The 142,557-nt window shown below is 46.8% G+C and overlaps 4 protein-coding genes and 1 long non-coding RNA gene across 10 annotated transcripts in view; 2 read left to right on the forward strand and 3 right to left on the reverse strand.

Moving 5' to 3' along the window:
• Positions 1–734: 734 nt before the first annotated feature.
• Positions 735–51,211, forward strand: PALM3 (paralemmin 3). Of its 2 annotated transcripts, none has more exons than XM_079960002.1 (8): positions 735–1,139; positions 28,719–28,770; positions 36,988–37,068; positions 38,603–38,727; positions 40,682–40,802; positions 45,211–45,241; positions 46,287–46,394; positions 47,588–51,211. In XM_079960002.1, the coding sequence occupies exons 2-8, from the start codon at positions 28,726–28,728 to the stop codon at positions 49,864–49,866; spliced, it is 2,790 nt and encodes a 929-aa protein (XP_079816128.1). In that variant the 5' UTR covers positions 735–1,139; positions 28,719–28,725; the 3' UTR covers positions 49,867–51,211. The 2 variants fall into 2 exon arrangements, with proteins under 2 accessions (XP_079816128.1, XP_079816129.1); XM_079960003.1 differs by lacking the exon at positions 735–1,139 and adding an exon at positions 19,037–19,338.
• A 4,362-nt stretch (positions 51,212–55,573) lies between these two features.
• IL27RA (interleukin 27 receptor subunit alpha) lies at positions 55,574–82,984 on the reverse strand. The gene is made up of 16 exons (XM_079958919.1): positions 82,544–82,984; positions 79,872–80,004; positions 78,156–78,325; positions 76,192–76,346; positions 75,024–75,177; positions 73,671–73,750; positions 70,567–70,773; positions 65,361–65,655; positions 64,577–64,678; positions 62,625–62,789; positions 61,470–61,604; positions 60,640–60,730; positions 59,566–59,680; positions 56,666–58,894; positions 55,976–56,331; positions 55,574–55,925 (listed from the first exon to the last, which is right to left on the reverse strand). The coding sequence occupies exons 1-14, from the start codon at positions 82,653–82,655 to the stop codon at positions 58,733–58,735; spliced, it is 2,076 nt and encodes a 691-aa protein (XP_079815045.1). The 5' UTR covers positions 82,656–82,984; the 3' UTR covers positions 55,574–55,925; positions 55,976–56,331; positions 56,666–58,732.
• A 9,292-nt stretch (positions 82,985–92,276) lies between these two features.
• On the reverse strand, positions 92,277–97,094 carry RLN3 (relaxin 3). The gene is made up of 2 exons (XM_079960180.1): positions 96,866–97,094; positions 92,277–93,569 (listed from the first exon to the last, which is right to left on the reverse strand). Exons 1-2 carry the CDS (start codon positions 97,023–97,025, stop codon positions 93,313–93,315), a joined length of 417 nt encoding a protein of 138 aa, XP_079816306.1. The 5' UTR covers positions 97,026–97,094; the 3' UTR covers positions 92,277–93,312.
• A 13,788-nt stretch (positions 97,095–110,882) lies between these two features.
• The window catches only part of RFX1 (regulatory factor X1), a 58,794-nt gene continuing 27,119 nt past the window's right edge, over positions 110,883–142,557 (forward strand). For 2 of the 4 annotated variants that reach the window (XM_079959993.1, XM_079959996.1), the window contains exons 1-4: positions 127,977–128,320; positions 138,287–138,396; positions 139,009–139,092; positions 142,370–142,462. In XM_079959993.1, the coding sequence (XP_079816119.1) occupies positions 128,023–128,320; positions 138,287–138,396; positions 139,009–139,092; positions 142,370–142,462 (585 nt within the window). In that variant the 5' untranslated portion in view covers positions 127,977–128,022. Of the gene's footprint in view, positions 111,016–127,976; positions 128,321–130,624; positions 130,767–138,286; positions 138,397–139,008; positions 139,093–142,369; positions 142,463–142,557 lie in introns of those variants that run through there. The other 2 variants (XM_079959994.1, XM_079959995.1) reach the window with 2 other exon arrangements.
• On the reverse strand, positions 114,034–130,420 carry LOC307206782. Of its 2 annotated transcripts, XR_013834487.1 has the most exons (6): positions 130,060–130,195; positions 128,364–128,462; positions 119,656–119,758; positions 116,773–116,900; positions 114,291–115,603; positions 114,034–114,226 (listed from the first exon to the last, which is right to left on the reverse strand). It is a non-coding gene; the product is annotated as an uncharacterized lncRNA (long non-coding RNA). The 2 variants fall into 2 exon arrangements; XR_013834488.1 differs by lacking the exons at positions 114,034–114,226; positions 119,656–119,758 and having other exon boundaries at positions 115,005–115,603; positions 130,060–130,420.

A 142,557-nucleotide genomic window follows, 5' to 3' on the forward strand; every position in this document is an offset into this window, starting at 1 on the left:
CACAATTCAAAGTGTTGGTGCTGACCTTTAAAGCCCTAAACGGCCTCAGCCCAGTATACCTGAAGGAGCATCTCCACCCCCATTGTTCAGCCCGGACACTGAGGTCCAGCGCCGGGTGCCTTCTGGCAGTTCCCTCACTGCGAGACATGAGGTTACAGGGAACCGGGCAGAGGGTGGCGCCCACCTTGTGGAATGCCCTTCCATCAGATGTCAAGGAAAGAAACAACTATCTGACTTTTAGAAGACATCTGAAGGCAGCCCTGTTTAGGGAAGTTTTTAATGTTTGGAGCTTTATCACTTCTTTAAAAAATTATTATTATTATTATTATTATTATTATTATTATTATTATTATTATGTTGGGAGCCACCCAGAGTGGCTGGAAAAACCCAGCCAGTTGGGGTGGGGTATAAATAATAATAATAATAATAATAATGATGATAATAATAATAATAATAATAATAATAATAATAATAATAGTTGTTAATTATTATTATTGTTGTTGTTGATTGTGGCTAACAGTCATATGTACTTGGCTTCAAACACCAGTGGTAGGAGCACATTGGGGCTGGAGTAAGCAGTAAGCAGTAATGGATACATAGACCAGTTGTCAGGCTGTGTATGAGAGAGAGGGAGAGGGCGAAAAACAGGCAGGTAACTAAACAAGGCAGCCCAGGAATGCTGGTAAATAATTCAGCCAGACAGCTGATAACGTCTCTGACCCAGGAAGGCGGAGGGGAGGAAGGTTTTCAAGGGCGCCAGGACCCGGAATCACTTTTGCTGGCTGTGGAGAAACTCTCTTCCCTTTGCCCAAGTCCGCCTGCCTCTCAGCTTTCCCTGAACTCAAACCGGCCTGACCAGCTTTCTTCTCCATCTCTGCCTCTGGACACACACACGCACACCGGGGATCAAAGCCAAACTGGGCCCTGCCGGGTTGGAGATGTGGAGAGATGCCTCCTCTTTGACTTTGCCGTTCGGGCAATGCAGAGGCATCTCTTTGTGCTTCTGATCTGAGCGGGGCAGAGGGGGGCTTGGAGGGCGCCCTCCCCACCCTGGGCACAAGCTTCACCCCCCCAGCCACAGCCGGAGGTCTCACCTGGAGGAGAGGCAGCTCACATTTTGGGCACTGGCTGCTGCAAAGGTAAGTGAAAAGAGCAGAGGGATAAAAACAGGGAGGTAAGATTGTAGACTTGGAAGGGATGCCTGGGGGTCATCTATTCCAACCCCCCACAATGAAGGAAAGGGCCCACAGTGCCAGTGTTGGCCTGCAGGCTTGGAGAGGGTGGCATAGTGCTAGACAAGGGAAAATGCTTTGACTCAAAGCAAGGCAAAACTCATAAAAGCACAATACCGAGATTATTATTATTATTATTTTCCTCTTGGATTGGAACAGGGCCAAGGTAGCTCCCTTCTGCCATTTAAGAAATCTGGAAATTGGCCAAAGTGCTTTCTCAGACTGGCACCAATGTGGCTGCTTTTGAAAGAGGGGATTTTGGCAGGTGGTGCTTGCTTATTAGGTAAGGAGCAGAAAAGCTGCATCTGCGGAGACTTCCAAACTCTTGCTTTCCATCACCCAGGTTTCCCAAACATGGATCTGCAGCTGGTTTTGGACTACAATTCCTATCATCCCTGATCACTGCTCCTGCTAACTAGGGAAGATGGGAGTTGTAGTGTAAAAACAGCTGGAGACCCAAGTTTGGGAAACCCTAATCTATAGGAACATAGTCCCCCCTCCCCATGCTTACCAGGCCTACAGAATATTGTTTTGAGGAGGCAAAGGAAATAACAAACTCAGGTATGCAATGTGGGGCAAAGGGAGGCCCTATAAGTTGCATCAAGATGTTTGCATGTGCAGGTAACTGTGGCTAGGAGCACTTGTGCCCAATTAAACCTTTCACCTCTACTTCTATGGGTAAAGGTAAAAGTAAAGGGACCCCTGACCATTAGGTCCAGTCGTGGCCGACTCTGGGGTTGTGGCGCTCATCTCGCTTTATTGGCCGAGGGAGCCGGCGTACAGCTTCCGGGTCATGTGGTCAGCATGACTAAGCAGCTTCTGGCAAACCAGGGCAGTGCACGGAAATGCCGTTTACCTTCCCGCCGGAACAGTACCTACTTATCTACTTGCACTTTGAAGTGCTTTCGAACTGCTAGGTTGGCAAGAGCTGGGACCGAGCAACGGGAGCTCACCCCATCGCGGGGATTTGAACCGCCGACCTTCTGATCGGCAAGTCCTAGGCTCTGTGGTTTAACCCACAGCACCACCCGCGTCCCATCATTTCTATGGGTACTTTACATAATGACAGCAGGTTCCCTCAAGAAGCTGCTGTGCTGAAGGGGAAATCTGAAGGAAAGCACAACAGCCTATAGGACACTGTCCCAATGTGACTGATTAAAAAAAAGGTACAGTATTTGTACCCAGATTTGCAGGAATTTACAGGGAGCATACATAGGATGACTTACAGGGAATGAATTTCCCATTTAAATCCTTTAACCATCGTGTCTCAGGCACAACTGTGCATGTTAAATAAAAACATAGCAAAAAAAGCACTGGGTGACTTTCCTAACCTAAGGATTTGATTGTGCAGGAAGAGTGGAATCTGAGCTGCCGACATTCGCACCAAGATGTGTGTGTGCTTGATCCAGATTAACACAGAATATAAAAGTCTGTGACCTTGTGATATATTACATTTTTATGATGCATGTTTGGGAGCAACTATAGCCTCAGGCTGGCCTTGGATTTACTTGGCTGCGCTTGGGAGAGGCAATTAGTGAGATTTTTGTTTCCAGCCTAATACAAGGGTTCCTTAGCCGTGTTAATTTCTTCCTAGTGCTTTATCTGCGCTCTCTGAATTTTTCAAGATAGTAACGATTCCTTTACAACATGTGATGCGAGAGCAGCAGTGGGTGAGAGAGCTGGCGGGCAGGGAGGGAAATCTCAGTTCTCGTTGCTGCTAGTCCAGATGAGCTGGTAGGTTCAGCCCAGGAGGCAAGATGACTGCTGCAGCAAAACAACAGTTGCGTGTCGAGACCCCGCAGCCACCCCCTTGTTGGGAAATAACTCACACCAGGACACAGATATTAAGTTTATGTTATTTGGGCAAATTTGTCTACAACTTTATTGAATTACAGAATGTGAGTGGTATTGGCTTAGGCATTGTTTGGACCCGACTATATCTGGCTCCTAGGGACGCGGGTGGCGCTGTGGGTTAAACCACAGAGCCTAGGACTTGCCAATCAGAAGGTCGGCGGTTCGAATCCCTGCGACGGGGTGAGCTCCCGTTGCTCAGTCCCTGCTCCTGCCAACCTAGCAGTTCAAAAGTTTCAAACTGCAAGTAGATAAATAGGTACCGCTCCGGCAGGAAGGTTAATGGCATTTCCGTGCGCTGCTCTGGTTCGCCAGAAGCGGCTTAGTCATGCTGGCCACATGACCTGGAAGATGTACGCTGGCTCCCTCGGCCAATAAAGCGAGATGAGCGCCGCAACCCCAGAGTCGGCCACGACTGGACCTAATGGCCAGGGGTCCCTTTACCTTATATCTGACTCCTGCCCGCTGCGCAGGAAGTCTGGTAAGGGCAAACCACCGGTAGGGGGAGCCCTGTCGATGCATACCAACTCAAGCTCCCCCTGGTGTTCCCATTGGGGTCGTGTCAAGGCCCAAGCCCCCAACCGGGCTTCAGACAAGATAACACCCCCGGATTCCTTTAACGGAATACCCTTAAGCATGGAGGGGCAGGTGATGGCCACACCTCCCCTCCCCCACACAAGGTCCAACAATGCCTAACTGCCACAAGAGTCCAAAGGCTCGCCGCCTAATACCCTCACATTTGTAACCAATGCATCAAGCAATATCGGCCAGCCATATATCATTACCCCAATCGGAAAGGTGCACGCCATTGTCGCGAAATAAGGCCATCTTGCTGAGAACTATGGAAGGGTGCATGATCACCCGGCCATTCAAAGCAACCACTTTCTGTGAAATGGAAGGATTCAATCGCTTCCGGGCACGGTCTGTTGCGGCTGGGGAATTGCTGCCACGCCAAATGCTGTTGCAGCAAAACAACAGTTTCTCAGAACCTCTTTCGACAGGATGTAGAAATGCAGGGCTTGCTTCAGTGGGTGGCACAGTATGGCATTTGCTGAGCCCCCAAGATGACAATGGGCCCACCAAATAATAATAATAATAATAATAATAATAATAATAATAATAATAATAATAATATATTTATAACCCAGCCACTCTGGGTGGCTCCCAACAGAATATTTAAAATGCAATAAAACATCAAACATTAAAAACTTCCCTTCAGCCTTCAGATGTCTTCTAAAAGTCAAACAGTTGTTTATTTCCTTGACATCTAATGGGAGGGCGTTCCACAGGGCGGGCGCCACCACCGAGAAGGCCCTCTGCCTGGTTCCATCCTCACTTTTCCTAGAGCCTCCAGAAAGACAAGATGAGACAATGTTTGATTCACACATCTCACCCCACAGAAGGTGCCGTGCCCAATGGTCCCCCAAACCATGGAGCTGGTACTAAAATCCAGGATACAGTGGTACCTCGGGTTAAGTACTTAATTTGTTCCGGAGGTCCGTTCTTAACCTGAAACTGTTCTTAACCTGAAGCACCACTTTAGCTAATGGGGCCTCCTGCTGCCACCGCGCCGCCAGAGCACGATTTCTGTTCTTATCCTGAAGCAAAGTTCTTAACCTGAAGCACTATTTCTGGGTTAGCGGAGTGTGTAACCTGAAGTGTGTGTAACCTGAAGCATATGTAACCCGAGGTACCACTGTATTCAACTGCTTGGGAATTCCTAGAACCCAGCACACTCCAAGCAGAGCTGCCTCAGCCATGAGGCAAGGTGAGGCAGCCCAGTGGTACCTCACAAGACAAATGCCTCGAAAGACGAAAAACTCGCAAAACGAAAGAGTTTTTCGTTTTTTGAGTTGCTTCGCAAGACGGATTTCCCTATGGGCTTGCTTCGCAAGATGAAAACGTCTTGCAAGTTTGTTTCCTTTGTCTTGCAAGTTTGTTTCCTTTTTCTTAAAACTGTGCATTCACTTCGAGGAGCAACTCATAGCACGCGGTGTGGTAGCCTTTTTTTTGAGGTTTTTGAAGACTTTGGTGATTTTTGAAGCTTTTCCAAAGTCTGTGCTTCGCAAGACGAAAAAATCGCAAGACGAAAAAACTCACGGAACGAATTAATTTCGTCTTGCGATGCACCACTGAACCGCCTTGGGCAGCAGAATCCACAAGGGCAGCAAATCTTGATGTAGATCTTTATTCCCCCACCCTCGTTTTTCCTGATGAAAATCTTCACTCACCCATTCTTCCATGGTGGGGAGGGGGTGCCATTTTGACAAAATTTCTTGGGCAAGCTTTGACTTTAGCTGTGCCATTGGGAGGTGCTGAGGATCTCTTGAGCATGCTATGGCTCAAGAGCCCAATAATAATAATAATAATAATAATAATAATAATAATAATAATAATGTCAGGGGTTCAGGGAGAGAGGCGCAGAGGAGGGAGGAGACCGAGAGTGAGGGAGAAGGATTCCAGCCTGACGAGGAAGAGGACGACAATGACCCGAGATGGTCCATGAGTCCGTCCAGTGAATCGGAGGATTCCCAAAAGGGAGCCCCCCTGGTCAAGCCAAGGGGAGCCCAAGGGGGAAGCAGTCAGGAGCAGGGGAACGTAGGGGGAACCGCCAGTGGGAGTTGGAGATCGAGACCGGCTTCTCCACCGGAACGGAGTGAAGAGGGTGGAGTTACCAGTGTGTCGGGAGGAACAGAACAAGGAGCAGAGGGGGGAAGGAGATCAGGGCAAGACGTCCTGCCGGAAGAGGCGGAAAGCAGTACCGGGAGCAGTGTGGCTGTTGAAAGGAAGGTCAGGAGCAACGTACGCGCGCCAAGTTCAAATGTGGAGGCGCGCGGAAGTGGGGAGAGCTCTGGGGAGGAGCCTGGTGCTAAAGCACGAAGGAGGGGGCAGCAGGCAGGAGAAGACTCAGCCTCTGGGGAGTCCCGGAAAGAGGGAACACAGGGGGGCAGGAAGACCCTGCGGAAAAGGAAGGAGAGGAAAAGGTGGAGCAGCACAAGCCTCTTAAATTGGTGCAGGGGAGGGACGGATTCAGAGGGGACTTCTAACATCTAAGGGTAACAGATGCGGAGCCACGGACTTTGGATGTAATGACGACAATGATCTTCAATAAAACCTTTTGTATATAACTTGGACTGGACTTTGGTCTCTTGTGAGCTGGGACCCAGGGTGGCTCTGATAGTAAGTCCCCTCCAAAGAACGCAAAAATTTTTTTTTGCAAAGCTCACGAACGGTGACAGCCATGAGTGCGGAGGAGCAGTTGACAGCTCTGCGAACTACAGTTTCCGAACTCACTGCTGCAGTCCTTGCGTCTCAGAAGAAGCATGACGAAATGGAGAAGCGCTGCCAGGACCTGCAAACCAGGTGGGAACGTGCAAGCAGGGAAGGGTTCCCAGGGTCCAGATCAGAAGGGATTGGACTTGGACGGAGGGGGGGCAGACTAGTCACCCACTTCGATGGGAACCTGAAGCACTACCCCAGTTTCAGAGCAGACGTTTTGTATGCATTGCACTTGCTTCGTCATGACTTTAAAGATGAGGAGGAGAAAGTGGGGTTTATTGTTTCTCACTTGCATGGGCCGGCCAGAGACTGGTTGCGCAATTTGTGGCGTGAAGATGGCCCTGCCCGCCGCGATGCAGATGAATTCATTAAAGCAATGGATGCCTGCTTCCAGTCAACTGTAGATGTGGATCTTGCACGCAGGGAAATTTTTGGATTGCGGCAAGGCAAAGCCACTGTGCGTCAGTACCATTCCAGATTTTTTGCTTTACTGACTGCGCTAAGCTGGGAGAAGGATGGTGCACCTGTGAGGGATTTGTTCTGGGAGGGGCTCAGCGGTCCCATTAAGGATGAACTTGCCAGGGGAGACAGACCCCAGACCCTGGAGGAGCTTGTGCAGAGGGCTTTGGCGATTGGGATAAGGCAAGAGGGACGTCCTTGGCACACTGAGGAAGAACGTCAGGTGCGTCCACCAGCGAGGACGTCTTCTTTCATCCCCAGGGAGTTCAGTCAGTCACATCCTTCGCCACTGGGAAGGCAGGGGGAGGAGCCCATGGAACTTGGTGGTGCTAAGGCTCAAGCAACAGCCAGAGCCCCAGCTTCCGGTGCAGTAAAGGCACAGCCTCCTAGAGGGACCAGGAAGTGTTACATTTGCGACAGTGCACAGCACATGGCGAAAGAGTGTCCCCAGAGGCTGCAGAAACACACTGCAGCTTTAGCAACTGTTGCAGCAGAAATGATGCAAGCAGAGCAACCTCAGGGAAACGACAGTGCCTGGCTGGAAGCAGAGCTGCTGGGGCTCAGCCAGGCGAATCTGTAGAGCAGTCCCCAGCGCTTTTGCAACGCACAGACCCTTTACCACCCAAGCCAGCGGTGCAGCTCACTGCAACACTTCAGTTGCCGAATGGAACCACCCTGGAAGTCCCCATCACGATTGATTCTGGGAGCAACGCAGATTTTGTGGGGACGCACTTTGTCAAGCAGCATCGCATAGCGCTTCTGCCAGCGACAACACCTCTGAACGTAGTCACGGTGGATGGCAGGAAATTGCTAGGAGGACAAGTTGTGCAACAGACGCCTCCCATGGTGATGAGGATTGGAAATCATCGAGAAGTCATCAGCTTCAATGTCACCCGCCTTTCAGACACGCCTATAGTATTAGGCATGAGTTGGCTGGAGAGACACAGTCCTGCTGTAGCGTGGTACCAACGGCAGATCACCTTTTGCTCATCGTACTGTGCTCAACATTGCATCCAGTCCAGCCAGGAGGAGGGAGCTGAGCAGCAGTTGCAACTTGGCATGGTGCAGGCAGTACCCCGCAAGTACGAGGGGTTCCTGGAGGTTTTCTGCGAGAAGGAAGCTGACCAGTTGCCGCCCCACAGGCCTTATGATTGTGCCATCGACCTGGTGCCAGGGGCGCAGTTGCCGACTGCAAAGCTGTATTCCATGTCTGAGGACGAGATGCAAGAACTCAGGGAGTTCATAGAGCACAATTTGAAGCGCGGATTCATCCGAGAATCGAAAGCGGTGGGGGGCAGTCCTGTTTTCTTTGTAAAGAAGAAGGACACGCCCCAAAAAAGACTCATTGTGGACTATCGATTCATAAACAGTAAGACCAAACCCAAGGCCTTCCCCATGCCCAAGATAGATGATCTCCTGGCAACCGTAAGGAAGGGGAAGATCTTCACCAAATTGGATCTGCGTGGAGCGTATAACCTCATACGCATCCGGGAGGGCGATGAGTGGAAGACGGCCATGTTCACGCCTCTGGGCACGTACGAATACAAAGTGATGCCATTTGGTCTCCAAAATGGATCTCACGTCTTTCAAGCATTTATGCATCACGTGCTAGCGGGACTTCTCTACAAGAAATGCGTGTGTTTCCTCGACGACATCCTGATCTTTTCGGAAACGGAGGAGGCCCATGAGAAGGACGTAAAGGAAGTCCTGCAGAGACTACGGGAGAACAAGCTCTACGCCAAGTTAGAGAAGTGCCAGTTTGATGTGACGGACGTGGATTTCCTAGGCTACAAGCTGTCCGACAAGGGGCTGGCCATGGACAGCGCCAAGGTCCGCGCGGTGTTGGACTGGAAGAGCCCTCGCAATCGGAAGGAAGTCCAAAGATTCATCGGCTTCGCCAACTTCTACCGCAAATTCATCAGAGGTTTTGCAAAGGAGACGGCAGCGATCACGGACACTCTCAGTTCCAAGAAAAAGAGGTTCGTGTGGACGGAACAGGCGGAGCGCTCTTTTCAGAAGCTTAAAAGCCTTTTCGCCTCCGAGGAGCAGCTGCTGCACGTGAATCCAGGCAAGCCCATACGAGTAGAGACCGACGCGTCAGACAGAGCGGTTGGAGCCGTACTCCTGCAAGAAGATCCACATGGAAACTGGAGACCCGGTGCCTTTTACTCCAGAAAGCTCAGCAAAGCGGAGCAAAACTACACCATATGGGACAGGGAGCTGTTAGCCATTCACGCAGCGTTCAAAGCGTGGCGACATTTCCTCATTGGAGCCAAGCACACAGTGCAGGTCCGCACGGATCACAAGAATTTAGAGTATTGGCGCACGGCGAAACTCCAGAGCCAAAGACACATGCGCTGGGCAGAGTTCTTCGCGGATTTCGACTTCAGGATAGAGTACGTCCCAGGGGACTCCAACGTTATAGCCGATGCGCTCTCCAGGAAACCGCAATATCTTGAGGAAGCGGCGCCAATAGCAGCCAGGCACATTTTTGCACCGCAGGTGTGGGCGTGCGCTGCCATCGCTGTCGACCTGGACGCAGTGCGACGCGCGTTGCAGGTAGATCAGTTTGCACAATCCAAAATAGAGGAGCTGCGTAGGGGTTCGCTGAGAGACGATGAGTTCCAGTTACGCGACGGACTGTTAACTCACAAGGGTGCCCTCTACGTGCCGAGCGACGAGCTCCGAGCAAAGGTTCTGCAGCAGTTGCACGACGCTCCCAGTGCGGGCCATTTCGGCAGGGAGAAGACAATAGAACTGGTGGCCAGGGACTTTTGGTGGCCCCAGATGCGAGGAGAAGTAGCGGAGTACGTCGCCAGATGTGACACTTGTCAGAGGTCCAAGCCAGTACACCAGAAGCCGGCGGGCTTGCTGGAACCACTGGAAACACCACAGCAACCGTGGGAGAGGGTGGCGCTGGACTTCGTCACTGACCTGCCCAGTTCCAGAGGCAAGACGGCGGTACTGGTGGTGGTGGACTTGTTCACCAAGATGGCGCACTTCATTCCCTGCGCGAAGGTGGCGACGGCGGAACAGACCGCCAAGCTCTTCATCGACCACGTGTTCCGGGCGCATGGGCTGCCGCGGGCCATCCTGTCCGACAGGGGGCGCCAGTTTATTTCCAATTTTTGGCAGAAGCTCCTAGGTATCCTGCGCGTCAAGATCAACCTAGCGTCGGCAAGACATCCACAAACCAACGGCCAGGCCGAGAGGGTCAACGCGATCATGCAGCAGTACCTGAGATGTTATGCAAATCAGCGACCCACAGCTTGGGTGGACTACCTACCGATGGCGGAGTTTGCCTACAACAACACGAAGCATGCGTCGACGGGGGTGACGCCGTTCTTCGCGAACAATGGACGTCATCCCAGGACCTTCCCGGGGTTCGTAGCACCAAGAGAGGGGGAGCCGCAAGAGGCCGACCAGTTCGCTGCAGAACTACAAGAGGTGCACGAGGAGCTGCGGAGACATTTGGAGCTAGCCAAACAAGCATATAAGGTGCAGGCAGACAAAGGCAGAAGAGTGGGAGAGGACATCCAGGTGGGGGACTGGGTGTGGTTAGCGGCCCAGGCGATGCCAACCAAGTCGTTGGCCAAGAAGAAGCTAGGGCACAGGCAGCTAGGACCATACCAGGTGGAGGCTAAGATCAACCCCGTGGCTTTTCGACTGGCCCTCCCCGAAGGTTCCAGAGTCCACCCGGTTTTTCATAGGTCGGTGCTCACTCCCTACAAGGCCCCGCACAGGTTTCAGGAGTCTGAAACAGTACCGCAGCCACGCACAGAGTCACCTAGGAGGGAGGGATCGCCTAGGGTCGAACCACTCAACGAGGTCACAGAGATCCTGGACTCGAGATGGGGGGAAGAGGGAATAGAATACTTTCTAGTCAGAGAGGGTGCACCAGTCAGTGCCAGTGGGTGGGTGCCGGACTACGCTTTAGACGAACCTCTTTTAAAGGACGAGTTCCATGCCCTTTTCCCACATAGACCCATGCCAGCCGAGTACTTCGATGACTGGCTCTTTACCCCCACATGTTCAGGCAGCACTTTCCACGGCTTTTCTTCAGCCGAGGAAAGAACGCCGAACTCAAACTCGCCCAGGGGATCGTGTTCGGGGGTGGACACAGAGCCCTCTTATTGGTGGGATGAGCAACCAGAGGAAGCCTGGCGCAAGAAATGGCTGAAGGGGCCTTGGTCGGCAGCACCAGACGAAGTAGCAATGGAAGAGGGAACTGCGAACATTTTGGGTGAAGAACCCGAATTCGAACACACGTACACCGAGCTGCCAGCAGAGGTCATGGACGTAGCCGAACTGTATCCTGCATCTACCTCCGAGGAGCTGCAGTTCCCACAACCCGCACCCGATGGGGAGGAGGGGGGAAGGGGGGGCTTCGAGGGGGGGATGGATGTCAGGGGTTCAGGGAGAGAGGCGCAGAGGAGGGAGGAGACCGAGAGTGAGGGAGAAGGATTCCAGCCTGACGAGGAAGAGGACGACAATGACCCGAGATGGTCCATGAGTCCGTCCAGTGAATCGGAGGATTCCCAAAAGGGAGCCCCCCTGGTCAAGCCAAGGGGAGCCCAAGGGGGAAGCAGTCAGGAGCAGGGGAACGTAGGGGGAACCGCCAGTGGGAGTTGGAGATCGAGACCGGCTTCTCCACCGGAACGGAGTGAAGAGGGTGGAGTTACCAGTGTGTCGGGAGGAACAGAACAAGGAGCAGAGGGGGGAAGGAGATCAGGGCAAGACGTCCTGCCGGAAGAGGCGGAAAGCAGTACCGGGAGCAGTGTGGCTGTTGAAAGGAAGGTCAGGAGCAACGTACGCGCGCCAAGTTCAAATGTGGAGGCGCGCGGAAGTGGGGAGAGCTCTGGGGAGGAGCCTGGTGCTAAAGCACGAAGGAGGGGGCAGCAGGCAGGAGAAGACTCAGCCTCTGGGGAGTCCCGGAAAGAGGGAACACAGGGGGGCAGGAAGACCCTGCGGAAAAGGAAGGAGAGGAAAAGGTGGAGCAGCACAAGCCTCTTAAATTGGTGCAGGGGAGGGACGGATTCAGAGGGGACTTCTAACATCTAAGGGTAACAGATGCGGAGCCACGGACTTTGGATGTAATGACGACAATGATCTTCAATAAAACCTTTTGTATATAACTTGGACTGGACTTTGGTCTCTTGTGAGCTGGGACCCAGGGTGGCTCTGATAAATAATAATTTATTATTTATACCCTGCCCATCTGGCTAGGTTTCCCCAGCCACTCTGGGCGGCTCCCAACAGAATATTAAAAACACAATAATAATAATAATAATAATAATAAAACATCAAACATTAAAAAACTTCCCTAAATAGGGCTGCCTTCAGATGCCTTCTAAAAGTCAGATAGTTGTTTATTTCCTTGACATCTGATGGGAGGGCGTTCCACAGGGCAGGCACCACTATCAAGAAGGCCCTCTGCCTGGTTCCCGGTAACCTCACTTCTCGCCAGCGGCATAGCGTGGGTTGTCAGCACCTGGGGCAAGGCAAGTAATTTGCGCCCCTAACCCCTAACCTGCCGCTGCTGCCAGCTTCTTCTTGCTGCTGCCTGGGCTGGGGTATTTATGGCAAGGTAGCCACGGCGGCGGCGGCGGGTCCGTGTCAGGTGATCTGAGGCGAGTTGCCGCTGGCGCTGCCGCCCAAACGACGCCGCTTGCCCGGAGGAGGAGGGCAGAGAGGCGAGGAAAATGCAGCATGGCCCAGCAGCTGCAGCAGCAGCGGTGGCGGTGGGGCTGTGAGGAGGGGCTGTCTGGCGCGCCCTCCGCGGCCCTGACACGCAGGGACCGCGGCAAGCGCTGAGAGCCGCTGCCTGCTGGACGCCTTCAGTCCAGACGCGCACACAGCTCGTCAGTTCCGCGAGACATGGGGCTCTGCTACAGCCTGCGCCCGAGGCTCTTCGGCGACTCCGGAGGCGGCGAGCGCGCCCCCCCAGATGTTGCGCCCGGTGCGGCCAGCCCCTCCTGCACCCCCCACGCTATGCCACTGCTTCTCGCAGTGAGCTAAACAAATGGTGAACTCTATTGGTTGAATCACAGCCTGCACTGTGACACAAGATGCTGTTGTGTGTAACTGGGCCTCTTGGCATCATGGGAAATGTAGTTTACATGTTGAAAGACACCATATGCCAGCAGCGACTAGAGTGGCAGCGAAGGAGTCCACCCCATCCCCCACTCCCTGGCTTGTTCATAAGACCTACAGATGAACAGGATCAGGTCCCTATCCCTCTCTCAGTGTACAGGTTTCCTATCTGTACCCAATTCAAGCTCTGACATGTTATCTAAATCAATTATAGCAGATTATTTACTGATGTAGCTCCACTCAGAAATAATAGGAAGAATGGTTCCTGCGTTAAGTTAGGCAAGGCAGCATCTGGAAATGTTTGTGCCCTAGCACAACATTTTAATACATTTAGATTAATATGTTTATCAAGAACTTTGAATTGATAGCAATTAGCTACAGACTGTACCTTTCTCCCTTTTTTGTATCTGTTTGCCTGTTGACAGGTTTCTGGATGTTGTGCATATGGCAAACACTCAGTAGACGCAGGGTGGATCTGCACACAGGAAAAAAACCACATGCTATAAATAAGTCAGAAATTAAATCCTTATAACAAAGGTAAAAAAAACACTATGTAAAACTGTTGCATTCAACACACTGTTTTATGACTAACGTAAAAGAGGCCCCAGGGCACAGTTGGGCTTTACCATTGCTCTGCTTGAACAGTGTGAGATACAGAAGTTTCTGTTTGTGAGAATATGTGTGAGTGAGAGAGATCAAAATGATTGCTGGGTTCCTGGCTGCGCAGAGAAAATTTAATAACAACAACAACAACAACAACTATATATATATATATATATATATATATATATATATATATATATTATTAACACACACACACACACACACACACACACACTCGTACCTTGGTTTTCGAACAGCTTAGTTCTCAAATGTTTAGGCTCCTGAACGCCACAAACCCAGAAAGAACTGTTCTGGTTTGCGAACTATTTTTGGAAGCCAAACATCCGACTGGGCTTCCGCGGCTTCCGATTGGCTGCAGGAGCTTTCTGCAGCCAATCAGAAGCAGTGCTTTGGTTTCCAAACGTTTTGGAAGTCAAATGGACTTCTGGAACGGATTCCATTTGACTTCCAAGGTATGACTCCGTGTGTGTGTGTGAGAGAGAGGGGGGGGGGCAAGGCCTGCCATTGCAATGCTGCTCAGCATTACCTGCACTGATTACATCATGGGTAGGCAAACTGAGGCCCGGGGGCCAGACCCAGCCTAATCACCTTCTTAATCCGGCCTGCGGACGGTCCGGGAATCAGCGTGTTTTTATATGAGTAGAATGTGTCCTTTTTAATTAATAGGCATCTCTGGGTTATTTGTCAGTCCTGCCTGGTGTTTTTACATGAGTAGAATGTGTGTTTTTATTTAAAATGTATTTCTGGGTTATTTGTGGGGCGTAGGAATTTGTTCATCCCCCCATACAAAAATACAGCCCGGCCCCCCACAAGGTCTGAGGGACAGTGGACCGGCCCCCTGCTGAAAAAGTTTGCTGACCCCTGGATTGCATGAACAGGGTTGGTGTCACTCTGTAAAAGATTTCCCCAGCCCTGAATAATGCAACAAGTGCTCTCTGCAACAAGCCTCAGTAGGAGGACATCTGAGGATTTAAGGATCAGCAATACCCGAGATCCCCTTTAAACATTACACAAATGGCATGGCTGCTTGCCACCAGCACATCATGCATCATTATAAAGCTTCCATTCCGTCCTATCATGCTCTTAAGGGCAGTTTGTGCGATTAAATATCGCACCCCATGAGATTTGTTGCCGCGCCTGACCACTTAGGAGGATGGAAACTTTGTGTCACTAGAGCAACGGAGGGAATAACTACAGGATGATAAATAACCACAGTGTTGCTAAAACCAGGACTGAATTAAACGCTGGAAGCATGGCTGACCCAGGCATTTTGGTTTCCCCGAGTACTTTATCCCTGATGGAACCTGGTAAAAGATGCTAGGAGTGCCATTTCCAGAGCCGTCACAGCCTTGTGTGCACCGCAAGAGTTGTGAATCAGCATCCTTCATAGTTCAGATGTCCAAGTTAGTCTCAGGACCCATTTTCCCTCGCAGTCAGTGCTCTGAGAGCTGGAAGTGTTTTTTAGCCACACAAACCGTTCTCACAGATTATCAGACTCCATAATAAACTGAATGCCGCATAACAACAAAGGATTAATGTATGATCAGGCATGGCGGTTTACATGTGCAATCCAAAAATGCTTGGAAAACATATAGGCTTTTTTATTATTATTACCTGTGAAATGACGAGCATGCCTTGACATGCCTTGATTACAAGTTTGTAGGGCCACTAGGGGCTGGATAAATTTATCTGGGGGAGGTCCCAGTTCCAGCCCGGTTGTCCATTTCTGTTCCATGGTTTTGCAAGAAATCTAGAGGTGCTCCGCTCAGATTGTATGTTGCTTGTCAATTTAGGACCTTTAAAAATGTCTGTCTGTCCAGCTTAGAGGATGGTTTGGGTTGCTTCTGCACTTGGCCAGCCCTTAGTGTGGGGGGTGTGGGGGGGTATGGGGGTGAGGAAACCAGGATGGGCATATCCCTGGTTGGTGGGTCATGCCAAAATCCCAACATCCTAGAAAAATGCAACCTGTACTGCTGAAAGAAGTAGTGAGACTCATGCAACACGTTGGCGATTAATATACACAGAATAATCAATTATACATTCTTAATCAACCTTTTGAGAAAAATACAAAACATTAAACAAAGCCACAGAGACTTGCAAACTACCCAACCTAGGATGAACTTATAATGTCTGGTTTCAATAGATTTTTCAAATGCTTAACTCAGTCTTTTAGATAAGTTCATGAATTCAATACTAATGGTAAAGGTAAAGGGACCCCTGACCATTAGGTCCAGTCGTGACCGACTCTGGGGTTGCGGCACTCATCTTGCTTTATTGGCCGAGGGAACCGGCGTACAGCTTCCGGGTCATGTGGCCAGCATGACTAAGCCGCTTCTAGCGAACCAGAGCAGCGCACAGAAACGCCGTTTACCTTCCCACTTGATGTGCTTTGGAACTGCTAGGTTGGCAGGAGCAGGGACCAAGCAATGGGAGCTCACCCCATCGCGGGGATTCGAAACACCGACCTTCTGATCGGCAAGCCCTAGGCTCTGTGGTTTAACCCATAGTGCCACCTGCGTCCCTAGTGGAGTTGTAGATAGATGTTAATGAAGTTGTAGACTGTAGATAGAAACGTCCCAACATCCAGCTACCAAGTGGAAAAATAATTACGCTAGGCCAGGGGGCCTCTTGGCGAGCAGCATTGCACCCTCTGCTGCTTCTCAGGTATGTTCCAGGCACCCTTCAGTCTGGCCCACCTCCCTCAGTCATGGGCAGCCCCCCCCCTTCTCCAGCATCTATACATATGAGTGGTAAGTCTCTGGACTTCTGACGTCAGACTTCCTGGATCCCAGCCAGGAACAGGATCCGACCATTAGTCCCTTTTGTCCTAGCAAACAACCGTTAGCTCAGTTCCTTATTGGAAGGCTCTCAGCAAAGTGCTGACCTGCAGGACTCCGCAAAAAAGGAATTAATAAGCAACCCTATATTATTAAATCATCTATTCCCATCTAATTAATCATTTATCTGTCCATCAAAAAGAAAGCTGGCTATATAACAGTGTTTCATAAACTTCTGGTAGCTGGGGCACTTTTTTTTCTCTGAATCAAAGCGGGGGGGGGGCACTTCTTCACTTTTGCACCCATAAAGACTTATTAACAGAGTGTGAATTAGCTGCCTTCAAAGGAGCCCACCGCTGTGCTTCTGCATGAATCAGTGTTCTGAGTGAGGCTTCTTTTTGGAGCTAGGCAAGCCCAAAGCAGTCATCGGTCTATTCTGTCTCAGCTAGAATGGGCTTTTTAAAAACCTGGGGTTATTTGGTTGATGCTCTGATCACTGCATTTTTGCATTTCTGCACTGTACATCGTGATGCTGCTACTTTAGCACCTAGAGTGTCTTTCAATGGGCTGCCATGCTAATTTAATTCAATACTAAAGGTAAAGGTAAAGGGACCCCTGACCATTAGGTCCAGTCGTGGCCGACTCTGGGATTGTGGCACTCATCTCGCTTTATTGGCCGAGGGAGCCGGCACACAGCTTCCGGGTCATGTGGCCAGCATGACTAAGCCGCTTCTGGCGAACCAGAGCAGCGCACGGAAATGCTGTTTACCTTCCCGCCGGAGCGGTACCTATTTATCTACTTGCACTTTGACGTGCTTTCGAACTGCTAGGTTGGCAGGAGCAGGGACCAATCAATGGGAGCTCACCCCTTCGTGGGGATTCGAACCGCTGACCTTCTGATCGGCAAGTCCTAGGCTCTGTGGTTTAACCCACAGCGCCAACCGCATCCCTAATTCAATACTACTAATAGCAATAATATGGCATAATATATTATTAACGCAGCCTGATAATTTTACTGTTTATACCCCATACATCTTACTGGCTTGCCCCAGAAATTCCAGGCAGCTTCCAACATATATAAAAACATAATAATACATTAAACATTTTTTAAAAATCTTCCCTGTACAGGATTGCCCTCAGATGGCTCGGGGGTCGGATAACTCCATGCCCTCCAACATTTCTCCAATGAAAATAGGGACGTTCCGGGATCAAATCAGAAACCGGGATGTCCCGGGATCAAATCAGAAATCAGGGATGTCCCTGGAAAATAGGGATATTTGGAAGGTCTGGAGGTCAGGGATTGCCCTTGAGGAAGCTCATTACGGCCTGGCTCAGCACAGGTTGTTTGGTTTAACCTAATAGGTATTGTTATGAACGTGGGTGGTCAGTCTGGATGAAATTATTATTATATTATTATCGGTACTTTCCCCCAAAAAAATGTTTAGGGGTCCTCTCATTTTGACTCAAGAAAATAGTTTTATAGTTCAAATTGGGAAAAATAAATACAGTAAATGGACAAAAGGCCGCCATCGAGGTTAGCAACCGAACTGACGATTCACCGTGGTAAAGAAGAAATTAAAAATTATAAAATTTTAAGTTTCTTCTCCCATTAGATTCACAAAATGTTTAGGGGTATGCGTACTCCTGCATACCCCCAGAAAAAAGTACTGCTGCTGCTGCTGCTGCTGCTTCTTCTTCTTCTTCTTCTTCTTCTTCTTCTTCTTCTTCTTATTATTATTATTATTATTAAAATGTATGTAACACCCTTCATCCAAAGATCACAGGAAGTTTACGGTATAAAAACACAGAAACACATAACATAAAAACAAATAAAACAATAATCCCCCTCACTTTAAAAGGCCACGGATTGTGTAATTAGCCCAAGGCCTGGGAGAAGAGGGATGTTTTCACTGGGTGTCTAAAGATTTGCAGTGAAGGTGAGCCTTCTTGGGGAGTGCATTTCACATATGGGGAGTCACTGCAGAAGAGGCCTGTTCTGATGTATATTTTGCTCTAGGAGGCTTTGTTTGGTCAGAATCGAGTATACACTTCCCAAGTTTATGCTAAATACATTACATCTGCTAAATGAGCCATCATAGCTGGTGGAGGACTGTGGAAATTTGTGTCCCAGGCTTTTTAGACTCGTCTACCCCTGTGCTATCTGAAACCTAAGGGGTGCATTGCTTGCCAGAGGTGATGCATATTGTATGTGGGTGGTGCTGTGGTCTAAACCATTCAGCCTCTTGGGCTTGCTGATCGGAAGGATGGTGGTTCGAATCCCCGCGACAGGGTGAGCTCCCGTTGCCCTGTGCCAGCTCCTGCCAACCTAGCAGTTCAAAAGCACACCAGCGCAAGTAGATAAATAGGTACTGCTTTGGCGGGAAGGTAAATTGCATTTCCGTGCACTCTGACATCCGTCACGGTGTTCCATTGTGCCAGAAGCGGTTTAGTCCTGATGGCCACATGATCTGGAAAGCTGTCTGCGGACAAACGCCGGCTCCCTTGGCCTGAAAGCGAGATGAGCGCCGCAACCCCATAGTCGCCTTTGACTGGACTGAACTGCCCAGGGGTCCTTTACCTTTATCTTTTTATATTGGCATTACAGTCAGCTCCCCCCCCCCCATTGTTACGTACTTAAGTGTGATTGACAATTACAATGCGCTGTATGCAGTGTGTCCTTAAAAGACTGCTTTGAAGCTGTAGCTAGCGCACATCGTGGCTGCCCACTTCCTTTTGCTTGCGAGCATTAAATGAACATGCCGCCACCGGCTGCTTCTTCGCTTCCGGGCCTAGTTCAAAGCACCGGCGGTTAGCCTTAAAGACCTTTACAGCCTGTGTATGTTGTACCAGAGGCTGCCTTATCACTTATAAACTCTTTAGGGGAGGTGAAATCCTGCCCAAGATTCTGTCTCCTGCCAACACATGGAGCAGGGCTGTGGAGATAGCGCAAGACCGTGACTCACTTCCTAAGGTGTTCCGACAGAGTTGGACTTGCAGCTTCTTTCCACGACTATCCTGTGCAGGTGCGTGTTGTATCTTTAGGGTATTATCATCTGTGATCCATGTTAATATGCTTGCAGGTTTGATCCCTGTATGGGCCAGCTGCATGTTCCTTCATTGCAGAGGGTCAGAACAGATGATCCTCAGGATCAGTGCTTTAAAAAAAATATATATGTTTAGGGGTAATTTCATTTTTACTGGAGAAAATCACCATTTTATAGTTCAAATCAGGGGAAATAAATACAGTAAATGGACAGGGGTAGCAATGCAACTGATGATTCACCTTGTTAGAGAAGAAACTAAAACAATTCCCCCCCCCCAGTTTTTTCTCCCGTTAGATTCACAAAATGTTTAGGGGTATGTGTACCACTGCGCCCCCCCCCACGAAAAAAAGCAGTGCTCAGGATTCCTCCCAATTCTGTGATTCGATGTAGCAATGGCATAGTTTCATTTGTATCTAGGTATGATTTTATCCAGTGCTTTTTTTTCCTAAAAAAAAATGTTTAGGGGTACTCTCCTTTTGACTCAAGAAAATCACCATTTCGTAGTTTAAATTGGGGAAAATCAATACAGTACAGTAAATGTGCAAAAGTACAAAGATTCACAAAATGTTTAGGGGCATGCGTACCCCTGTGCCCCCCCCCCTAGAAAAAAGCACTAATTTTATCAAGAAGTGCTAAGCTGCTTTGAAGTCAAATGTGGGGCAAATGACCAGGTGTCACTGACCCCTGTCTCCTTGTGTCTCTACATGTGGGAAGGTGTGTCACAATAATTCATTGCATTAGGATTTCCACACCTCCAGCTCCCTGCAGGTAGCAGGCAGTGGAGTGTAAGGGGGGGGGGCAGGTTGCCAAGAAGGAGGAGGACACAGAAATGCCTTCACAGCTAGCACCATTTTAATGGATTTCTAGCCCGCCTCTGAAGGTGTATGTTCTCCCAAGCCAGATTACAACAGATCGATACAAGTCAACGTTAAAAGCCTAAAATTTAAAATGGGATTTTCTAAAATAACCTAACATTAAAATAGCAGTGCATAAAACAGTCGTTAAATATCACAACCATTAAATCATCCAAATGTAAAACAGAAAGAATAAGTATTTAAGGCTTTTCTAAGGCCGACAGAAGGACGTGGGTGGCGCTGTGGGTTAAACCACAGAGCCTAGGACTTGCTGATCAGAAGGTTGGCCGTTCAAATCCCCACGAAGGGGTGAGCTCCCATTGCTTGGTCTCAGCTCCTGCCATCCTAGCAGTTTGAAAGCACATCAAAGTGCAAGTAGATAAATAGGTACCGCTCCAGCGGGAAGGTTTCCGTGCGCTGCTCTGGTTCGCCAGAAGCGGCTTAGTCATGCTGGCCACATGACCCGGAAACTGTACGCCAGCTCCCTCGGCCAATAAAGCGAGATGAGTGCCACAACCCCAGAGTCGGTCACGACTGGTTCTAATGGTCAGGGGTCCCTTTACCTTTTTAAGGCTGACAGAGCATGGGGGGGTGGAGAGGGAGATGTCATACGAATTTCCCTCAGGAGGGTATTTCAGAGATAAGGGGCCCAATTCAGAGGAGGCCCTGTGATGCAATGATGTTGTGCCAGCCATTGGTGTATTTAAAAAAAAATGTTATCAGGGAGGCATGGGTGCAGGGAGAGGCACAGTTTGGCAGTGCGCATGTGCTCCCTGTTATGCATAACTGGGTGTGAATTTTGCAAACTGGGCACTCAGGTAGACTGTAAGCGTTAAATCTGAATTCATAGAGCTGTATTGTGCAATGGTAATGATGAGATTCTTAAGAGAGGCAGTATGGTCAGAGCAGGGGTAGCCAACGTGGTGCCCTCCAGAGTCCAGACATGGCTAGAATCCAGCGTCCACCAGCACTATGTACCTATTAGTTGGGGTGATAGGAATTGTAGTCCAACAATAATCTGGAGAGCACCAGGTTTAAACTTCCACTCAGCCAAAGAGCAAACTCATTACTGTGGTACCTCAGTTTACGAACAGTCCTGTTTACGAACTGTTCGGTTTACGAACTCCGCAAAACTGGAAGTAGTGTTCCAGTTTGCGAACTTTGCCTCGGTCTACGAACGGAAGCTGAACGGTGGAAGGGCACCGGTGGCGGGAGGCCTCATTAGGGAAAGCGCGCTTTGTTTTAAGAATGGTTTCAGTTTAAGAACGGACTTCAGGAATGGATTAAGTTACTAAACCGTGGCACCACTGTATCTGTCACCATTAGCCTGCCTCAGAGGAGAGTTTTGAAGATAAAATGGATGGCTGGAGAACATGGATGCTGCCTTGAACCTCTTAGGGGAAAGGGGGGGGGGTAGACAGACAGACAGACAGACAAAAGTGAAAAGAAAAACTGGATGTATGTTTCCAAAATATAAGATAAAAAACTACATACAGCAACAGTGTTTTGTGTTGTGTAGACTCCTATGATGTAAGTCATGGGCCCCGCCTGCTAGCTTGCTCCCTAAAAGATCACTGGTTTGCTCATTTCTATATACAGTGGTACCTCAGGTTACATACGCTTCAGGTTACATACGCTTCAGGCTACAGACTCCGCTAACCCAGAAATAGTGCTTCAGGTTAAGAACTTTGCCCCGGGATGAGAACAGAAATCATGTTCCGGCGGTGCGGCGGCAGCAGGAGGCCCCATTAGCTAAAGTGGTGCTTCAGGTTAAGAACAGTTTCAGGTTAAGTACGGACCTCCGGAACAAATTAAGTACTTAACCCGAGGTACCACTGTATAGGGTGCCTACATTCTGCATGGACTGGTTTGCATGGCATCATTTGCAAATGGCTTTAGATACCTATTAGGTCCATAAGTTACCATATAGCATATATTCAACACAAAAAACAGTGGCAATTTGTTGTTGACAAAGGATAACTGGACATATAAAGGGCCCCATTACCTACAGTAGCTGAGGGCCTCATCCAACCTAAATCCGGCCCTGAAGGCATCCTAACTTGAACTGGGAGTACACTCCTTGACCATGCAAGGTAATGCAGAGCCTGCGTCTATGGTTGAGCCGAGCCGGCTTGAAGGTTTGTTGACTTGGAAGGCCCTGGAGCCCCCAAACGCAACTCCGTCAAGCTGCGGCTCCATAACTTTTCTACTAGTTTGGAGGCCTGATGAGAGGCAGCAGGCAGAAAATGGCAGCTGCCTTCATTGGCTGCCTTGCCACCGTCCTACAGAGTGACCTTTGGAGCTGCTGCTGGGAAACGCAAGCCCCACCCCCTTCTCCCAAAGGGGCACTTTGTGACGCTCGTGCGGTTTGCAATATTAACCAGGTAGCCTCGGGAGGCCCCTGAGAGCCAGGCAGCAGCTTCTGAGCAGAGCTGGCCTCTCCCAGATGATGTCCAGTGAGAGGTTAATGGGGTGAGTTAACCTGGGTGAATGTACTTGTGCAGCCAGGCTAAGCTCTGTGCAAGTCCATAGGCTTAGGCAATCCATTCGCTTTATAAATGGGCATTAGCTCAGGGTCACTGAGAGAGAGAGAGAGAGATGCTGATGCGACAAGTCCTTGGTGATGGAGCTGCAGCACTTTTTACTGGGCGCACACCCATGGGATTATGGGCACAAATACTTCCCTCCCCATGCAGAGTCAGATGCTCATTGAATACCCACGAACAGCATGAAACTCACTGTGAGATGATAATAATAATAATAATAATAATAATAATAATAATAATAATAATATATTTATACCCCCACCCATCTGGCCGGGCCTCCCCAGGCACTCTGGGCAGCTTCCAACAAAACACTAAAATACAATAACCTATTAAACATTAAAAGCTTCCCTTAACTTCAGATGTCTTCTAGAAGTTTGGTAGTTATTTTTCTCTTTGACATCTGGTGGGAGGGCGTTCCACAGGGTGGGCGCCACTACCGAGAAGGCCCTCTGCTTGGTTCCCTGTAACTTGGCTTCTCACAGCGAGGGAGCCGCCAGAAGGCCCTAGGCGTTGGACCTCAATGTCTAGGCAGAACAATGTAGGTGGAGACGCTCCTACAGGTATACTGGACCAAGGCCGTTTAGGGCTTTAAAGGTCAGCACCAACACTTTGAATTGTGCTCGGAAACGTATTGGGAGCCAATGTAGGTCTTTCAAGACCGGTGTTATATGGTCTCGGCGGCCACTCCCAGTCACCAGTCTAGCTGCCGCATTCTGGATTAGTTATAGTTTCTGGGTCACCTTCAAAGGTAGCCCCAAATAGAACGCATTGCAGTAGTCCAAGCGGGAGATAACTAGAGCATGCACCACTCTGGCGAGACAGTCTGCGGGCAGATAGGATCTCAGCCTGTGTACCAGGTTGAGCTGGTGAGAGAAGTGTATAACCAACCGGGCATCGTGGAACATTCTTTGTATTTATGTGTGCGGCTCCCCTAGTGCGTATGAAAACCTCTCTGTGTGTGGCTTGGGGGCACACACTCATTTTCTCATTTTCCCTGCCTGTAAACGGGCCATTTGTACCAATGGACGTAAATTGTGGCACAACAGCATAATTTGTATCCTCACTTCCTGGATGCGCATTTACCTTTCTGAACATTGCCCATGTGTGTGAGCATCAACAATCTCTCCCTCTCATTACAATCTCGCACAGGGAGCTCTTTCAAGAGGGCTGTGTGTCCCTTTGGAATAAGATCTTCCTGCTTCTTCCCACTCTTACTACCGGTTATGTATTCAGTGGTTTCTGTTTGTCTGAGCTTGAGTCTGGACTAAGGATTCTGAGCTCCTGTGCTCTGATTCGATACATGATAGCCAGTCACAGAACATTTCAGGATTTGGGCCTCTGCCATTGGCCCTTGAACTCTGAGTTGTGATTCGCAGCTTGGAAGTTTAGACAGCCAATCATGTTAGGAGTGGGAGTGGCCCAGGCTTTCAGGAATGTATATAAGCAGTTGCTTTGCCCCTGTTTCCCAGTTATGTAGTTCAATAAAGGTTCTTGCTGTTATCTCTGTTATCACTTCACTACCTATAAACTTACACTTTACTACCCAAATCTAAGGTGGCCTACCTTACTGTGCCTCAGGATAAGCCTTGCACTGCGCATGTATGTCTAAACCATACATTTTCCCAGCCAAATGTCTCCCAAGACAGAAGGATGTCAACAACAACAAGAAATTGGCAATCCCTTAAGGATGAGCTCTGTGGGTAAAGATATTATGCATAAAAACAAGCCTCTTTCAGTGTGTCACAAATGATACAAGGTTAGATGCACATATTTTGTTCTTGGTTATTTGTACAGTCTTGAATACATGTACTCTTCACTTCTGAGCAGTGGCAAGTTCCAGGGATAAGGCTACATGGTGTCCTTGTAGTGTTTGCTTTATTTATAAGCAAGCAGAGCAGAGCAATTTGGAAGGAAACAGCTCTCTCCCCACAGCTGGCAGCAGCTGACACATCCCAAACTCTAAACAGGTATCTCATTCCAAAGGCTGAAAAGGGATCCTCAGCTATCAGGAGAACAGCTCCTATAATTAGTCTGTCATCTGCTGAACAACAGATAAGTCACCCAGGATCCATAACAGTATTATTAGGGGATACACCATAGATCCGTGTTTATGTATCTAGGGATTTGGTCGTCAGTAAGCGCGCCGGTTTGGGAGACTCAGAGAATCATTCCCCCTTTTCCAGAACTGAAGTAAGAAGAAGACCAACTTGGGAATTCTCACTCCCTTTTATCTTTCCTGATAGGTTCCAAACCCAATAGTTTCCAATAGTCTCTGAGATTTTCTATTGTCCAGGTTACAAAAGCAGCATCCAAACTATCTGTTTGTCACACCACTCCTGTGTGCTTGGTGAAGCAGGACACGGGTAATCTCCTGTCCTGATCAAGGTTTGTCCTGTTTTGCAAACAAAAGTCATCTTTCTAACAAGCCGTTCAGAACCCAGCAGTCTCTCCCCGCCCCAGTTAAGCTCATGATATTTGTGGGGTCAAGAAGCAAAAGGAATCCAGTCGCTCAGCTTCAGTGGTCCATCTACACCAGGGTGACCAAGACCGTTTCAGTGCCAAAACGGAGCTTGAAACTGAATCAAAAGGGATCCAGATCCTCAAAGCAACTTTGAAGTTAATCTTCCACCACTTTCTTGAGTCCCTTGCCCCCAAAGTGACATTTGTGAATTGGCTATGGTTTCTTAATTCTTTGGGGTCTGGGATTTTTGATGGGGGGCAGGCTTTTGTTAGCAGGGGGCAGAACCTCAGATTTGTATTGATTTAAGAGGCAGTGTCCTCCCTGCCCCCTGGCTATGCCCATGGGTCCAGGGAAATTCTTTTAAGAAAGGGGTGCTGGCACTCTGCCCCTCAAAATGCACACATGCAATGAAGCATTAATTGCTCCCTGGACACTGTATCAGGAGCATCTGTGGCATCTAATTCCATGCAAATCTAAGCATTTTTCTCCTCAATGCACCTAACGGGTTTGTCACAAGCCTATGGTCGCTCCCACATCACTTCATGCTACCACCACACTGAAAATCTCCTTCGGGTGACTACTTTAGGGTGCAACTGTGATGGCCATGAGTGTGACTGTGAGTGCCCAGGGCCGTGGGTGCCATGCAGCGTGCATGGCCCTGGCACCGAAATTTGTGGGTGCCTGGCCCCTTCATGGGGAATTTTGTGGGTGCCCTGGCATCCAGGGCCCCAGGGAGTTGGCACCTAATAATTATTTTTTTTTTGAAAAAAAAAATTTTTATTTGATTTTACAAATTCATTCACACTCATAATCACAAATAATAAAATTACACAAGATTCTTCCGAATCTCAAGATTTCCCTCCTCCCCTCTGTGGGTTCTTTAGTTAACTTTTTCAACTGCATATTATAAATCCTCCTAACTTTCAGTCCTCCATTGTATCCCAAGTCTATGTATCATTACAAGAGTTATTTAAGACCTGCCAAAGAGTTCAAGTGTTTATAGTGGTTTCTCAAATATACAGTACAGTCATACCTTGGGTTGAAGTAGCTTCAGGATCAATATTGTGCTCACTGGAAGGACAGATCCTGAAGCTGAGGCTCCAGTACTTTGGCCACCTCATGAGAAGAGAAGACTCCCTGGAAAAGACCCTGATGTTGGGAAAGAAGGAGGGCACAAGGAGAAGGGGACAACAGAGGATGAGATGGTGGGACAGTGTTCTCGAAGCTACCAGCATGAGTTTGACCAAACTGCGGGAGGCAGGAGTGCCTGGTGTGCTCTGGTCCATGGGGTCACAAAGAGTCGGACACGACTAAACGACTAAACTACAACAACAACGTGCTCTTGCCCATGCTCAGTCAGACTTGTCTCAGGATCTCAGCACTTGTGCTATCACTGCCATCGCCTGCAGCTCCTCAAAACACCAGGGAGTTCTGTGGGCTCCACAGTGTCAGGGAGCATGCCTGCTTGGGAGTGATCCTGTTTCATAATGAGACCAGGGCTGTGGCTGGAGCACTGACCATATCGGCTGGAAAATCCCCCAGAGCATTCAGGAATCCACCAGGTCCCATACATCTCAGTTAAGGGTAGCCAAATTTTGTGCGACTGCCATAAAACTTAGGGAACAAGCTGTGCTATCATAATGATTAAGGCCTTAAATGATAATTTTAGGTTATATGTTAGCGAGTAAGTTTTAATTTATATATTCTTTAACTGTTGCTATATCCATAGCTGTCAACTTTTCCCTTTTCTTGTGAGGAATCCTATTCGGAATAAGGGAATTTCCCTTAAAAAAAGGGAAACATTGACAGCTATGGCTATATCTGTATTGTCCCTGTTATAGTAAAGGTAAAGGTAAAGGGACCCCTGACCATTAGGTCCAGTCGTTACCGTCTCTGGGGTTGCGGCGCTCATCTCGCTTTATTGGCCGAGGGAGCCGGCGTACAGCTTCCGGGTCATGTGGCTAGAATGACTAAGCCGCTTCTGGTGAACCAGAGCAGTGCACGGAAACGCCGTTTACCTTCCCGCCGGAGTGGTACCTATTTATCTACTTGCACTTTGACATGCTTTCGAACTGCTAGGTTGTCCCTGTTATACCTAACTGCAAATTCAAATGTATCCCTATTGTGTTTTATGACTTCCTTGATAACTTACGACTTCCTTGGAACTTTATGACTTACTTGGAACTGGTCTGTAACCGAAATAATAAAATTCATTCATTCATTCATTTATCTCGGGGGGGGGGGCAGACCATCTTAATGGATCCTCCACCCTAGAGGAGGAGATACTGCCACATCCAGGCATCTCAGCAGGGATGGATTTGCCCATAGCAACAAACTCCCCGCAATCCCTGCTGCTAACAAGTCCTTCCTTTCCTGCTCTGTTGGGTTGCCTGCATCACCACTAAGCATAGTGTGGAATTCTGCATACAACAGCTTTCCATAAGCCACTGCAATGACCTGGAAAAGGCATGGTTGTTGTGGCAGGCAGAAGGCTGATTTGCACGACATTCAGTCAGTCAGTCAGTCAGTCAGTCAATCAATCAATCAATCAATCAATCAATCAATTATTGCCCTTCCTTCTTCCCTGACAGGGACTCAAGGCAGTTTACTGATAAAATAAGAATAATCAGCACATGATTGGCCATTTGTGCACTTTAATACTTTCTGTGGACTTGCCAGTTAAGTGCTGATGTGACTTGGCCCTGAGTACCTTTCAGAAGGAGATGTGGGTGGCACGGTGGGTTAAACCACAGAGCCTAGGGCTTGCCAGTCAGAAGATTGGCGGTTCAAATCCCCGCGACGGGGTGAGCTCCTGTTGCTCGGTCCCTGCTCCTGGCAACCTAGCAGTTCCAAAGCACATCAAAGTGCAAGTAGATAAATAGGTACTGCTCCAGCAGGAAGGTAAACAGCATTTCCGTGCGCTGCTCTGGTTCACCAGAAGCGGCTTAGTCATGCTAGCCACATGAGCCGGAAGCTGTACGCCGGCTCCCTTGGCCAGTAAAGCGAGATGAGCGCCACAACCCCAGAGTCAGCCACAGCTGGGCCTGATGGTCAGGGGTTCCTTTACCTTTCAGAAGATGCCACTTTAAAAAGAAAATAAAAGTAGTTTGAAATGTAAAACATCGGTGATATTTTTCAGCTGTGTTAGCTGAACTGTGCCAGGTTATTTGACTTCAGCATGGGAATGGCACTGTGGGCAGGTAAAAGGAAGAGACACAACCATGTGCCGAATGATGGAGCAAGCCGGAGAAGAGGTTTCGTGCCTGCAAACCTGCTTTCCCTTTGCCGTGCCTGGGCTTGCTGCTGAATGCCATGAATGCAGTGGCCAGATGTCAGGTGGGAGAAGGGGAGAGGGATCTGCTTGCATGCAGGGATCAGAGCAAGCAGGAATGCGAGACGGGAGCTGGGGGAGGGGAGGGGAGAAGAGGTGAGCGCTGGCATCCAACTGGCATCCAATGTCCTTTGGACACATCCCAAGAGGCTCTGTTTGTCTTTCAGAGGGAAAATGGCAGAGAGCTCCCTGTTTGTGCAGCGGCTGCAGGCCATTACTGTAAGTATTCTTCCTCCCTCCACTACCCCTGCCCCACTTGTGCAGAAATGGGGCTCAGGGTCCTCAGATGAGGTCCAGCCTCTGTTGCCCACAGGAACTGCCCCCCATCCCCATTCCAAAGCTGAGGGAGAGGGGGAGAGGTGGGTGGGAAGGCAGAGTGCCCAGATCTGCATGCCAGAACTAAGCGATTCTCATAATAATAGCGTAATGTAACTAGGGTGGGGGCGATAGGGGCAACTGCACCAGGCACAACCTGGGCAGAAGGCACAGCTGTCAACGTTTCCCTTCTTTAAGGGAAATTCCCTTATTCCGAATTCCTCGCAAGAAAAGGGAACGTTGACAGCTATGGCAGAAGGGGTGCGGTGCCTGCTATGTATTCACGACCCTCAAAGCCACATTGCAATATGTACTGCTCTACAGTGGTACCTCGGGTTACATATGCTTCAGGTTACATACGCTTCAGGTTACAGACTCCGCTAACCCAGAAATAGTGCTTCAGGTTAAGAACTTTGCCCCAGGATGAGAACAGAAATCGGGCTCCGGCGGCGCAGCGGCAGCAGGAGGCCCCATTAGCTAAAGTGGTGCTTCAGGTTAAGAACAGTTTCAGGTTAAGTATGGACCTCCAGAACGAATTAAGTACTTAACTCGAGGTACCACTGTATTTATCAGTTTGGCATCATTAGGCATTTTTAAAAGGCTGACATGAACTGGCAGGGAGGCTTATTGCGGCAGCTAGGCCGGGCCCAGTGGTGCTTTGTGGGCTGCTCATTTGCCCTATAGCCTAACAATGGCTGTAGGTTGAAAGCACACGACTTCCCCCAAAGGATCCTGGGAACTGCCGTTTAAGCCCTCAAAGAGCTCCCATTCACGGCACCCTTAACAAACTACAGTACCCAGGATCCTTTGGGGGAAGTCATGTGCTTTCAACGTATGGTGTGGACACAGACACAGTCAAATGTATTCAGCCGTGGGGATGCTGCTGGTGGGAAGGAGAGTGTTGGTGGCATGTGGCTGGCCAGCTATTGCTGAGGGGATGGCAGATTGTGGGAAATATTTCTAAAAAATTATTTCTGGCTTTACAGCTTCTCATGACTGGCGGTTAAGGTGCAAGCAGCAGGAGCTGTCTATCTTGAGCAGCCTATTTAAAGCACACACCACTAAGAATCCTGGGAACCATAGTTTACCGCTCAAAGAGCTATGATTCCCAGCATCCTTAACAAACTACTATTCCCAGGATTCTTTGGGGGTGCTTGGAATGTATGATGTGTGTGCACTATGCCTTTAAAGCACATTTGAAGCACATTCCCTCCTCCCTCAAAGAATTATGAGTGGTTGCTCAGGGCTGCTGGGAATTGTAGTTTGTGAGGTGCGAACTACCGTGCTCAGGATTCCTTGAGGGAAAGAAGGTGCTTAGAATGTGCTTTGTGAAATATACTCGGAGTCGAGAGTGGATTTCATGCTCTTTATTCAGCTCATAGTGGTGAGGAGGAATGGAAGTTCCCCCAGGTTGTCTGCTTTATTTATTTATTTTTTTATATGATATTTTATTAAGTTTTATCAAAGAAAGAAATTACATAAAGAAAAACACAGAACAAATAAACACTCGAGCACATAAACATTCAAACATAATACAAAAAACAAACAGTTAACATATATGAAAAAAGAAAAAACAAGAAAAAAGAAAAAGAGCAAAACACTAAAAAGATTCAAAAAGTTAAAAATAAAAATCCCTCTCTTTAATTTCTTACCATCCATAAACTTATTTCCTTGACTTCCTCACACCTCCCTTTCTTGTATTCCAGTTTAGAATTAATTAGCAAATTCCTTCTTATTAATTTTATCCTTAATTATCTTTCTCCACATATTATTTGTTCCTAATTTTTATCTAATATCTATCCCTTCTTTCATATTCTTATTTTACCTTTTTTACTAGAACCTCTTCATTTCATTTCAATGTCATCAACATTCAAAAATTTTACAATGTTTTTGTAGATAGATTTTAAATTTCTTCCAATCTTCTTCCACCAACTCTTCTCCCTGATCTCGAATTCTGCCTGTCATTTCTGCCATTTCCATGTAGTCCATTACTTGCATCTGCCACTCTTCCAAGGTGGGTAAGTCCTGTGTCTTCCAATGCTTTGCGATGAGTATTCTTGCTGCTGCTGTAGCATACATAAAGAAAGTTCTATCCTTCTTTGGCACCAATTGGCCGACCATGCCAGGATGTCTGCTTTATATACATTATTTACACAATGGGCCCCACGTGATTGGCTAATTCTGGGATTCTCCTGTAGGCCAATCAGGTCACGGATTCACTTCCACCTGGAGCTGGATTGGGTGGCTCCTGTGGACCAATCAGACTGCTGCATTCTGGAGCCTATTCAGCTCAGTACATAACACTTTGAATGCATAATGTATACACAGTCTAGTCCCTGCTCTGTAATATAAGGATAACAGCATTGCCCTCCCTGGGTTGATGTGAGGATTTGAGAGGATTCTGTTTTTAATCCCATTTAAAAAAACATTCCTGCACGCAGGCAGTTCCCCCATTCCACAGGGGCAACTATTTCAGACCCAGCGGCTGTTTACAAACCTATGAGCTGTATCAAATGCTGCAATTCCGCTTGCACAATAGACTTCTGTGCGCACAATAAAACTTTCTATCCTGCTCCTGTTGCCTCAAGCCCCTTGTGCACCCTCAATATCAGCTCCCAGGGGCTGGGGGACCCTCTGGTTCAGATTTTGGGGCATGTGGGGACATGGGCATAGCCAGGATTTTTGCTAGCAGGGCAGGTTTTTTGTTGGGGGGGGGGCAGAACCTCAGTTTGCTATGTATTTTTATTTATTTTTATTGATTGGGGGGCAGCTGCCCCTCCCTGCCCCCTCCCCCGGCTACTCCCATGTGCAGGGAGAGTAAATTGAATGAGTGTAACTCTGCTTGCACAGTTTTGGATATAAGCCCAAGTTCCCTTGAAGGAAAGGAAGCAGCCCGAGGACCCCCTCCATTTAAAATATGATACGATATCTTTATTGTCATTGTCCCATACAGAACAATGAAATTGAAAAAACTACATAAGACATTCAAAACCCCCTAAAAGCTCTGAAACCCCATTTTAAAATACAATATACTTCTGTTGAGACTCCTTATACTGTGTTTAAAATCAGAATTGCATTTGGGTAGAAACTGTTTCTCAGGTGGCTAGTCCTGGTCTTTATAACCCTGTACCTTCTTCCAGAAGGCAGAAGCTGAAAGAGATCATTTCTGGGGTGCGCACTATCCTGCGCTATCTCTGCACCTTTCTTATGGCACCTGGCAGCATAGATTTGATCTAAGGTGGGAAGAGTGCTACTGAAAAGATGACTTGCAGGGATGAACTTTTGGGGAGTCTTCCTTCCAGTCTCACACGCGCATTCAACTGGGAGAGGCTCTAGTGAAAAACAGCCCCTCTCAAAATACAGTTTTGTATGGCAACCCGTTTTCTCTAGAAGAAAATAGCACGGCCAGAAATGTGATGATTTGTCTGTGGAGTAATGCGTCCACACATAGGGCAGAGAACTTTGGTTTGAAGTTCTTTGAGAAGAAAGCCATGCATTTTGAAGAAGACTTCTGTTTTAAGTCCAATTTAAAGATAAGGAACCATAAGAAGATTTGGAGCCTTGAAGTTGTCCATAATAACAGTGAGCGGCAGCCTGAGCGAGCCCTCGGGTCACCTGGCCACAGTCTTTCCCACTATGAGAGATAAATTGTATTTCTATTTAAATGACAGCAGTTGCTTCTGAATTTGCATTTAACATGCAAATTTTATGCAAACTTGTTCCTTGATGATACGCAAGCGGCAAACCTGGTGTGTGCATATCTCTTCTGCCCAGTGATGTGGCTATTGGAAGTGGCCAGGTCCAGTATACCTGCAGGAGCGTCTCTATCCCCATTCTTCTGCCTGGACACTGAGGTCCAGCGCCGAGGGCCTTCTGGCGCTTCCCTCCCTGTGAGAAGTGAGGTTACAGGGAACCAGGCAGAGGGCCTTCTCGGTAGTGGTGCCCGTCTTGTGGAACGCCCTCCCACCAGATGTCAAAGAGAACAACAACTACCAGAGTTTTAGAAGACATCTGAAGGCAGCCCTGTTTAGGGAAGCTTTTAATGTTTAATAGGTTATTATATTTTAGTGTTCTGTTGGAAGCCGCCCAGAGTGGCTGGGGAAACCCAGCCAGATGGGTGGGGTATAAATAGTACAGTGGTGCCTCGCAAGACGAAAAGAATCCGTTCCGTGATTCTCTTCGTCTAGCGGTTTTTTCGTCTTGCGAAGCAAGCCCATTGACGGCTTAGTGGATTAGCGCTATTAGCGGTTTAGCGGCTTTTAGCGGCTTAGCGGATAAGCGGCTTAGCGGATAAGCGGCTTAGCGGCTTAGAAAAAGGGGGAAAAAAGGTGGGGGAACCCGCAGGAACTCGCAAGACATTTTCGTCTTGCGAAGCAAGCCCATAGGAAATTCGTTTTGCGAAGCACCTCCAAAACGGAAAACCCTTTTGTCTAGCGAGTTTTCCGTCTTGCGTGGCATTCGTCTTGCGGGGCACCACTGTAAATAATAATAATAGTAATAATAATAAAAGTAATAATAATAATAATAATAATAATAATAATAATAATAATAATAATAATTTCAGCCCTTGAATATATTCCCAGCGTTTTTGGATTTGGGCTAAATCTGGGCTGCTTCCCCTCCTCCGTGGGAAACACTAAGCAGGCCTGGTGTAACCTGAGCTGCCATTCCTTTGCTCATCCTGCCTTTGAAACAAATGAATTATTCACCAGGCAATAGCTCCAACCTGAACCAAACAGGAGGAGAGGGATCTGGAGGGCTGCCCAGGCTGGAAGAAGCAGGGGCCGGGCTGGGGTTGATGCCTGTGATGCAGCCCGGCTGTCCTTGTGTTCAGCCCCACGCACACATCCAGATGGGAGATGTTGTCATGAATGGTGCATGCCAGGAAGTGTAGTAAACATTTATTGTTGTGAGAAGTGTTTCGGCAGCTGAGAGATGTTTCTGTGCAGGGAGAGAATCGGGGCAAAGGGAGATGGAGCTACAAACAGCAGTGAGGAGCCTTCAGTACGTGAATACTGGCAGACGCACCCATGACCTTATGCACGCCACAGGGTGTTTTGAGCGCATGCAACATAGGCTGGCTTGGTAAACACATTGTCACCTCCATGTAGGCACACACCCAAACACTGCATCAAAATTTGTACCTTTGTACTTGGTGATAAGGATGCAGATGGCGCTGTGGTCTAAACCACTGAGCCTCTTGGGCTTACTGATCAGAAGGTTGGCGGTTCGAATCCCTGTGACGGGGTGAGCTCCCGTTGCTCTGTCCCAGCTCCTGCCAACCTAGCAGTTTGAAAGCACACCAAAAAGTGCAAGTAGATAAATAGGTACTGCTCCGGCGGGAAGGGAAACAGTGTTTCTGTGCGTTCCTCTGGTTTCGGTGTTCCGTTGCGCCAGAAGCGGCTTAGTCATGCTGGCCACATGACCCGGAAAAACTGTCAGCGGACAAAACCAGCTCCCTCGGCCAGTAAAGCGAGATTAGCGCTGCAACCCCAGAGTCATCTGCGACTGGACTTACGGTAACTGTCAGGGGTCCTTTACCTTTAGCTTTTACTTGGCATGGGTGGCGCTGTGGGTTAAACCACAGAGCCTAGGACTTGCCGATCAGAAGGTCAGCGGTTTGAATCTCCACGATGGGGTGAGCTCCTGTTGCTCGGTCCCTGCTCCTGCCAACCTAGCAGTTTGAAAGCATGCCAAAAAGTGCAAGTAGATAAATAGGTACTGCTCCGGTGGGAAGGTAAACGGTGTTTCCATGTGCTGCTCTGGTTTTGGTGTTCCGTTGTGCCAGAAGCAGCTTAGTCATGCTGGCCACATGACCTGGAAAAACTGTCTGTGGAGAAACACCAGCTCCCTTGGCCTGTAAAGCGAGATGAACGCCGCAACCCCAGAGTCATCTGCGACTGGACTTAACTATCAGGGGTCCTTTACCTTTACCTTTTACTTGGTGATAATTCATTTGACGTTATGTCCTCTCTTTTAATTTCATATGCCTAGTCACCAAGGAAGATTAGAGCCCTGATTTCATTCATAATTCCAATTAGTCTCCGAAGGGTTGTTTATGCGTAGGGAAGTCTGTTGGCACATACAGATGGTTGTGTGGCATAGACATGTTGATTTTAAATGTCAACACAATAGACTGTAAACTCCAGATTCTGCTGGGCACACCCAGGTTGTATAGACGTGGTTGTGTTTGTCTCCAGTGTTCTAATTGAATTATTTGAGATCATTGCAGCTTGGTGCCAAAAAGTAACTATTTTTAAAAAGATGTTTAGATCTACACAGTGTGGATCTTTCATTAACACAGTTAAATCAGTCTGATAATAGCAGCATTATTTGAACCAACGTAGTGCAACCTTCCCCAGCCTAGTGCCTTCCTGATGTTTCTGACTATGACTTACATTAGCTGAAAGGTACAAAACATCAGGAAGACTCATGTAAACAAACCGCCCATATGTGACTCCAGTGTAAATAGCATTTTGATTTTTTTGATTTTTTGGTATATTAATTCAAAAGCATTAATGATGAACACTTCTAATGATTTCCCTAAACTCTGAAAAACCACGCTGTTGAAAAGAAAACCGATTGAGAGGTAAAACCAGTCTCTCCAAGAGGATTAGCCTCCTTTGATTGATTGTGACACACACACACTTTCATGGATCGCAGCCCAAAGACGTGGTCTGTGTACCAGTCATCCTCACAAGGATATGCCGCCGCCTTTTAGGTGCCACGAGGCTACAGAGAGTCCAGCCAAAAGGGGAGGGTAGCAGTAAAGTCTCCCACTTGCTGCACAGAAACCCGCCCCCCGCCAGGGTCTCTCTCCCTTTCTCTCTCTTAAACATCCCCAGGCCCAAACAGAGGGGGGGGGGCCATATGGGCCACTGGGCCTGGGCCTCCGATTCCAAAGGGGGCCTCGGTCAGCATACATTCCCTATGTATTTTTAAAAAGCACTGTTGTATACAGTGGTACCTCGGGTTACATATGCTTCAGGTAACAGACTCTGCTAACCCAGAAATAGTCCAAGAGTCCCCTTTGTGGTGACTCCAACTTCAGGCAGGTGTCAAGCAGGTGAACCAAAGGCTGACCCGTCATGAGGCTTATTGCCTTACGCTGTTAGCCCAGAAATGGAAGCAAGAAGAAATTCCAACAAAAGAAGAATGGCAGACGAAATTAATGGGCTACAGTGGTACCTCGGGTTACATACGCTTCAGGTTACATGCGCATCAGGTTACAGACTCTGCTAACCCAGAAATAATGCTTCAGGTTTAGAACTTTGCTTCAGGATGAGAACAGAAATCATGCTCCGGCGGCATGGCGGCAGCTGGAGACCCCATTAGCTAAAGTGGTGCTTCAGGTTAAGAACGGACCTCTGGGACAAATTAAGTACTTAACCCGAGGTACCACTGTATCTATATTTTCCATTTTGTCTTTATATGCAGATACAGTTCAAGCCTTGAAACAAAATTATTTGTCAGCATAACTTTTGTGAAAATTATTTACATACTTACTTATTTATAAGACTTCAGTTATCCCCAGGGTTAAAACAAAAGTGGGGGGGCACATTATCTACCTGGCCCCAGCCTCTGCCTGGTTCTGAAAGGCCCTGAACATTCCAGTAGGGTTAAGGGGGCAGGCCCTTTGCAGACAGGGCAGTCTCTCCCCACCACCACCCCAACCCGCATCCCCCCCCAGGTCTTCCAGCCTTTAAAAGGGGGAGGCGCTGGCACAGTGGCAAGGTGGCGTCTGGGTTGGCATAGATGGGTTTTTCCTTAACCGGTGGCGAGAGGGAGACAGAGGGATAGAGAGCAGCGCAGCGCAGGGCGAGACACAAAGGGGTGGCGGCGGGGGTGGGTCTCTTCCCTGCTGCTCCTCTAGCACCCAGGTGATGCTGCTGCTAAAGGCCGAGGAGGGGCGGCTCTGCTGGGCTTAAGTCCTCGGCGCGGTCGGGCAGACAGGCACGCCGCTTCGCCTGTCTGCCGCCCACGTGGGCTCGCTCGCGCCCTGCCTCCCACCTCGGCGGCGGCGGCGGCGGCGGGCCCTTTGTCCGCCCCTCTCTCTCTGCAGGGCGGCTCCTGCCTCGCCTCGCCTCCCACCCCTTCGGTCCCCTTTTTGCTTTGCTGCAGGAGCGGCGCAGGCTGCAGGAGCGTATCCTGGCCACCCGCCGGGAGCTGGAGGAGGAGAGACTGCGAGCCCAGCGCCTCAAGGTAACGCCCAGGAGAGGGATGCAGGAATGGATGGACCAGAGGGATGGAGGTTGGGATGCGGGAGTGGGGAGATGAAGGAGGTGAAATGATGGCGGGGTGGGGGGTGCGGTACCACTGTGGGAGGAACCAGGGGAGGAGGGGGCATGTCAGACCCCAAGATTAAGGTGATTGGGGGCCCTGTTGTAGTTCCCAAAATACCCCCCCGAAAAAAAAAATAGAGCCTGAAATAAGATACTACCAAAAAAAAAGAAGTCTTGGAGTGTCTTAAAAACTAACTCGTGTATAATGGCACATGCTTTTGTGTAGTTTTTTTTTCTTGGTCCACCTTGATAAACAAATAGAAAATACTCTGTGCATGTTCATTTAACTCCCCATTGCTTTTGCTCACTTCCTTGGCCCAGTTACCAACTCTCAACCTAACCTACCTCACATGGCTGTTGTGAAGATATAGGAGGAGGTATAAAATGGCTGCAAAATGGAACTTAGTGCTTGTATCACAGGCATCAAATGTTGGTTCCTTTAACCCCACTAGTGCATCTTTGTTCTATAAAGGATCATATTTTTTCTGCACACCTCCCAGAAAAAAAATATCAGGGCAGCTCCAAGGCTTCAACCAATCATAATCTGGCCTGAGAATTGCATGCTTTAGTCCCAGCAAAAAACAGCAACAACCTTGCTTCACTTACCAATGTTCTGCACTGGAAATAAACATGTCTAATCAAATTTATAGCCCACATTTAGCAACGAGCTTCACTGGGCATTCTGACACAGTCACTGGGATATGAGCCATGGGTTTGCTTGCAAGTTTTTCCTGTTTTGGCCTGTGTTTTCACAACCTTGTGTGAAAAAGGTGTGCAAGAGGACCACCTATGTGCAGATTTTCATGCCCCTAGAAGCTGAAAGGTGTGGGAGTCAAGTTCTGACTGTGTGGCCCTTTGTGTGCAAATGCTTGCATGGTGCGTGGTGGTTGTGGAGAGAGAGAGGGAAAAACAGTGAGGATTGTGACTGGAGTACATTTGAACATCCGCACTAGTGGGTGTGTTCAACATCTGCTGTCAACGCCATGTAGCTTCATTATTTATTTATTTTAAAGTATTTCTGAACCGACCTCCATCCTTTACCGGTACTAGGATGGTATGTAAAGAGCATGACTGACAATCCTAGCAAATACAACAATGCAATTTTTTAAATAAAAAAATCACCACTAAAATACATTTCCAAACAATATAAGCAGTTGACACAGCCGGCACTGAATATGCTGCAAATATCTGGGCATGTAGCCTGGCGTGAAAAGATTGTACTGTCGGTGCTTCGTGTGTGACTGCTTGCCCATATAGTCCTATATGTGCATGTGGTTGAACAAAGATGCAATTCTGGGTATGCGCAGGAATGATCTCATGTGTGCCTGTGCATATATGCATGACTGTAAGCCCATTGTCTTGTCTTGATGTGTCCTGACAGCCCACGTGTCTCTATCGGCATGAGTGTCCAGTGCAGGATTGCTGACAAATGCATTCTCTGTCTGTCTCCTCAGAGGAAATCCCTGCGTGATCGTTGGCTGATGGAGGGAACATCCTCACCCACAGACGACAATGATCACTTGTCTTCTGTCTGGGAGGCACAGAATCGCATTCAGGAATTAGAGCAAGATCTGTCCAGGTGGGTGTGTCTTAGGTGATGGCGGGGCAGTGGTGGAGGAGCAGCACTGACAATAACACACCCAAAGGGGCTTCATGGTTTTACCCAGCACAGAGAAGCAGCCGCCTCAGTTTCCTCCCCCTTCTCTTGCCCCTCCCTGTGTCAAATTTTAGATTGTAAGGCCCTTGGGGCAGAGACCTGTCCTCTTCACTCTTTATAAAGCATCTCACATTCTGTTTTTATTTATAAAAGTATTTATATGCCCCCCCTCGTGAAACATTAGGGTGGTGTACAACAGGAACATTTAAAACGAGACAAAGCAATCATAAAAATGACTGGCTACTCAAGGAATGTTTGGGGCAACTACTCAGGCTTTTTTGCATTTTTAAAAAAATATTCAAGAGATACCTGAAAGTTAAAAAAATATGAGGACGCTTGCTGAATCTCTGCTGGAAGAGGGACTAGCAACGCTTAAATGCCCATCTCCTAGTGGAGGCCAGTCAGCCGCTGATGGCAATATATACATAAATAGCAACCACAGCCACAATAATGTGCTGTTCCGGCTGAAGCTGCAGATGGAAGCTGATGATGACATCGAGGTCTCTGGAGGACGTGAAGGAGGGATGTTTTGTGGGCACTTTGTGTCCCCCTCATGCCTCTGCATCTTCCTCTTTCCGGAAGAGAAGATGCCTGAGACTAAAAACAACAACAACCAACACTCAGGACAGAGAAGCCTGAAACCACTTCCTGGCCTGAGGGAGCTGGAGGGAAGGAGCACAACGGAGTGATTAGTCAGCAAGGCTCCTGAGGATTAAATCACCCTCCAGCAGCAGCAGCAGGAGGGGGAGGGTGTGGAGGAGGGCAGGATCCCCCAGGCAGTGCAAAAGTGACAATTCAGCAAGAGGGGTGGAGAGCCTCCAGCAGCCTGGCTGTAAATGTGGGGGTGGGGGTCTTTTCACACCCAGGCGCACAAGCAAGAAGCCAGGATTTGTCTAACCAAAGGATGTCAGAATACAGTACTTGCTCATGAAGGATAGCGCTAAGGTTCAGCTCATAAGGTTACTTAATTCCAAAGGACAAGAGAGCAAATTGTTCCCAGAATAGTGACTGGTGAGTTTAAAATGGGGCTGAAGATTTCTGGCTTAAAACCCCACTCAAAACAATGAAATACATCTGTTGTTCTTGTTGATGTTGTGATTTCTGTCCTGTTGGGTAGCCTAAGGTCCTTCAAAAGCAGATTGCAAAGGGGAAAAGGCAATACGATAAAAACACAACACAGTAATAAATCAACACCAAATCAATAAAGCACAAGTTATTTCAAGCCAGTCCATAGTACTTTTAGTAGCATGCAGATGCATCTAAAAAGCCAGGTCTTAGCCAGCTGGCTAAAGATCAGACAAGAGCAAGCCGGGCAGGTTTCCAGAATGAGGAGGCAACCACCGAGTAGGTCCTGTCTGTTATAGCTACATGCTATGCTTCCTTTTGCCAAACTTCCTCAGAAGGTTTTAAAATTACGGGGGAAGAGGACAATCTTGAAGGTAGATGTGATATGCTTTCTATGGCTAGTTCCAGTCAACAATCAGACTACTGCATTTTAGATTTGCAGATTCCAAAAGCATGTCAGAAGGAGGCCCCACTAGTCTAGATGTTACCAAGTCATGTGTTGTAATAATCAAGCGCATCAATTTCCTGTGAACAGTCCTGGTTTGCACATCTCTGTGTCGCAATAATCATGTGGATCAGGGGTGGGAAATTTGTGGTCTTCCAGATGTTGTTGAACTCTCAACTCTCATCAGCCCCAGCCAGCAGGGCCAGTAATGAGGGGCAATGGGAATTGTCATCCAGCTTTGACCGCAGAACCACATGTTCACCAGCCCTGATGTAGAGATTTGGTCATGGCCACCATTGTTCCCTGTCACTGCTTGCCAAGGGCATGAAATGTTGTCCTTTCATGGCTGTTCCTCTCTTTTTGAAGCCTCCAAACTCAGATGCAGCAGCTGGATAATCCAGAACTTCACCAGGGACTGCCGCAGCCAGAAGAGCCTGTGAAGGCTTTGAAGGAGGTGAAGTGGTCTTCGTTGGATGGCATTGGGAAGGTATGAGTAGTTCCTGATCTCCTCTGTTGTGGAAAATGCAAAACTGCCTATCAAGCACAGAATTTGACATTTTGAGAATTTCAGCATACATTTTTTAAAACCAAGCTTCTTGCCCTTATTGTTGTAGGGAACAGTTTAAATATAGTGGTACCTCAGGTTACATACGCTTCAGGTTACAGACTCCACTAACCCAGAAACAGTGCTTCAGGTTAAGAACTTTGCTTCAGGATGAGAACAGAAATTGTGCTCCGGTGGCGCGGCAGCAGTGGGAGGCCCCATTAGCTAAAGTGGTGCTTCAGGTTAAGAACAGTTACAGGTTAAGAACAGACCTCTGGAAAGAATTAAGTACTTAACCCGAGGTACCACTGTATGTGGAAATCACCTAATTTGCATGTTACGCTCAGCCAAACCATGGCTCGGTAGGAATGTGCAATCATGTGGGGTCCAAGACAGGGGATTGGGGCCACTTTTACTACTCTTTAGTCATTTTGCTGCTTCTTGAGCTAAGCATGGTTTGGCTTTGCATGTTGTCTCAAGCCAGGCTCAAGGCTTAGCACTCTCCAGACTAATCATGTAACCAAGGTTTGTCCCATGATTTATGGCTTGTGGTTTGTGTGGGAGAGCTAAGCCACGAGACCAGATCTGGGTGATAAGCTATGCCAAAACTAAGGCTTAGCTCAGCATAGCAGCAGGACATTCAGGGAAGCGAAAAAGAAACCCCAATCTCCTCTCCAGTGGCCCACATATGCATAGTTTGGCTCAGCAAACGGGCCAACAACAAATGAAATTTCAAAAGCCGGGACTTCATTTATTCAGGCAACAGGACCTAATGATGAATGCTTTGTGCCCTGTTTTGTAATTCTTGGATGTTCGCTCCTACAGCCTACCTGCCTCCAGTGGCCATATTCTCTCCCTTTCTATCAACATTTTCCAAGTTGTTTTAGAATTTGGATCTTGGAAATAGAGTATTTTCTGCTGTAGTTGCAAAAGCACCTCTGATCCATCGTTCAGTAGACATTTTTAGGCACCATGTGAAAATGATCCTTTTCAACCAAGTCTTCAACTGATTTGCATTCTATGACTTTTTAAATGTGCTGGTGGGGTGGCGTTATTGTTTTGTTTTGTTCTTGTTCTTGTTTTTATTGTGTATTTTGCGTTTTTATGCTGTGAACCGCCCTGAGATCTTGGGATGAAGGGCAGTGCAGTCGTACCTTGGAAGTTGAATGGAATCCGTTCTGGAAGTCTGTTCGATTTCCAAAACGTTCAGAAACCAAAGTGTGGCTTCTGATTGCCTGCGGAAGCCCCACTGGACATTCGGCTTCCAAAAATAGTTCATAAACCAGAACAGTCACTTCCAGGTTTGCGGCGTCCGGGAGCCAAAACATTTGAGAACTAAGCTGCTCGAAAACCAAGATATGACTGTCTACACATTTAATAAATAAAAGGTTGTAAATGTTTCACTTTAGCTAGAGTTCAAAATTGTGGGTTCATTATCTAGTGAGAAACTGAATTTTCCATATAGAGATGAGGTGTCCTGGTGATATTATTGGGTTAAAAAAAAAAAAAAACTACAATACCATGTGGGTGTTCTTTTAAAATGTAATTTGGCCCCTTCTAAGTCCAGGTGAACGGGACGCGGGTGGCGCTGTGGGTAAAAGCCTCAGCGCCTAGGGCTTGCCGATCGAAAGGTCGGCAGTTCGAATCCCTGCGGCGGGGTGCGCTCCCGTTGCTCGGTCCCAGCGCCTGCCAACCTAGCAGTTCGAAAGCACCCCCGGGTGCAAGTAGATAAATAGGGACCACTTACTGGTGGGAAGGTAAACGGCGTTTCCGTGTGCTGCGCTGGCTCGCCAGATGCAGCTTTGTCACGCTGGCCACGTGACCCGGAAGTGTCTCCGGACAGCGCTGGCCCCCGGCCTCTTGAGTGAGATGGGCGCACAACCCCAGAGTCTGTCAAGACTGGCCCGTACGGGCAGGGGTACCTTTACCTTTACCTTTAAGTCCAGGTGAATGATATGTAAATTGAATTGACTTGATGATGCTCTGAAGTCTGCCAAGCAGCCACAACCTTATGAATTTGGATGCAATCTGGGAGGAGGGGATGAAGGAAGGAAGGAAGGAAGGAAGGAAGGAAGGAAGGAAGAAAGGAAGATCACTGGAGGTCAACCTACATAAGATCAGATCAGCAATATAGGATGCTGTCTCACAGCAAATCACAACATTGTTTCCAAGATCCTTTAACTGGAGGAGTGAGTGAGCTATGGCATCTCCCTGAGAGTCTCACCTTCACTTCTTCAGGCCTTGGGTTGCATTGTTACCTGGCTACCCAGTTCTTCCTTTGCCCAAGTGAAGGGTTCCTAAGGCTCAAAGGGGGATCCTGATCTGTTATAGAATTGGACCTCATCTCATCCCATTGCCACAAAAGCAGAACCAGGCCCCGTAGACCAGGCTATGCAATCCAGACCATATTGTGCCACGAGAGGTTCTACCAGAGACAGAGAGATATCTGTATGCACAGTAGCCATAGCTTCCTGACTTTTGCAGCAGTCCCAATGACGGAAGTTACAATGGATTAAGTGCTCTTGGGCAAAACTGCAACAGAGATGGGGAACTTGCAGCTTTCCAGATGTTGCTGTACTACTCTTTCCATCATCCTTGACGATAGACCTTGCTGGCTAGGGCTGATGGGAGTTGAATTCTCAACAGCATCAGAAAGGCCACAACATGGTTCCCACCCCTGATTGAGTGCAAATGTCTTCAAAAGACTCCAGTAACTGAGCCACAATACACATTTTAAGGTAAAGGTAAAGGTAAAGGGACCCCTGACCATTAGGTCCAGTTGTGGCTGACTCTGGGGTGCGACGCTCATCTTGCTTTATTGGCTGAGGGAGCCGGAGTACAGCTTCCGGGTCATGTGGCCAGCATGACTAAGCCGCTTCTGGTGAACCAGAGCAGCGCACGGAAATGCCGTTTACCTTCCCGCTGGAGCGGTACCTATTTCTCTACTTGCACTTTGACGTGCTTTCGAACTGCTAGTTTGGCAGGAGCAGGGACCGAGCAGCAGGAGCTCACCCGTTTGAACGCTCTGACCTTCTGATCAGCAAGCCCTAGGCTCTGTGGTTTAACCCACAGCGCCACCCACGTCCCTTAATAGACATTTTAGAGGAAAGCAAAACCTGCATTCCATTTTGAGCCCCAATGTGGATCTCAATCAGACCCTGTGATAATGTCTCTGCACCAATACCCTTGACACCTTTCTTTTTCTTTCTTTCTTTCTTTCTTTCTTTCTTTCTTTCTTTCTTTCTTCTTCCTCTGGTTTGTTGATATATATCTGTTTCTCACACAGATGAGCCACCTCCTCTCAGGATGTGGGCTCAGTTTTGTGGGAGGGAACCCTATTGTTGAATTATGCTCATACACCCACACGCATGCCAGGCCACATGAGGTGTTCAGAAAGAAGAGGGGAGGGATATCTCTGTGGGATTGGAAACACTCCTCACACAAAAAAGTGGGAGGGGGTGGTGACCAAGGCAGCTATGGTGAATTGGTGGATATTATTAAAAAAATAAGTCAATTAAATTTCTCTCCCACCCCTCCTCCCCGATTTTAACACTTTAAATTTAATGGAAATATTTTTAAAGCAGAAAATTCTTCCAGGGATTGGGGGAAGAGATGCCTTGGTGATGTCACGGGTACTGGCCAATAAGCATTGTGCAAAAATTGTATTCTGTCTTGGTCATTGCTTTAACCTGGGAAAGGGCCTTAGCTCAGTGGTAAAACACAAGGTTTATGTGGAAAAGGTCCCAGGTTCACTTCCTGGCATCTTCAGGCAGGGCTGGGAAAGAAGACTCCTGTCTGAAGCCTTGGGGAGAGGCTGCTAGTCAGTTTGGAGTTTGACAATACTAAGCAGGGCCAATGGTCTGACTCAGTACAGTGGTACCTCGGTTTAAGAACAGCCCTGTTTACAAACTATTCGGTTTACGAATTCCACAAAACCGGAAATAGTGTCCTGGTTTGCGAACTTTACCTCGGTCTAAGAATGGAAGCCAAATGGTGGAAGGGCACCAGCAGCGGGAGGCCTCATTAGGGAAAGTGCGCCTCGGTTTAATAATGGTTTCGGTTTAAGAACGGACTTCTGGAAAGGATTAAGTTTGTAAACCGAGGTACCACTGTATAAAGCAGATTCCTGTGTTCATACTTTGCCGGATTGTTGTGCAGATAAAACGAGAGAGATCCTTATGGAGGCTCTTCTGAGCTCTTTGGAGGAAAGACAAAGAATCAACATGCTGAATAAATAAGAATTTGAGAATGAGCAAGAGCCACCTCAATATTATTATTATTTTTTAAAAAGATGTTTACTAGTGATATCTTTGGAGACTGTTGCCATGAAGTTCCTTTCTTTTGCTTTCAGGTTGATGGGCCCTCTTCCTCTCCTACAGAAGGTGAGTCATTCTCTATTTGCCGGGATACCTCTATCACAGTGGGTACAATTTGCCTGGCAGTTCTTCTGCACAAGCTTCATTGGAATGAATGGGAATCTCACAACTGTCAGTTGCAATCTTCTGAACTATGCAGGTCAGCTGGTTCAGTCCCATCCAGGACCTATGAATTCACATCCCACTGTGCTTTAAGCAACAGCTTTCTACTTCATCCTCTCTTGTTTTCTGCAGCCCAGTTGGCAGACATAATAAGGCAGAACGTGGACTCCCTATTCCCCAAGCGTATTCTGCAACTTACTTTCCCAGATGTGTGTTGAAAGATCCACACCTGCCGGACTGAAATCTGATCTCCAGCCAGCTATTTGTATGAAAATGGCAGGCTGAGAGGACAGAGTAAATTGGAATGAACACAGTCGTGATCCATGTCTGTGTGTCTCTCTGTGTGTGTATTGTTTCTTTATCTATTCTAGATTGTTGGTACAGCCTTGTAGGGCATTCAGATAAAGAAACAGCCCTGGGACGTGTTCCAGCCTGTTCCAAGCTTATGTTTCTTCTTTGCCTTCTGTAACCTCAACTTCGGAAGCCTTGTAATTTAAACAACCTCTAGCCCACCTTTAGCCATTCCTCTACTCATCCCAGAATGTACCCCACCTTTTCCTAACATTACCCAGGTAACTTATACCTCTCTTCACCCATCCCCCCTACCCACTGTCACCTTTTTCTCCCCACCTGCTGGTGAAACTAGAACCCTTTTCATATTCTTCATATTCTTCCCAGCCTGCACAGTGTGACCCACCAAGCCCAAAACCAGCCACCAGTCATTGCATTGTGGCCTTGCAGCTTTGCCTTTGCCCGTCTGGTTTTTAGAACTCTCTTCATATAAATTGACGCAGACCCTGTGATCGTCCTCTGGGGCCTTTTCCGCAGTGGCTCCCCGTTTGTGGAATGCTCTCCCCTGGGAGGTTCGTCTGGTACCTTCATATCTTTAGGTGCCAGGCAAAAATGTTCCTCTTCAACCAGGCCTTTGGTCAATTAATATTCCTTGCAGAGAGAAGTGGCCCTGAGTCCAGGCTCGAGTTGGCTCCTGTTCCACCCAAGAGGTCTCTGCAAGCAACAGCCCAAGAGAAGCTGCAGAATGGAGATATGCCAGGAGGAGGTGGGTGCTGAAGACTGGCAAGGCCCGCCCTTGAGTGAGGCAGGGAGGGAGCTTTCTTTTAGCCTGAGGGCCACCTTCCGTTCTGCGCAACCTCTCAGGAGCCAAATGTCGGTGGTGGGCAGAGTCAGAGGCAAACATGGGTCGAGTAACTCATGTAAAGTTTGCCTTGATGAGCTGAATTGCCACACATGCTCAAGCACTCCTTTCTACCCTCCATGCAGCCAGGAAGAGACATTATCTGAGTGAGGGGACATCTTCCTGCTGGACAAAAATGCTCCAGGAGCCTGCGAAGGAAAGGGGGGAGGGCTTGGAGGGGTACATTTGGCCCCTGGGGCTGAGATTTCCCACCGCAGGGGTGAGGGATCAGGCCAGGAGGACCAGAGACAAACCCTTCGACTCAAGCCTTTGCATTCCAGTGGAGCATGGGGTGAAGCAAATTTCTGCAAACATGGACTTTGGTATTGAGTGGCAGAGCGTTTGGCTGAAATCCTGAAAATCAGAGTTTTCCTTTAAAAGCAGGATGCAAATGTTAAGGTTTGAAGTGTGTGTGGGGGGGTGGGACCTCTCCATGGAATCACAACAGAGGTCTATATCAATCACTTCATAGCCTCTTGTCTCTCCCCATGACTGGCAAAAGCAGGGTGAATTATGCAAAGTGTGTGTGTCCTTGTTTGTCTACCCCTTTCAAAGTTCAACTCTGGTTTGGTCAATTTAGACTCTGGACAATGGACTCGGCACAACACCACTTTATATAAGTAACTGTGTCTTATGGGGGGGGGTCGCTAACCTTTGGGCCTCCAGCCTGCAACTCTTTCTCCTCCTTGACCATTGGTCATGCTGGCTAGGGTTGATGGGAGCTGTAGTTTATTTTATTGAGAATATTATACTGTTTCCTGCCCAGCTTTGCTTCTTTGTGTTACAGCTGCTTCAGGTTGCGTTTTTTAGGGTTACGGACCACCGAAACATGGAAGTACCGGAAAAGGTTACTTCTGGGTTTTGGCGGTCACGCATGCGCAGAAGCACTAAATTGCACTTTGCGCATGCGCAGAAGTGCCGAATCGCAACCTGCGCAGATGCGCAGACATGCGAACGTGCATCCTGCACGGATCACGTTCACATCCTGAGCGTCCACTGTACTGGGAAATCAGAGGACCTGAGTGCCTGAGATAATGTCGTTGCTTTTTCCTCCAAAGGTGTGTTTGGCAGTGAATGCAGTCCTGAGAAGGCAGAAGTCGATGTGAACCCTATGACTGAAGAAGGTGGGGACGTCCAGCCCCCACAGAGAAGTGCTGAAGCTGCTCCGGACATGAAACTGGCCTGCCAGAGCTTGGGCCTCAGTGAAGCCTCTCCCAACTGCCCAAGAAAGCTGGCAGTGGAGGAGATGGTCATCCGAGACCACTTGGGCCAGGAAGTGGGCAGCATGGATGCTGTTGGCCAGAAGCAGAGCTCCATTGGGAAGGAAGAAGACTTGGAGGGCCATCCTGATTTAGGGAATGAGGGTGAAGAAGGGAGCAAGCCAAACCACCTTTGCAGTGCCTCAAGTTCAGTGAAGGCCCCTGGAGCTACAGAAAGCCGGGTGGACAGTGAACTGGGCAGCCGTGACGGTCCAGAGGGAGAGTCCCCCACTTCTTGGGATCATCAGAGTCCCTCTAAGGCACCGCAGAGTGAGAATAGCTGCCTTGATTCTCCCAAGTGGCGGGCAGAGGCAGAGCTGGAGATGGGCTCCCTGGCCAAGGAAGCAGAACTGATGGGAGCTGGGAAGAAGGAATTCCCAGAACAGGGTGCCAAGGAGGCGGATCCTGCCCGAGGCCTAGCAGTTGGCCATGCGGAGCCAGCGATGGGGGGACAGGAAAATCTAAGCAGAGAGGGCCTGGGGTCATGGCTGGACCAGCCTAAGCTACCTCTGCTGGACCAGATCCCTGATCTGGAAGAAGCCAAGATGCCACTTCTAGATGAAGTCATGTCATCATCATCACCTCTGCCAGATCAGGTTCCAGTGACACTTCAGGAGCAGATTCCTACTCCCCTGCAAGACCAGATTCCATCTTTTCAGGAAATGGAGGGTTCACGCCTAGAGCCTTTGTTACCAAATCAGAGCCTGTCCACTCTTTTGGACCAGACTGCTCCTTTGCAAGAAAGGAAGGAACAGCTTTCAGCCCCAGTTCCATCCCCACAGCAAGAGTCCCTTTTAGATCCAGGCCCACCATCTCTGCAGGACCATCCTTCCTCTTCTCCAAAAGAGAACCCATCCTCTTTGCAGGGTGAGGTCACTTCTCTGCAGGACCAGATCCCATCGCCTCTACGTGAAGCTATTGGGAAACCTCTGGACCAGATCCCAACATCTCTACAAGAACAGAGTGCTGCTCTGCCAGATCAGGTCCTGTCACCTCTACTAGACCAGTTCACATCTCTGCCAGAGCAGATCCCTTCCTCTTTGAATGAAACAGAGAAATCGCTTCAGATATCGACAGCATCACAGGGCCAGGAACTTTCTGGGGTGGAAGCTAAAGGATCCTTTCCAGACATAATCCCCTACCAGCTCACTTCTCTGCCTGATCAAATAAATTCCCTTCAAGAAGCAGAGGGGTTGTCCTTGGAAGAGATTCCAGTCATTCTGCAGGATCAAATGCCAACAGCTCCAGAGGCCTGTGTCCCTTCTCTGCCAGAGGAAGATCTCATTCTTCCAGGCCAGATCCCACTCCCTGTGGATGAAAGTAAGCATTTACTTCCAGGGGAGTCTTCAGCATCTGTACCAGATCAGATCCCACAAGCTCTTCTGGACCAGAACCCAACATTTCTGGAGGGTGCAGCCCCTTCTTCTCTGCAAGAGGCGGGAGGATGCCTTACAGACCAGATGCAGACATCCCTGCCAAGCCAGACCTCACCTTGTCTCCTTGAAGCTAAAGGGTCACCTCAGGGCCAAGCTCAACCTATGCTAATGGAGCAGGTGCCAATCTCTATGCAGCGCCAGGCAACTTCCCTTCAGGAACCTGAAAAGTCTCTTCCAGAAAAGCTGGAAGAAGTGCCCCTTATGCCAGGCCAAGCCCCATCCCCTAACCCAACGGCTCCAGGTGCTTTGCTCTTGTCCAGCCAAGAGATTGGCCAGCCTCTCCTGGACAAGACTGTATCAGTGGGAAACCAGGAGCTGAAAGAAGGTGGAGATGCCAGCCTGGCCTCAGCAGCAGAAGAGGCTAAGGAAGTCCTGGAAAATCTCCACGCTGAACAGCAACCTCTGCTGCAGGAGGCCTCAGCAGATGCTCTGGACATTTCTGTCGGAGACATGCAGCCCAAGACGGGGATCTTAAAACTCCAGGCAGCCACAAACCAGGAGGCCCCAACCTACACCACCACCTCTGCCAACACTGCCTCCTCATGCCAGCTCCAGCCCATGGCACCCCGGCAAGGGGAAGACCCAGAGCAGGGTCAGAGCAGGCGCAAGCAGAAGTCATGCCAGTGCTGCTCAGTCATGTGAGCTTGGCTAGGATGCCCTCCTCAGGAACAGGAGTTGTTGATCTGGTCCTAGTGGCAGGCTCTGAAGTTGGTAACATGCCCTGCCAGTAGTCTACTGTAGGTCTCTCTCTCTCTCTCTCTCTCTCTCTCTCTCTCTTTCTCTCACATACACACACAAACACACACACTCCCTGGGAGGAGACGGATGCTGGTTGTGTTCAAATAGTGGATTTGCCTCTCCATGTTTATCTCTCCATGTTCCCCTGGAATGGGTGAACAGGAGGGAGAGAAATCTGATGCTCTAGCTGTTTGGGAGGCTCCAAGTGTGTCTCTACATGACATAATCACACGTAGGCACTAACACATGGACACGCACCCACACAATTGCAGCAGGCACACTCTGCACACTAGCAACATGGGTCCACATTGCTGACCATGGATTGTCATGCACTAACGCATCGACTACACCATGTTCCCTCCACCTGTGTTTCCTGTGTATGCATTCTCCCCCAGACACACACCCATTTTGGTGTGCATTTGTGTAAATTTGCGTAGTTGGAATGCACATATCCATGCACAGCTGTTGTTAACATGCATACACAGGCACATACAGTCACATATCCGCTTGCATGTTGGCCTGCAGCGCATCAGTTCACGCCCCACAGTTTCATGTGCCAGTACGAAAAGACATCTGCTTCCACATGCTTGTACATAACTCGCATTGGGCTGGATACGAGAGCTACACCTATGCATGCAGAACTCTTGACACCTCCACTCTCCGCATGTGCCTGAATCCCTCTTGCCAGCATGGCATTACTCTCCAAAATCAGTCTGGGCACATTCCAGAGACACTGAGCAATACCTTCTACCCTTCGTACTGCCTTCTGCACGTAGGCTGAGGTGCCCCAGCTGTGCCACGACGGATTCTGCAGCAAATACTCAGCACTGTGACACTTTGGGCACAAGAGGACTCTGGGACAGCAGGAGCTGGCAATACAGAGAGACTCTGGACAAGAGGCTGCTGAAACCCTCTCAGTTTGGATGTGGCCTCCCAGCTAAGATCTCACGTGGTGCAGACTTAATGCTCTCCCTCACAAGGACAGACTGAGAGACCTTTCCTAACTGTGGACCTTCCCCCATTCCTATCACAGTCACTGGATCCGTGCTCTAGCCAGGGTACAGGGACCCCCAGCCCTCCTCCTCACAACCACCCACACCCTTCCCATGACTGTTTATTCTATGCACTTTGTTTTTAATTCTAATTATCTAACTTTTGTTAGGGCCACCACCAAAGTCAGTAAGAGCCTTTTACATGGTCAGTTCCTGGGCAGTACTGGAAGAGTCTCAATTAAAGTCAGATGCAATGACGAGCGGGACCTCTGGCTGTGCTTGGGGTGAGGAAATGGGTCTGGTGCTCTGGGGCTGGCAAAGGGGTGGTCCTCAGGGATGTTCCAGCTATCAGCATCTTTTTACTAACAACCACAGCTAGAGGAACAGCACGACCCAGATGTCAGGGCAGGAAACACAGGCAGGCAATTGGGGGTTCTGGGGTTATCCTAAATAGGCAAAGGTAAAGGACCCCTGGGGAGTTCAGTCCAGTCAAAGGCGACTATGGGGTTACAGCGCTCATCTCGCTTTCAGGCCAAGGGAGCTGGCATTTGCCCATAGACAGCTTTCCGGGTCATGTGGCCAGCATGATTAAACCACTTCTGGTGTGTTAGGGAACTGCCATCAGTACTGGAGGGGGAGAGCAAAAGCCAGAGGGATTCCAGAGAGCGTCCAGGGATCAGGAGGAGCAGCCCATCTTCTGGGGAAGAGAATCAGCGTAGCACCAGTGGAGAAGGGGGGCAGGTGGGGGAAGTGGCGAGGCGGTCTCATGACTCCTTGCCTGGGACCAGCGGGGAGAGTAGGGGTCCTCCGTTGCCCACGCCCTCCCTGCGCAGAAGGCTTCCGCGCAGAGAGGGTAGGCGGAGACTAGGCGTCAAAGAACTTCTTTGCTGGAAGAAGTTTAAGAAACGCCCACTCACGGATTCTGCCAGCGATTGAGTCAGCCACGGATGAGTGGCTGTCCGGACAGAAAAAGGTTCACTTTGGCAACCCAGCCAGGTGTTTGCACCCAGCCGGGGAGATAGGTATCTGCTTATGCATGAGCAACCCCTAGAACCATTACATGGTGCAACAGAACACTGACGGAAGTCAGAGTGCACTGAAACGCCATTTACTTTCCTGGTGCAGCGGTACCTATTTATCTACTTGCACTGGTGTGCTGTCAAACTGTTAGGTTGGCAGAAGCTGGGACACAGAAACGTGAGCTCACCCCGTCACGCGGATTTGAACCACTGACCTTCCGACTGGCAAGCCCAAGAGGCTCAGTGGTTCAGACCACAGCGCCACCCACGTCTGGCTTCCGTCACGATGTTCCTGCTCTTTCTAGCAAGTGAGGCCCTTGACGTCTGCCCTAAAGGCCTTCCCAGCTAGCCCCACTTCCAGCTCCCCACATACTTGCATACTGAGAGGTGAGAGGAGGCATTTCAGCAGATGCTGGCAGGGGGACATGGGTGTAGCCAGGATTGATTTCGGGTTGGGGGGCAGGCATTGTTAGGGGCGACACAGAACCGAGTTATCTGCAATGCAATTGGTCTGTTAGTTAAGTATTTTTATTTATTTACTTGTTCAGCTATGCCCACGTGGGGAGGCTGTATTTGCAAGATCCTTGTTTTGTGCTGAGGATTGGACTTGGTGACCCCCTAGCTCCCTTCCATATCTAGGAGTCGAGGAAAAGCTGCCAAGGTGATGTTGGGCCACAGACTCATGGCAAAGGCTTGGTGTTTCCGTGTTAAGCAGCACCTGTAGGAAGAGCAGCTGTGGTGGGGCAAAGCTTTGGGGCAGGTGTGCCGACAGGAGATGGTGCCATGCAGTGCATATGCAAGCTCCCCAACCCCAAAGGAAGTGCTTCTGATCTACTGATCTACTAAGAGATGCATGCAGGTGAGTGAACCTGCCCCGATACCTGCAGCCAGGCCAGTGAGCTGCTAGCTGGGTCTACTCCTGGGCCACTCACCTTGGTCTCAAGAGCAACCAAGCTTCTGTGGTAGAATAGGGGTGGATCAGTGCAAGGATCAGAGCACCCAGAGTTCTTCTAGTGGGTTTTCCTGTTGTCTTATCTGGGCGTAGGTTTCTACTCCTGGAGTTATTTGCCCTGCAGATTTCATATAATGCTCCTGTCTTTGTGCTGGCACCAAAGGCAGCCCTAGTATGAGGCCAGATTTCAGGTGATCGGGTGAAGCCTTTGTTCGGTGCCTAGTGAAGCAGAGCGCTCAATGGCCTTGCCAGCCCCGGAAAACAAACAACATGATTTTATTTCAACCAAAGGATTGAGCCGGGCTGTTTTCTCATGGGCAGTTCAGAAAGGAGAAGTGTCATTTGTTTAGGTCAGGCACGTCCAACAGGCAGATTGTGATCTACTGGTAGATCACTGGACGTTTGTGGCAGATCACTGGCTCCCCCCAAAGAAGCTCAAAAAGTTTGTTTCCCCTAAAAAAATCTCAGCATGCACCCCCCAAAAACGCCCAACAACTTTGACCTGAACCCAAAAAAAGGGGATAGATCACTGCCAGTCTTTAACTCTGAGTAGATCGCTTGGGAGTTGGCCACCCCTGCTCTAGAGTAAACACTGTTGGGTTCCCAATCCCATACCACCCCCTTCTTACTGCCCGATTCTGAAACACTACAAAAGCCGTTGCTTGGAAAACCACGTTCCAAAGGAACACAACTGTTGATATTTTATTGTTAATAATTTTGCTTTCTACCACCCTATCCATAAACCATTACAAGTGTGCCGGCAAGGAGCAACTTTTTGCCTGAGCTCTTACAGATGGCAGCACTAAAGGGAGTCCTTTCATGGGGTGGGGGTGGGGGTTATGTCTACAAAGCAGATCATCTTCACAAGTATAGAGGCTGCTGGAATACCTCTGATCGATAGCTGGTCAAATGGTCACATCAGGACATACGGAGCAAGCCAGGCATTATGTCAATTGCAAAGGCATTCTGGAAATTGTAGATTGAAAATGATGTTGTGTTGGTGTTGGGATTTCAGGCACAAATGGCACCCTCACCCATTACAGTACCAGAGGTTCTTTGTGTGGCATCCATGATTATGAAATAGCTGTAAAACTGATGGCGGTGGGGGTAGAGACCTTCCAAGCACAGCCGCACCATTGTCCCATCCTCTATCCTGTAAGCCAGGGAAGGAACTCGGAAAGGATTAGGGTGAATTCCACTATAACTAAATTCTGAAGTTTTCCTTCAGCTTTGATGCAGCTGGTGTATAAAAGCGTGAAAAAGAGATTTGACTGTAAACACAAAACAGCCAGGGGGGAGCTGAGCGTCCCTCTCTGCTTGAAGCATCGTCATATTTACCACTGTGGTACAAACACACAGCAAAAGCCCATGGCCTGAATCAGTCCCAAGGCAAGTGAAGGGTAGCGGCTGTTTTGGCAGGGGGATGAAGATGTTTATTTAATTCTACATGGCTCGTAGGGAAACAGACCTCAAAATGGAGATATGTGTGTCAGATACAAAAATCTGCACACTAAAAGTTGTAGGAGGTAGGATACACAACCAAATACAACTGTGCTCAGTGGGCTCTAAGCTGCCTTGACCGTGCAGGTAGCAGCAAGTGGGTGTACAGAAGCATCTGTCACACACATATCTAAGGGATGCTCAGATAAGACCCACCTCCTGAACAGAAAGAAGCTGCCTCTTTTATATCCACAGAATTTTCTACAAGGGAGACAGGAGAGCAGGGAAGGGGAGCTGCTCTCAAGGGAAGAGGGGACTTCATACAGCTGCCCAAAGGTGGGCTCTAGAAGAGCCAGAGGCTGCACCCCCAACTCTGCCTGCACTGGGGAACCTAGGCCAATTCCCTTCTGATCAATCCTTCAATGGGTGGCAAAGGAAATTGCTGCCATTTGTAACTGGAGGCATGCAAGGCTGCGAGAAATCACAAACAAATTTGGAAAGGGGGGTCATTGCAGAATACACAAGACAAGCAATGAAACAGGAATCCAGTGGCTTGGGGGGGCAGAGAGGAAGACATTTTTATTTTAAAAACAAAACCAAACATATCCCATCCCACCCCCACCCCCCCAAAAAAAAACTTGATAAAGCAGCTGTAACTTGTCAGTATCCAGAGCACCCTGAGCTTTCCTGCCCCCTGGTGGGGGCAAGGGAGTTGTTGCACCTTTTAAACTTGAACCGGATCTGCCAAAAGTTACTACAAGAAAGTACCGGTATGTGACTGTTTTACAGAAGCACTATGTAACAGGTGGGGTGTAGCTGCAGGCTTCGCCTTCTCCATACCTTTCTTGGTAACGACACCATCTTGCATAGACATCTTCCAGGTGAACTTGGCTGCAAGTTGTGTTAGCTGTGTTTCCTTTTTTGTTTTAAAATAATTTTTTATTGGTTTTCCAACACAAATAAAAGCAAATAACATTCACATACACAAACAAAAACATATACAACATGTATAATTTCATAATCCTGTTTTCATACCCCTTGTTTCTCCGACTTCCCCATACCTCCCTTTTACTGCATCCTTAATTTTTAACATTTTTTAGCAATTCTCCAATAATTAATTATTTTATTCACTTTCATTACATTCCTTTTTCTTTGACTTATTAGTTACAGCTGCAATTCTCTATTTCTTATTCCCTGACATCTAACACTCCTCAATTTTGCAATAATTTTTAAGATATATCTTGAATTTCTTCCAGTCTTCTTCCGCTGTCTCTTTCCCTTGGTCACGAATTCTGCTGGTCATCTCTGCCAGTCCCATATATTCAATCACCTTCGTCTGCCATTCTTCCAGAGTAGGTAGTTCTTGTGTCTTCCAATACTTTGCGAGAAGAATTCTTGCTGCTGTAGTAGCATACATAAAAAACGTCCTATCTTTCCTTGGCACCAATTGGCCAGTGTTAGCTGTGTTTCCATCAAGGGTGAAATACACCTGTCCATTGCATGGACAGGGAGGCCACCCCAATTAGATCTCCACCTCTGCTTTATCCATCCAGGGAGCACCTCTCTCTCTCTCTCTCTTTTTTAATCGTCTTTATTGATCAGGGAGCAACCTCTCAGGTGTGTTTCCTAACCCCACTGCTTTAAGCACAAGGCACCTTTTTAATGTACATCCATGCTGCTTTGCAAGAGGAAAAACTTCCAAAGCAGCTTACAAGACACAAAACCAAACCAATGATATAAAAAGCAAATCTTAAAAAACAACAACCACCAAAACATTTTTTTTAAAAAAAAAACCAACGAAAGGTCAAAGTAACCGTTACACTTGGGCACGGGAACCAGACCCCACCCAAAGGTGAGATGTTTATAGCCCTTCCCAGAAGCAAGCAGCATTTCTTCCTCTTTGGCACTTTGGCATTCTGCTGCCTTGGGGCTATAGCTGTGTGGGGTTTGCTGAATACAGTGGTGCCTCGCAAGATGAAAAGAATCCGTTCCGCGATTCTCTTCGTCTAGCGGTTTTTTCGTCTTGCAAAGCAAGCCCATTGACGGCTTAGCGGATTAGTGCTATTAGCGGCTTAGCGGCTTTTAGTGGCTTATCAGCTTAGCGGATCAGCTGATAAGCGGCTTAGCGGCTTAGAAAAAGGGGGGGGGAAGGAAAAAAAAGTCGGAAAAACTCGCAAGACATTTCGTCTTGTGAAGCAAGCCCATAGGGAAATTCGTTTTGCGAAGCGCCTCCAAAACGGAAAACCCTTTCGGCTAGCGGGTTTTCCATCTTGCGAGGCGTTCGTCTTGCGGGGCACCACTGTACACTGATAGGACAACACAGGAAGCTGTTTTATGCTGAATCAGACCACTGGGCCCATCTTGCTCTGTCTAATCTGCAGTGCCTCTGGGGGTTTCAGACGGGATATTCCCAGTCCTGCCTGGAGATGCTGGCGACTGAATCAGGAACCTTCTGTACGAAAAGTGTGTGCTTTGAGCCAGAGGCGTAGCAAGGTCAGGTGGTACCCGGTGCAGAAATATTTTTGTCACACCCCCCCCCCCCCCACACACACACATTGACAGCTCGGGGTAGGCTTGGGAGAGACACCTCTCAGGATTCTTGGGGTGAGTGTGCTTTAAATGGGTCCACAGCCAAAGCAAGGCAGAGGGGCAGCATCACCCTAAATGCGCCCCGCTTGCTGGGTTGCACATGGTTTGGAGACCCTGCCCAGCGCTGGAAAGAGCGCCCTGTCTTTGGCACAATGGAGTCGCTGGGAATACAAAGGCTGAGGCCCAAATCCCTTCTCGCTGCCTTACTCTATGCTGGCACCCTCTGTTCCCAGGGCAAAACAAAACAAACTCCTCTTACTTCGTCTTTCTTTCTCACCCACATCTACAGTACGGATCCAGCCCAGATCCATTCACTACGTCCTGGAGAGCGTGCACCTCTGGATGCAAAATAAGTTCAGGAATCGACGGGGGAATTTTTTTTGCCCCCTCCCGGGGATCTGTTGTCTCTCTTTGCTATGGCTCTGTCCCTATAGGAAGCTCAACCCTGCCAGGCTGAGCAGAAAGGATTCTGGAGGGCCAACTCCTCCCCTCTCCTCGGTCCCAAGGCAGGAGTTGGGGACCATCTGGTCACCCAACAGCCAAGAAGTGTGATTTGTGGTGGCCCCAAAGACTTCTCCCCGAACAACCCACTGGCTTCTCAACTGACCAGTGCAACCCTTGTCCAGTTAGCTGCATGGGCACCTGGAGCGGCGGTCATGCCGTGCACCCGGGGGCAGCGGGGTGAGCTGCAAGAGGGCCATCTACCACGCATGGGGGAAGCGGGGCGAGCCCCCCACAGTGTGCCTTCTTGTCACCCTCCTCACGGATTACACCTGGGGCGGACTGCCTCCCCCTGCCCCCTTCCTACACCCCTGCTTTGTGCTTCTGAGCTACTGGCCCCCAATAAGTTGAACAATGCCTCTGCTTAAGGAAGGAAGAACCAAGCCCCCCTCCCCACTGACACCATGGCTCTGTTGGGAATCTGAATACGTTCAGCTTCACACACAGAGCCAATTAGGGTTTGGCCGACAGCCAAGGCAATGTGAAGGAGTAAGTCTGCCTGGTGATACAGAGGCATGGAGACAGCTCCATGATTGGTCAAGCTCTCTCACGGGAATGATGATTTATGGCCTATTAACTGGAATGTGTTAGTTCAGAGTTCTGAGTTCTGAGTTCAGTGTCAGTGAGTAAGGTTGAGAGTTGTGAGTCGTGTAAGAGAGAGCAAGTCAAAGATCCGTGTTCTGTTCTGTTCCTGTAAATAGTCCACTGTATATAATAAACACCTATAACTACAAGTTACTGGTTCCTGCTTCATCCATCCTATCTGCAGCCAGTTGCCAATTGCTTTCGTGAACTCTACGTTTACTCTGCTAGGTCTGGCTAAGGTCCTGCAACTAGTCTGAAAGTTGTGAAACACCAATAGGCTCCAGAATCCAGGTGGAGATCAAACAGCTGAGACGACAGAAAGACCGAGCCAAGTAGTAACAGCTTAACACCAGGGAGCCTTGAGGAAGATCCAGGCTCAGTCCACAACTTCATTGTGCTTCCTCCTTCCCAGGAATCTCTCTGTGGCTGTTTTGAGGCCACAAGCACCTGTTAGAGCACCTGGGGCTGTAACCAACAGTTCTGCCCTTTGATCCATGGCATAAGAGATGCTCTGATAGCCAAAGAAATTGGCAGGGCACTTTTCCTACAGTATGTCCAAGGCTGAAGAACAAATGCGGGAGCATAAGGTTGCTGACCCTGGTCCAGCCAGAGGTCAGAGGCTGTAGGAATAAGCTTCAGGTCCCCACTCTCCCATTGGTCTCCAAAGGTCATAGGCATCCTCTCTTCTCTTCTCAAGCCAGCCTCTGCAGCTCCTCCAAAGTGGGCATGAATCGCTTCTCATAGCCAGAGAACTCTACTGGGGCAAGGGGCGTTCTCTGCTCTGGGGCTGGTTCCTTAATCTCAACAATGTCTAGCTCTTCTGGGAACTTGACTGGGCATTGGCTTAGGGCATCCTGCAAAACAAATGAAATAACCATAATTTATTTGCCTCCTATCTGGCTCGGTTGCCCCAGCCACTCTGGGCAGCTTCCTGCAAATTATAAAACCACAGTAAAACATCACACATTTAAAACTTCCTTATACAGTGGTACCTCAGGTTACAGACGCTTCAGGTTACAGATGCTTTAAGTTACAGACTAAGCTAACCCAGAAATAGTACCTCAGGTTAAGAACTTTGCTTCAGGATGAGAACAGAAATCGCGCAGTGGCAGCGGGAGGTGCTTCAGGTTAAGAACAGTTTCAGGTTAAGAGCGGACTTCCAGAACAAATTAAGTTCTTAACCAGAGGTACCACTGTACAGGGCAGCCTTCAGATGTCTTCTAACAAGTTTTCAACCTGGAGCATTAAATATACATAATGGCGCCAGGTGAACTTCCCCGGGGAGAGCATTCCAGATAAGCGCATTTATTCAAATATATCATCAGTTACTGTCTGTTAGAAGATGGGTTGATCAGTCCTTAAAATCTGGCACAAGTTCTTTTTGGGTCCGCTCAGCAAGTGAAGACAAAGAGGCAACTGCGATGCCTAGTTTTCTCCAGAAACCAGATCCTTCCCATCTGCTCCCACCACAAACAGAGACAGTACATATCTGGGTTGTTATTTTTTTAAACCAATGACTTCCTACCATGCCAGGGATAGCGCTGTGCTCATCAATCCTCGAGGTAACATCACTGTGCCCTGGGTCTGGAATCTTCTCCCAGCACCACGGAGGCAGGATCTTATGGCAGAAGTCAAGGACCCTGCGGAGGAGAGACATTGACAAGAGTTTTCACATGGGGCTGCAAACTGAAATTGAAATACTTTACCACTCAGCTCTCTTAGTCAAAATTAATTCCCCTCGTTTACTGACGCACACCCACCAAACCCGAAAGTCAGTTGCCCTGTTGTTATCTTTTCATTCAACAGCCCACGGGTAGAAGCTGTTCTTTACCCTGTTGGTGCGACTAATCATGCTTCTATATCTTCTGCCTGAGGGCAGGAGATCAAGAAAGTGCCGGCCAGGGAGTGAATCATCCCTGAGAATTTTCCTCACTCTCCTGAGGCAACGTTCTTCCACTATTTCATCCAGCAGATTCACGGGACAGCCCATAATATCTTGTGCTGTATTCACCACCCTCTGTAGGCACTTCCTATCAGTTGATGTCAAACCAGCGTACCACACCGTGATGTAGTATGAAAGGACACCTTCTATTGTGGACCAGTAGAAGAAGGTCATCAAATGTTGATTGACATTGTTCTTCTGCAATACTCTGAGGAGATGGAGTCTCTGTTGGGCTTTCTGAACCACCTGGGTTGTATTTATTTTCCAAGTAAGGTCTTCACTGAGATAAACTCCTAGGAATTTAAAGGAAGAGACTCTCTCCACACAGCCCTCCCCGATGTACAGGGGGGCTAGTTCTCCTCTCTTCCTCCGAAAGTCCAACACCATATCCTTTGTCTTGCTGATACCAAGTTGCAAGTTGTTCCCTAGGCACCTCCCCTCTATACACTGATTCGTCTCCACCTGTTATTAAACCCATTATGGTGGCGTCATCTGCAAACTTAATAATTGCAGTAGACAGGTCAGATGATACACAGTTGTATGTATACAATGAATGAGGGGGAGATGAGGAGGGGAGATAAGTAGCCACAGATGCTGGGCATGATGTCACACGGACCAGCCTGCCTCTCCACCACACCTCTGCCTTTTATTACTCACCTTCTGTAATTAACCAGCACCACAAGGAAGGCCACGGAAAGCAGGAATCCCAGAACCAGGAGGACTGCCAGGAGGGTCTGCCAATGGGAATCTGCAGGAGATCATAGGGATAAAACTCAGATGAACCTCACTGGGCACAGACTGTTCAGAGTCAAACCAGAACGTACAGTGTGAACTGCTTTACTTTTTTTGCATGTTGACTAGACGGCTGCCATTCAGACCAATGGAACAAGGTAGAAAGAAAGCTTCCCTTGGAGAGAGCACTGAGCCATGGGGAAAACCTGCCCCAGGCCCATGGCATTAGCTGGCCCTGACTCCACCAGAAGAATATCCCGTGGCTGTGCATGTGCATCTTTGCAGATGCCAGAAAGGTATCTGCACAAAAATCGGGGCTTCCCCAAGACCAGTGTGAGAGCCAGTGTGGTGTAGTGGTTAAGAGCGGTGGACTCGTAATCTGGTGAACCGGGTTCGCGTCTCCGCTCCTCCACATGCAGCTGCTGGGTGACGTTGGGCTAGTCACACTTCTCTGAAGTCTCCCAGCCCCACTCACCTCACAGAGTGTTTGTTGTGGGGGAGGAAGGGAAAGGAGAATGTCAGCCGCTTTGAGACTCCTTCGGGTAGTGATAAAGCGGGATATCAAATCCAAACTCTACTTCTTCTTCTTCTCTGGCTGACAAGGCCTGATCTTGTCCTGAAGTCTGATATTTCCCTATCAAGGCATTTCAAGATGGCTCCGGCTGCTGGGTTTACTGAGCTGTTGCATAGCCTTTGCACATGCCAAGTAGGTTTCGCTTGGTCCAAGCAACAGAAGTCCTAGAAGCCTCTCCTACCTGGAGTGTGGAAGCGATGCAGTGGACTGGACACACCTTCCCCGGCTGAGGTAGATCCCGTCATGCAGAGCTGGTAGGAAGTCCCAGGTGTCAGGTCCAAGAGATTGTAGCTCCTCTCTGCAGCACCAACTACAACTAGGAACGGGGTGGATAATCTGAGCATAGGCGGGGGGGGGGGCAGTTTGTACCCACCATCCAAGAGTTTACTGTACCAGTATCTCAATGTGTTGGCTGGGGTGGGTGGGAGAAGAGATGGGGACCATAATGAGAGCACATTGACATCAGACTGCTAGGAAGAAACTGAAGTCCAACACGACATGAAATTCTGGTACGGAACTGTTACTGAACTGAAGTTAAAAGGTAAAGGTAAAGGACCCCTGGACGGCTGAGTCCAGTCAAAGGCGACTATGAGGTGCAGTGCTCATCTCGCTTCAGGCCAAGGGAGCCGGCCTTTGTCCACAGACAGTTTTCCGGGTCATGTGGCCAGCAGGACTAAACCGCTTCTGGTGCAACGGGACACCGTGACGGAACTCAGAGCGTACAGAATCGCCATTTACCTTCCCACCACAGTGGTACCTATTTATCTACTTGCACTGCTGCGCTTTTGAACTGCTAGGTTGGCAGGAGCTAGGATAGGGTAACAGGAGCTCACCCCGTCACGGGGCTTTGAACCACCAACCTTCCAATCGGCAAGCCCAAGGCTCAGTGGTTTAGACCACAGCGCCTCACTGAACTGAAACTGAAAGCAGATAATGCCCCTTATGCTCCACTGAGTTAATAATGATTTTATTATTTATACCCCACCCACCTGTAACTCCATCCTTGTATTTCTATAGTAAAAGCCCTATGGCTACACACAAGGTCAATCCCATGCTCGGACATGGAATCAACCATGCCCAGCCCCAATCCATGTGCACCAGATGTCACAGTGGCATAGAAGTCTGCGACTGGTGCAATCTGCATGCCGCAGAGTATTGGGACCTGGTTTGGTTTCCTTGGTCCACCCAATGCATCTTTCAACCCTGAGATCCAGGGGTTGCAGATTCCAGATGAAAACTATGTAGGCAGCTGCAAGGAAGACTCAGAGGGTCTTGGGCCCAGCCCCTCCCTCCCCGCAAACTTGAGCATTGCCTCTTGGTCTCGGGCGTCACTCACTGGTCCTGTTTGCCTTGGCGTTCCGTAAAGTGGGATGTCCCAGGTAAAGCGTGTAGTGGGTGATGTGCCCATTGCGGTCTTCCAGCGGGATTTCCCCCCAGGAGATGAGAGAGGCTGTAGGTGAAATGCTTCTGTCCTGCAGTGCCTGGGGAGCAGCTGTTGGTGCTAGAAAGGGGAAGGAAGGAGAAGGAATGGGAATGTGTTGAAAAATATATCGTACAAAACCATTGTAACAGAAATCTCTGGATAAGTATTGACTGAACCCATTAAGTTAAGAACTGATACTTCTAACAGGTGGATGATTATTGGGATGAATAAAAATGAACGCAATATTAGAATTTCGAGAAATGAGTGTGATATCATGCACGTGAGTGAAGGAAGTCACTTGGGTATTTGGGTATAGGGTTAGGTGTGGGTAATTACACTGTATGTTATATACAGTGGTACCTCAGGTTAAGTACTTAATTCGTTCCGTAGGTCCGTTCTTAACCTGAAACTGTTCTTAACCTGAAGCACCACTTTAGCTAATGGGGCCTCCTGCTGCCGACGTGCCGCCGGAGCACGATTTCTGTTCTCATCCTGAAGCAAAGTTCTTAACCCGAGGTAATATTTCTGGATTAGCAGAGTCTGTAACCTGAAGCGTATGTAACCTGAAGCATATGTAACCCGAGGTACCACTGTATAATGTTGAAACCTTATGTTAATTAACATGTAATATGTATTTGATGATAATAAAAAAATAAAAATAATAGTAATAATAATTATAGGAGAAGGAAGGAGGACGGCCTGTCAGTTAAAGAGAATGGCAGGAGACCGTGGTGCAAGGGGCGGTTTCATTTTCAGGTGATGTAAGGAAGGCAAATGGAAGACACTCCATTCTGCAATGATCCTCAGTGAAAGTGAACCTCTGCACAACGCACAGGAAATCTGGGGAGCGTCCACTTCCCTACAAATCTTAACAATGATTAATAAAATAAATCAGTATATAACAGGCTAAAACCAGTAAAGAGAAAAGTTTGGTCTTATCTGTTGAAGAAAGGCTTTCATTTTTTGGCCTAGGTTGCTTTAAAATGGGGTGCGGAGAATTAAAATCTCCCATTAATTATTTTACATGCCATCCAGATTAAGTAAGCTTTATCCTTTCTCTAATTGGTGTTGGGAGGTAAAATGAAAAATAATGCCAGACTCCTCTGTTTTTTTAACAAATATGGTGGTCCTGTATTAAAATTCAGCTTTATGTGGCAAAGAATACACAGCTGGTGACAAAGCTTCCTTTGCAAACAGATGTGCTTTTGAGAATTATATTTTGAGTATACCTGAAGAAGCATCTCCACCCCCATGGTTCAGCCCAGACACTGAGGTCCAGCTCCAAGGGCCTTCTGGGTGTTCCCTCACTGTGAGAAGTGAGGTTACAGGGAACCAGGCAGAGGGCCTTCTCAGTGGTGGTGCCCGCTCTGTGGAACGCCCTCCCATTAGATGTCAAAGAGAAAAACAAGTACCTGACTTTTAGAAGATATCTGAAGGCAGCCCTGTTTGATGTTTTATCGTGTTTTCAATATTCTGTTGGGAGCCGCTCAGAGTGGCTGGGGAAACCCAGCCAGATAGGCAGGGTATAAATAATATTGTTGTTGTTGTTACATTAATAAGCAGCTCCATACACTTTCGAAGGGAATCTTCTTACAACAGCTGGGATTGTGGCTAAGGGAGACCCAAGTCAATAGCAAGCTCCCCTTTCTACAAGCTGGAACAACAGCGAGGTCAACATATGAAGAGTGAGCAGAAACAAGATGACTGCCCTATTTCAAGATTACAGGCAGAGGATCTCACAACAGAAAGCTAAAAGCCACTCCTCTTCCTTGCCAAAAGAAAACCAATACACCAGGAGGGATAGTTTCTACCTTGTTCCTCATCCCACTGCCAACCTCCACTTTCCCTTTGTCCATCAAGAGTACCTCCTTCTTTGAAGTAGGCTCGCACAGGGACCGAAGCGCTGCTCCCATGAGCATACACAGCATAGACGCAGACAAGGTAGGGCACCTTTGCTCTGAAGTTACCTGAGAAGTGGGGAGCAAAAGCAACGTCAGGCCACCTGAGGAGGTACAAGCTGGGCAAACCTCTTTCTGCAAGCACAGAGACCAGACATTATATGGGGTTTGTTGCCTGGCTCTTTTCACTCCATGCATCCCACGTGTTTATCCAGAGGAGGGCCGCTAGTTGTCTCCACACCCAGAGGACTTGCATGTTTTTGGTTAGGTGAACACCCAAGCGTGGGAAAGCCCTGGGAGACCTTGTGGGACTGGGTGGGAGTACGTGGAAGAGTAACCATCTCCCAGCCATGGTTGTGACAAAAAAAAAGTACCTCCAAAAGATGCTATTTGCAATTTAAGGAAAGTCTCCGCTAGTCTCTCTGAGGAGAGGATTTCTGTTGGGACTGTGGCAGGGGGAAGAGAGGACCAATCTGCCTCCCCCCCCCCCACAGTGCCAAAACTGATGGGTTTCCCCCAACCCTGCTATCTATATCCTTGTTTTTCCTTTGCCAACAACCTCTTGCTGTCGTGGGAACTGCCTCCATTAAGGCAGACCGGAACCGGAAGCCTGCTTCCCTCAACACTGCTATCTATATCACAAAAAGTCTGCTAATTGCATTTCACACCACTAACAACACATTTACTTTGGCTTGGGAGTTTTTCTCCCCCCCCCCCCCCCCCCCGCTTAGAGCTCTCCCACACTCCTCACCTCTCAACAGGGCGCTGCTGCTGCCCCTGGGGATCCGTGTCCAGTTCAGCAACTGTCCGGCGGGGTTGCTGGAGATCTCTTCTCTCCATTCCACCACATACTCCTCAGGCTGGAGCCACTGAGCGCTTGCACTGGGCTTCCACATCACCCTGAGACCCAGGCCTGGTACAACCATCACCTGGACTTCCTCAGGGCCAGGAAGATCTGGAGAAAGGCCAAGTCGTTTGTCATTAAGAGCATCCCTGGAGGCGCTGGCTACCTTCCCCAGCACAATGCCATGGGTTCTTGGGGATGCCTTTCCCGTATGCACAGAAAGTGGAAACACATTCTTTCCCAGTGCTGCCGTCACTGGTTTGACACATCTGTAACCCTGCTTGGGATTTTTGGGGGATTAAAAAAAGCTTCTGATAAGAGACACCCAAGAACAAATCAGGGAAAAGAACCCTTGAGGTTCAGGCATGGTGCATGCTCTAGTTATCTCCTGCTTAGACTACTGCAATGTGCTCTACATGGGGCTACCTTTGAAGGTGACCCAGAAACTGCAATTAATCCAGAATGCAGCAGCTAGACTGGTGACTGGGAGTGGCTGTCAAGACCATACATTGGCTCCCAGTATGTTTCCGAACACAATTCAAAGTGTTGGTGCTGACCTTTAAAGCCCTAAGCAACCTCGGGCCTGTATACCTGAAGGAGCATCTCCAGCCCCATTGTTCAGGCTGGACACTGGGGTCCAGCTCCGAGGGCCTTCTAGCTGTTAGAGAAGTGAGGTTACAGGGAACCAGACAGAGGGCCTTCTCGGTAGTGGCACCCGTCCTGTGGAATGCCCTCCCATCAGATGTCAAGGAAATAAGCAGCTATCTTATTTTTAAAAGACACCTGAAGGCAGCCCTGTTTAGGGAAGTTTTTAATATTTAATGCTGTATTGTTTTTAACACTCGATTGGGAGCCGCCCAGAGTGGCTGGGGAAACTCAGCCAGATGGGCAGGGTATAAATAATTTTTTAAAAAAATTATTATTATTATTATTATTATTATTGTTGTTGTTGTCCAAGAAGACTGCTTGTGACACTCGCCAGGCAAGAGACCTCTTTGCAAGGATGGTGCCAGGGGAACAAGTGCCCCCACAACAAAGAGCTCCCCCCCCCCACTCCATTGCTGGGTGCATATACAAAGTGCATTCATATAATATTAACCCTATAGCTCTTCAACATTTAAGATGCACCTCTTGAGCCAACAAAGGATCCATGCACTGCAGCTACTGACATGCTTTTCAGCATGCCAACAGACCATTGGCAATCCAGTGAAGCGAGGTGGGAGGAATCTAGTGCGCAGAAGAGAGCAGCCAGTTTCCATCCTGGTCCCCACATCCAGGATCAGCATGGAAGTGGAGCTCCTTAGCCACCGAGAAGATGTCTTCTCACCCTTTGTGCTGATGGGAGCCAAACAGAGTGAAAAGAGGAGAATCGGCTACTGAGAATTGGCTCCTAGGGTCAATCTGCAGAGAAGGCACTCAGACACAGAGGAGAAATGTGGGGGACTTGGAGAGATGAGGGAGAACAAAGAAGCCTGTGTGGAAAGGGGAAGCCTGGGCGGAAGAGGAGCTTGTGGTTGCTGCTGTCTCTCCATTCTGGCACAGAAGGACCACGCTGAAGAGATCTGTGCTATCTTTGCACTTTTATTGGTCTGGATTTGGAGGGGTGTGTGTCAAAGAGGTGGGTGGGTGGGTGGGTGGGTGGGCAGCATGTTAGCTAAACTCTGTAAGGTTGCACATCCTCCAATTTGTTTCGTTTGCTAACAACGATCTCATTCTCAACCCAACAGCAACCCAAAAGGGCCGGGGAGATGAGGGGCTTTGTTCGAGTCCAAAGCCATGTTTAGGAGAGGAAGGGAAAGAGAGAGGAGTAAAAAGGAATTTCCACGTTTCCTCTTAAAACGCATAATAATACGCTCTGCCCAAATGCAGTTACTCCGAGTCTTAGAATGGCAGCCAGAGGGGGAAATCAGCAAAGTAATTCCTTATCTGACAGCATCTTCGTCTTGCGGGCACTGCTGGTAATGATACTACTAATAATAATAATAGTGAGGCATGGTGATATGCAAAACTGCCTGAATGGGCTGAAACCTATCTTTTCTAACATTCCAGTCACAGAGGTATGTACAGGGAAATAGGAGAAGGGTGTGGGAAGGTGGCAAAGTTCAAAAGGTTACAAATTCCTGTGCGAAATGAGTGCCTGGCCTGCTTGCAGTCCCATAAACCTCTGTTTATCAGGAACATGGAGATAAATTCCTGAAAGTCATCAAGGAAATTCCAGAGTATTCTGGTACAGTGGGACCTCAGGTTACATACGCTTCAGGTTACAGACTCCGCTAACCCAGAAATAGTGCTTCAGGTGAAGAACTTTGCTTCAGGATGAGAACAGAAATCTGGCTCTGGCGGCACGGCAGCAGCAGGAGGCCCCATTAGCTAAAGAGGTGCTTCAGGTTAAGAACAGTTTCAGGTTAAGTACGGACCTCCGGAACGAATTAAGTACCGTATTTTTCACCCCATAGGATGCACTTTTTCCCCTCCAAAAATGAAGGGGAAATGTGTGCGCGTCCTATGGGGCGAATGCAGGCTTTCGCTGAAGCCTGGAGAGCGAGAGGGGTCGGTGCGCACTCTCCAGGCTTCAGGAAGCTATCCGCAAGCCTTGCGAGCCCGGCGGGAGGTCCCGCCGGGCGCGCAAGGCTTGGGGCGGCAGCCTGCAACCCGAAGCACGGGGAGCCCTCCGGAGGGTGCCCCGTGCTTCGGGCAAGTGTGTGCAAGGCTTGTGGCGGCAGCCGCGGCTGGGGGGGAAATAATTTTTTTTTATTCATTCCCCCCCAAAAAAACGAGGTGCGTCCTATGGGCCGGTGCGCCCTATAGGACGAAAAATACGGTACTTAACCTGAGGTACGACTGTATTGCAACTGTGTGTCTGGAGGAGAAAACCCATTCTGAGGAGAACAGGTAACTATTGATTTAAAAGTTATTCCTTAGAATCATTGAATTACAGTGGTACCTCGGGTTATGAACTTAATTCGTTCTGGAGGTCCGTTCTTAACCCGAAACCATTCTTAACCTGAGGCGCGCTTTCACTAATGGGGCCTCCTACTGCCGCCGCCACGCGATTTCCATTCTTATCCTGGGGCAAAGTTTGTAACCTGAAGTACTGCTTCCAGGTTAGTGGAGTTTGTAACCCAAAGTGTTTGTAACCTGAGGTGTTTGTAACCCGAGGTACCACTGTATAGAGCTGGAAGAGACCAAGTGGTGCATCAACAGCTAACTATTTTTATAGATATCTTTAAAAATAAAATAGAAAACATATGTTTACGTCTATCCCCCAATCTTCCCCTACCCCATTTGAGATATCCTGACCCAAACATGCCATGGTAGCACATGCTCTTTCTGGAAAACAAAAGCTGAGACACCCTTGCCTTTCTTCAGTTTTTATCAAAAGCCGCTTAGAGAAGCACAGCCCCTCCCCAAGTATCTCCTGCCCCTCCCCTTCCTGTCCCACAAAGGGACGACCGCAAGTCGTGGGGGAGGAGAGCCGATCACAAGTGAATGAGGCAGTTTTGTGGGTCTTTTTTCTGTTTCTCTGGGGTTCTGTGGTTCCCTCTCTGTGTGTATGTCAAACACATGCATTACATTACCAATATTGAAAATGCTGCTTTCTCCCAGCCCAATACATTCTGTAGTACTTCCCCACTGGGTTCATTCTTTTCTTTAATAGTTGTCTGAGTGACATTTCCTTTGTCTTATGTAACAGCATTTGAAGGAAGAGTATGTATTTTGCCTCTTTTCTTGCACAGTGGAACCTTGGTTCCCGAACTTAATCTGTTCCGGGAGTCCATTCGACTCCTGAAACAGTTTGAGAACCAAGGCTCGGCTTCTGATTGGCTGCAGGAACTTCTTGCAGCCAATTGGAAGTCAAGGTGCAGCTTCCGATTGGCTGCAGGAGCTTCCTGCAACCAATCGGAAGCCGTGCCAGACGTTCAGCTTCCAAAGAATGTTCAAAAACCACAAAAATCACTTCCAGTTTTCAATCGTTCGGGAGCCGGAACATTCAGCTCCCAAGGCGTTCAGGAACTGAGGTTCCACTGTATCCTAATTCCACCTTCAAGGTACTTTAAACTATTAAGGCGAGGTGGGGGGGAATTGGACAACCAGATATGTTGCTGCACTACAGCAGGTACAGTAGTACCTCAAGTTAAGTACTTAATTTCTTCCGGAGGTCCGTACTTAACCGGAAACTGTTCTTAACCTGAAGCACCACTTTAGCTAATGGGGCCTCCTGCTGCTGCCGCGCCGCCGGAGCACAATTTCTGTTCTCATCCTGAAGCAAAGTACTTAACCCGAGGTAATATTTCTGGGTTAGCGGAGTCTGTAACCTGAAGCATATGTAACCTGAAGCGTATGTAACCTGAGGTACCACTGTATGGGGAACCTTTGGCCCTCCAGATGTTGCTGAACTACAACCCCCATCATTTCTGGACATTGGCCATGCTGCCAGGTCTGACGGGAGTTGAAGCTCAGTAACCTACGGAGAACCAAAGGTTTCCCTGTACTACAGTTTCCGCAACCTCCAATTATTCACCATGCTTGCTGGGGCTGATGGGAGTTGTAGCGCAATGAAGGGCACAACACAATTTTGGCCCTACAGTCATACCTCAGGTTACAGACACTTCAGATTGCGTTTTTTCAGGTTGCGGACTGCCGAAACCTGGAAGTACCAGAACGGGTTATTTCTGGGTTTTGGTGGTCGTGCATGCGTAGAAGCACTAAATCATGCTTTGCGCATGCACAGACGTGCTGAATTGCAACCCGCGCATGTGCAGACACGCTGCTGCGGGTTGTGGACACTGCGGGTTGCGAACAGATCACGTTCGCAACCTGAGTGTCCACTGTATTTCACTTCCAAACCAAGCGAACTCGAGTAGTTGAATTGCTTTGCTAGGATTAGCATATAGGATTGCATTTTCTTATTAGGTCTGCAAGAGTTTGGGTGACGGGTAATGCGCTCTCTCATGAACAGGATGTTAGGGGAGGTGCACAGAGGGCAGCAAAACCACCTTCCCCCATCAGCGGTGAGGATGACTCAGCTCCAGTCTCATCAGAAAAGGCAGGAAACAGGGCGGGCGTGAGAGGAAAGACCCCTTACAAGCAGCCCTTTGATAAGGCATTATCAACAACTCTTGCCTGCTTGTTCCAGGCTGAGGTTGGCAGGCAGCGTATTCTTAACGGAATTTCGGGCCGATACCCAGGCGTAGTCGGCGGAAAGAGGGAGGGCAGCATGGCAGCAAAGGCACACCATCGTAGTGATGTTTTTGTCGCGGTCCCGGAAAACAACTTCATAGTCCAGGATGACTCCCCGAGCTGCTTCGGGGTCCGGTGCCTGCGAAAGGGAGGTGAACAGAGGTTCCTCTGGTCAAAAATAGAGGTTGTAAAAGAAAACAAAGGAAAAGAAAACCCTGAAGAAGCCCATTCGGTCAAACAGATCTTGCTCACTAAAGACACAGCTGCACGGCAGTCCCTGCTCACACTCACAGCAGCCAGAGAGTCATAGATGGTGTAACTACTTTTATTTAAGTAGATGGAAAGTCCTGAGCCTTTAACACACTGCAAAGACAGGGCAAAAGGTCCACAGGGTGCATCTCCTCTCAGCGAGGGAATGGGGTGATAAGAAAAGGTTGGGCTGTTGCTATAGGGCAGGAAGCTGGCAAGGGAAAGATGGGCAAAATAAGTTTTTCTATCAACAGCAACTGCATGAAAAAGCACTCAGATGTCATTCTAGTGTTGGTGAGGCAAAAGACCCTGGGCCCAAGCACACATGAATATTGTATAAAGGTGCAAAGCCCTTCTTTCGCACCCTGTAAAACATACCGTATTTTTCGCTCTATAGGACGCACCCAACCATAGGATGCATCTTTTTTTAGAGGGGGAGAACAAGGGAAAAAAATTATCCCCCTCTCTGCGCAGCGCCCCTTCAGCGAAGCGGCAGGAGAAACGGAGCCCCTTCCATTTCTCCTCCCGCTTAGCACCTTAGCTGAAGGGGCACCTACCCTTCAGTGAAAGGAACCCGAAGCCTCCGGAGCTTCGGAGGCTTCAGGCGGCTATTTTTGAAGCCTGGAGAGCGAGAGGGGTTGGTGCGCACCGACCCCTCTTGCTCTCCAGATAGCCTCGGGTTCCTTTCGCTTGTGGGGCTGGCAGTGGGGAAAGCCAAGCTGGTCGGGGCTGGTGAGGGAAGCCCAGGTTCCTCCCCCCCAGCCCCAGGGACCACACATTCGCTCCATAAGACGCACAGACATTTCCCCTTAGATTTTAAGAGGGGAAAAGTGTGCCTTATGGAGCGAAAAATACGGTAAATGAACAGTTTTTTAAAAACTGGGCAATGGCCGCCCACCCGCAATTCCCGAGCCTCCCCTGATCAGTCAAAACAAAGGGGGAAGGGGGCAGGAGATTACACAAGACACATCCTATGTGTTAAGTTGTGGGCGAACATAGCAGACGACACAGCGATTTCTCCAGAGCAACTCTTTACTTGCAAGCTGGACAGAACTGAACAGCAAACAGCTCAGCCGGCCTGCTTTTATAGGCAGCCGGCTGTCAACATTGTAGCAACAACAACCCAGAGTTTCCCGCCTAAAATAACTGACGTGGACCTGAGTGAAAACTATCTACAGACCTGAGTGAAAACTATCTACAGTATCCCCCTGCTGGCCCAGGGTGAAACTTCACTACATAACACCATGCGCACAAGACACATTGTATGGGGACTTCTGGCGAGGAAAAATGGTGGGCGCCACGGCAGTGAGCAGCTCCTGAAGCCAGCCAGAGCCAACTGCGCTACCAGGCTGGCTCTGGGCTGCTGAGGCTGCCGCTGCCACATTTCCCAGGGACAGATTTGCAAATCTGGAGACATTCCGGGGACGGAATTTTTCCGGGGACAGATTTGCAAATCCGGGGACTGTCCCCAGGAACCGGGGAAATCTGGTAACCCTATCCTGCACGGTATTTTTCCTGTTGTTTTGTTTGATAGGCCGTGAGTGCACCACAGACATTTATGGAACATCAGTTTACAGGTGGCAATTGGCAAACTTGGCAAAAGTATGCATTCTTCTTATAGAATGACAGAACTGTAGAGTTAGAAGGGACCCCCCAAAGGATATCTAGTCCAACCCCCTGCAGTGCAGAAAACTAAACACAGAATCATAGAATTGTAGAGTTTAGCCTGATGCAGGCCAAACGCATGCGTGGTTATGGCGAGGTCAGATCTAAAGCAAACCTGATTAGAATTTGCTTTCTGGGCCTGCAAACACAAAGCTCCCTTTAAAAAAAGAAGAAAACCAATATTTATAATGACACTTTCTGACCCCATAGGGAACCCCAACAACAACAACAACAACAACAACAACAACAACAACAACAACAATAATTTATTTGTACCCCGCCCATCTGGCTGGGTCTCCCCAGCCACTCTGGGCGGCTTCCAACAAAGATTAAAAAGACATTAAAATGCAAAAAAGCAGATAAAAAGGCTTTTTTACTTTTTCATTTTTTCTTGGAAATGTCCTGTTTTTCTGTATTGTGTTTTGTTTCTTTTCTTTTTTTGTAATGTTTTAAAACCTGAATAAATATTATTTTTTTTAAAAAAAAAGACATTAAAATGTCACACATTAAAAACTTCCCGGAACAGGGCTGCCTTCAGATGTCTTCTAAGTGTCAGGTAGTTGTTTATCTCTTTGACATCTGATTGGAGGGCACTTCACAGGGCAGGCGCCACTACCGAGAAGGCCCTCTGCCTCTTTCCCTGTAACTTTGCTTCTCGCAGTGAGGGAACCGCCAGAAGATTCCCCTAAAGCAGCTCACAGCCGTAATTAAAAAACAGTGCACCAGTCCTAAGAGGAAGTGATCATGATTTGCTAATATCCCTGTTGTCTGACAGCATAGTAACTTCGTTTTGCTGCAAAGCTCAGCATATTTGCCAGAAGTCTGTGGTCTGTGTAGCGCCATCAGTTCCCAGAAGCTATTATGACCAATAGCTGAGCACAGAGAGCCATTACAGCTCAGGCGAGATGTTAATTCAGTTAAACTAAATAAACTTCATGTTCCCCCCCCCCCACCCACCCAGCCAATAGCAGGGAGTGTATGTCTGCTCATTTGCCAAAAGGCTCTGTGTATTGTACACTCCAAGGCTCCTCAAATCCTGTGAAAATTCTTTAAAATTCAATTTTCATTCATCCATCCCTTGTGTATGTACAGTAAAAAGGAGACCAGAAAGGTTCACTTTACCTTCCACAGCAGGAAGCGACTTGGAACACCTTTCTCAGAAACACCAACTTTTTGCCACACATCTACCTGACCCAGTGGAGCTAAAGGCAACAGAGATGCAACAGGTGGTTAGTGGGAGCTAAGAGAGCAGCTGGACAATCGCAGGTGCTTTCCTCAAAGAATAAGTCCAAGAAACAAATGAATAAGGCACCATGCACAATTGACTTTTTCCATGCAGACAGAAACAAAATGCACAATGGTAATTTAGTAATGATCAGGTTTATACTCCAATTTTGTTGCTTGGAGGAACCAGTTCCCCCAAAGAAGAACAGAATCTTGAATCCCAAAAATACCTGCCTAAGGAGTTGGTGGGCTCTGGATATATTTAAGCAAATGCTGGGCAGCCCCCTAGTCACAGGTTCTGCGGCTGCATCCTGCGCTGTGAAACTTGCATTGAAATTGGGGTCATCAGGGAGGGTGGATCAGAAGACCTTGAAAATGTCTTCCAACTTTGGAATTCTATGATTCAGTACCCCAACCCCAACCATCCCACATAAGGTCTGAGAGTACAAGGTTAATTCCTTATACAATGGCCTCTTCCCACATTTACATATATATTTTTCAGTTGTACACCTACATTTTCAAGTGTATGTCTCAAAAATGTGAGACGTGCGTGTGACTGACAGGTGTTTGAAATAAGTTATCAGCCAAGCTCCTGCTGTGATGTTAGCGCATGCGTCTCTAAAGACAGAATGTTTCCTCCAGGAAAAGAGAAGGGGACCATAATGAGAACACATTGACATCAGATTGCTAGGAAGAAACTGAAGTCCAACATGACATGAAATTCTGGTACGGAACTGTTACTGAACTGAAGGTAAAAGGTGATGGTAAAGGACCCCTGGACGATTGAGTCCAGTCAAAGGCAACTATAGGGTTGCATAGCTGTCAACCTTTCCCTTTTCTTGCAAGGAATCCTATTTGGAATAAGGGAATTTCCCTTAAAAAAAAGGGGAAACGTTGACAGCTATGTAGGGTTGTGGCACGCATCTCACTATCAGGCAAGCTGGCGTTTGTCCATAGACAGCTTTCCAGGTCATGTGGCCAGCATGACCAAACCGCTTCTGGTGCAACTGAACACCGTGGTGGAAACCAGAGCGCACGGAAACACCATTTACCTTCCCACCACAGTGATACCTATTAATCTACTTGCACTGGGATGCTTTTGAACTGCTAGGTTGGCAGGAGCTGGAACAGAGCAACGGGAGCTCACCCCGTCGCGGGGATTCAAACCGCCGACCTTACAATCAGCAAGCCCAAAAGGCTCAGTGGTTTAGACCACAGTGCCACTTGTGTCCCTTCCAGGGCTGTATGTACCTGCCTCTGGGGTTACGAAGGTCTGGGAAGAACTCCATTCACTCCAGAAACCTTTTTTCATTTCTGGAATGCATTGTACCTGCACCTCGTAGGAAGTGAATGGCTTCAGGTCCTCCAGGTCATACCCTTCCTGGTCTACATGCTCCTCACTCTGCTGGGAAAGAACATTATCGTCATCATTATTATTATTACTCTTATTATTCATCGTAGCAATAGAAGTAGCAGTTATATTCCTCTTTTAAAGTAAGAATCTATAGAAAACATCTCACAAATCAGGTAAAACAACCCCCAACCCCATTTTCTCCTGCTATTGTTGTTGTGCTGATATACTTGCCTTCAAATAAAAATAATAAAAACAAAACAAAAATCATCAACATAAACATTCATCAGAATAGCAGGAAGTTTAGCGGGGAGTAGATGCAGGAGAGCACGGGGAGTGAGGTGTTAGGAGACCATATTCCCTCCTATGAACCTGTCCTGGTTCTGAGATCTTCAGGGAACACCCTTGTCTCTGTCCCACCACCATCTCAGATACACTTGGTGGGGACATGGGACAGGGCCTTCTCAGCGCTGGCTGCTCCAGACAATTGTGGAACTCCCTCCCTAGAGAAGCCAGACTGCCTTCTTCCTTGTTGTCTTTCTGCCGCCTAGTGAAGATTTTATTGTTCCAACAGGTTTTTGAAAACTGACTGCTTTTAATGAAAGGGCTGGTGCCATGCTATTTCTACAGCAATTAATTGTATGGTTTTAATTTAATTCTATCAATGTTTAATCGGTTTTTAACGTGTCTTTTCTGTTCTTATTATTATTTGTAAGCCATCTTGAGCCCCTCTTGGGGAAAAAGGTGGGGTATAAATAATAATAAAAAGTTGTTATTTTTTATCACTGAGAGGGAAAGCAACGCCAAACAATTGGAGCTGAGACTCCTAGCTTCTGTTCCAGTTTGGGAAGCTGTTTAACTTCCACTGAGGTCTCTGTGCTTTCTTCTCAAATCATTTCAAGGTGCACCCACAGAGAATATGCTTGGTCTCCCAGGTTTGTTGCTGTGATGTGCCAAACACCATAATTGTCTCAGATTCCTCAGGTTGCAGTTCTCCCAGAATACAAGCTGGATAACAGCTGATGGGATGGGGAAACAGACCCATGCATCCAAACAAAACAGACTCACGTAAGTCCAGCTGTGGTCCTTGGACATCTTGTATCGAAGGGCACAGGTGAGCGGCTGGTGATGAAGGGATTCAGACCAGTGAGGGTTCTTCCAACTCACTGTAGCGACAGAGGACTCAAACACTACAGGCTCCAGATCAGGAGGAGGAGGCTTCACTGAAAGAAGCAACACAGAGAAAGGCCTCAGGCACAAGAACCCTTGTTGCTTACCCTTCACTCCTACTTCCCACGCTCCACTCTAAGCATTAGGAATGGAGCCATAACTATGCCATACAGTCATACCTTGGGATAAATACGCTTCAGGATAAGTATTTTTGGGTTGCACTCCACAGCGACCCAGAAGTAATGGAGTGTGTTACTTTTGGGTTTCACAGCTCGCGCATGCGCAGACGGTCAAAATGACGTCACGCACATGCGCGGAAGCGGCAAAACGCGACCTGCGCACACGCAGACACACTTACATTCTGTTCAGGATGCATATGGGGCTCCGGAATGGATCCCGTTCGCATCCCGAGGTACCACTGTAACAACAAACTCTAAACAAAACCCAGGAAACAAATGCTGAGGAGTAAGATCAAGGGGTCAGCATGTCCACAGAGCAGGTGGCCTGCAATTCCACATCACAACTTCCACTGTTTTTATTACTAAAGTTACTGGTTTCTTATGAACAAGAGGAAGCAGTCTAGTGTTTTTCTCAGAAGTCAGGGAGAGATTAGGTGGACTTCTGCAGTCAGCGCAGTGACTTTTCAAGGTGTTCTAAATTCTTTCAGGATCCAAATATTGGGAAGCCAAAACCAACCAAACAAAAATGCAACATGAGATAGCACATTTGATTCACTTTCACAATTTAGTCTACTCACAGGATTTGTGTGCACATTTTTGAGAAAGCACACACAGGACTGAATGCAGTGAAGAGGTGAGTGTTGCAGAACTAGAGATAACTTGGATGGGCTGGAAACTGCTTTAAGTAAATTTAACAGGACCCACTGAAAGCCCCAGCCACATAATTTCAAGTGTCAAAGTCTTTAGGGATATAAGTTGCCATTTTTCCTTGAACAATAGAAAAGCTGAGGTGTCTGGAATTTCACAGCTCGTGACATCACTGTGGAATCTGCAGGCGTGATCCTCTATTGCAGCGTAACACCATTATTCAAGCTGCCCTGTACCACACAGATGCAAGATCAGCTCCAGATGTGAGATGGCCCTTGGCAGAGTGCCCTCTGGCAGCCCAGCCTCCCACATCACTGGTCCCCCATCCACAAGCTTTCATGGTGGTGGAAGTGGTGGCATCCTGAATTTCCCACAATACCCCACAGTGATGCTACATCAGGTTAGGTCTTTAGGCATTGTGGGAATTCCAAAGTGGTACTCACAGGCCCAGCTGTTTAGTTCTGGGGATGAAGGCCAGCACTGCCACCAGGTCCCCTGTTGGGGTCTCAGCAACTGCCAAGAGTTGCCTGATGCTGACACTGAGCCTGCACTGATACACACAAGTGAGCAAGCACACTGGTACTATTTTTAGCACTGAGCCTTGTGGGCTTGCCGATCAGAAGGTTGGCGGTTCGAATCCCCGTGATGGGGTGAGCTCCCATTGCTTTGTCCCAGCTCCTGACAATCTAGCAGTTCGAAAGCACGCCAGTGCAAGTAGATAAATAGGTAACGCTGCAGCGGGAAGGTAAATGGCATTTCTGTGCACTCTGGTTTCCATCACAGTGTTCTGTTGCACCAGAAGCAGTTTAGTCCTGCTGGCCACATGACCCGGAAAGCTGTCTGTGGACAAACACTAGCTCCCTCGGCCTGAAAGCAAGATGTGCACCGCAACGCCATAGTCGAATTAAACTGGACTTAACCGTCCAGGGATCCTTTACCTTGTTTACCTTACTATTGTTAGTAATATTTTTTTATCCTCATCTGCAGGTTTATCTAGACCCTTCCCCAAAGCACTCTGTGCCTATTTTCTCTCACCTATTTCATGCAGGCTGAAGTTTAACTTAGCGGAAGTTGCAATCCCAGCCATGCCGTGATTGGTTTCTACCCAAACACTGTAGCTGTCCCCCTGTGTCAGATTGCGCCTTTCAATAAGCAACCAGTTCTGCTTGCCGGGAGCTCCACGCCTGGGGGGTTCGCCAGGATGACTAGAGAAAGAGGCAGAAAGAGGAAAGGCAATTGCGGCATGAATCAAAAGTGAGTATTTGCCACTCCTTACTTATACAAATTCCTGCCAACCTAGCAGTTCGAAAGCACATCAAAGTGCAAGTAGATAAATAGGTACCGCTCCGGCAGGCAGGTAAACAACGTTTCCGTGCACTGCTCTGGTTCTCCAGAAGCAGCTTAGTCATGCTGGCCATGTGACCCGGAAGCTGTACTCCAGCTCCCTCGGCCAATAAAGCGAGATGAGCGCTGCAACCCCGGAGTCGGTTACGACTGGACCTAATGGTCAGGGGTCTCTTTACCTTTACCTTTGGTTATACAAATATATTGCCCAGGACTTACCATTCCTTGCAAAACCTTGCCACAAATATCCTGCAAATCCCCCATTTGCAATTCAGAATAAAGAGTTATGTAAAGTGGGTAATTTGTTTTGTTCTGAGTGTGGAATTTGTAAATTTGGTCTCCCAAGACTATGCATTTTCATACACATGCCTCTGTGTTGGCTACAGTAATAATAATAATAATAATAATAATATTAATAATACATATGTGATATAGAAATAAATAAATATACAGTACTGCCACAAATTTTAGAGAACAATTGCTTTCTGGAATGACTAGGAATGCCTGCTAAAACCCCCAATGCCAATTCATCTACAAACCAAGAGCAGTACATATTTGACTTATTTTTTTAAAAAGTAAGCAACAGGCAAATATGGAGGGTTTGTGAAAAATAATCAAGAATTTGGAGATGTAAGTAGGAAGTAGTGATTGCCCCATGCAAAGACACAGAATAAAGTCATAATGAATACTGGGCAACAGAAGCTTAATTCCTGACCGGCCTGGAAGTAGTCTATATGCAGAGATTGTTAAAGTCAACCTGAACACTTTCCCTCCGAGTAATAGGGTATCTGAGGAATTATGAGGTATAATTATGAGGTATTACTATTGTCTCCATACTGCAGATGTGGGGCTCATTGGATTCTGGATTGCCTAAGGGTACCTGGTAAGTTCAAGCAGATGTGAGATTTTCGGCAGGGGACTTTCCGACTCACATTGACGCCAGCCAATAGAGTGATGTGTGAGGAGACAGGTTAGTTTAAAAACAAGGTCTGTGGGCTAATGATGAGTCTGGACTTATCTGCAAAGCTGTCTGAAGCATAATGGCAGACAACTCCTGTCCAGGCAGGTAACTTCCAGAGTCAGAAACTCCCTGGAAGGCTCTGTCAATCAAATGCAGCGACTTCTTTTGCTGACAAGACCTTGGTAGAAGCCCTTTTGCCTCCCTGAAGAATGCTGAAATGGCATTTGAGACCAATGCAGCTAACAATAGAGTGAGGAAGTTGCAGCACACTGTGAGGACTGCCACCCAAGTGCACACACGCACTGATGCACACACACACACACTTCCTAAGGCCGACAAAGCAAATTCTGCCTGACATTTCGGAAGTTTTGCCTCTTTCATGCCAAAATCCACAGGCTCTCTGGGGCTGGATCAGCACAGGGAAACACAGGTAACGCCTTGCTTACAATTTCAGGCTCTTATAGTAGAGGACATGGGAAGTATTAGCATCTGGAGGCTCTCTGGTAGACCAACTGCAGTTCACAATATTGCTGGGCACTGACTGATAACATTTCAGGTCCGTGGGGGCATCAGGGTCACCTGCAAATAGAGACATATTCCAAAATCAGCACTTAAGCCACAGAAAACACAGCCATTATCTTGCACTATTAAAATTCAAGGGAAGTGATCCTAGTTGTCCAGACAGAATTACCACCCTTCTCTATTTGTTTGTTTGTTACATTTCTATCCTGCACTTTCCCCCTCAAAGGAGCTGAGCGCAGCAAACAACAAATGACAGAGCAATAAAAACATCAATAAAACATCTCCAATATACAGTGGAACCTCAGTTTTCAAGCATCTCAGAAGCTGAACATTTCAGAAGCTGAACGCCGAAAACATGGAAGTCATTGCTTCCATCTTCGAACGCACCTCGGAAGTCAAACAGCTTCCACTGTGTGTTTTTCCATTTTCTCAATGGATTTTGCCGATTGCCCATTGCTCCTCGGTTTTCGAACATTTCGGAAGTTGAAAACCAAGGTTACACTGTATAAGCTAATCACCAAATGGCACCTTAAACCTAGATGGCAGTCACCACAATGGAATTTCTAGGGAATTTCTAGGTCCCATCTCCCCCCATTGGTGGTATTATTATTATTATTATTATTATTATTATTATTATTATTATTATTATTTTATAAAACAAATCTCTAAGGGGTTTACAACATCCCCCCAAAGAATCCAGAATAAAACAGGGGGGCTTTTCTGCAGTGGCTCCCCATTTGTGGGATGCGCTCCCCAGGGAGGTTTGCCTGGCACCTTCATTGCATATATTTAGGTGCCAGGTAAAAACATCCCTCTTCTCCCAGACCTGTGGCTAATTAAACAATCTATGGCATTTTGAATGGGGGGGGGCGTTCAGGTATTGTTTTTGTATGTTACTATGTTATGGGAACCAGATAGAGGGCCTTCACAGTGGTAGCACCCTCCCTGTAGAACGCCTTCTCATCAGATGTTAAGGAAATGAACCATTACAGTGGACACGCGGGTTGCGAACGTGATCCGTGCGGGATGCGCGTTCGCAACCCACAGCGTTCGCAACCCACAGCACAGTGCTGCATCTGTGCACGCGCAGGTTGCGATTCAGTGCTTCTGCATATGCGCAAAGCGCAATTTAGCGCTTCTGCGCATGCGAAACCACCGAAACCCACAAATAACCCGTTCTGGTACTTCCAGGTTTTGGCGTACCTGTAACCCAAAAAAACGCAAACTGAAGCGTCTGTAAGCCGAGGTATGACTGTATATGACTTTTAGAAAACATCTGAGGTTTTTATATGTACTGTAAACTGTCCGGATGGGTGGGGGAATGAATTATGATGATGATGATGATGATGATGATGATGTTTTTATATTGTAAACTACCCTGTGCTCATTGGATGAAGGGCAGGATAAAACTTTAATAAATCATCCTCATCATTCCTATACAGATGCAGCTTAAAAGGCTCAACAGTAATTGCATTTCTGACCCACAGCTCCCCACCACACACACCTTCTCAGCATCTTCACTTCCTTCCTGCCATTACCACACAGGCCCCTGCTGTCTCTAGGCCTTAGTCCTGCTTTCTCCTTCACCTGCACCTTCATGCCTCCACCATTTACTGTTTTCTCAAGTCTCTGCTTCTCAAACACTCCCTGCTCTGTCCGCCTTGCCTCCTGGCCTCTCTCCCCAAGAGCTCACAGCCTTTCCTGTCCTTGCTCCCCTGCCCTCTCACACCCTTCTCATTCTGAAACATTATCTCCCTTGCACTTATTCCCTCGCGCATTCCCTCTGTCTCCTACACCACCGCTTGCTTCAGATAGCTGTAACCCACTGCTTCACCTGTCTCCTTCCATTCCAAGAGAGCTTAGTTCCCAGGCAAGCTTGATGTTGGTGATATCACACCAGCCTAGCTAATTAGCATCACAAACTCTGGTGCCCAGGCTGGTTTGCATCCCCCAAATTTTAGACTCGCGGCATTAAAGACCTATGCCACCAGCCACTCGCACGTAATAATAATAATAATAAATTTTATTTATACCCCACCCTCCCCAGCCAAGGCCGGGCTCAGGGCGGCTAACAAGCAATAATAAAAACAAGTTGAATGAATACAACTTAAAAACAAGATTAAAATACAACATTAAAACATTAAAATGCAGCCTCATCACAGGAGAAGAAAGGAAAAATGAAAAAGCGGGAGGGAATCAAAACTGATTCCAAGCCAAAGGCCAGGCGGAACAAATCTGTCTTACAGGCCCTGCGGAAAGAAATCAGATCTTGCAGGGCCCTGGTCTCATGAGACAGAGCGTTCCACCAAGCCGGGGCCAGTGTTGAAAAGGCCCTGGCTCTGGTTGAGGCTAATCTGACTTCCTTAGGGTCCGGAACCTCTAGGGTGTTGCTATTTATGGACCTTAAGGTCCTCCATGGGGCATACCGGGAGCTGGGATAGTCGCACAAATGCTACAGCTAAGTGGCACAGTGCCACAAATAATCAGTTGCCACACAGCAGTGTGTGAGAGACAATAGCAGGAGTCGTAATCGGCTCAGATATGAAATTTTTGAGACAGTCCTGTATGAAGGAAATGATGAATGCTGATCCCTTACCTTTTTTCAGCCCAAAGACCTTTAACGACAGAAGCAACAGCCACGCTGGATTCCCCCTGTTTCCCATAGTGCCAGCAATGTCCTGTATTAAGAGACAGCAATGGTGAATCATGAGATAAGGACAAAGTCAAGCAGCACTGAATTAAATGCTTCCCCCCATTTACTATATTTATTTATGTGGACTTTATTTGTGTGCCCATGTCAGAATGGAACATTGGAACCTTCGAGGAACTAAAGCACAAAACGTTTTTACGAGCTCAAAGATTGGCAGGGGATTGATTCGGCAGAAACACCAGCGTGTGAGGAGATGCTGCGAACTTATAGAGGGGAATCATAGACATAAAATCCACACAGAAACACATCATTGCTTGTTTTAACTCGCTTGTGGGAACAACTTGGAGGCTGTGAAAGAAGGAAGCTTAACAACAGAAAGAATTAGAGGAACCATTGGAAGTGTCTATGAAAAGCAGAAGACGTATGAGATGATCAGAACCCTCCGAACTTGAAGCACAGGATGTCCTACTAAAAATTTAAAATTTGGCAGAATATTTGGAATATTTGATATGTATATGTACAATTTGGAATGTTTAATTTGATTTGATCGGATTGTTAAAGTGGAAAATTTAATAAAAATTAATTAAAAGAAAAAACAAAGCCTGGCAGGGGAAGCAGCTGTGTGGGACTCACCACTGGCAACACCACAGGTACTATGGCTCCAGTGGGAGCCATTGCTGACTGCATAACTCCATGTTCTGCCTCCAATGTCAGAGGCAATGTATGCACCTGAATGCCGGGTGCAGGTGAGCACAAGTTGTTGGGAGAGTGCTCAGGTCATTCTTTTGAGCTTCCCACTGTTAAGTTGTGGGCAAACATATCAGACGACACGGCGATTCTTCCAAAGCAGCTCTTTATTTGTAAGCTGGAACAGAACTGAACTGAGGAGCTCAGTCAGCCTGCTTATATACAGCTCCACTAGAGTACAACAGTAACCATTTTCTGTAACTATCCAATCACTGAACGTCACTTTCGATCCTTCATTTGCATACAAACTATCCAATCACTGAACGTCACTTTCGATCCTTCATTTGCATAACTATCTACAGTATCCCCCTGCTGGCCCAGGGTGAGAACTTCAGTACATAACACCCCCAGTCATCTCATTGGCCACAATGAGAACAGGACACTGGACTAGATGGGCCTTTGGTCTCAGCCAGCAGAGCTCTTCTTATGTCATGGGTAGGCAAACTAAGGCCCGAGGCCCAGATCCGGTCCAATTGCATTCTCAATCCAGCCCGCAGACGGTGCAGGAATCAGCGTGTTTTTACATGAGTAGAATGTGTGCTTTTATTTAAAATGCATCTCTGGGTTATTTGTGGGGCACAGAAATTCGTTCATTTATTTTTTTCAAAATATAGTCCGCCCCCCCTCGCACAAGGTCTGAGGGACAGTGGACCAGCCCCCTGCTGAAAAAGTTTGCTGACCCCTGCCTTATGTTCTTAACTACATTCCACATACAATTTGACACAGCAGTGGACAGGTGGAGAAATCTTGTTCTTGCAGTAAAGGTAAAAAGGTAAAGGACCCCTGGACAGTTAAGTCCAGTCAAAGGCAACAATGGAGTTGTGACGCTCCTCTCACTTTCAAGCCAAGGGAGACGGCGTTTGTCCGCAGACGGTTTTCCAGGTCATGTGGAAAACCCCATGACTAAACCCCTTCTGGTGCAACAAAACACCGTGACAGAAACCAGAGCGCACGGAAACGCCGTTTACCTTCCCGCCGCAGCGGTACCTATTTATCTACTTGCGCTGGCGTGCTTTCAAACTGCTAGGTTGGCAGGAGCTGGGACAGAACAACGGGAGCTCACCCCGCCGTGCGGATACAAACCGCCTACCTTCTGATCGGCAAGCCCAAGAGGCTCAGTGGTTTAGACCACAGCGCCACCTGCATCCCTTTCTCACAGTAGCAATGACTGAAACATTACACATAAGAATGGTAAGAGCTAACTATGTTTTGTTGCCTTAACCAGGAGTCCACAAATTTTGGCTGACCCTGGTAGTCACTCATTGTATCTAGAAGCCACCAAGGCTCACCTTTCTTACTTCTTGATCCACAAAGGGGAGGTGGGTCCCTTATGTACCTCTGGCCACTGCTGGACAAAGTGATCATATAAGGCTTAACAAATGCACGGTCAGAGTTTCATTTTGTTTGCAGCTTCTACAGCCCATGCCACTAATTGTGTGTCCCTAACAGAAGATGCAGCTATTTTGAAAGATGCTGTCATTGGACATGTCTTCATGCAACAATAAGGTCTACCTTGATAAACCACTCTGTGTTTCTACTCTGCTCCTCCCCCAGTCTAGTGCAATGTCTGCACCTGGGATCTGGGTTTATTTCTTCCTAGCAAGTTCAGAATTCAAAAGCAACAAATAACCTTAGTTTTTAAAACCTGGCTACCAATCCTGACTTATTAAGCAGAAACAAACTATGATTCCAGGTTTCCCCACCTGCAAGGCAGAAGCAATCGGCCTCCATGCACCTATGTGGGCACAGCATTTATTCTTGTTCCCTGACAATAGGGATCCTAACTAAGGCAACCCCCGCCCCTACAACACAACTAGTTGTCTCGCCCAGGAGCCACTGCAGAAGTAAATTTATGGGGGAAGTGAAGGTGATCGTAGCAATGGGAACTTATTGCCAGTCCCCTTTAGGTCATACAGATCAACCTAACCCACCCAGTGCAGTCCCCTCCACTTTCTTAAAGTGACAGACTCATAAAACTGGTTGCCAGCCAGTGTGCAGTAGTTCTGCATTCTTGAAAAGAAGCAGGAGGAGGTCTCTTTCCTTACTGTCACTTTACCCAGCTGAGCTGGATCCCATGGTTTGAAAGCAGGCTTCTAGGACTGTCTGAGCGCTATACTGAGACTTTTTTTAAAAAACCACCCAAAGCGCATCCTTGTCCTCAAATAAATTTGGGCACCGTAGTTTGCTCCTCGCAAGGTTGCGATTCCCAGCAACCCTTAAACTATAGTGCCCAGAATTCTTCGAGAGGGCAGTGACCAAAAGGAGGAGGAATACCAGGAGGAATGGAAGAAATTTATTTAGCTATTTAGCTAAATGTGTTAAGATAACTTAAACAGAATGACTTGCAGGTATCAGACTGGCCTAGGATTTAAATACAGTGGTACCTCGGGTTAAGTACTTAATTCGTTCTGGAGGTCTGTTCTTAATCTGAAACTGTTCTTAACCTGAAGCACCACTTTAGCTAATGGGGCCTCCTGCTGCTGCCGTGCCGCTGGAGCACGATTTCTGTTCTCATCCTGAAGCAAAGTTCTTAACCTGAAGCATTATTTCTGGGTTAGCGGAGTCTGTAACCTGAAGTGTATGTAACCTGAGGAATATGTAACCTGAGGTATGTGATGTTATAGAACAATATGTTTAAAGTTAAAATGAAAAGAAAGAAAGAGGTTAATTGACTAAGTAATTTTTAGGTGAAACTAGTTTTGGAAAACTGCTGCAATGATATATATGGAAATTCAGCCAGGGGGATTCGAGGAAGTCACCCAACAATGTTAACAAAAATGGAACGATTACAGTTAGGATTTATGTTTGCGTGTTTGTTTGTGTTTCTTTTTGATGTTTTCTTGTATATGTTTGTCATAAATTTGGAAAATCAATAAAAAAAAAATGGGAGGGGGGAGAATTCTTCGGGAGGGGACGAGATGCGCTTTAAAGGCACAACGTCAAACTGGAGAAAGGGAGAGAAGCGGATGAAAGGAGAGCCAGGAACCACGTTGTGGTGGAGCCCTTCCCGGCTCCGGCCCCAGACCACGAGCGAGCAGCCTGCCCAGCTCAAGCCTCGTCGGTGATGCAGCGGCTCTTTTGCCCTGCCTCCGGGACTAATCCCCCGCGCGCATCTCCGGATCCTCTTTCCCCTCCGCCCAGGCCGCGAGCCAAAGAGAGAGGACCGAGGAGGAACCACCGTGCCAGCAGGATCCCCCCAGAGATCCCAGAGGGGAGAAAGTCATCGGCTCGCCTCGTTACTTACACGGCATCCTTTGCGCGCCGGGAGGAAACTCCAGCGCCCGCTTGGCCAGGCAATGGCTCCCCAAGCCGCGCGCTCCCCAAGGCGCCCCTTGGGGACCCCGGCGGGACTCAGGAGCGACGACCCCCCGAGCCGGGTTCTTCTCTTCGCGGAGGAAGGAAAAGATCTCGGGGCTTTTTTTCTTTTCGAGGCCACTAAGTGCCGGGGCGCTGGCTCCTCCCGCTGCGCGATCCCGCTCCGCCCCGCGACGCACCCAGCCTGTTCCGCGACGGGCTGCTCCTTCTTGGAGCGCGGTCGGGGGGCGATGGGGGCTCGCCTTCCCGGGGTGGAAGGGGAGACAAGCCTCCCTTCCTTGGGCCTCCTCTCTTTTTGAGAGCGGAGGGGGAAGCGGGTGAAAGAAAAGCAAGAGCCGCGCCGGGATCCCGTAAAGAGGAAATCGTGTCTCATCCAAATCGTGACTCACGCCACAAACTCACTCGTTTCCCCTGCTTGGGGAGTGGGTGGGGTGGGCGGGCAGGGCGCCCATTCCTCCCAGCACGTGTGCGGGGCTATGGGGGAAGCACAGAATTGTAGAGTTGGAAGGGACACCCAGGGTCATCTAGTCCAACCCCCCGCAATGTGGGGAAACGTTAGGGAGCCTTAAAGGTAAAGGTAAAGGTACCCCTGCCCGTACGGGCCAGTCTTGACAGACTCTGGGGTTGTGCGCCCATCTCACTTAGGAGGCCAGGGGCCAGTGCTGTCCGGAGACACTTCCAGGTCACGTGGCCAGCGTGACATCGCTGCTCTGGCGAGCCAGAGCCGCACACGGAAACGCCGTTTACCTTCCCGCTGGTAAGCGGTCCCTATTTATCTACTTGCACCCGGAGGCGCTTTCGAACTGCTAGGTTGGCAGGCGCTGGGACCGAGCAGCGGGAGCGCACCCCGCCGCAGGGATTCGAACCGCCGACCTTTCGATCGGCAAGTCCTAGGCCTTGAGGCTTTAACCCACAGCGCCACCTGCGTTAAAGGTAAAGGTAAAGGTACCCCTGCCCGTACGGGCCAGTCTTGACAGACTCTGGGGTTGTGCGCCCATCTCACTTAAGAGGCCAGGGGCCAGCGCTGTCTGGAGACACTTCCGGGTCACGTGGCCAGCGTGACATCGCTGCTCTGGCGAGCCAGAGCCGCACACGGAAACGCCGTTTACCTTCCCGCTGGTAAGCGGTCCCTATTTATCTACTTGCACCCGGAGGCGCTTTCGAACTGCTAGGTTGGCAGGCGCTGGGACCGAGCAGCGGGAGCGCACCCCGCCGCAGGGATTCGAACCGCCGACCTTTCGATCGGCAAGCCCTAGGCGCTGAGGCTTTAACCCACAGCGCCATCTGCGTCCCGCCACCTGCGTTAGCCAAGCGCAAAGGCGCAGAGGCACAGCGTGGGCGGAGGGCGGCGACCGTCGCTCCGAGCGCAGCCAGACTGAGAAGGACGCAGCAGCTCAAGCGCCCTGCGAGCTCAGCGCTATTTCTGCGAGTCTTGCAAAGTGTCGCAGTTCGCCAAGAGTGCGCCACTCAAAGCCTGGCGGGCAGTGGGTGGGGGTTGCTCTGTCGGCGACCCCCACCCCCACACTCTTCTCATTGGAGAGTGATCTGGGTCTCCGGATGGAGGAACAAAGTACAGTGGTACCTCGGGTTAAGTACTTAATTCGTTCCGGAGGTCTGTTCTTAACCTGAAGCACCACTTTAGCTAATGGGGCCTCCTGCTGCCACCGCACCACCGGAGCACGATTTCTGTTCTCATCCTGAAGCAAAGTTTTTAACCTGAGGTACTATTTCTGGGTTAGTGGAGTCTGTAACCTGAAGGGTATGTAACCTGAGGTATGCCGTTTACCTTCCCGCTGGAGCGGTACCTATTTCTCTACTTGCACTTTGACGTGCTTTCAAACTGCTAGGTTGGCAGGAGCAGGGACCGAGCAACGGGAGCTCACCCCATCGCGGGGATTCGAACCGCTGACCTTCTGATCAGCAAGTCCTAGGCTCTGTGGTTTAAGCCACAGCGCCACGTCTAAACCCCCACTAAATACAATTTCTGTAAGAATACAGGAAGCCACACTGAAAACAGTGTGAAAATGGCATTGGACTCCAATCCACCCAGGGGTGAAATTAGGCTTTATTTCACCCTAGTCAAAAGACCCAGTTTGGCACATACCCCATGCGCATTTGCGTACACACACAGAGAGGCTGGGAGCCTCTGTGATGCCCCTCTGGAGGCTTCATCTGGAGCAAAACCCTCAGTCAGCCCCCACCCCAGGGCCGGATTTAGCTTTGATGATGCCCTAAGCTACTGGAGGCAATGGGGCCCTTTATATGTCCAGCTGTCCTTTGTCAACAACAAATTGTCACTGTTTTTTGTGTTGAATATATGCTATATGGTAATTTATGGACCTAATAGGTATCTAAAGCCATTTACAGATAACAATTTTTTTTTCCAAAGTAATTGTTGAACTGAAATACAATTAAGAAGAAGTATATTATTTTAGAGGGACGCAGGTGGCGCTGTGGGTTAAAGCCTCAGCGCCTAGGACTTGCCGATCGAAAGGTCGGCGGTTCGAATCCCTGCGGCGGGGTGTGCTCCCGCTGCTCGGTCCCAGCGCCTGCCAACCTAGCAGTTCGAAAGCACCTCCGGGTGCAAGTAGATAAATAGGGACCGCTTACCAGCAGGAAGGTAAACGGCGTTTCCGTGTGCGGCTCTGGCTCGCCAGAGCAGCGATGTCACGCTGGCCACGTGACCCGGAAGTGTCTCCGGACAGCGCTGGCCCCTGGCCTCTTGAGTGAGATGGGCGCACAACCCCAGAGTCTGTCAAGACTGGCCCATACGGGCAGGGGTACCTTTACCTTTTTACAACAGCTGCAAGAGTCTTGTTAGTACAAGGATGGAAGAATGAGGAAGTCCCAAGGAAAGAACAATGGCAAGAGAGACTGATGCGGAATTGGCAAAGTTAACAGATAAACTACGAGAGGACAACCGTGACTTTAAAGAAGAATAGGAACTTTTTACAAACTATTTAAAATGACAACAAAAGGACTTGGATTCCTTGGCAGGTTTTGAACAAACACCCACAAATTTATTAGTAGAACATAGGATAGATAAGATATGTATAACCTTTTAACGTGCAGAGAATAATATGTGCAAACAAATCAGAGAGGGGAGCTGAGGGAAGTCTCTGGAGGGAGGGATGGGAGGGAATAAAAAAGGGGGAAATGTAATTGGTTATATTTATTGATAATTTGTTTGTTAAAATTGTTCTATATATTTATATATATATATATATATATATATATATATAGTATATTAATAGTGAAATAATTATTAAGCTCTAACTTAAAATGATTTTTTTTATTCATAACAAACTTAATAATGAAAACACATTGGCATTTGGCAACAACAAAAGTTCCTTTAGAAACACAATTTACAAAGACTCATATGGGGGGTGGGGCCAAGAGAGTGGGGCCCTAAGCTATAACTTGTTTAGCTTATATGTAAATCCGGCACTGTCCCACCCCCTAGCTACAGCTCTGACTCCGCCTAACCAGAATTGGCAAAGATGACTCTAATTCATGGGTAGGCAAACTAAGGCCTGGGGGCCAAATCCGGCCCAATTGCCTTCTAAATCCAGTCTGCGGACAGTCCAGGAATCAGCGTGTTTTTACATGAGTAGAATGTGTCCTTTTATTTAAAATGCATTTCTGGGTTATTTGTGGGGCATAGGAATTAGTTCTTTTTTTCCCTTCAAAATATAGTCCGCCCCCCCCACAAGGTCTGAGGGACAATGGACTGGCCCCCTGCTGAAAATGTTTGCTGACCCCTGCTCTAATTTATGCTGGCATGGTTGTGGTCACATTGGAACACTGCTCCATGTGTGGTGGGATTGCTGCATGGTGCAGAGATTCTGGAGCCAAATTTTGGAAACTATCTTGGGTACTGCCGTGGGCAACCCTGACCTCTGTCCCTCTTTCCTTCCCTCCCTCTTCTGATACCCTCTTGTTTCTCTGCCTCCCAAAGGCTTGCATGGCTGTTTGTTGCAGCAGCCCTGACTACAAGCTCCACAGGAGAATGGTGCTTCTGGAGCTGGCCAGGAGGTGCTGGTTGCTAGGAGCTGAGGTGGCCTTGGAGTAAGCAAGAAGCGGGCGAGGGAGCCCAGCCAGCCAGTCTGTCAGCCTTTGCTGCCTGTCCAACGAAATGGACAGACAAGTGGGAGGCCGGGTGGGCAAGCAGGAACTGTGCTGGCCTTGCTTGTGCTTGCTGTGTGCAAGGCCTGCCTGGGAGGTGAGTTCCTGGTTACCTTTGGCCATTCTCCGTTTGGCCACTAAGGCTGGAGGCCTCCTCTGCCCAGGCCCCTGTGGGGTGATGTGAGGAGGCATCTCTCTTTGGGGTGCGGGGGGCAGATCAGAGACCAGGGACGGCTGCCCAGAGGACTCCCAAGGAGAGGAGATGAGGCTGAGGGAACCCTCCACAAGGGAGGGTGTTTGAAAAAGGACAAGAGACTGCCAGCTCTGCAGGCAAGGGGTGACAGAACTGGGCTCCTGAGCCCCACAGGGGTGCCGCAGAAAGAATGTAGTTGGTCAAGGGAACAGTGAACTCAAAAAGGTTGAAAACTTCCGGCATACAACATTCAGTTGGTTAGACCCCCAAGAGTCATTCCTCTTTACCTAGCCCAGTTGAACGAGGAATGCCAATTTCAACTTTGCCTGCATACCCAGGGCTTTAATGAAACTTTGGAGAGACTGGAAGTATGTGCAGATGCAAGAACCACCTTGAGAGATTTCGTTGGTCTTATCAAAACTTCAGAATCTGCTCAGAATTCTTCAGGCACTTCTCGTAGGGTGGACAGTGGAGCAGCTTGGTCATTTTAGATTATGGATTTAATGTTGAGGGGGGACTCTGGGTTGTGATATATGTCACAATGGTGGTAAGCTAGCCATCCTGTGCTTGAGGGCCCTGCTGCCCATTCTGCTTAGTGGAGGCCATTGGCTTCTCTGAATTTTTGCTTTGATGGCACCACCAATTGGTTTAAAACATACTTAGGGCAAACTTGCTGTGGCATTTCTAATTTTAGGCATGCTTATGTCATCAACATTGATATTATTATTATTATTATTATTATTATTATTATTATTATATCCACCTTGAAGGGCCTTCTTGTTACTCTCCATGTCAACAAAGTTCATCTCTCTGTTTTGTTTCATTTCAGCTTTTTATTTCAGCTTTCACATAATGTGCAATCTTAAAGGTAAAGGTACCCCTGCCTGTACGGGCCAGTCTTAACAGACTCTAGGGTTGTGCGCTCATCTCACTCTAGAGGCCGGGAGCCAGCGCCGTCCGCAGACACTTCCGGGTCACATGGCCAGTGTGACATCGCTGCTCTGGCGAGCCTGCACCAGCGCAGCACACGGAACGCCGTTTACCTTCCCGCTATAAAGCGGTACCTATTTATCTACTTGCACTTTTAAGGGTGCTTTCGAACTGCTAGGTGGGCAGGAGCTGGGACCGAAGGATGGGAGCTCACCCCGCTGCGGGGATTCGAACCGCCGACCATATGATCGCCAAGTCCAGGCACTGTGATTTTACCCACAGCGCCACCCGCGTCTCCATGTCAACAAAGTTCATCTCTCTGTTTTGTTTCATTTCAGCTTTTTATTTCAGCTTTCACGTAATGTGCAATCTTAAAAGAGAACAAACACTGTCTTTCTCCAGGAAGAAGGAACTGATGAACAGAGAAGCAGCAGCAGGGCAAAGACTGTTGCTTGCAATGCCATCCTACTCAAATCAAAACTCAGCTGCACATTCGTAAGACAAAGCGTGCGACGGACACGGACACACACACACACACACACACACACACCCAAGAGACCAGGGCATGACACATTCCTCGTGAGCGTTTCGCTGCAGCACTTGGGAGGGTTCCTTGTTCTACTGTGACTGCAGGTACATTTGGTTTCCTATTGCAGTAATGGCTGTAGGAACACAAACTTCAGGTTTATCAACAGCAGCTGTAGGAGAGGAGCAGCGTAAGGGAAGTAATGGTAGAGTGGGAATTTTTCAATTAATTGGGACTTGCCAGAATCATTAAATCCCACTCAAATTGTGTAGGCAGCCACTTAGGAGAGCTGTCTGGCAGTATGCCAGTGTGGGGTAGGTAAAGGTAAAGGACCCCTGGACGGTTAAGTCCAGTCAAAGGCAACTGTGGGGTTGCGGTGCTCATCTCGCTTTCAGGCCAAGGGAGCTGGTGTTAGTCCACAGACAGCTTTCCGGGTCCTGTGGCCAGGATGACTAAACAGCTTCTGGTGCAATGGAACATGGTGATGGAAACCAGAGTGCACAGAAACGCCGTTTACCTTCCCACCACAGCGTTACCTATTTATCTACTTGCACTAGTGTGCTTTCAAACTGCTTGGTTGGCAGAAGCTGGGACAGAGGAACGGGTGCTCACCCCGACATGGGGATTTGAACCGCCGACCTTCTGAGCGGCAAGCCCAAGAAGCTCAGTGATTTAGACTTTGTCTCATAGGATGCTGGGAATTATAATTCTTGGGCACATTTTCCTAGCTTGGTGAAAGGGGTGGAGCTTTAATAGAGATATTTATGTGTGCACATTTTTGTGTCTGATGGCCTGAGCTTCAAGTTTACAAATATTTGAATATTTGAATTCCCTTTTTGTCAAACACCCACACACACACTCAACCTCGCACGCCGCCCTTTAGCACAGGGAACTGATTTCACTCTTGCTACAGCCCCACTTGCAGCAAGCGTTGCTCAGTCCTGCCAAAACATCTCGGGCTCCACGGTCAAAGCCCCAGGTTTCTTCCGAGGGACTGTGGCTCTGCTGGCCATGCCAGCTCCCATAATAGTCAGACGGATCTTTCGGCGGGGCGTGGATCGGGACCCATTCATTGGATGAGGAAGTTGCAGCAAAGGCTTCTGCAGAATCTCCTCCGGGGAGGGCACCGACATTTCCTGCAAGGAGAATCCAATATGGAAAATTGGGAGGAGCAGGCACAATGCATGTGGCTCAGCAAACAGAAAGAGAGATCAGGGTTCAAAATCATGCCATCCCTACCAGGGGTATTTTCTGAAAGTCAGCCTAAATTTGCATCTGTAAGCAAATACTATGCAAATTTGTGTCATGGCATGGACCTGCACCTTGAGTCATAAGAACATAAGAGGTAAAAAAAGGTAAAGGACCCCTGGACGGTTAGGTCCAGTCATATTTGACTGTGGGGTACAGCACTCATCTCACTTCAGGCTGAGGGAGCCGGCGTTTGTCCACAGACAGCTTTCTGGGTCATGTGGCCAGCATGACTAAACTGCTTCTGGTGCAACGGGACACCGGGACAGAAGCCAGAGTGCATAGAAACGCCATTTACCTTCCCGCCACAGCAGTACCCAGTGCTTTTTTTTCTGGGGGTACGCATACCCCTAAACATTTTGTGAATCTTTGTACTTTTGTCCATTTACTGTATTTATTTCCCCCGATTTGAACTAGAAAAATGGTGATTTTCTTGAGTCAATATGAGAATATCCCAAACATTTTTTTAGGGAAACAAAGCACTGGCAGTACCTATTTATCTACTTGCACTGGCGTGCTTTTGAACTGCTAGGCTGGCAGGAGCTGGGCCAGAGCAACGGGAGCTCACCCCATTGTGGGGATTCGAACCACCAACCTTCCAAACAGCAAGTCCAAGAGACTCAGTGGTTTAGACCACAGCGCCACCCATGTCCCACCAACCTCCAGAATTTGTCTAAGCTTCTTTTAAAGTCAGTGATGTTGGGAGACATCACTGCCTCCTGTGGGTTCAAATTCCACAGTCGTTTAAGGACCCAGCAATGCCCCTGTTAAGAATCCAATATATTATATGAAAGAAAGGGATGGATTGGGGACAGCAGAGCTGAAGCAAAACATTCAGCGAATTCCAGTTCTAGCAAATTTTCAAACTTTGCAATGTAACTGTCAATTTTCAGCTAGAGTTCAAATTTCAGAATAAGAAACCAGCAACAAAGGAGCCTGGAGGACAGTTATCTAAACAAAGATGCCTATAAATATGGTAAGCAAATAAATGATTTGGCAGTAATGATTTAAATTTGACTGTCCTTTATTTTCACCTGTTCAAGAGGATGCTTTCTGAGTAGCTGAATGAACGAATGACGTTAGTAATAACTTTATGCTAATACAAGTCAGCCATCATACAAAACAGAATCAGAATCAGAAGAATATTTATTTGCATCAGCCACTAGCCATAGCCATAGCAATAAAATAAAATGTACTGAAGATAGAGGTAAAAACTTAACTATAGAAAATACATTTGGGGGGTTTACATCAATCAAATAATAGATCTTATTCTAAGTGCCCCCACTAAACACCTTGCAGTTTTTGCTATCACCTGATTATCTTGATCTGCTAAAGGAAAGGACACGGCGAGCAACCCAGCATGGACAATAATAGAGGGGTAATAACCTCACTCCTCAAATCTTCATAAAGAGTGCAAGCCAGAGGCACATGAGCCACTGACTCAATACTGCCATCTCCACAGGGACATACTGTATTTTTCCATGTATAAGACGCCTGCCTCTGTGTATAAGGCGCCCCCTATTTTGGGGGACTAAAAATTAAGAAAATGGGGGGAGATTGCCCGTGTATAAGATTACCCCCCCTTTTAAAAATATTAATTTTTAGTAAAAAAAACAAAACCCTAGTCTTATACACAGAAAAGTACGGTAACCGTTTTTCCAGTGCATTTTTTTGAAATCGACCCTCAAATACAGCCAAAGGCAGTATATTCAATCTTGTGAAAGTGAAAGCGCATCTGTATTTTGAAATTGTTAAATTTTGCAAATAGGGTGCCGAAGTGTCAAAATGACTAGGTGGAAAATAATCATGCCATGGACAAAATTTCCTTATTGTGGCCAAATTATTCTGTCGCTCGATATCTTATAGGGCATATAAAACATGTACTACTGCTACTGAAAAACCGTTGGATATCAAATACTGGTGCCAAATGTCAAATACATACTGGACATTCATGCACGCATATATTCAATGTCATAATTCACAGAAGATCATTTCTGAGCATAAATTAGGAGGGCAAATTCCATGCAAAGCTTCTGTTTATCAGAATCTCATCAGTAGCATCTGTGCTGGGGCTGTGCACAGCTCACCACCACCCACAGCCTTGAGCCAGGTGTCCCCAACCAGGACCTGCCTTTAGCTAGTGTGGTTTAGTGGTTAGAGCATTGGACTAGGACCTGGGAGACGAGGGATCTGCACTTGGCCATGATGCTAATTGAGGTTACTTTGGGCCAGTCATTGCCTCTCAGCCTAACCTACCTCACAGTGTTGTGGGGATTAAATGAGAACTGTGTATGCCACACTGAGCTCCTTGGAGGAAAAAGCAGGATATAAATGCAATAAAATAAACAATTGGTGCATCCAGGCAAACCACATAGTAGCCAAGTTATTTTGTCACCTGAGTCCCTTTCCTCACTCTCTGGCAGTAAAAGGCAAAAAAAGGTAAAGGCCCCTGGATGGTTAAGTCCAGTCAAAGGTGACTATGGGGTTGCGGCGCTCATCTCGCTTTCAGGCCGAGGGAGCCAGTGTTTGTCCACAGACAGCTTTCTGGGTCATGTGGCAGCATGACTAAACTGCTTCTGGCGCAACGGGACACCGTGACAGAAACCAGAGAGCACAGAAACGCCGTTTACCTTCCCGTCGCAGCGGTACCTGTTTATGTACTTGCACTGGCATGCTTTCGAATTGCTAGTTTGGCCAGAGCTTGGATAGAGCAACAGGAGCTCACCCCATTCCAGGGATTCGAACCACCAACCTTCTGATCGGCAAGCCCAAGAGGCTCAGTGGTTTAGACCACAGTGCAACTATAACAATACAGTGGTACCTCGGGTTAAGAACTTAATTCGTTCTGGAGGTCCGTTCTTAACCTGAAACTGTTCTTAACCTGAGGTACCACTTTAGCTAATGGGGCCTCCTGCTGCTGCCATGAGATTTCTGTTCTCATCCTGAAGCAAAGTTCTTAACCCGAGGTACTATTTCTGGGTTAACGGAGCCTGTAACCTGAAGCGTCTGTAACCTGAGGTACCACTGTAGTAAAATCAAATGACTAACAATTTGCTGGACCTCTGAAAACCAGCTGTGTCACTCTTGCCCAATGTTAGGACTGGTCCTGGCTAGACGAGGCCTCATTCCTCCTCTCTCCCACCCACCCCTCCGGTCAACAGTCCCCAGCTCTCCAAACACTCACCTGCCCGTCTCCAGCGAGATCCTCCACAAGTGAAGATGACTGCGCGGATGAACTCTCTGCCACACAGTTTGACACCATAGGGTGGTGTCCTGGCCTCACTTGGCAGCCTCAACTCAGACAGCAGCACCCCGAGTACCAGAGCCAGGAGGATCTTGGGCATGGCTGGACTCGGGCAGGATGGTCGAGAGATGCTGGGCGTTGTGCAATTCCTATCTGCCTTCTTGCCTGCTCTCAATGTGCCTTGCTCCTCTTTATACCATCATGAGTGATTGAGGATGTCCTTCAAGGTTATCTACCCAATTATCATCATGTAGACCTTTCTTGGACACTGGGCAGGGTTTTGGGGGGGCGGGGGTGGGGGCGGGATAACTGCTGCTGATAATGCTAGCTAGTCAGAGATAACCTTTTCTTTGTTATCAGTATGGCAAGTGCGGAATTGTGTTCAGTGTTTACCTGGCCTTTTGGAGCTGCACATTGACGGAGGAAGTGCGGAGGAAGTGGAGGTGTCCCCCCCCCCTTTCATAATGCTTGAACTCAGGGCCATCCCGTTGAAATTGAAGGTTAAAAGATTCAGGACAGAGAGTACTTATTCACACTGCATGAGTCTTTCACCCCCATTTACTGTTTTAACTTTTGTGGATTTTTAAACATGGATACATATCAAATGGGACGTGGGTGGCGCTGTGAGTTAAACCACAGAGCCTAGGACTTGCCGACCAGAAGGTCGGCGGTTCGAATCCCCACGACAGGGTGAGCTCCCGTTGCTCGGTCCCTGCTCCTGCCAACCTAGCAGTTCGAAAGCACGTCAAAGTGCAAGTAGATAAATAGGTACCGCTCCGGCGGGAAGATAAAAGGCGTTTCCGTGCGCTGCTCTGGTTCGCGAGAAGCGGCTTAGTCATGCTGGCCACATGACCCAGAAGCTGTCTGCCAGCTCCCTTGGCCAATAAAGCGAGATGAGCGCCGCAACCCCAGAGTCAGTCATGACTGGACCTAATGGTCAGGGGTCCGTTTACCTTTACCTTTTAGTCTGTGAAACAAGTGGTTGAATGTCTATACAGTGGTACCTCGGGTTAAGAACTTAATTCGTTCTGGAGGTCTGTTCTTAACCTGAGGCACCACTTTAGCTTATGGGGCCTCCTGCTGCCGCCGCGCCACCGGAGCACAATTTCTCATCCTGAAGCAAAGTTCTTAACCCGAGGTACTATTTCTGGGTTAGCGAAGTCTGTAACCTGAAGTGTCTGTAACCTGAAGCGTCTGTAACCTGAAGCATCTGTAACCCAAAGTACCACTGTACTGAATAGAGTTTTTGAGGGCATTGTCATTGGCATGCTGACAGCACCCAGTGCTATTTCTCCTTTCCATCTTCTCTAGGTGGTGCAGTGGATATGCTGAATTAGTACTTGGTCATAATAATGGGCTGGATGAGGGATAATAAACTAAAAATAAATCCAGACAAGACTGAGATGCTGTGAATGGGGGGTTCTTCCATCCAGCTGAGCGATAGTACTGCTTGCTCTAGCTGGGGGGGGGGTCACACTCTTGTTGAAGGAGCAAGTAGTTTGGGGAATCTCCTGGCAGCGGTGGGTGCGGTCCACCCCGGGTGTCCGCTGCTGGTTCAGTGTAGCAAACTTCAAATAGTTAAAATGAGGCTGTTATAAATAGAACCACTCTGAAAACATTTAAAAGCATTTAAAATTTAAACTGTGGGATGATTTATTTTAATAATAATAATAATAATAATAATAATAATAATAATAATAATACCTTTATTGTCATTGTACGACCTGTGTACAATGAAATTAAACGAGCCTCCCCCCAAAAAAAACACTCAATCTCTTATCGAACAACACACCACCTCACAAGTCAATTTCGCTATGTTCTTTTCCATTCAACAGCCTAACAGCCCAGAGAGAAGCTATTTTTTAGCCTGTTGGTACAGTTGATTATACTTCTATATCTCCTGCCTGAAAAAAAGATTTCTCATCTGCTTATTATTTTAAAATCTCTAAGCAGCATACAAAAAGTACAGCATAAAAAGCAATGGGTGGAATCCAACATAGAGCTAAATGAGGTCTGCCTGCCTGTTGGGACTTTCCCCACTCTTCTTCCTTCACCCACAAACCACAAGCCCCCTACACCTCCTTTGGGGTTTCCCTAACCCTCCAGAGCAGATTTAGGGGTGCAGAGAAGAGGGGGGAAGTCTCATTGTGCAATTGCACCTTGTTTTATGCATGGTAGCAACTTTGTTGTACCCCTGCCCAGTAAGACAGTAGAAAAAACAACAAGTGTTACAATAATAATAATAATAATAATAATAATTTATTATTTGTACCCCGCCCATCTGGCTGGGTCTCCCCAGCCACTCTGGGCGGCTTCCATAAAAACCAAAAATACACTAAAATATCACAGATTAAAAACTTCCCTGAACAGGGCTGCCTTAAGATGTCTTCTGAATGTCAGGTAGTTATTTATTGCTTTGACATCTGATGGGAGGGCGTTCCACAGGGCAGGCGCCACGACCGAGAAGGCCCTCTGCCTGGTTCCCTGTAGCTTTGCTTCTCGCAATGAGGGAACTGCCAGAAGGCCCTCGGCACTGGACCTCAGCGTCCTTCAGGTATACTGGGCCGAGGCCGTTTAGGGCTTTAAAGGTCAACACCAGCACTTTGAATTGTGCTCGGAAACGTACTGGGAGCCAATGTAGGTCTTTCAAGACCGGTGTTATGTGGTCTCGGCGGCCGCCCCCAGTCACCAGTCTAGCTGCCGCATTCTGGATTAGTTGTAGTTTCCGAGTCACCTTCAAAGGTAGCCCCACGTAGAGCGCATTGCAGTAGTCCAAGCGGGAGATAACTAGAGCATGCACCACTCTGGCGAGACAGTCTGCGGGCAGGTAGGGTCTCAGCCTGAGTACCAGGTGGAGTTGGTAGACAGCTGCCCTGGATACAGAATTGACCTGCGCCTCCATGGACAGCTGTGAGTCCAAAATGACTCCCAGGCTGCGCACCTGGTCCTTCAGGGGCACAGTTACCCTATTCAGGACCAGGGAGTCCTCCACACCAGCCCGCCCCCTGTCCCCCAAAAACAGTACTTCTGTCTTGTCAGGATTCAACCTCAATCCATTAGCCGCCATCCATCCTCCAACCGCCTCTAGGCACTCACATAGGACCTTCACCGCCTTCACTGGTTCTGATTTGAAAGGGAGGTAGAGCTGGGTATCATCTGCATATTGATGAACACCCAGTCCAAACCCCCTGATGATCTCTCCCAGCGGCTTCATATAGATGTTAAAGAGCATGGGGGAGAGGACGGAACCTTGAGGCCAGCCCACAAGTGAGGGCCCAGGGGTCTGAACACTCATCCCCCACCACCACTTTCTGAACACGGCCCAGGAGGAAGGAGCGAAACCACTGTATAACAGTGCCCCCAGCTCCCAGCCCCTCTAGACGGTCCAGAAGGATGTTATGGTCGATTGTATCAAAGGCCGCTGAGAGATCCAGCAGAACTAGGAAACAACTCTCACCTTTGTCCCTAGCTCGCCGGAGATCATCAACCAGCACGACCAAGGCAGTTTCAGTTCCATGATGAGGCCTGAATCCCGATTGGAAGGGATCCAAATGGTCCGCATCCTCCAGGCGTGCCTGGAGTTGTTCAGCAACCACGCGCTCAATCACCTTGCCCAAGAAAGGAAGATTTGAGACTGGGCGATAGTTGGCCATACTGGCCGGGTCTAAAGATGGTTTTTTAAGAAGCGGTTTAATGACCGCCTCTTTCAGCGGATCTGGGAATGTTCCCTCACAGAGGGAAGCATTCACCACCCCGCAGAGCCCATCGCCCGGCCCTTCCCGGCTTGCTTTTATTAGCCAGGATGGGCAAGGATCCAGGAGACAGGTGGTTGGTTTCACGCGTCCAAGCAGCCTGTCCACATCCTCGGGGGTAGCGGATTGAAATTGATTCCATGCAACTTGACCAGACAGAGCTCTAGCACTCTCCCGCCCCGGCACTGCTCCCACGGTGGTGTCTACAAGACAGAAACCAGTAAAATAGTATAATAAAAGTAATTCAGTAATAAGGATCCAGCATACCTAGGATATGGAAGAGCAGAACATCCAGAATTTTGAAACAGAGGGTTGTATCCAACATTAATATTGCTCACAGTAGCCCCAAAGTTGGATACAAGCAGGGATGGATGTATCTGTCAATATCAGTTTCTCTCAGCTTCTCATTTTTTCAGTAAAATTTGTTGTTGTTTCGTCATGACCGACTCTTCATGACTCCATGGACCAGAGCACTCCAGGCACATTTTCACCACAACCTTTGATTATTATTTTTTTTAAAAAAATTCTCATTAAAATTCATAAGTTTTTTAATGCTTCCCCTAATTCTTGTCTGTAAATTTCACAAATATAAGTATTCTATGCATATTTTCCCCTAATATATGCATTTTTGTGTACATTGGTTGGAGAATTGCATCACAACATTTGGAAAAGTGCAAATTTCAAAGGATAGCTCTGTTTCATTTTACACAGAGATTCATGAAGTGTGAATCAAAATGAAGATAAAATTGAATTCCGCCCTATTTTTAGATATAAATTCTCTCTCTCTCTCTCTCTCTCTCTCTCTCTCACACACACACACACACAAAGCAATTTTAAAATGAAATCATATATTTATTTGGGTTGGCTTCATCATTTTGTAATGAGCAACATTAAGCTACTGCTACAACAAGTAGTGTCTGTTGCAAATATATTATGAACCATTAAAAGCTGTACAAATTATGATGATTGCTTTTTGAAGGGCTTTTACTATATCTCTTTCACGTTGGTGCTTCTAATTAATTTTTTTCTCAACGGTGCATAATTTGAAGCAAGTCAGTGATAGAAGATAACAGTTTAAGTCTGTTCTTATTACTTTGTGAAAACAACAGCTTAAAGATTAATCTCTTTCTGCTCAGTAATGTAAATTTTTGCACATGTAAAGGAAATTTTTCACAGCAAAGGAAAAATGAAACAAAACAAAACAAAAAAAGTAGTGTCTTAACTACTAGGGATGTTGACAGAATAATAGCTCTCTGAAATTCCAGCAGCTTCATTTGACTCTCCCATTGCCACTACAGCACCTCCTTAGAGAAGCAGGCGATTAGAAAGTTCAGTTCAATATGGGTTTTGATCAGGGGTAGTCAACCTTTTTATACCTACTGCCCACTAAAGTATCTTTCTTGATGGTAAAATTTCCTTACCGCCCACCAGAACTCGATGGAAGGAGGATTCAGCTTGTCCCCTAACGCCCACCTAAACACCCACTAATGGACAGTAGGGACCAGGTTGACAACCCCTGTTCTAGATAGAATTTCCACCTAGAATATCTGGTTCTTCAGTACAGGGACAGCTAACCATTGACCTGGAATAAAAACTCTACCAGCCCCAACCATACCATGCTGGCTGGGGCTGGTGGACCTTGCAGTCCCGCAACTTTTATGGAGAGGCACAAGTTAGCCAACCTTGCTTCACAAAAGTGAAAGTCTCTTAGCAGTGTGGTTCAGAACAGTCTCTGAATGCCAGTTGTTGAGGAGCAATAGTGCGAGTGGGCTATTGTTTTCACTTCCTCATGTGCTTCCCAGAAACATCAGGCTGGTCACGGTTGATAATGGGGTTAATGACCTAGAGTGACTCTTCTTTTGCCCTTATGTTCTCCTCTAGCCATTCATTCCGTGTGTGGAGACAAGAGTGGGGCTGGATGAGGCCTTGTTCAGCAGTGATGCTCAGTGGGATATCCCTGGGCCCAACTTTTGATAAAGTTGGAGTAACTCAGGAAGTAGTCAATGTGGTAACCCTCCAAATGTTGATGGACTCGATAACTCCCATTACCCCCAACCAGCATGGCCTGTTAGCAGGAGTGATGGGAGCTGGAGACCAACAACACCTGTAGGACAACACATTGGCAAGCCCTGGGGTAACTAATGCTCATCATCCTGCTCTCCTTGGAACAGAGTTGAAAAAATGATGATCAAAGTGCAGCCAGCCTGCTCTTTGTGTCATCCAGAGTACTTTGAGATCGAACATGGGGATGTAGTAGGCTGCCATATACTGAGTCAGACCAGTGGTCCAGTATTGTCTACACCAGCCTTACACACTACAACTTCCATTGCCCTGATTCATTGGCCATGCTGGCTGGAGCTAAAGTTCAACAACATCTAGAAGGCCACCAGCTCCCCAACGTTGGTCTACGCTGATAGTTGCTCTCCAGGATGTCAAGCAAGAGACTTTCTCAACCACCTGAAGATGTCAGAGATTGAAGTGCCCTCCATAACCACCTCTCTCACCAGCCCTGTTTAACACCCTGATTGAGTATTTGTCTGGCTGGAATAGGTCCTTGAAATCTGATATTGCCTCTTGTTTACCCGGATGGAGGTTAGAGGGGGGTGTGCTTCATAGAAACAGAACTGTAGCGTTGGAAGGGACCTTGAGGGTCATCTAGTCCAACCCCCTGCAATGCAAGAATATGCAGCTGTCCCATATGGGGGTCGAACCTGCAACCTTTGTACACTGGCTGTACAAAGGTAAAAATTACATGTTCCACAGTCTTTTCCTGCTGGCTCTGCCCACAACTGGTAAGTGGCCCCCCAAAGACTGCTCAGAAAGGAAGGTGGCCCTCAGATAGAAATAAACTCTATTGAAACAGAAAAGCTCTTCTGATACTCTGAAAACACCAGAGATGGTACAATGAGGGAGAAAGAATGCAAATTACACTCAATGGGATTCTTATGGGTATCTGTTTCTCAACCCTTGTTCCTGATTCAACCCATCACTCTTATAATGGCTTACTGTGGTCCAGCCTGTGCCGTCCCATCCATTGCATCCAGCCCAGTTGATGGTTTTGGATCTGCAGGAGGCATTGGCTGTGGCTCCGGTCTCAGTTACAGAGGTCTGGGGGCTTTGGCTATGGTCTAGGTGGTGGATTGGACTATGGCTACAGTTCTGGTGCACTTGTCGTAGAAAGCACAAACGCAACAGTGCTTGGCTCTCTGACTGGGGTTATTCCTCAGCCCATCAACCAGATTCCATCAGCAGAGATCATGATCCAACCACCCTCCTCCATTGTCACCATCTCAGGACCCATCCTCTCTGCCAGCTGTGAACCTGTTCCTGTTGGAGGAACTACTCCATGTGCTGTTGGTGGATCTGGACTGGTAAGAGGCTCTGACTATGGGGGCTTGGGCTGGAAGAGAGCTTCACTTATTGGAAGGAGCATTGTGGTAGCATCTGTCATTAGGCTGATTGAACCCCAGAATAATATGAGATAGAAAACAACCGATAACCAGATAAATTGATACAGATATGTTGGCCTGGTTCAGAAGAGCTGAATCTCAGAAACTGCCTGCAGAAGCTCAGTCTTTTTCACATGCCCTCTTTGCTTTGAAGTCCACAAAACAAAATCCTTCTTGTTGGGTCCTCCATTGCTTCTTGTAATGCCATTTCTTTGACCTCTTCAATAAAGCATATGCTGCATTCTGATAACCCACGAGTCTTGGTTTTTGAGCCGTTGGCCTGGATTCCTCATTGCAAGTGCAAGATTATTTGACCCAGGCAGAGGAAGGATAAGAAAGAGGCTGAATAAGTCAGAGATACAAGAGGCTCACTCTCCTGAGAGTTCTGCTACATCCCTGCATTTGGGGGTGTGATTGAAAGACCACAAAGACCAACTAATTCAGGGGTATAGAATTCAGCAAATGTCAGAGTAGAAAATCCATGCAGACCTGAAGCAAGAAGACTCCTTCAAGGGTGGGTCTTTCTGATGAATCTCTTCAACAACCCCATATGAAGGTTGAATGGAAGAAGGTAAACCCAGGACAGTGAATCATGCAAAAATACAGCAGGTAGGCTTTCAGGTGTAATGTTTCTGTGGGTACCCAGGACTCTTTGCTTATTTAACATACACTGGTACCTCTGGTTACGAACTTAATTTGTTCCGGAGGTCTGTTCTTAACCTAAAACCGTTCTTAACCTGAGGTATCACTTTAGCTAATGGGGCCTCCTGCTGCCACCGCACAATTTCTGTTCTCATCCTGCGGCAAAGTTCTTAACCCGAGGTACTACTTCCTGGTTAGCGGAGTCTGTAACACGAAATGTTTGTAACCTGAGGTGTTTGTAACCTGAGGTACCATTGTATTTCATGTTTCAAAGGTCTACCTGGTAGCCCAGACAAATAAACAGTTTAACTCTATGTAAATAAGTAGGCAAACTCAGTGTTATTTTTTCTAGAAAACACTTCCATGAACACCTCCTTTGTTCTCTTATTGTGAGCACATGAGATGTGCCAGAACTGTCATTCTAACTGAAAAAAAGCCCTGGGTAACCTCTTCCTTGGTCTGAACCAAGGATGTGGGGGTGGGGATTCACATGCTTGAACTTTCCCCCATGACCTCAGAGGCATTGGTATTGCGGTCAATACAGACCCTTGTGTAACTCTTTCCTTACATTTATAGGCAATAATTCTTAATATAATCCCACATTAGGGGAGGGCCAAGTTCAATAGTAGAACACTTGCTTTGCATGAAGATGCCCAAGGAGAACTGGGATTCACTTCCTGAAACCTTGGAGAGCTACTGCCAGTTGCTGTGTAGATGATACTGTCCTAGACAGAGGACCGTCCTCTGACAGCACTTTATAATAGAGGACCACCCTCTGCAAACGAGGGCCCTCTAGTTCATGGGTAGGCAAACGAAGGCCTGGGGGCCGGATCCGGCACAATTGCCTTCTAAATCTGGCCTGCGGACAGTCCGGGAATCAGCGTGTTTTTACATGAGTAGAATACGTCCTTTTATTTAAAATGCATCTCTGGGTTATTTGTGGGGCATAGGAATTCGTTCTGTCCCCCCCCCAAAAAAAATAGTCTGGCCCCCCACAAGGGGGACAGTGGACCGGCCCCCTGCTGAAAAAGTTTGCTGACCCCTGCTCTAAGTGGATTGTACATCCGGGTGAGATCTGCTCGCCTCCCCCCCATGCTGCCTTCACATAGCTGAGGCAGCCTTACGCAGAGCCACCACGACTCCTTGCTGCATAAGACTGTCTTTCATGCTGCGCTGGCAGCCAGAGCATCACTGAACTTTCCTTATCTCCCAGAATACTGTCCTTTCGGCCTGCTGAAGATAAGAGACCTTGCTTCTCTGCCCTGCGATAAGAAATCCACCGCTTCCCCGGCCGCTGGCAAATGCCACCATCCAAGCCTTCTGCAACGGAGATAAACTCTGCCCCAAGTGCTGAATGGCTAGTTTGCCTTCAGCTGCATGATAAATGCAACATTTCAAAAAAAAAAAGTGGGGGGAGGAGCAATTCCACACACACACACACACACACACCCCCCTCAACAAGCAAGAGACAATGTTGTTCTTTAGTGAAATTTTATTAAGACTTTTCATAATACAATAAAAAAGAAACAATCTAGACAAAAATTGAAAGAAAGAAAGATGCAAAGTCCTTTCTCACAGGTATATCTTAACCTTTGTCTCAAGACAGAAAAGGTGAGCTCCCACAGCCCTCACCTGGGAGCTTTCCTTTCTTCCCCTGGCCTCCCACCCTAGGAGATCTCCCCTTCCCATCCTCTCACACAGAGTCCTTCTCCAACAATCCATCACATTCATCTGCATGCAATTCCCTCCTTACCCCAAAGTAGAGAACAACAGCAGCAACACCAGAAAATAAATCAAAACAGAAGCAAGAACAGGGCAGAAAAGGAAACGAACTAATAACAAAGATATAAGAATAATAAAGGAATGGAAAGATAATAAAAGAAAAATAGATAAGGAAAAGGAAAGAATACAAATAAAAAGGACTTCCAACTATCGGGTTTGTCAGTTATATATACAATATTTCTTCAAAATATTTGAAATGTTCGCTCCAGGATGGTGTCCAACTGTTCCTCCTCCTGCTAGGCGGTCTTTTTTGTAATACTCAATTCTGGGCATCTCAAGTTTGTTGTCCTTCTACACAAAAAGTCTAAAAGAGCTTCTCCAAATACTATTCTTGATAAAAGTTCATCATAGTCTTCCTCCAGTCCAACATAACAGCTTTGACTCCAGTGCTGAGGAACCATGCATCCTTGATCTTTATTCCCTCTTTCCCAAGTACTTTTTTAACTTCTCCAAAAGACATTTTTGGAGTTCCTACTTGGTTGGGAGAGGGAGGGCAGGAATAGGGTGTTTGCAAGCTTTTTCAATTATGCGCAATTTCACCCATGCACGCAATGACCTGGAGCGCAATCCCTGAGCAAATGGGGAGTTGCCCGTATACACATGCTCCCTCTTGCTCACTTCAGGTTAGGGACATTATTTTTCAGCTCTTTTCGTTCATCTGTCTTGCACAAGCCCCTCCTATTTTGTTAACCTAAACGGAAGTCTCAAGTTTCCATTCTACCACTTTGTGGTACATGACCTTTAAACACACCCACATCTGAGCCCACCCCAGAGAACAACCCACCCACCATATGTGAGAGGAGGGAGTCTATGCATGTACAGGAAATACGGAAGCATGGGTCGGGGTGGGGGGGAAACAAAATGTGGTAGGAAACAAAGCTAAAACCCTGCTACGGTGTCCCATAACACGCTTCTGATATTTAAAAAATAGACTTGCAGCTGCAATTAGCTTGTGCAGTTTTGCTCTCTGTCACATGTATAGATGACCTCTGCACTTGAAACTCCAAATTCATTTTTTAAAATTTATTTCATAAATTTGCTTGACTATCAAACAAATTCTTCAAAGCAGTTTACAAAAAATAAAACAATAGAATGAAGAAAAAATGATGACCCAACTTTAAAATATACAAAAGTAAAACTACTAAAACAGACCAAAATACCTCCTTTCCAAGAATCTTTTTGTTGTTGTTGTTGTTGTTGTTTAGTCGTTTAGTCGTGTCTGACTCTTCGTGACCCCCTGGACCAGAGCACGCCAGGCACTCCTGTCTTCCACTGCCTCCCGCAGTTTGGTCAAGCTCATGCTGGTAGCTTCGAGAACACTGTCCAACCATCTCGTCCTCTGTCGTCCCCTTCTCCTTGCGCCCTCCATCTTTCCCAACACCAGGGTCTTTTCCAGGGAGTCTTCTCTTCTCATGAGGTGGCCAAAGTATTGGAGTCTCAGCTTCACGATCTATCCTTCCAGTGAGCACTCAGGGCTGATTTCCTGAAGAATGGATAGATTTGATCTTCTTGCAGTCTATGGGACTCTCAAGAGTCTCCTCCAGCACCATAATTCAAAAGCATCAATTACATTGAAGGCACCTGATTGATCTCAATGGGCAGGGAGTTCCAAAGTGCAGGTGCCGCCACACTAAATGAGTTCTGACAAATATGGAACGGGTGTTGTGTGGCATTTGTAGTAGTGCTAATTATACCTATCAAACCAGTCGAGTGGGCACATGTGGGGTAAGGCAATCTCGTAGGTAAACTGGTCCCAAGTTGTTAAGGGCTTTATATGCTAACAATAACCCCTTGATGTTGACCTGGGAGCAAATCGGCAACCAGTGCAGATCTCTGAGCACGGGTGTTATATGCTGACAAGGCCTCACTTCTGTCAGGAATCATGCTGCTGCAATCTGTAGTAACTGCCGCTTCCAGATCAAGCCTGGAAGAGTTTGATGCAAAATGATGGCCAAGGTATTTAACGGAATAGCTGCTAAACAACTGGGATCTACTGCAAACCACCCAGAGATCTACCAGTAGATATCACTCTAGCTTTTGTTCACCCGTGGCCTAGGTCAGGTGTAACTGTCCTATCAAGTGCATAGGCTGAAATTTGGATTGCTTAGGTCCCAGGAACTGAACTGTCAGCCATGCAGCTTTATCTCCCAATCCAATTGGGAGACATAGCATTTTGCCTTATCTTTACAATTCCTCTCCAAACACCAGGCAGAATGATCTTGTATCTTAGCCCTAAGCACCACAGCCCTGAGATCAATCCCCCTGCCTACTCTTTAACCTGAAACTGTTCTTAACCTGAGACACCACTTTAGCTAATGGGGCCTCCTGCTGCCGCGAGATTTCTGTTCTCATCCTGAAGCAAAGTTCTTAACCTGAGGTACTATTTCTGGGTTAGGGGAGTCTGTAACCTGAAACATCTGTAACCCGAGGTACCACTGTAAATGGCAACATCACCACCCCCACCTCACTCCAATGCTGGGGTGGGAAGAGATGTTGCATTTTACTTTTAGTGCTAAGTTTGTAGATAAAAAACCCCTGTGACTGCTCCTTAGAGTTTCTATAAAGTACAATTGTATGTGCACACATGTGCATAAACATTGGCCAATAATTTGTTACAATTTATGTCATTATGTACAGATATTGTGCTATATCACATATTGTGCTCACAATTTCATCTCTATGCATTCTCACTTTCCATTAGGGGTATGAGAGAGGGAAAACACTTCCCCCAACTTTTGTATCCAGATTTTCACTTTTTGAAATACGCCAACTCTATCACACTGCCTCTAACTTGCCTTTTCTCTAAACTAAAAAGTACCAAACTCTGCAACCTTTCTTCATAGGGGAGTTGTTCCATCCCTTGATGATTGTGGTGGTACTTTTCTGAATCTTTTCCAATTACACAATATCCTTTTTGAGGTGAGACCAGGACTGTACATAGTACTCCAAATGGAATTATGATACTGACAGTTTTATTTTTCAGTTCCTTTCCTAACTATCGGTAGCATGGAGTTTGCCTTTCTCACAGCCACAGCACCCTGGGTCCATTATCATTATCTGCCACCTCCACCTCACCCCATAGCTGTCAAGCTTCCCTTTTTTTTGCGGGAAATTCCCTTATTCCAGTGCTGTTTCCCGCTACTTCCCACTGCTATCCCGGATTGTTAGATAACTCGTAGACTGTCCCTAGGACATGTGAGGCTGCTGATCCCTTATTTTTGAGGTTGCTGATCCCTTATTTTCAAATCTTAAAGTTGACAGCTATACCTCACCCCCATGGGCGTGTACGTGAAATTAATATTTTTTGCTCCAACAATATTTTAATCCATGTTTCCACTGAGCTGGAGCAAACGGTCCTTTCAGTTTTATGGTAAGGTACCACACACTTATAGGGACGCGGGTGGCGCTGTGGGTTAAACCACAGAGCCTTGGGCTTGCCGATCAGAAGGTCGGCGATTCGAATCCCCACGACGGGGTGAGCTCCCGTTGTTCGGTCCCTGCTCCTGCCCACCTAGCAGTTCGAAAGCATGTCAAAGTGCAAGTAGATAAATAGGTACCACTCCAGCGGGAAGGTAAACGGCATTTCCGTGCGCTGGTTCGCCAGAAGCGGCTTAGTCATGCTGGCCACATGACCCGGAAGCTGTATGCCGTCTCCCTCGGCCAATAAAGCGAGATGAGCGACGCAACCCCAGAGTTGGGCACGACTGGACCTAATGGTCAGGGGTCCCTTTTACTTTACCACATAGTTACAACTATCGCAGGCATATCCATATTGCAGAGCTGCTCCTGACACAGGGCGTGGGCAACACAGTGAAGCGACGAGCACGCGCGCCACCTACTTGCATTGAAACCGGGCTCTCCTGCCAATTAAGAACTACAATTCCCAGCATGCCACAAGCTGCGCAGGCGTCCCAACCTCCTGTCTAAGGAGTCAGTTTCGACGGACGCGTCAGTTTACTGACAAGGCTTCCGGCCAATAGGAAGTTGCCAACTCCCAATTCGTTACAGCCGCCCATTGGGCTCGCCCTTTCTACTAGACAGACAAGCCTCTAGTCAAATCCCTGTTGCGGAATGCCTGACTGACCAATAAAAGGGTGAAGTATCCGGTGAGGGGCGCGGCTTTCGAACCAACGGAGAGGAGGAAGCGCCGACAAGTGACTGACAGCAGCACAGCCCAATGGGCCATCGACACCGTCCAATCGGCGCCGGGAGCCGCCTATTTCCCCCTCCCTTCCCCTCCCCTCGCCGAGGTGGGTAGCAACAGTTGCCCCGGTGAGGGAACACGGAGGGCGCCATAGCCACCGTAGTCGTGGCGACCAGGAAACCCGGCAACAACAACAACAACCGCCCACCCTCTCTTCCTCAGCGCGATTCCCGCCAAAATCGAGAAAGGGCACGACAGCCGCGACTCCGTCCCCGCCCTCCCCCTGAGGGGACGCGGCCTCGCGGGGCCGGGACGGTCCAGGTGGGTCCGAGTCCGTTTCCCCTCCTCCCCCTCCCACCGCTGCAAAATGGCGGGGCCTGCGGCTCCCGCTTGACTCCCCGAGGCAGCCGAGGAGCGTGAAGCGAGCGAGCGGCGGCTTTTCTCCAGGCTTTGGCCCCCGCGGCGGCGGCCACTCCAAGCAGGGCTTGTCGGGAAAGGGCCCAGGCCCTGGCAGGCGGGGCTTCGGCGCTCCGCAGTGATTGGTGGGCGGGCGGACCAATAGGCGCCGGCTGAGGCCCTGAGATTAGCCAATCGAGTTTACGGGGGGGCGGGCGTCGACTGCTCCCTCATAGACGCGGAGAGAAAAACAGTGACTCACGGACGCGTCATGGCGTCGCAGTGACGTCAAGTGGAGTAGCGTTTTTTTCCTGTTTGGTTAAAAATGATTGTGACGTCGCACAGCAGTAATAAATGAATAATAATTAAAAAATCACTGCCTCCCTTCGTGGTTAAACATCAATGGGTAGTAGTAACAGCACAGAATTCAGAGTCTTTTATTTTTTTATTTTATATGATGTCATAGTGACTCCATAAGTGAGATTTTTATGGGAAGAGCCCATAGGTTAGTAGATAAAGGGATTCTGAAGGTTCAGGATTCAATCTCTAATTTAAAAAGAACCTCAAGCTTCTGAAATATTGGCTGCCTGAGGCCTTCGAGAGCTGCAGTTAGGCGATGGTTAGTACTGACCTAAAGATGTACCAGTGGCCTCCCCAGTTATGAGTCAGTTACTTATATTTAACCCATATTAAAGGGCTGGAAGGCTGTATCTCAGTACAGAGAAAGGACCTGCTTTCTATGCAGAAGTTCTTAGGTTCAGTCGATGGCATCTCCCATTAAGGGATCATAGTCTGAGAAAGATTTTGAGAACTGACGTGAGTGTGAGTAGGCATTAATGGTCTTATTTGTGCTGGTTCACAATAAACAGACTTGTTGCTACTTCAAACGAGCACTTTTAATAAATTTCTACCTGGCTTGGTCAGTCCTGGTTGGGAGGGCAAGAGCAGGAGCACACCATAACTTCCTGATTCAGATGCAATTGGGAACTACCGTATTTTTTGCTCTATAAGACTCACCTTTTCCCTCCTAAAAAGTAAGGGGAAATGTGTGTGCGTCTTATGGAGCGAATGCAGGCTGCGCAGCTATCCCAGAAGCCAGAACAGCAAGAGGGATTGCTGCTTTTGATCCCTCTTGCTGTTCTGGCTTCTGAGATTCAGAATATTTTTTTTCTTGTTTTCCTCCTCCAAAAACTAGGTGCATCTTGTGGTCTGGTGCGTCTTATAGAGTGAAAAATACGGTAATTGAAGTGTGTGTCAGAGGGGACAAGGAAGTGCATCAGCATAGGGCTTATTCCCATCCAGGTTTATGGAATGTTTGCAACTGATATATTCTCATCATCCAGAGGCTACTTAAAATAGTGAACCTTTTGGCTGCCTTGTGTTGTTTATATGAAAAAGCAGAGCAGAAATTTAAAAATAATAAACATGTAGTTGTCCTCCTTGGGCATTTGTCCTGTATCCCCCGAAGAGCAACTAATGGGCTGTTGAGGGTGGGAGAAGCTGAAGCTGCAGTATCTATTTTTCCTGATCCTTTCTTTTGGACAGGATTATAATATTGAACTTCAGCATGACTTACGGTTCTTCCTGTTACAGGCCAGTTAGGCCTGTAGCCCAATTGTTTACATGCTAAAGGATACATTATATTTACTAGATGATGTGACTTGGGTATATATGAGAATTGTTCCATCCCCCCTGTGTCCCAAAATGTATTAATTATATGCCATCAAAACGCTCTTTTATCTGGAGTTCAACTATCAGCCGAAAACCAGCAGCTGAAAAGCACATTGTTACTTGCTCATAGCAGCTGCTGCAGGGACAGAAATTACAGCGAGTCAGTTATATGACAGCCCAGGTTGTAGCTCCATCCAAACATGTGGTTGCATCACAGAAAAGATGGAATTTGTGCCGTGTGGGCAGGGCTGTCACGTGGAAGCTGCAGCCAGGACAGCCATAGCACACAGCTTTAACTTTAGCTCCTAATTGATTGATTTCTTCCTTCCATTAAGTGGTGAAGGCAAAATTTTGGAGGCCTAAGACAGTGTGCTGATATATTAAAGAATCTGATAATTGTCTTCTTCTGACTATAGGGCATGATGCACTGTTGCCCAGATACTAGTGTGATTTAAAATACTATTCCATTATTGTACAGTGGTACCTCGCAAGACGAATGCCTCGTAAGACGAAAAACTCGCAAGACGAAAGAGTTTTTTGTTTTTTGAGTTGCTTCGCAAGACGGATTTCCCTATGGGCTTGCTTTGCAAGACGAAAACGCCTTGCTAGTTTGTTTCCTTTGTCTTGCAAGTTTGTTTCCTTTTTCTTAAAACCGTGCATTCAGGGGGTGTAGTTGCGACTTGACTTCGAGGAGCAACTCATAGCACGCAGTGTGGTAGCCTTTTTTGAGGTTTTTGAAGACTCTGGTGATTTTTGAAGCTTTTCCAAAATCCGTGCTTCGCAAGACGAAAAAACTCGCAGAACGAATTAATTTCGTCTTGCGAGGTACCACTGTATTGGGAAGGAGATAAGTTTTAGTATACAGCAACTGTATTCCTTAGGCCAAGAGTAGACTCTGGAATACTTTCAGACAGCATCCTGCCAACAAAAGTGAGACAATTCAGGAAAATATGGATAAAGACTCATTGTGCCTGGAAAAATGTGCTTATTTTGGCACTAGTTCAGGTAAGCTGGGAATGGATTTTAACTTTCTGTCTCCATTTTCCAGTGATGTATGTTTGCCTTGGCTCCTGGCCTATAATATCTGTATATGTTTCAATGCAGGAATTTAAAATTCTCTACATGAGAAGGCACATGATAATGGTGATAATGAAACGTTGTGCAGTATCTCAAAAACAAGACAAACTACTAAGAATGCAAGGAGAACACAGTGACAGCCTTTTTCATCCCTAACCTTTCTCTTGTCCCTAGGGAATGTTACCAGCTTTTCAACTGTATCTTTAACAACAGCCGGAGATGTAGGCATTAGGTGGTGATAATGCTTATCTCTATGTCATGGGAAACTTAACCTGCAGATATGTGTACAAGCCACTGTTGGCACAAGAGCAGTTCATACTTTTTGATCAGTTGGCAACCCTATCAATAGGGGTGCCCATTCTGCCTTGGAAGGTCACTAATTCCACAGCTGAGGAGTTCTAGTTTGTGCTCTAAGAGAGCCTTCCCTAAAAACCAAAAATTTTCTGTTTCACATTCAGCCCAATTTTAAGCACTTCTACTTGACAGTAAACCTACTTGCTTTTAGTGATATTTGCTTCCAAATAAGTCAGTGATGTGATGCAGAAATTTTTCTAGTGCTTTATTTTCTCTTTGATGAGTTCATTAATAACAATAAATGGATGTCAGTTGCAAATAAATATTTGGCAAGCTTTTCCGTTTCAAAGTTTTAAGCTATTTTGCTTGGATTTAGTCAACAAAAACACTCTCTGAGGCAACAGAAAATTCCTAGTGTGGTGTGTTTTGCAAATTTGGTGAGCATCCCCTCTATGCCTTCATCCAAGTTATTTATAAAGATACTGAACAACAACAGGCCCAGGACAGCATCCTGAAGCACCCCACTTGTCACTTTTCCCCTGGAATGACGAGAAACCATTGGTGAGCACTCTTTGGGTTCAGTCAGTCAACCAGCTAAAAATCCACATAGAACCTAGGGCAGGCATAGGCAAACTCGGCCCTCCAGATGGTTTGGGACTACAGTTCTCATCATCCCAGAGCACTGGTCCTGTTAGCTAGGGTTCATGGGAGTTGTAGGCAAAAAAAACAGCTGGAGGGCTGAGTTTGCCTATGCCTGACCTAGGCCCTGGAAATAATCCTCCGTCAGCAGCAGTGCCAAATGTATTGGTTGCCTGTGGTCTTGCACAGCTCCTGTTCATTCAGTTGGAGTTTGTGTGATTTCTTCCCCCCCCCCCCCCCCGTGGATTATGACAAAAACATTTCCGAAAAGCTCTCTGTCTAGAATAATGTCATTCCTTGCTTCGGACGGAGACCCTTTTGAGCCCTTTTGAACATGTGTGTCATATACAGCAAGACTAAACCTTTCAGTTTAATTATCTACCCTGCTGCTGCTGCTTGAGAAGCAGTATTTTCAGTGAGATCTCATGAGATCTTGTGGAGCATACAAGCTCTCATGAGAATTCTGTGAAATTCTGTGAAATTGGCACCAATGCAAGTGGTGGAGGTGGTGGGGTGGGTGATGGGGGACAGCAGCAAGGCAGGGGGGCATTTCCCATTTCACCTCCAGCAGCGAAATGGGATGCAATGCCCCTGGTTTCTTCTTAAGCCCTAAAGAAATAAGAATGTTGTCTGCATTCAGACATCTGTGTTCCTTCTCAGAGATGGCTGCAATTCAAGAGGTGAATCCAACAAGTGACATAGATATGGTTACTCTGCTGCCAAGTCATGTTTGACAGTCAGTGCAGGATTGCTTCCCCTCTCTTTTTGTATAATGATACCATCAGCTGCAGGCCAGAGAGTACTTCCTGTTCCCCCTCCTGTTTGTCGAGTTCTGTGGATAGGAATAGTTGCTTGTTTTATGAAAAGGAGAACATGGTTAATGTGAGAAGCAAGAGTCAGCAGAGCCTCTGAAGCTAGAGACTTGCCGAGAGTTTGCGCTTCAAATATAATGGACCGTGTCTGCCAGTGAGAGACTTGAGTACACAATTCTGATTGGGATCAGGCCCAGTTGTTCTTCACTGTGACTCTCTGAATCTAAAAACAGCCGGGTCGTTTCCAAGTTTGGCTTGTTCCAAAAGGAGTGACCAAGTGTATTGGAACCTTTGGAATGTAGCTTAAGCAGAGAATTGCGCTGTGGATGACATGATCCTGTCTCTCTTGACTCCATTGGCATGAAGGTAACGTCTAGCTACCAGCACATTTCCAAAGGGGAGAAAAGTCAAGAAGGGATACTTGTTTGGAACTAGGCATCAGCCCTGTACAGGGCTGAACAAAATATACTTAGAATTGAATGAGTATTGACATTTTACTCACACTGCTTTCATAGCATACCGGAAGAAAGAGTATGGATTTAAGTATAGAATTATGAAAAACATAGTAGTATTAGAGAGCTGCTGTCGCTCAGAGTAGATAGTCCTGGGCTACAGGTGACTAGTGGTCTGACTCAAAATAAGTTAGCTTCAGATGTACATAGCCAACAGGTTGCCAAACTGTGTAACTCAAAATAATATTAAGATTGTTTTGCACAGTTAATTGAGGATAGAAAAATGGAGGAAGGCAGCTTTATCCCAGACCTTACAATTTTCACCAGTAGATTCTTGGAAACTTGACAGCTCAGAGGCAAGACTTGAAGCCATAAATAACCAGTAGCAGACAGAGAGGTGAAGTGATTTCTCACTTCACCTGACTTCTGGTTGCCTGTGTGGCTGCTGTGATGAGGTAAGTGTGGTGAAATCCTATGCTCCTGCTGGTGGGTTTGCACTACACTGACCTCACTGCCATCTTGCCTTTCCCTTCTCTGCCCCAGTATCCAGCATCAATGTGAGTGACGAGGTCTGATGAGTACTGCTGCCTCACCCTGCTTTCTGCTGCTGGAAATACCAGTGCTAATAAGACAGCCACTTTGCCCATACAGTTAAGTGCACAGCAGTTTCTTTCCCCCATATTATAACTAGCTGGATGGGAGTGAGGAAAATTGAATTTCATTATTTTACAAAATACCTGGTTATCTAGGAATAATAATTGCAGGGGCCCACACAGGTGGATGCTTACAAGTCTGAGTCATATTTCTCATACCGTGTTCCGACTAGAGTCCATTGAAGAACACATTTTAAACTGGGCTCCCAATCCTTGTGTAAAAATAAACAGGCAAAATTCTCATTTTGTTACATACATGCTTCACTTTCAATTCCAGAGGAGGCCAGATCACCCACTAAAAAGAAATGATCCCTACCAATGGCAGCTGCCCTAACCTGGATCACATTGCAGCACCAAGTCCACTGCGTCTCCAGGAGCAATGCTGAAGCAGTCAAGCTGGACATTTCAAGAGAACAGTATTTTCAGTCTTGGTGTTTGAACTGCTAAGTGTCTTCTCCCTTCTGCCAAGTGCAGATGGAGCAGCTCTGTGTCACTATGGTTGTAAGGAAAAATCTGTACCATGGAAGAAAATAAATAGGCCACAGGAAGAATGGTCTCCTGCTGGCAGTGATTACTATAAGATAGGGTTGCCATATTTCAAGCAGTGAAAATCTTTTTGTTTTGGAAATTTGAAGTTTTTGGCTATTTTTAAGGAAATTCAGCAAAATCTAGACTTCCAACATGGGTTGCCATATGTCTGGATTTTCCAGGACATTTCAGCATTTTCCACCCAGATATTCCTTCCGACTGTTGTATTCCGGCTATGTCCAGGAAATTCTGGATGTATGGCAATAAGAAGGAAAGTGTATACTGTTGAAGAGATTCACTACAGGAGTAACTGCAGGAGCACTTGTTTTTCCTTGGCTCTCTATGTAAAGCTATGTCACAAATAGTGAGAGTTGGCCTGCAGTCATCCAGGACTAGCAATTTCTTGAGGCATTAGCCTCAATTTCTATAGTAAAGGTACCCCTGCCTGTACGGGCCAGTCGTGTCCAACTCTAGGGTTGTGCGCCCATCTCACTTAAGAGGCCGGGGGCCAGCGCTGTCCGGAGACACTTCCGGGTCACGTGGCCAGCATGACGAAGCTGCTCTGGCGAGCCAGCACCAGCGCAGCGCACGGAAACGCCGTTTACCTTCCCACTATAAAGCAGTACCTATTTATCTACTTGCACTTAAGAGTGCTTTCAAACTGCTAGGTGGGCAGGAGCTGGGGCCGAACGACGGGAGCTCGACGGGGATTCGAACTGCCGACCATACGATCGGCAAGTCCTAGGCCTAGGTTTTACCCACAGCGCCACCCGCGTCCCTCAATTTCTATAGTACAGGATGCCAATTTCTGGGTTTTTTAAGTCAACCGGCCTCTGGCATTGACCTTGAGGAGTAGTGCACCATTCAGATGGAACTGTCTTCTTTCTTACATTCCACAAAGGCTGCAGTTTTTGTGGGGAAATGCCTCCCCCCCCCCCCAGGCACAGATAGATTCCGGAAAGCTAGTACAGTCATACCTTGGAAGCTGAATGGAATCTGTTCCAGACTTCCAAGGTGCAGCTCCCGATTGGCTGCAGAAGCTTCCTGCAGCTAATCAGAAGATGTGGAAGCCCCGCAGGATGTTCAGGTTCCAAAGAACGTTCGCAAACTGGAACACTCACTTCCAGGTTTGCGGCATTTGGGAGCCCAAATGTTCTACTGCTAAGGCATTTGTCAACCAAGGTACGACTGTATACTTTTGCACCAACTACACTAATGGATCCATTGAAAAACAATACACTTTTTCTTGTGCTCGTCAAGGTACCCTTAAGATGCAAAGTAATAACAATAATTCACACACTTCAGAGAACATTTTCTGCATAGACCGGCTCTCTAATACATTATTCTGCACATGTTCTTATTCACACACTACCTTGTTAGCTGTGTACCTTAAAAAGTGTGACGTGTTCCTGACACTGGCCAGGACTGGTTAGTCATCCTGTTGTCAACTGAACCTGGATGTTGAACCAGTTCTTGAATGCACTCATCTTGAGTGGATGAGAATTATTAGAATTGAAGCTGAATCTTGCTAGGACAGAGACACTGTGGGTAAGTGGTTTTCAGGTCCAAGAACTGGGAAGCCTGCCTGTTCCAGAAAGGGTTGTGCTCCCTCTGAAAGAACAGGTAATCAGTTTAGGCCTGCTTTTGAAACCATCTTTGTCCATAGAGACTCAGGTGGCCTCTGTGTTGAAGAGCACCTATCATCTGCTTCAGTTGATGTGTCAACTGCATCCTTTCCAGGACAGGGATAACTTGGCCACTGTGACACATGTGTTTGCAACCTCATGTCTGGAGTATTGTAATACACTCTGTGTGGGGCTTCGCTTGCAGCTGATCCAGAATAGTGCAGCCTGGGGGTTGCTCTTTATTCAGCATGCCAGTGCTGAGGAATCTGCCCTGGCCACCTATTAGCCACAGAGCCAGTTTATTACTTACATAAAGGTAAAGGTAAAGGTACCCCTGCCCATACGGGCCAGTCTTGACAGACTCTGGGGTTGTGCGCCCATCTCACTTAAGAGGCCAGGGGCCAGCGCTGTCCGGAGACACTTCCGGGTCACGTGGCCAGCGTGACATCGCTGCTCTGGCGAGACAGAGCCGCACACGGAAACGCCGTTTACCTTCCCGCTGGTAAGCGGTCCCTATTTATCTACTTGCACCCGGAGGTGCTTTCGAACTGCTAGGTTGGCAGGCGCTGGGACCGAGCAGCGGGAGCGCACCCCGCCGCAGGGATTCAAACCGCCGACCTTTCGATCGGCAAGTCCTAGGCGCTGAGGCTTTAACCCACAGCGCCACCTGCGTCCCTATTACTTACATAGAAAGCCCTGAATAACTCTGGACCAGGTTACAAAAAAACCCTGCCTTTCTGTTCATCACCCAGTAAGGGCACTATGATCAGCCAGTGGAATACAGTTTTGCCATGGCCTGATGATTTTGACTTACATTAACATAGGGGTAGACTTTTTCCACTAGTGGCACAAGTGTTTTGGAATGCTTCCTTGCTGAAATACCAGAGTCCCCCTCAGTGTGGGCATTCTGCCAGCTCCTGAGGGGGAAAAACTGTTTAGGCAAGCATTTCCCTAAGCAGAAATTGTGATTTTATTGCTTTAACTGTTCTGTTTTTCAATTGTTCATTTAATTGTATATTTTAATTAAATATAATTTTATTGCTATTTTAATTATGGGTTGATTTTATAGTTGTAAACCACTTAGATGATATTTTGGCATATAAGCAATACAGTGGTACCGCAGGTTAAGTACTTAATTCATTCCGGAGGTCCGTTCTTAACCTGAAACTGTTCTTAACCTGAAGCACCACTTTAGCTAATGGGGCCTCCTGCTGCCGCCGGAGCACAGTTTCTGTTCTCATCCTGAAGCAAAGTTCTTAACCCAAGGTAATACTTCTGGGTTAGCAGAGCGTGTAACCTGAAGCGCATGTAACCTGAAGCGTATGTAACCTGAGGTACTACTGTATATAAATTAATAAACGAGAATAACAAATAATAATGTAAACCAAAGGTGTGTCTTAAAATACCCACTTGCATTCCCCTAAAGCTTCAGATTGAAAGTGAAGATTGGCAGTGGTGGGCAGCTATTTGCCCGAGAAACTGTTTTTTATTGATTTATCGTACCATAGAATTCCTGAGTTTCCTGGAGGAGTTTGAAAACCACTGTGGTATGATATAAAACATAAAGGGCATCTGATTTCAGCCCTAAGCATAGCAATAAGAATGGTCTGAGTGTTCTTTTTACTATAATAAGAACAGATATGACTAAAAATAAAAATAGCACAGCTTATTTGGTGTAGTTTGTTCTCAGTAAGGGGACTTAGCCCAGATGTACCTCCCTTTTTGGGTTGTTCAGTACTAATTCAGAGGAATGCTTTTCCATAAATTAAGCCTATTTCTTTTCTATGTTTAATTTTCTTTGCATGTTTCATTTTCATCATACCCAGTTAGTAGATCATTGTAGTGCCTGGTGCACTTGAATTGCCCATTGTTCTTCTTGATAAGATGCTTCTCTGCTCATTACCAAGTGTTGGGCTATTGCCATTTGTTTCTTGGGTCCTGTTATTAGGGTTACACTGCCTCTGAAGGAGCAGGTACACAATTTGTGGGTACTTCTCAATCCATTGCTGTGACTTGAGGCTCAGGTGGCCTCAATGGCTCAGAGTGCCTTCCTTTTTTTATTTATATATATATATTTATTAAAATTTTTAAACATAAAAGCAGAAATAAAAAACAATGAAACATATATCATAACATATTTTCTTAGCTTCGTTGGACTCCCTCACGTCTCCCGCTCCCACTTGCATCATTGTCAATTCTTACCCGCAATTTATCATCTTGTTTACATTCTTATATCCCATTCATTTAAAATATAATCTAATAATCCTCCCAAAGGTTTATGTTTTTTCCTCAATCTCACTTGTCATCCTAATTCCATCTAGTTTAGTGGTGCTCAATTATTTATGATCTAGCATCCTTCTTAACATTCAACCAAATTACAATGCTTTTTTAAATAAATCTTAAATTTCTTCCAGTCTTCTTCAACCTTCTCTTCTCCCAGGTCTCGGATTCTGCCGGTCATCTCAGCTAGTTCCATATAGTCTATCAGCTGCATCTGCCACTCTTCCAGTGTGGGTAGATCTTGGGTTTTCCAATGCTTAGCGATAAGTATCCTTGCTGCTGTTGTTGCATACATAAAAAATGTTCGGTCCTTCCTTAACACCTTCTGGCCGACAATACCCAAAAGGAAGGCCTCTGGTTTCTTAGTGAAGGTATACTTAAATACCTTTTTCAGCTCATTATATATCATTTCCCAGAAAACCTTCACTCTAGGGCAAGTCCACCAGAGGTGAAAGAATGTTCCTTCATTTTCTTTACATTTCCAACATTTATTATCAGACAAATGGTATATTTTGGCAAGTTTAACTGGGGTCATGTACCATCTATATATCATTTTCATTACATTTTCCTTCAAAGCATTACATGCAGTGAAGTTCAACCCAATGGTCCACAACCTTTCCCAGTCCTCAAACATAATGTTGTGCCCAGTGTCCTGTGCCCACTTTATCATAGCCGATTTAACCATTTCATCTTGTGTATTCCATTTTAACAGCAAGTTATACATTCTTGAAAGTACCTTAGTCTTAGGCTCTAACAGTTCTGTTTCCAACTTCGATTTCTCCACCTGGAACCCTAACTTTTTGTCATTTTTAAAGACTTCTTTAATCTGAGCGTAGTGTAGCCAGTCTCGCACTTTATCCTTCATTTTCTCCAAACTCTGCAATTTCCAATTGTCTCCATCTTTTTCTAGTATTTCCCAATATTTTGGCCATTTGGCCTCCATATTGGGTCTTTTTCGGGCCTTAGCTTCTAGCGGTGAAAGCCACCTCGGAGTTTTATTTTCCAATAAGTCTTTATATTTTGTCCAGACATTAAACACTGCTTTTCTGACAATATGATTCTTAAAGGCCTTATTGATCTTAACCTTGTCATACCATAAGTATGCATGCCAACCAAAAGCATTGTTAAAACCTTCCAGATCCAGAACGTCAGTGTCCTCGAGAAGTAGCCAGTCTTTTAGCCAGCAGAAAGCTGCGGCCTCATAGTACAACTTTAGGTCTGGCAGGGCAAAGCCCCCTCTTTCTTTCGCATCAGTTAATATCTTAAACTTAATTCTGGGCTTTTTGCCCTGCCAGACAAACTTAGAGATGTCTCTCTGCCACTTCCGGAAGCACTCCGTCTTGTCCACAATCTGTAGTGTTTGAAACAAAAACAACATTTTTGGCAATACATTCATCTTAATAGCAGCAATTCGGCCTAACAAAGAAAGTTTCAATTTTGTCCAACTGTCTAAGTCTCTTTTAATTTCAGACCAACATTTTTCATAGTTATCCTTAAAAAGACTCAGATTTTTTGCTGTTATGTTTACCCCTAGGTACTTTACTTTTTTAACCACAGTTAGTTCTGTCTCTCTCTGAAACCGTTCTGACTCTGTATCTGTCAAATTTTTCCCCAGCACCTTAGTTTTCTGTTTGTTTAATTTGAATCCCGCCACCCGACCAAAGTCTTGAATCAATTGTAACACTCTTTTCGTACTAGATTCTGGCTCCTGCAGGGTCAAAACTAGGTCATCTGCAAAAGCTTTAAGTTTGTATTGTTTCGCTCCGACCTGGATTCCTTCCACCAACCGGTCCCCTCTGATCATGTTCAAGAGCACCTCCAGAACCGAAATAAATAGCAGAGGGGAAATGGGGCAGCCTTGTCGTGTTCCTTTTTCAATTTTAAACTCTTCTGTAACCACATTGTTAACTATCAATTTAGCTTTTTGTTCTGAATATATTGCATCAATCCCATTCTCAAAACCCCGTCCCACTCCCATTTCTTTTAAATTTCCCTTCATAAATTTCCAAGAGATATTGTCAAAGGCCTTCTCCGCATCTATAAAAATTAGCACTGCTTTTGTATTTATGTCTGTTTGCAAAAGTTCCAAAATGTCAATGATATTCCTTGTGTTAGCAAACAAGTGTCTACCTGGGAGAAAGCCTGCCTGGTCTTTATGAATTACTTCATTTAATACTTTTTTGAGTCTACTTGCCAAAACGTCTGCAAATATTTTGTAATCCACATTTAAAAGGGAGATGGGACGATAGTTCTTAAGTTGTGTCTTTTCAGCTTCCGATTTTGGTATCAATGTGATAAAAGCTTCTTTCCACGATTCCGGCGCCTTCTTCCCCTCCATAATTTCATTGCTGACCTCCATCAGTGGTTGTATCAGATAGTCTTTTAATGTCTTGTAGTACTTGGAGGTCAGCCCATCTGGCCCTGGGGATTTGCCCAATTGCATGTTCTGAATGGCTTGTTCAATCTCTTGTCGTGTTATTTTGCAATTCAGGATTGATCTATTTTCTTGTGACAATTTTGTTAGTCCATTTTTTTTCCAAAAATTGTTTAATCTCAACCTCATCTTGCGGCCCTTGAGTATGTAATCTTTTGAAATATCTCTGGAAGCACTTTCTGATCTCCACAGGGTTCTGAATATTTCTTCCTTCAATTTCTAAATTTGTAACTGTATTTAGTTTTTGTCTCCTCTTCAACCGCCAAGCTAGCAGTTTCCCACATTTATTTGCCGATTCAAAAGTTTTTTGTTTCATTAATTTAATCTTCCACTCTATTTCCTGGTTTATCAATTTAGAATATTGTGCTTGATGAAGTTTGATTTCTCTCAGGGTCGGCTGTGACTTCGGATTTGATCTTAACTTCTTCTCCAATTCTTTGATTTTCTCCAATATCTTGTCTTTCCTCTCATTTTGTCTCCTTTTCTTTACAGCATTCTGTTGTATCAAGAACCCCCTCATTACAGCCTTACTTGCGTCCCAGATAGTTCTTTTTTCCACCGTAGTGTTCATGTTTATCTCAAAATAGTCCTTCAAGGCTTTTTGGGCCTTCTCAACAATCTCCTGATCTCTAAACAAATTGTCATTCATCTTCCATCTAAAGGAGCCGGTTGGTAGTAGTGTCATGTCCATCTTCGTTGCATTATGGTCGGAGCAGGTCTTTGGGCAGATTTCCACCTTTCTGACCTTGGGTGCCAGACCTCTAGTTATCCATATTTGGTCGATTCTTGTCCAAGTCAGCTGGGCTTCAGAGAAAAATGTTCCCTCTCTTCCCAAGGGGTTCTTCGTTCTCCAAATGTCAATTAAGTCCATATTGTTTGTCATTTCAAAAAAAGTCTTTGGTAGTCTGCCGTCCTTTGTAACATTTTGGCTTTGTGACTTATCCATGTTAGTTGATACGACCCCGTTCATATCTCCCATCATAATGATGTTGTCATAGTCCAGATAATCCAGCATTGTCTCATGCAACTTCTTGTAAAATTCCGATTTCCCTTCATTTGGTGCATAAATTCCTAATAACAAAATCTTCTCTCCTTGATGTTGTATCTCAATTGCTAAAATTCTTCCATGTTCATCTTTAAATAAGAATTTGGGTGACAGGCTCTCTTTTGCATATATCACCACGCCTCTCTTCTTTACTCTGTCCGAAGATATAAATTCCTGGCCAAGTCTTTTGTTTATTAACACTTTTCTGTGGAGCCTAGTCACATGTGTTTCTTGTAGGCAAATGATATCCAATTGTTCCTTTTTTAATATGTGAAAAATTTTCCTCCTTTTTTCCGGGATGTTACAGCCATTTATATTCCAACTCAAGAGTTGCAGAGACATCCTGAATTAATCTGATTATTTTCCTGGGGGTGGTGTCTTGTTCACTGGATCTTCAGGTTCCGAGGGTGCAGGTACCGCTGGTGCTCCAGGCCCAGAGGGTAATTCAATTTCCTTTTGAAGGTCCTCTCCGTATGCAGTCAAAAATTTATCTCTGTCTTCCAATGTTCTGATTTTAACCTTCTTCCCTCTAAAAGTGAAAGATACTCCTTGGGGAAATTCCCACCTGAAGATAATTGAGTTGCTCCTCAACAATTTGACCAGTTCAAGATAGTCAGATCTAAGATCCAACAGTTGTTTAGGGATGTCCTTGTAAATTTCAATTCTTCTGTCCGAAATGTCCAGTGACTTTCCGTAGTGTAGGCCCAAAATCTTATCCCTTTCCTCCTTTGATCTCAATGTTATCAAACAGTCTCTGGGCTTCTCTTTCTTTACAAGTCTTCCAAGCCTGAAGGCTGATACGATTTTAAAGTCCTTTTCCTCTAAATTCCAAAACTTGGAAAACTCTTTAGTCAGGAACTCAGCTAAGTTGCCTTCTTCCGCTTCTGGTATTGACCTTATCCTAAGGTTGCTCTCCCGGTTCCGCAGTTCTATCATGGAGAGGTAGGTCTGGTGTTCACCTACTTGTTTGCTGAGTGGTCTTACCTCTTGTTCCAAATTTCCCAGTCTTTGGCTAGTATCCTCAGCCAATTTCCGATTTTCTGCCGTGGCCTCCGTCAGTTCTCCAATTGCATGTACGTTCTGTGATACTTGTCCAGTTAATCTATTTAAACATTCTGTGTTTTGATCAATTTTAGCTGTTTGCTCATCAGCTTTCTTATCCAGAGATTCTACTCTCTTGTCCAAAGATTCCAGTTTTTCGTAGATTTTCTCTAAAATAGAAGCAGTTGCTCCTGAGGCCATATCTTCCAGTTGTAATTGCTCAGTTTCTCCCTCCCCTGCTTGTGGCCGAGAAGCAGCTTCTTCTTCTGAAGGCAGAGTAGGTACAGATGATCTGCGTGCCTGAGAGGCTGCGGTTAAAGTTGTTAAAGTTGTTTGTCTAGTTTTTGGTCCCTTTTTTCTTGCGCCACTCATTCCAGAGTTATCTAAAAGTCAAGGTCAAGCTGAGTTGTTCCCATGAGAAAACAACAGCCCAGATGGTAACAGTCAAACAGGAGGCCAGGAAAGGAAAGTAAAATAATGTCACTGCTGTAAATCCCGAATCCTCTAGGGGGAGCTTAAAATGTCTTTAGGGAAAAGATCAATTCTGGTAAAATTGCTAAAATCAAGTTTAAAGTCCAGGAACCTTCAATAGCAGGTTTTAAGCAGAGTTAGTATTAACAGCCACATTGTTTCAAACAGTGCAAACTGGTATTTCAAATGATGCTTCAAAGTAGCAAGTCCAAACTCCCTCAGAATGTTGCAATTTTTAATTCAAAGTAACCAAATCTGCAGACTGACAGCTCAGTCACTCAGGCAGCTCCAGAACCTGGGTTTCTTACTCAAATTATATTTCCAATAGAAGAAAGGTATCACGATGCAAGTAAAGAGCATAAAATCAAGTGCTTAAAGTCCTTATTTTGCTTACAAGAAAGTTCAGCGGTTGCTCAGATCGATTAGGTTAAAAATTCTTTCTTTGCCTCCACTCCTCCAGCTCTTTGCTTTGAAGTTCAGTGACAGCGGAAGACGGACTTCCTGTTTTACGTCGCTCCGCTTTCAGCCAAATTCAATAATTTTTAGTCTCAAATTTTGTAAAGTCCTCTTTACTCACGGATTGTTGCTTTTCCAAATCAGAAGTTTCAGGAAAAGAGGTCAGCGCTCACCGGCAGCAGCAACGCGGCTTCACTCTGTAGCTTGCGAAACGACCCACAGCGCCGCTACTCCCTCCCCGCTCCGGAGCCCCTTACGGGGTTCCTTCAACGTTTCAGGGGTTGCTTCTGGCGCCCGCCGGGTCCCGAGACCACAGGCTTTTGCTGCCTGTGGGTTTCCGACGTGGGTCTCCGCTTCGCCGTAGCGGACGACCCGTTTCCCATGGAGCTTCCTCTTCACAGAAGGAAGAGGACCGCCATTGCTGTTCGCGCCGCCTCCGGAAGTCCAGAGTGCCTTCCATCGGCTTTGGCTGGTGCCCCAGCTACGCCCCTATTTAGACAGGGATAGGCAAAATTCTGTTGTCTATGCTCTGGTAACCTCTAGGTTAGATTACTGCAATGTGTTATACGTTGGGCTGACTCTGAAGACGCTTTGGAAACTTCAGCTGGTGCAGAATTTAGCAGCCAGGGGCGAGACGATTTTACTATATAACACCAATCCTGGCCCGACTGCACTGGCCACCAATTAGTTTCTGGTCCTAATTAAAAGTGCTAGTTTTGACCTATAAAGCCTTAAGTAGCTCAGGGCTGCAATACTTAAAGGACCACCTTTCCCCACATGAACCAACCCAGACCCTGTAACTGTCAGCCTTTTCTGCAGTGGTTCCCCATATGTGGAATATTCTCCCAGGGAGGTTTGGCTGGTGCATTCACCTTTAGACTCCAGGCGAAAACATTCTTCTTCAACCAGGCCTTTGACTAATTAAACAATCTATGAACTTTTAAACTGGAGGTGAATGGGTGGGTATTGTTTCTGTTTGTTACTATGCTATGTAACTTTGTGTTTTTATATTTTAATAATCCTGGAGATTGTACAGCTTGTGAGTCAGTCCTCAGTTTCTCGTATCTGACATGGGCTAAATGTGTTTGCTACTGATAGAATACTGAATTTCGGAAAGTTGTGAATGTGAAATACAACATGTACGGCCATTCAGAATACACTTGAGTAAATGCAAAGTGGTGTTCTCTGGTCTCCCAGATTTCTAGGCAGATCGTCTGCAGCATACCTGTTGCCACTCTTTTCTGTAATTGGCTGCAATTAGGTATTAAGCATGGTGTGTTATTAAGTTAGTGTTCAGTGAATAGAACTGTACGGAGCTTTTTCTGTCTATGGAATGCTTTATAATTGATTAATTTTTCCTTCTTTTTTGTTTTTATTTGTTTTTCCTCTTTTTTTTCTTCACCGAAAGGAAGCAAAAAAAAGCCTTATTTATTATCATTTTCCCCACTGTTGGCATGGCAACACAGGCGTACGTTACAGAATTACAGGCAGCGCAACAACAGTCACAACAACAGCAACAGCAACAGCAACAGTCACAGCAACAGCCAGCAGCAACAGTGGCCACAGCAGCACCTGTGGTGGTGGCAGCAGCTCAGCAACAATATGTGGCAGAATTGCAAAGTGTGCAGCAGCAACAGCCTGCTTCGAAACAGTATGTCTCGGAAATCCCACCTCCCCAGACACAGGCTCCACCTACTGGGCAACAAACACCAACGCCAGCCCCACAGCAGTACATAGTAGTAACTGTTTCTGGTAAGTATGTGTGCGGCAAGGGGGAAAGGGTGTGTCCTGGTACCTGAACGGGTGAAGCACATTTTACAGCCTGCAAAGGAGGCAAGTAGTCTGTAGAAAAATCCAGGGTCCTCCACTGACTCTGTCATCACAAAACAGTCACCTGTGGCAGAGGAGAGAGTCCCATCAGCAGCTGTCTCTTGAACCAATCAAGGCATAAGCTCGTCAGTCTTCTCTTGAAAACTGTCAAGAATGGAGATCCCACCACATTCCTAGACAACGTGTTTGACTGATGAGCTACTTTTATTTTTTTATATATATATATATAATTCCAACTCTACACTTCCATGAAAATGTCCTCAAATAGCTACCTTAAATTTGCCTTTGAATGGTTTGCACCCCATTGCTTCTTATCCTATCCTAAGTGGGCAGTTTGGGGGTGGGGAAACACAGATGGTTGTCTTTTGGTAGTTTTTTGGCAAATCCAGGTCTAGTCCTGAGAGATATGTGCAAATGGCATTAACTTACTTATTTGTTTTGGAACTTATTCATTATAGGCTCGGTATAGGCCCTTCTTTCTGTGTGAGCCCCCCATTTAGAGTGCACAATTTTAACTGTGTTTAAATATATCTCCCAGACCATCTTGAAAGCTTAGAGCAAGTAAGTGTGTGTGCATGCATCCATGTGTTTGTAAAATAGTTCCAACTAATTACTAGCTTAAACCTAACTCAAAAGTCAGGTTTAGTAAAAAAAAAAAAATTATTTCTTTGTGCTCATAAAAAGAATTGTCAGGCTCAATGTTTGATGGGTCTTAAAAGGAAGGTTATTTTCTAGGGTTTTTTTGGCAGCCATTATGAGCAGCTCTTTCCACCTGTCAACTTTTGCTTTTCAAACATTGAATGGATTTTTGTCCATAATAGTTCATAGGTTCAGGACATCTTTTCTCAAGCGGTCCTTCTCAGGCTGTGGCTATGCAGTATTATTTGCACCCTTCGTAACACCTAATTTGAACTGGCTTGCCATCTGAACACTGTGCATGCCAGCTTTCCTAGGCTTATTATCTGCACCAAGCCAGGGGTTCTGAAACTGACTATTAGAGCCAGTATGGCGTAATGGTTAGAGTGTTGGACTATGACCTGGGAGACCAGGGTTTGAATCCCCCCTCAGCCATGAAGTTCATTAAGCGTCCTTGGGCCAGTCACCATCTTTTAACCTAACCTACCTCACAGGGTTGTTGTGAGGATGAACTGGGAGGGGGGGGGGAAACCATGTACACTACCTCAAGCTCCTTGGAAGAAATGGTGGCATGTAATAGTGGTATGTGGGGGTCCTGTCACTCAGCACACTAGTTCTGCATCCTTATCTTCAACTATCTGCAACATAGCATGCATCAACAAATTGACAAAACACCTTAACTGGCACTTTTAAATGTATTTGTTGGTGTGAATGAGAATTTGAATAGCAAGGAGCTTCTAGGGCACCTTGGTTGCAGCTAGTCTTGCTTTAGCAAGATTTTGGAAAGACCTAAAGGGCAATGATTTCAAACTGGCATGGCAGAGTCCGGCATACTTCTCTTTCAGAAAAACTTACCTCTAAGCTTCAATTTCCACGTGGGCATACAAAATTGGACAATTTTGTAGTAACATGGTATAACTTTAAAACCTATGTCAACAACAAGATAATTGGATATCGGACCCCCATCGCAATATGCTAAAATTTGAAATGCTTAAAGTTGCATCAGGATTTCAGCCCCTGCTTACCTGACTTTCTGATTATATGGTTTTTCCTGTCTTTTTAGTTGTCATTTATAAGCTGCCAGCACTCTTTTCTTTTCTCAGTTGTCATAGAAAAGCACAGCTGTCAGTCCACAAAAGGTCATGATGTTGGCAATGTTTTAAAATTTAGGTCCTTTTAAAATTCTGTAAATTCCATAAATAAAGCATAAAAGATGCCCTACTCCACCCACAAAAGTTCTGCAGGTCAGCCTACTGCTTTTCAAGACTAATAGGTATTTTTAAAAATATATCCAGTAAAGGAACCAGAACAGAGATATGCTGGCTGCACAGGTCTAATAAAAGAAAAAGCAGCCATTTCCTAATCTTGGCTCTGGTGCAGATTCATAAAGGAGGGTCAGTAGCCTCACTTCAGGGGAAAAAAACCCCCTGTAGGTTAATAAATTAGAATGTATATACAGAGTTGCAGTTGATAAAAGAGTTTTGCAGAATTCTTTCTGGCTCCAGCATCAACAATGAAGATTTGCATTTAGAACTTAAGTGTGGCAATGAGAATAGAACCCAGCTTAGTCTTCCGCAGCAGGTCTTTGCTGTCACTAATCAGTTTTTTATGATTGTCAGTGAAATTATCTACATATTTTTTTAGTTATTCTGGTCTATAGTCTGCATCCAGTCTACTGGGAGACATGACATGAACTCTGCATCAGAGCTCTGCGCAGGCCTACTGATCAGTGGTGAGATTCTAGCCAATTTAAATGGGAGAGGTTCAAGCACATACTGAACTCTTCCACTTTTACGTTAGTGATACTTGAAAATGTTTTAACTTTCACTGGATTATGCCACAAATAGGCATTTAGAGCTGAGCTCATTGATTGCCACAGCATATTGCATTGGACTCTCCACACTCCGTTTCTTGCCATGGGCACCCAGGAAGATTAGACTAAGAGGGAAAATCTCTGCAGCCATTTTCACTGAATGTCTTGACCTGCTTGGTGGAAGAAACACATGAATAATACTGCCTTCCATGCCACTTAACTTGTACAACTCTAGACAAAGGTGATCAGTACAAGCTCCACTTCAAGGGTGTTCAGGTCCTTGTACAAGTGTGTGTGTGTGTGTGTGTTTGTTTGTTTGACAGAGCTGGCCCAAGATATTCTGGTTGCTGAGGCATAAAATGCATTGCCATCTGCTAATTGACATGGGATGCAATCCTCTAGGAAGTTCTTATGTGCATGCTTCATTAAAATGCATAGAGATTGCACAGACATTGTGCTTGATGGGTCATGTCTGTCATGTCTTCAATTGTGCTATCTTACTGGCTCGTAGGATCAGTTGTGTTGCCTTGCTTCTTGGTGGAGCCATCTCCGTATCTTAAGAAGGCAAGGCAAACAGCCAGATAGAATTCCTGCTGTCTTTCGTAGTGTAATGCAGCACTTCAGCTGGCCTGAAATATGATCCAAAGAAACCTGGACTGCTTCTGATTCTAATCAGGTAGCTCCTAAGCTGCAGAGTGAAGTTGTTTGATTTGCCTTGTGGTTGAGCTTTTTCCAGAGAGTGTAGATTTCCATATCTATGGAAAGCAACTGAAAAAACTGGCAGAATTCAACTTCACACTATTGAGTCCTGTTGAAATATTGAATGTCTGTTGGATTTGGTGTTTTCTCCCAGTTCTAGTCTTTCCTTCAGCTTAGTTCTTACTCTTTTCAGTCAGTAGAGCTGGAAACTGCTGGATTTTTCATGTGAAGGTTCATGTGATCCTTTAAAAAATAGTACATTCTCACCAGGATCCAGACTCGGAACCTGTTTTCAGTATCAGGGTCTAATCTTAGAAGAAGTGAAGGAGTATTGAAGGAAAGTGCCTCTAAGCATGAACAGAGTATAGATGAGGGAAGGGGGTATTTTTGTGAGTTCAGAAAATGTTTGATATTGGTTGCATTTTGCCTGTTTCACATTTCTACATTTTCCTCCCTGCTTCAGCTGCTATCCCTTCTGTTTCTACTTAAGTGTATAGCTCTTTTCATACACTGTGTCAAAACTGGACAAGAAGGCCAGGAGGCAAATGGACAGGAGAGGCTCTGCATATAGACAGTCACAGAGAGAGTCATTCCTAGTCAGTTCAGCCAAAACTGGGCTAAGCGGAACAATGGCCTATTGAAGTTTAAAGTAGCTTCATATGTTTCAGCAGTGGAGTGGAATAATATTTGACCTTGCCTCATGGGGAAGGGGCAGAGCTTATTGGTAGAATACATGCTTTTTAGAGGGAAGCCCACAGGTTCAATCCCTGGCAGCTCCAGTTAATCAAGTACAGTGGTGCCCCGCAAGACGAACGCCTCGCAAGACGGAAAACCCGCTAGACGAAAGGGTTTTCCGTTTTGGAGGCGCTTCGCAAAATGAATTTCCCTATGGGCTTGCTTCGCAAGATGAAAATGTCTTGCGAGTTCCTGCGGGGTTTCCCCCCCTTCCCCCCCCTTTTCCTAAGCCGCTTATCAGCTGATCCGCTGATAAGCCGCTTAACAGCTGATCACTAAAAGCTGCTAAACCGCTAATAGCGCTAATCCGCTAAGCTGTCAATGGGCTTGCTTCGCAAGACGAAAAAACCGCTATACGAAGAGCCTCATGGAACGGATTAATTTCGTCTTGCGAGGCACCACTGTAGCAGGTGCTGGGGGAAGTCCACTACTTGAAATCCTGGAGATTCATGAAGTAGTGACAGTACTGGATTTCACCTGGTACAAGACAGCTTCTTCCTTTCCTCTTATTTGAGAAACTGAGTCTAGAACAGATCTCTGGGTTTTTTAAATCTTTATTTTCAGGCACCACTATTAATCGCCTTCTTTCTTGCTTTGTATCCCATAAGTGACCACTGGGCAAATTATATGCTTGTGCTTGTTTAGAAAACAGAAAACACAACCTCTCTCAATTTATATTTACTTGTTGGCCAGTTACAGTGTCTGAATTTATCAGCTTTTAAAAATCAATCCATTAATATTAAAGTCACATTTTTTATAAGTTGTCAGAATTATTATTCTTATTATTCTTTTACTCTGCTGCTGTTATAACACGTGCTTTGGACAAAATCAGAGATAACAAAAGAGTAAGGTGATATCTTCTGCTGATGTAGGGATATGCAGGGTTTCGAGTTACCCTGACCTGTTCATTCAGCAAATGGAAGAAAGCCACTAATTTTCAGCTACACTGAAAAACAAGTGCACTGAAAAACAGAAATAAAGATGGCTGGGAAGGCAGTATTCAAATTCACTCTAGATGAAGTCCAACTCTCCTGCTTCATGTATTCTGCTAAATTGTTTTTGAAACTTCTTCTCAGGCTGCAATCATAACTGCTTATTTGGGAATAAGTCCCAATGAATTCAGTTTGCTTTTGAGTAGACATTGCACTGCCAATGAGAGTTTTATTTGGATGTTCAGAAAGCTCACATTACCTTGTGCCCCCTTCTTTGTCAAACAACGCAGAGCACATTTGAGCAAGCTGGCAGAGTGGCATCTGTGGTCATAGCAGCTTTCTCTTTGGGTTGATGCTAGAGATATATAGCCAGTCCTGCTTCATTTCAGTGAATTCGAACTGAACAGTTTTATAGCAGCTGAGGACTTTGCTCAAGGATTTTTTCTGGATAATCTTGCCATTATTGTTTTTCAGGTTTTTAAAATCCTAGTTAAATTATATCCTTCAGATGAGTTGCCAAAGTGTGTACCTCATTAAATGATGGCTAGCGGTGATATTCTAAAATCCATATCAAGGCAATACAGTGGTGCCTCGCAAGACAAAATTAATCCGTTCCGTGAGGCTCTTCGTATAGCGGTTTTTTCGTCTTGCGAAGCAAGCCCATTGACAGCTTAGCGGATTAGCGCTATTAGCAGTTTAGTGGCTTTTAGCGGATCAGCTGATAAGCGACTTATCTGCGGATGAGCTGATAAGCAGCTTAGGGCTTAGGAAAAGGGGGGGGAGGGGGAAAAAACCCCGCAGGAACTCGCAAGACATTTTCGTCTTGCGAAGCAAGCCCATAGGGAAATTCGTTTTGCGAAGTGCCTCCAAAACGGAAAACCCTTTCGTCTAGCGGGTTTTCCGTCTTGCGAGGCGTTCGTCTTGCGGGGCACCACTGTATCCTTATTTGGCTGATAAAATATATCCCCAAATAGTGTGCAAGCTTTTGAGTTCTCCAGCTCTTCATTGGGCTAGATGCTAAACAAAATCATGGAAAGTGAAGAACAAACAAACAAACAAAAGTCTTATGTTGAAGCTATGGAGTCCGCATCTGGTCACAGTATTAAGATGATGTTTCAACTAAGGATGGATACAGACCAGAGCAGCAGTACACATTAGCCTAGAAAGAAAAATGGAAAATTAAGGCAGGCAACAAGCTTCCAGAAAATATAGTGAAAAGAACACAGAGATGCTTGATAATCCCTTTCTCTTTCTCTTTCAACAAAATGACAATGTCAGCAAACCATGGTTGTCAGCAAACCATGGTTGCCTTAGGCAAGCAACTCTCTCACCTGTCCATTCTGCAATATGGGAATAAGAATACCGGCCATGCAAAGTTACCAGGATCAGTACTAATTCCAGTGGGCTTTGTTCCTTTAGGTTTATTTCTGTGACTTGTTTCCAAAAGAAGTTAAGGCTGTGCATATGTGTTTGTGTGCATGCAGACACATGCTTGTGCAGATATATGCCCTGTTCCTCTGCTGAGCTCCCAGGGGATCATAAACCCTATTGTAATTGGAAGTATACTCCTTTAATACTCTGGTAAAAATAGTTCTAGTACCAAAATGTCCTGAAATTAGCAAGGGGAAAAGAAAGATTGAATGAAAGTTTGCTTATCTTTGGGCCTTGAGGTAAGAGCAGTAGTAAGAGGAGGGGCAGCTGTGGAAAGGTTCTGCCTTCCAGGGATCAAAGCCTGTCCATTTTTCCTTGATTAGCATGTCTGAGTTGGCAAATCTAGAAATTGTGTCACTGGGGCATTGAACAGAATGCTTGTTCATTCCAGGCAAAGGGCCTATTCAAAAATCTCCTATCTGGCAGTGGTTCAGGTCTTGTATAGTGTAAAGCCCAATCACTGCAAGCTAAATTCTGCTTATCACAGGTCGAACCCTTTTAACTTTTATTTTTGTCAGGCTCTTTTTCAGTCCCCCTTTTTCTGGTCCTGCTTCTTCCTGTTTGCTTTGATCTTATATGCTCCCATTCCCCAGAAAAGAGCAACTACTTTCAGATAACTTGTCTGCATTTTCTTTAGTTGTCTTTTCAAGGAAGGCTCATTATGACAGTCTGTTGACCCTCTAGCCTAGAATACCAGGCCCTCTGTTGTCAGCCACAGCAGAATATCCTGATTAAAGTAGGATTTTCAGAGTTCCAGAACCGAAGGTAGCTCTGTGAATGTTGGGAGGTACAAGCGGATACCCTCCAACATTTATGAAAATAGGGACGTCCCATTCCATATTGATAATTTTACTATTTAGACCCCCCACACACACACACATCTTACTGGGTTGTCCCAGCTGCTCTGGGCAGCTTCTAACATGTATAAAAGCATAATAAAACATTAAACATTAAAAAAACTTACTTAAATAGGGTTACCTTCAGATGGTTCTGGGGTCAGATAATTCTGTTCCCTCCAACATTTCTCCAATCAAAATAGGGATATCTTACCATACTTTCCAACATTTCTCAAATGAAAATAGGGACATCCTAAGGAAAAGTGGGACATTCCAGGATCAAATCAGAAACCAGGACGGCTTCTCTAAGTCAGGGACGTCCCTGGAAAATAGGGACACTTGGAGCGTCTGCAAGCGCCTTGTCATTAACTGAATAGATCTCTTCCAGCTATTTTGTAGATGGAACACTCTCTCATTGTTGAGATGTCTGCCATACAGTGGCGTAGCGTGGGTTGTCAGCACCCGGGGCAAGGCAAGTAATTTGCGCCCCCTAACCCATGGATTTGCGCCCCCTAACCCGTGGATTTGCGCCCCCTAACCCTAACCCCCAGATGTTGCGCCCGGTGTAGCCGGGCCCCCCTGCACCCCCCACGCTACGCCACTGCTGCCATATGATTTTGCACTCCTCAGTTCAGACATGTGCATAGTCATATTGGTTATGTAGTTGCTGATCATTCTTCATGTTAGAAGAGCTGAAGCTTTTAAACAGAACCCTTTTTGAAACCCTACTTATGATGCTAGTTTTTCTAAGGACATAAATGCACAAGCCTATTGCAGGTGGCCCAGAGTGACTTCACCTGCCCTTTTTCTCCCTCCTGCTGTGCATGTTAAATGAGACACTCGTGAAACGTGAACTCCTGCTTCGTGATTACAATCGGGTGAACAGCCGGTATCCGCCACCCCATCCTGAGAAGAACAGAGGGTGTACCTACTACAATGCGAATGTTTATTTGAAACCAACCTGTCTGGAGCTTTGGTAGAAACTAGCAGGGATTATCTGGCCAAGGTTACAGTTTATAAAAGCCTTGTCTGTTTTATTCTCAAGGAAAGGAACAACTAGAACTGAAACCCCTTTTACAGCCTCACCATGTATTATGATTGCCTTTATGCAATGCCTTTTGACCGTAAGTACTTGGGAAGGGATTTCTGCTTAGGATCAGCCCAATTGTGACAGAGGTCAGAGCTTTTCTAAATCACATTCTCTGCTTTTTTTGCAAATCCGTTATGGTCACTGGAATTACAGTGAAAAAGAAGCAAACTGCATTCAAGCAGGGCATTGTTAAAACCAACTCCTGAGCACCTAGAGTTCATAATTCTGTAGTTGGCACTGGAAGCTTCCTAGTTATCACAACTACTGCTTGCCTCAAGTGGTCAGTCCTTGCTTTTGGGAAATAGATGTACCTGCTCCCTTTGCCAATTTGTGAAAAATAGGGGAGGGGTGAGATCTAGAAAATGAGAAACACTGGAATTATTCATTATAGCACGATAACTTCATCAGGTTTGGATTAAGTGCCAGGGACACAATATCCTATATTGACATAATTGAGAGTGGGTTTATGTAGTGGAGATAGCCTTTCTGCAGGAGAGAGACGTACTGCTGTTTGCCACATCTAAAAAATCAGAATATCCATGTACTAGTCATGGGAATAGGAGCACATGGTTGTCGGAGTTTCGTTGTTTTTATTTTAGGAGTTTATAAAATAGTGAAATGTTGCTGTGGCAGGATTGGGTAGCCTTTTTGGTGTGTTTCTTTTTTTGTTGTTGTTGCTATTCTGACAGGGTGAGAGAGTTCATTCAGCCTCTAAAGTTGGCAAAGCATTTTAAAATTCATAAAATGGCAGGAGCAGTGGAGAGGGGTTGTGCTGCTTATTACTAGTTATGTTGCAGGCAGTATCCATTAGGTGGCTGCAACACACAATCCTGTTCCACACAACACTAATTCACAATGAATGTGATAAGAGAGTGTTGTGTTTGTGACTGTGTGCAAATAGCATTTTCTCAGGCGGTAGTCCTATGCACAGTTTACTTGGGAAGAACCCCCATTGGTCTCAAGGGTACTTACTACACATGTTAGGATTGTAGTGACCAGAAATTGGAGACTGAGTGCTGAGAAAATGAGATATCCCCTTGGCAATCACTGCCTTGAGGAAATACCTATGGAACCCTCTCCACAAACAAGTAACAGCTGCATATTTATTGCACCAAATAACAGTAATTTGGAAATATTCTAGGGAGAATTTATTTTCTTGTCTATTCCTGCTTCAGGAAGGTCAACCTTTTATATGTTTAACTACCAAATACAATTCCTTTTACTATCTGAGGTTGGGGTCTGGATGGTGAAAGTTCTGGATAGGTCGAAATTCATTGGAATGTAGTTCTGGTCAGAATTTGTTCCCCTCCAAAACACGGGCCATCATCTCAAGCAGTTGCTTGGGGCATCAAAGTTTATGGGGGTGATAATTTAGGTGCAATCTGTAAAATGTGGCCCATTCCATCCCTGCAATGTTGCAAGCGATGCTTGGGGCAAAGTCCTTTCATTGTGTGCTATACTATGTCGGGTGGCAGAATGTATTGTGTGAACACTCCACAGAGCTAGCAGTTAAACACAGGAATCATTACTCTTGGCTTTCCATTTTCACTGAATCATATTATAAACTAGGGCAATGGACACCTGAACTCCCAATGCCTGAGCTAGGGGGTTCTGAGCCTAGTCTTACGCATCACCTACTTTGCTGTTGAGATTTTAAATAGGTGGCTGGAGAGTTGGGGCTGGTGCTATTAACTCTTCTCATCTGCCTCTCTACAGAAAGCTCCATGAGGCCCAGTGACACAGTTTCAGAGTCCAGTCCAGGCTCCACAGCCACACAGTCAGGGGTGCCAACTCAGGTGGTCCAGCAAGTCCAGGCTACTCAGCAGGTATGTAGCTCAACTATAGTTTCTGTGGTTAGTTCAACAGTGGCCACCTTGTAACATAGCAGATGGGGCCACTCTCTTAATCAGGACTACTTTGACATTTTAAAAGTGCAGATACCTCTGAATTAGTGGTGTTAGAATAAAAGGTGAGGAGAGCTGTGAATAAAGTTCTTGGATTCCATAAATATAGAATGGGATATAGTTGGTAAGAGCAGGGGAAGGGTCCTGGAAACCAGAACAAGTGGATTTGTTTTGTGGATCAGAGAAGTAGGTAATTCTGTGTTTTGTTCTCAGTTATATGGGGTGGAAAAGGGGTGCAAAAGTCTTTAGCAAAAGACGGATACGGTCATGTAGGTAGGGTGGGAGGTTTGGAAGTAAGAGCACTTATATTCTTTTCCTGAAATTGTGTATAAGAAACCAATAGCAAAGGTTCTTCACCCAGCGAGGATCATTATCCCCCTGTACTAAATGAAAATATCAGTTCTTTGCGGACTTTACAGTGAGCCTTGCTATCTTTGAGGGGGAATGCAGGTGAAACTGGCAGCAGATAAAATGTTTCCTGTGAATTGCCTTTGTTTGCCTTGATCCTTGGCTAGTTTGTTTTTGTTTTGACAGAGGTTATTGGTCCAAGCTAGTGTGCAGACGAAGCCTGGAACGGTATCACCTCTACAGCTCACAAGTGTACAAGTACCCCAGCAGGTGAGTCTGAACTTTCTCTGTGGTGCTGCCACAAGTAATTGGTGCAGTTTTAAAGCTCATACCTCTGCCCAGTGGCCTGCTTGCCTTCTGTGTCTGCATCTGAGTGATGCAGATGTTGCCCTGAGAATATGTTCTAGCTATTGTAGCTTATTGTCTTGAGAAATAGGGCACCTGTATGCTACTAATTCAGATAGCTGTAAAGTAGCATAATCTTTGCCAAGAGTGAATTGTTTTATTAGGTTGCTAGGATTTCTATATTAGACACCCATAGACCTCTTGCAGAACTACAGTTTCCAGTATTTCTGTTGAGGGAATCCTTATTTGATGGTTTTCTCCTTCACTGGAGAAATCTCTCCTTCCTTGGAGGTTTTTAAGCAGAGGTTGAGTGGCCATCTGCCGTGGATTCTTTAGTTGAGATTCCTGCATTGCAAGGGAGTGGGCTCCACAACCCTTGTTGTCGCTTCCATCTCTTGATCTCTTGAAGCGACCTTGTTGTCGCTTCTATAGTCACCTGTGTATAGAATCTATTAGAATCAGAGAATTGTAGAGTTTGAAGGGACATCTAGTCCAACCCCAGGCAATACAGGAATCACATCTATAGCGTCCATGACAGATGGTCATCCAGCCTCTGCTTAAAAACCTCCAAGGGAGGAGAGCCTACCGCCTCCCAAGGGAGTTTGTTCCACTGTCAAACATTAGGGTGAGTGGTTGTTCTTGATAATCCATTTAGCCCTTCCCAGCTCTTAAAAATTATGTACTTTTAGTTGAAATTTCAACCTTGTGGTCATCCCACTAATGATTCTGCATGGGACTCACTCAGGGTGGGAGTCACCAAACAAGTCCTGTCAGTGCAAGCCCTGCCTGAAAGCTTCCATTTGTGCAATAGGACTTTTCCTTCCGCTTCCCTGCGACCTGGAAGCCCCTGAAATTGGCTCCAGGGTGGTCAGGAGAAGCCCCAGAACAGTGTGGCAGGTGGGGGTATTGGTACATCTTGCTTGCGCTGATGGCAAGATTTACCAAAACATGATGTAAGATTTGTACTGTATGTGTCTTTCAGGGCTATCGGTTCTGTCTTCCTGCACTGATGTAGGCCGCTTTATGGCAAAAACAATAATTGATAAATGAGCTGTTGGATAGTGTGTACTTCTGCAAAGGTGCTCAGGGAATCTCCTATCAAAGAGGTGTGGTGGAATGGCTGCATTCATGCTTTGGGACCTGACCTGTTGCAACAGTTGAAGTGGAAAAAAAATTGACCCAGGCAATAGGCTGTATCGGCTTGGACCCTGGAAGAGGTTGGGTTGAGCTTTTAAGTGCAGCGGGCTCATGTACCCTATTCACCTGTGTTTTGGATGTGTTGGGTGATAATCTGGGTATTTTTGAGCTTGTCCAAAGACTTCATTTGCTCTTCTGCATTTGGAAGGATGAGTGATAGGATTGTGTGTGTGTAGATATAGATGGGTGAGAGCATACATAAATTTTATTTGTTGCTTTCTCTGTGTGTTCACCTGAAGCATCTTAAAAATGTGTGGTGCCATTGCATGAGATGATATCTAGGTACAGTCTTTAGTAGAAATACTTTCCACTGCCAAAGAATGAATGCTTCTTTAAAGACAACATCTTGATGTTCACCTTCAGTTTACACACTTCTCCTAATCTTAAGAAGCTGCTGCCAACTGGCTTTCAGTTTCATATGTACTAGCTAGCTTTGTACATATTTGAATTTGAGTCTAGGTGCCTTCCCTGACAAGGACATTATTTTTCAACGCTTCTTTGTCACTTTTGCATTCTAAACCTTCTGGTATCTTTGCCATAGTTCACTTGGTTGGTTGAATCTTTCCAGTGTCATACCAGGCACCAGGCATCATCATCATCATTTTCATCATTTTTAATTTGTGTACCGCCTTTATATCTTACAATACTCAAGGAGGTTTACAAGCTGAAGAAACAAAAAATGTACATCTTATAACAATCTAATGCAATACAAAAATGTGCTAATAAAACATAACTTTAAAATCGGCAACCTCCATCAAAAAAGTAACATTCAACAATCATTGGAATAGTATAAAATGATAATATCAACATATAAAAGTTAAACAGGCAGTAGTAGCAACCTTAATAATCTTGCCCTTTTAGTAAGCCTGTTTATTAACCAGTGAAATCCTGCTAGTGAATTGTATGTTGTGCTTAAAATGTCCTTAGAATAATAGAAATGACATATGTGTGCTGTGCTGATCTCATTGGAAGAAGGGCAGGAAACAATTGTAACAAATCAGTATTATATAATGGTAAGATTTACACTTTAAAAAGGTTTTGTTGTGAAGTTTATAATATAAACCTTCAGTGATTTTTCATAAAATATTCCTGTCCCAATCCAGGCATAATGACTAACATTATTATCAATTATCTATATTTATGGACATGATATATTTTGGACAAGATATATGTAGAATACACATAATTGTGATGCCATACACTTTCTGCATTCCTCTGTGGCATCACATCTGCACCAGGCCTAGAAGTTCCTGGAGGGTCTAAAGCTGTTTAAGGGAGTCAAAAGGAGATGAGAATCCACTACATTAATTTAAGGAAATAAGAGTTTACATAATATTCAAGAAGTACAAAAAGAAGAAATACAATGTTTTTTAAAAAGTAGTACACTTAACCTATATTTGCCTGGCCAAGGGAATCCTCAGTTCTTGTTTCCAGAGCTTTTAACCCATCTCTAAAGATGCTTACAAGCACATAATATCATCAGACCCGTTGGGAGCTCCCTTTTGGTCTCAGCGGGAGCCTTTGACGTCCTGGTCGTCCCCAGGACCTTCTTTGGGGCGCTCGCTGCCTACGAACCACCCCAAAACTCCAAAAACAGCAGCCAGTTCGCTGCGATAGAGACCCCGGCTTTCTTTCCCCTTGGTGGCAAACCGGAAGTGGTCGATTGCAGAGCATCCCATTTGAGGAGGCGGTTCCATGTTTCGTTTGATCCTCTCAACAAGCTTTCCTGAATCTCTCTCTTTAAAAAAACACCTTCTCTTAGCTGGTACGGCTGCCTTGACAACCGAGTGAGAAAATGACAGTGAGTACTGCAGGGTGGAGTAGGAAGGTAATTGCCTATGTGAAAGGTAGCTAGTAAAAAATTGCTCGTATTATAATTCACCAAGTGTGTGTGTTTGGTTGGTGAGCAGTTCTTTGGTAGCTCACTGGTCAGTAGCTTCTGAACAGTCTCCTGGAGATACGGTAATTAACCAGGGCTTGCTTCTTTTATGTCATCCTGTTTCAGCGGCTGGTGGTACAGAGTACTTCACAGGCTAGTAAAGGAGGAGCTGTTGCGCTGGCCGTCCATGGTGTGCAGCAGGTCCACTCTTCACCTGAGGTGGGTGGCCAGATGTTTGGAAAGCCTGTTCAGATGTCCCATCCGCCATGAGTCAAAGAAAGCCTAGTTTTGCCTTCACTGTGTTGAATGATGTT

This window comes from Podarcis cretensis (assembly GCF_951804945.1).
Source record: "Podarcis cretensis genome assembly, chromosome: 17".
Classification (NCBI taxonomy): Eukaryota; Metazoa; Chordata; class Lepidosauria; order Squamata; family Lacertidae; genus Podarcis; species Podarcis cretensis.

Excerpts from the sequence above, each read along its gene's own strand:
- PALM3 (XM_079960002.1), top strand. The coding sequence starts at position 28,726 with ATGGCAGAGAGCTCCCTGTTTGTGCAGCGGCTGCAGGCCATTACT. Across the intron at positions 40,803-45,210 it reads CGTTGGATGGCATTGGGAAG|GTTGATGGGCCCTCTTCCTC; the intron begins GTATGAGTAGTT and ends TTTTGCTTTCAG. Across the intron at positions 46,395-47,587 it reads TGGAGATATGCCAGGAGGAG|GTGTGTTTGGCAGTGAATGC; the intron begins GTGGGTGCTGAA and ends TTTCCTCCAAAG.
- IL27RA (XM_079958919.1), bottom strand. The coding sequence starts at position 82,655 with ATGATTCACCATTGCTGTCTCTTAATACAGGACATTGCTGGCACTATG. Across the intron at positions 62,790-64,576 it reads AGCCTACTTCAAAGAAGGAG|CACCAACAGCTGCTCCCCAG; the intron begins GTACTCTTGATG and ends TCCCCTTTCTAG. Across the intron at positions 58,895-59,565 it reads ACAGCGCTATCCCTGGCATG|GATGCCCTAAGCCAATGCCC; the intron begins GTAGGAAGTCAT and ends TTTGTTTTGCAG.
- RLN3 (XM_079960180.1), bottom strand. The coding sequence starts at position 97,025 with ATGCCCAAGATCCTCCTGGCTCTGGTACTCGGGGTGCTGCTGTCTGAG. Across the intron at positions 93,570-96,865 it reads ATCTCGCTGGAGACGGGCAG|GAAATGTCGGTGCCCTCCCC; the intron begins GTGAGTGTTTGG and ends TTCTCCTTGCAG.